Genomic DNA, 117,742 nt, shown 5'->3' with positions numbered 1-117,742 from the left:
CTGGGAGGCGGGTTCTTGTTTACAGAGTCCAAATGAGGGCACACACACACACACACACACACACACACACACACACACACACACACACACACACACACACACACACACACACACACACTCTCTCTCTCTCGTGTTTGTATAGCTATACTTGTGGAGACGTCAACCTTTTAGGACACCGATTTAATGGCTTCTTACAACAAATATTATGGCAATTTTTGACCGTAACCCTAAAGGTGAAAATAGCCTCAGTGTGTAAAACAACCATTTTCTTTTCTGAGGACCAGGACCAATTTTCCTCACAATGTCTTATTTCTCCAGTTCTACTACATATTTTAATTATTTAATATAGCAACATTAGGCTATTTCAAAATGCTTAATTATTTTATTCCCTCAGTGCCACTGAAACACCACCACAGAAATAAACAAACAAACAATTTGTCAATTCAAATGAGCTATGGCATGAGAAAAAATACGTTTACATTTTCCAAAGCAAGTGTCAAAACATAATACAAAAGTGTAAAGTAAAGTATATACAGTTTGGAGAGGATACAGTAACTGTAGGCAGCTGTAGGCAGTAGACCGCTGCTGCCCCTAGTGGCACAGAGTGGAAATAAGTGGAAATAACACATGTCCTGCGTGACACGCATGAGATGCAAGAAAAAAAACGACAAAGTCAATAGGCAATGACTGTATATGTCACAGTACGTTTGGAGAACCAGTACGATTGAAGACAGAGCGCTCGTTTTTAGGCACGGGGCTCCTTCGGGGCGAGGCGGGGCTTTTCGAGACAGGGTTTATTAGCGAGGCTCGCGAGGAGGAGAAGGAGGACGCTGCGAGGCGGGGGTTTATTACGCGAGGCTCGCGAGGAAGAGGAGCCTCCTCCTCCTCCTCCTCCTCCTCCTCGCGTAATAAACCGTCCCGTCCTCTCCTTCTCTCCTTCTCCTCCTCCTCCGAGGAGGAGAAGGAGAGCGCGGAGAGGCGGGGCTTTGATGCGCCGACGGAGACCTGTCTTTTGTTGTTCCCCCCCACATAGCAACCAGGAAGCTACGCTAGGGGAACCATAATATCTATGAGGGGAACGCTGAACACACGTTCACACGCACGGCGCGCCGACTTGGTGGAGCTTGAGGCCGAGGAAGCGCGCCCTCGCGCCTCCAGGCTCGAGTGCCCGCGCTGACCGGCCGATGCTCCACTAGTCGACTCAGCGCCGTTTGAGTTGTAAACCGATAGGGACAGAATAGTTCTTTTCATGGATCACTGTGTGTGTGTGTGTGTGTGTGTGTGTGTGTGTGTGTGTGTGTGTGTGTGTGTGTGTGTGTGTGTGTGTGTGTGTGTGTGTGTGTGTGTGTGTCAGGGAGAAAGTAAAACAAAAGCCAGAACACAATAAAAGTATCTAAACAGTCCTGCTTTCAATAAACCAAAAAAAGCATGAGCGTGCGCGTGCGCGTGCGCGTGTGTGTGTGTGTGACTGTGTGTGTGTGGCCATATATGTTTGTGCACAAGCCTGGCTTGTGGCTCCCTCTAGTGCTGGGTGGGTGGTAAAAACGAGCGCGCTTTCTTCAATCGTACTGGTTCTCCAATCATACTGTAACATATATACCAGGCCACTAATGAGATGTGAGTGAAGACAGGTGTGATTGGTGATGAGTGAGAGCAGGTGAGAGGGGTGGATCCAATCCATGGGAATAGGGGGAAGGTTGCTGACTAGATGACTCTTTTCTACACCCACCCTCACTAACCTTAACCTCAGTAAAACAACGCCTAAACCTAACCTCAAGAAACACTATTTGTAAAACTAAGAATTCCAAATGATTATCACCTCAACACATTGTTGGTGACAGGGATCGAACCAGCGACCTATGGACTACCTCTCTTCTCATTGGGCTAGAGATATGGCCTCCCTGATGGTGTCTGTTGATATCTATAAGTTTTTCCGCCCGTTATGAACCAAGCCTCTGTTTCTCTAACTACTCTAGATCACTGGTTCACAAAACATTTACCAATAAAGATTTTTTTTTGTCTCCTCGGAATGGATCTACAAGCTCACAACGCGTTGCTATCTGAAAAGTTGTGAGATTGTAGATCGGCTATTTTCACAAGAAAGTATGTCATACATAAATAACAACTAGAGTTATTAAGTCTTAATCTGACCAAGAACGACTTTGAATTTAACAATACGTTTTATTTACAGACAAAGGGCACTGCAATAGACCATATTCACACGGCGGCCATATTGGAATTTAACATTGAAAGTGCCGCCACCCGGGGTGGCTACTTTCATTGACTTCATAGAAACATGGCCGCCGTGTGAATATGGTCTATGGGGTTTGCTCCTTCATATGCCACAGACAAAGGGCACTGCAATGGGGTTTGCTCCTTCATATGCCAACATTTATATGGCGATGTGGGAGGAAACAGCATTAAAAAAAAATGTTTTAAAACCAACACATTATTTTAGATTCTTGGATGACATTTTTGGGATTTGGGAACACTCCAAAGAGGAATTTTAAGACTTCATAAAAGTCCTAAACACACATCACCGATCAATCACCATAAAATTTGTGACAAACCCAGAAAAAATAGATTTTCTGGATATGACCGTATTCAAAGGACCACTGTTTAACACCAGCGGTAAACTAGACCTCAAAGTCTACTTTAAAGAAACGGACACACACACGCTCTCTTACATAAAACCTCTTTCCATCCACCACACTGTTACACAGGGATTGTTAAATCCCAGCTATTACGATTCCATAGAATTTGCACACAAGAACAGGATTTTGAGACAGCCTGTAAGATCTTATTTTGCGCCCTACGAAAAAGAGGGTACACAAGGACATTCTTATGAAAGGCCCAAGACACCTTTCTGGAGGTAAAGGAAAAATACCAAGGCCCACAGCTGGCCATTGTTACCACATACTCTTCACAGAGCAAATTAGCTAACACCAGGATAAAAAGAAATTTCCAGAACAGAGGAAACACTCTTTTAAATGGGTGCAAAATCATTTCAGCCTACAGAAAAAACAAGAACCTCAAAGATTATCTAGTCCATAGCACTCTTAAAGGAACGGATAGACCAACTAACAGGACACCAGATTACTTTAAAACCATCCAGATGGTGACCAACAGACACACCAAAAGGGTGTTTGGCATTAAACAAAAAATACAAGCTAACACTAAAAACTGTATCCACTTAAAGGAGCTGTTGATTGGCTGAAGGGGAACGAACTGCTGATTGGCTGAAGGGGTTGTCAGTCAAAGGTACTAACTGTTTGACAATTTTTTTTTCTTTTTTTGATCTCTGAAGTTGCCCTTTAAAGAGGTGGTGCCATGGTTTTGCACTTTTTCTGTTTTTCATGTGTCTATGAGGTTGTCAGAACTTCCTTAAGCCCCCTGGTGGTGTTTTTATGTAAATGAAGATTGAGGTGCAGAGTATCGGCAAGAGTCAAGTTCAAAGATATAGTCCTCAAAGGTTATTTACTGATATAATCCACAGGTACCGGTACGTCTATGAGGAAAGCAAAAGTCCATCGACAAGTAAATCGTCAAGTAAAATGTCATCAGCGTGACAGTCCTAAAGAGGTTCCTACTTTGAGCAGTCTTCATCAGCCGTCTTCAGGGGAGAAGGACGAGGTCTTCGGCCGTTCGACCGTGCGGACCAAGTCTTCGGAGGAATCCCCCATGCAGACAAACCCATGGATAGAGAGAGATCTCCAGATGTCGTTCTCTAGGGCAGGGCATCCTCGGATGAGCCTTCCAGCGGCGACTCCTGCCATCTCCATCCTCCATACATCTGGTTAGCTTCACCAGTACTTTATTAGAGGTGGATGGTCTGGGAGGGTGTTACACTGTAGGTGAGAACCTCAGTCTTCTGGGCATAGTATGTGTGTGCGTGGGTGTATGGGTGTGTGTGTGTGTGTGTGTGTGTGTGTGTGTGTGTGTGTGTGTGTGTGTGTGTGTGTGTGTGTGTGTGTGTGTGTGTGTGTGTTTATAAAAAAATAAAAAAAGACTACATCAGGGAGCCATCTAGACCTCCTAGTTGTAGTAGTGAAGACCAGTTCTTGCTCCCCTCCACTGGTGTCTTAATGCATAGTCCAGGCTTATAATAAAGAGGGGGGTGTCCCCCTGCAACACCTCTGCCAGCCTTGAGTATCTGAAAGAAAGAAAAAAAGAAAGAAAGAAAGAAAGATTCATTCAAGTAACCGAGAGCCACATATGTATGCTGTATCCTGTCACAACATACAGCCTAGTAAACGTATATCCTGTCACAACATACAGCCTAGTAAACGTGTACTGTATCCTGTCACAACATACAGCCTAGTATGTATAGTATCCTGTCACAAAATACAGCCTAGTATGCGTATACTGTATCCTGTCACAACATACAGCCTAGTAAACGTATACTGTATCCTGTAACAACATACAGCCTAGTAAACATACTGTATCCTGTCACAACATACAGCCTAGTATACAGTATACTGTAATGGGATTGACACTAACGCCTGCCCGACTGCCCGGGGCAGGTAAATAAAACTTGCGGGCAGGTGGAGTTAGCTTTCAGCCTGCCCTACAGGGCAAGTGCGCGCTTGAGTGGCAGTGGGGACGCAACCATCTTTTGTTCACTATAAACACAACATGAGATATCTGTCTAAACACATGAACGTGGCCAGAGCACTCTGCCCCCTGCCCTCTTGTCTTCCCTCTCTGTCCTTCCCTCCCACGCACACACACTTTGTTAAACACACACACACTTTACGTGCAGTGGCTCTTATGAATAGAGCCAAACCGCAACATCGGCCATTATTTCACCGATGTGGCCCGATGTGTTTTTTTTTTTTTAATCATCATTCATTTCCCCTACACTTGTCTTTTAGAACGTTGGAACTGCCATTCTCTAGAACTAACCAGTAGAGGTATAACACAAGTGAACTGCTTAGCAGCCATCTCATGGATTGTCAATGCCAGCGCATCTGTGCATATCAAACGGTAGGCTAAACAACCCGACGTTTTAAATGTGACGAAATACAATCAAATCCCAAACTTATGAGAGATCCAGCCAGCAATAGAAATTAATTACTGGAAACAACTTCAAAGTTTATGCTATTATTCAAATAAGAAAGAAGCTGTGCCCTCACCGCTCTGACGGACAAGAAATAAATATAATCCTTTAAAAACAGCCATGTTCTGTTCCTTTTTTAAACGATAATCCAAAGAGGAAGGTTTCAACAGCTCGAATCATGACAGTTTGACATTGTTTGAGCAGTTTTTGGTGTGCAAAACTAGTCGCAAGCTCCCTCATTAAATTAATTGTGTGCAGCTGCTGTGCTTGGTGCGCAGATCCCCGCCAGGCCAGGTTGTCTACCCAGGCCTGTGAAATTCATAGGCAGCCAATTGGAATGAAATCTGCTAAAACTGACTGATATACTGATACAGAACCATATATAGGCTATATAACGTTGCTGTCAGGTGGAAACCTTGTATATCCTTAAAAAAAAAAGAACAAAAATTAAAATAGTGAAAATAGCTGATCTACAAGCTCACAATGCATTGTATCTCGACACGTTGGGAGCTTGTAGATCTGCTATTTTACTCTTATAGTGCGAAACTCTTGAATGATGAAGTAGGGCATTTATGAACAAACATATTTTTCCATATTACAAAACCATTGAAATATGGAAATACAAGGTTTCTGCCCGACAACGACAATATATGATTTCATCATTTGCATTTATCCATCAAAACATTTATTTATTTGTATGGACTTCAAAATGGTCTGTGGAATGTAAAATAAGAGCACTGTTGGCCTATAATGTGCTGTTTTCACTGTTGCTACACTTAAAAATATAAAATAACAAGTGTTAACCATAGTCATATTCATAGCTATTTAGATACTTGGCATAGATATTGAGGTATGACATTTTTTATCATGCAGCCCCATAATTCACAAGTAGAAAGTAAAAAATGTGTTAAATTGAACGGTAATTCTAATTTTACCATCATTTTATAAAGGACGATTTACTTTTTGGGCAAGTGGGCAAGACCTGTGGGCAAGTAGAACATGACCTGCACTTGCCCGACAAGTGCCTCTGAGACCTTAGTGTCAACCCCTATCCTGTCACAACATACAGCCTAGTACAGTATATGTATACTGTATCCTGTCACAACATACAGCCTAGTATACGTATATGTATACTGTATCCTGTCACAACATACAGCCTAGTATATGTATACTGTATCCTGTCACAACATACAGCCTAGTATACGTATCCTGTATCCTGTCACAACATACAGCCTAGTATATGTATACTGTATCCTGTCACAACATACAGCCTAGTATACGTATACTGTATCCTGTCACAACATACAGCCTAGTAAACTTATACTGTATCCTGTCACAACATACAGCCTAGTATATATGTATACTGTATCCTGTCACAGCATACACAGCCTAGTATATGTATACATGAGCTTGTAGATCAGCCAATATCACAATGTTTGCCTCTTTCTTAGATAATATTTGACCATTTGACCAATTTAGTATTTCATTAAATTGTAACTTTATAAATGTGCAAATACCCTGTATACACTTAAAGGGCATAGCAGTGGCGGCCATTTTGTGGTGTCAAACCCATTAATGTTTGATTTCCGAAATATTTTTTATAAATTATGTTAAGCCTGGAACCAAGCCATCCAGAATCCTGGTGAATGTGTAAAGTGATTTACTGGGCCCAGTGGTGTAAAAGGTACTCAATTATTTTTACTTGAGTAAAAGTACAACAGTTTAGAAATACTCTATTGTGAGTAAAAGTACAAAAGTATTGGCATCAAAATATACTTAAAGTGCCAAAAGTAAAAGTACTCATTATGCACAACGTGTTACGATGTGACGCGTTGTGAGCTTGTAGATCGGCTATTTTCAAATAGCCAAACTATATAGGCTATAGGGCTGAAGTGGTATGTTTTGTAATAATAATACAAATCTACAAACTAGTTTTCAAATAATTGTAGTGGAGTAGAAGTAAAATATTTGTCTCTGGAATGTAGTGGAGAAGTAAAAGTATTGAATATTAAAATACTCCAGTAAAGTAAAAGCTCCTCAAAATTGTATAGTACTTGAGTACATGTACTCAAGTACTTTAGTTTACACCACCGACTAGGCCTGCACAGTAGCCTGTCTTAGCATCACAATCAAACATGGCTCAACGATACGACACTTCACATCACATCACACAACACAACAATGCTGCATCCTGACTAGTTGTTGCTTTACCAAGTAAAATAAAAGTGAAATTACATGCAATTCCATCAATTCCTTTAATGCTAAGCAGCTAAGTAGCTAAGCTATTGTAAGTCACCTGCAGAAACTCACCTCAGTTTGGTCAGATGGAGAAAATGCACTTCTGTTTGTGTTTTAGCAGCTTTCACCACTCTGGTGTTCATCTGGAGTAACGTTATGAGTTGTTTATTTTGATCTTTTACTTCCAAAACATTGCAGAGACTGTGTGTGTGTGTGTGTGTGTGTGTGTGTGTGTATGTGTGTGTGTGTGAGAGAGGGGGGGGGGGGCAATGACTAACTACCTTCCAGGGCAGGGTTTCTCAAAGTGGGTGCCCCGTGGCAGACGGTGGCACCCTAGGGTGCCGTGACACAAGTCCAGGGTTGCCACAGCAGGATACTAATATTTGGAATTCATCAATATCACTTCAGTTTAACCACTTAGACCCTTTAGATTTAATTAGTAAAACGGACCTTGCGACATGTTGTGAGCTTGTAGATCGGTTATGTTTGGCTAATGTTCCCCCCAGAATAGGGATGCTGGGGTTCAAGTGGTTAAACGTCAAGTATAACGTCAATCTGTCCTAACTCCAAAAGGAATTATTCTCACTGTGACACGCTGTATTTTAGGGGGAAAGATTTACATATTTGCGTAGCGTAATTTGACATAAATGCAAGGTGCTATTTTGCCATAAAGTAACAATGTTATTCAGAGGTGCCGTGGATGAAAAGGTTATTTACAGGGATGACCTGAGAGATATATAAAGTGGTTAAAATGATGGTAACGCAGAACGCTATATCAACTATAATTGTATGTTTTGCCCCCTCGTCCCTTTGTCCGTGTATGTGTCATTCTGTCTGTGTATAGCTAATCTCTGGCACCGTTGGCTTGATCGCAGCAAAACTGTGCACACACACTACCTGGATGCCATAGCAGAACCTCTGCCCCACGTTTTTCACATGGGCCTTTTATAGCGCCACCAGGAGGCCGATTTGTGCAAAACACATTTTTTGACAGTACTCCTACAGATTTTGTCCAAACATCCCGCAAATTGGTACACAGTATCTCTATAGTCATCAAATTTCAGATTTTTCATACTTCATCCTGATTGGCTAAAATTGGCTTCCAAGGTTTGCAGGAGTGCTCCGTTTTGAACAGAATGCCTCAAATCATGAACACAGCTTGCAATTTCCGTGAGGTGTTCTTTGGTAAAAGAAATCCAGTACAACAAATGGGATAAGGACAATGAAAGGGGCATGAAAGCCTTTATAGACTTATTGTGTAGTTCATTGTGTTCTCTGTGTGTTAAGAAGCAGATTAAAAACATGGCAGGCTAATAAGCAAAGCAGCTGCAGCTGATAAAAATTAATAAGGGGTGTGCTAGATTTAGTTGTGCCCAGAGACATGGGTGTGCCAATGTGCAATAGACAGTAGTCAACAGTAATGTCAATGCACATTGGCACACCTAAATCTAACACACATTATTAATTTCGTTACATCATGGTGCACTATAAGGTCAATTCTTATGCAGACTGCCATGTTTTTACACTGCTGTAGTTTTTAACCTCAATTGGAAAACAAACTACAAATCAACGTAGGGTTTCATCCCCCCTTAATTGAGGGTGCTCACTACTCCCATCAGTGTACATATAGTGCACAGCTATGCACCTTACTGTACAGTTAGATGTCAGAGGTCTGAATTTGGCCTTGAAAATGTACTTTAAAAAGTTGTGTTTATTCGTTTTATGCTATTATACTTCCTTGTTCAGGAGCCTTGATCAGTATCTGTTGCTTATGAAAGGCCAGCTTGTGGTTCATACAGTATCCTTGTTCAACACCAAATGTAAATGAGTGTTGCCTGGGAAGTTCCATTTTCCATTAGAATCATTATATTAGACGGATGTACTGTCCTTTATAAACCACACCAAACCGTCCTCAATCCTCATACTGTATACATGCTGGTGCAACCAACGTCAACACTTTTTCTGCTAGAACAAAATGGAAGAGCTTTTCATCAACAACTCATGTCTCCTCACTTCACCAACCTCACCATCCAGCCAAGTGGAATCTACCCCAAGGCCATCATGTATGACCAAGGCAGTTCTTTTAAGCCTGTGTTGTGTCCTGGGTATTCCTGGGAATGTGGCTGTGCTGGTGCTTCTTTTACGCAAACTGGAAAAAAACAACTTTACTCGTCTCTTGATGCTGAACTTGGCTTGCTGTGACCTGCTGTGTCCGATCACCCTGCCTGTGTGGATTGTTGACGCACTAAGACCATGGGAGACGGGAGGCACGGTGGCGCAGTCGGTAGCGCTGTCGCCTCACAGCTAGAAGGTCCTGGGTTCGATTCCCGCCGGGGACGCTGTGGGCGCTGGGGGCGTGTCTTCTCCTCCGCGTCATCAGCGCCCATACCCTAGGTGGGGTTGGCGAAAGGGCCTACTCTGTGTGTAGTTTGCATGTTCTCCCCGTGTCTCCTAGGGTAGTTAATACCCTCACAAAAACATGTAGTAATCCTGGTCGCTATACCGCCTCCCCCATGACAGCCGGGGCGCCTGATGGAGGGGAAGGGAACTGGTTGGAATAACGTGTTCCTTCCACGCGCTACGTCCAACCAGGGAAACTCCCCCCTGTCAGGTGACAAGAAGGTCAGTTGGCTCTCATGCCTGAAGGAAGCATGAGCTCGGCCCTGGCCTCCCTACTGTGGGGGACTGGTGTAGTGCTGGTGTAGGGCTGGTGTAGCGCCCAGGATCACTTAGGAAATTGGCACCGGGTGAAAAATATGGGTTACAAAAAAATCGCGGGATAAAAAATTTAGTACAAAAAAAGACCATGGGAGATAAACTACAGTGTTTGCAAGTTCATCTCATTCCTGACCTTTTGCAGTCTCTCTGTCAACATTTTCACCATAACTCTGATGAGCATCCAGCGCTTTGTGAAGGTACTTCATCATCACAGGTGGGCACAAATCAGTAAAATGGGCGAGAGAGCTCTGCTAGTGGGACTGTGGGGGGTGTCTTGCTTCCTGACATGGCCATCAGTTGCCTCCTTTGGCATGATGAAGGAAAGACATTTTGTCTGCAACAGACCACCACAGATGGAAGGGCAAACTCTGGCTGCCACAGTGGTTGAGCTATTGTTGGGTTTTTCATTGTGCCTTTCTCTGTCATGACATCTTTCTACAGCTGCCTGTACCGGAAGGTGAAAGAGACAGCTCTGTCCAGCAACAAAAGAACAAGCCAGCTGATCTCAAGAATCATCATAACCTTCCTTGTTCTCTGGGTTCCAAGCCACATCGTTGGTATCATGGGGTTAGTGGGAGCTTCACTCCGTACATCACAACCTGATGTGGTGTATAAACTGGAACAATTCACAGATGAAGCGAATATGGTTTATGTTTTGCCCTTGTTCAGTTCAGTTATAGACCCATTTCTCTATGCCTTTTCTTTTCGGAAAATGTGGCCAAGAAACAGAGAGAATGAAGATGATGTTCTGTCGGCTAATAATGTGTGACCTTTTTACGGCATTGCTCTGTAGGAGGCCAATGGCCATCTATAAGAGGGTGTGTGTGTGTGTGTGTGTGTGTGTGTGTGTGTGTGTGTGTGTGTGTGTGTGTGCGTGTGCGTGTGCGTGTGCCTGTGCGTGTGCGCGTGCGTGTGTGCGTGTGACTTTTATGGTACATTATTCAAAAGTTGCTATATAATGTCTATTTACTATGTTGGATGTTGGCCACCTTGACCATCTTATTGTTTCTATACATTAAAACAAAATGTTCCAAATTAAATTTGTAGTGTTTCTTTTGTGAAATATGTCACCAGATCACCACAAACAGACACCGACTATCTGCATTTGTCCTATATATAGATCTGCCTGTGAGCTCTCATTTTGGCTATAACAGCCACCATAGGCCGCCTGGAAGTAAACCTATGGTAGTTTTTGTTTATAAGAAAAAAAGACAAAATAAGTCTTGAAAGAAAGAAACAAACATGCTTCTTCACATACTCATGCAAATGCATGTATTGTATGTATGTGCCCCTCATTATATTGGACACACACAGGTCTGGAGAATTTATATCATATGTCATCATCTGTCCGCCTGTGTATGAGTGAGTGACTGTCTGTCTGTCTGTCTGTCTGTCTGTCTGTCTGTCTGTCTGTCTGTCTGTCTGTCTGTCTGTCTGTCTGTCTGCCTGTCTGTCTGTTTGGCAGACCTAAAAATGACATGCCCAAAATAGGGACGCCAGGTTAGTCGGTCTGTGGGTTTTATAAATATTTAACCAATGAAAAGTATTACCAAGATCCGGAGCCCTTGGAATTTCCTGAAAAGTAACGGTTTTGGACATACAAGGCTTCCACTCAACAGTGACACTATAAAACATCCCTTGTATACACACGACACACACTCAGACAAGTCACTCACACAGACAGGGGAGATGAAACACAATGATGATATAACAGTTATTATTTTCCCACTGGCAGCAGAAGGTACACAAGTGCAATTTAGGTGGTTAGAATAACTCTAGTGCTAGTTACAGTAGTGTGGCTATCCTCCTAACCCGAATATAAAGAGACACTTTTTATTTAGAATAAGTGTGTTTTAAGTTTACATTTAAAGCTATACCAACAGCATTAGCTTCCCTGATTACAGGAAGATTATTCTAGACAAAAGGAGGGCAAAGGAGGTGAAAGCCTTAAAAATTACCATTTCACTTAAGATGGCCAGGAAAATAGTGAACACCAATTGTGTCAAATTCTACTGTATATTTATACTTATATGGTTCCCATAAATATAAGAAGACAAGCACGTACGTACGTACACACACACTCACACACACACACACACACACACACACACACACACACACACACACACACACACACACACACACACACACACACACACACACACACACACACACACACACACACACAATACATGGACAACATCCAACAGATTGATGTTTTATTTGTTGATTACACAGCTAGATCAACACAGACAATCCCCCATCTGTGCCATTCACAAGTTAACAGCATTGCAGGTCAGCGTGTGTGTGTGTGTGTGTGTGTGTGTGTGTGTGTGTGTGTGTGTGTGTGTGTGTGTGTGTGTGTGTGTGTGTGTGTGTGTGTGTGCTTGTATACTGTATGTCTGATGTGCTGTTGACTTTATTGTACATAGTAAAGCTAGATTTATACTTGGGTATTGTCGTGCACCAAAAATAGCCCATCTACAAGTTCACAATGTGTCGCATCGCAACGTGCTATTAGCTTGTAGATGCCCTACACAGTGCACAACCAAATATAAATTAGCCATAAGTGCGCATGCACAAAATCATCTCATTCTAAAAGTCTCGCCTGAAACCCAACAACATTTACATTTTGTGGAATGTACAGTACAGTATGATTGGTTGAAGAGTGAAACGTTGCAGTACTAGATAGTTGTGTGATCATGACAAACTACAGCCATTTTCATGTCTTTCCACTATATTTGAATTTGAATATCTGGCGATGACTAAACAGTAGAACAGAAAATGATGACATTTGAAAAAAGTTGTATTTTTTTCTGGCTAAAAACACACATCACACTGGGGATTCATCCAGCGACTTTCATCTCCTATGCAGAGAGGTCGGTCTGGAGCTCCTTGTTCCGACGCACCTCGGCGGCGTGCTTCTCCTGGGAAGGCGGAAAAAAACAACAACAAAAAAACATCAAGCACACAAATAAAACAGGCGAGAGAATTGAAAGTGAAAAGAACATACAGTACATACTTTTTCACGCAGCCTCTGCTTCAAGGAGTTCAGGTGAGACTGGCGGTTCTGGTCTATGACCTCCATTTTGTGGTTGAGCTTCTCCTCCGTAATCCTGCTGAAGTTGTTATTGTCTTCCATGGCCTTGAACAGCACCTCCTTTTCATGTTCCCTCTGCTCAGCCAGATACCGAAGCACATCCGCCTCCTGGGACTGGAGTCACAGAGGAACACAATTTACGATTTAGGTATTTAGCAGACGCTCTTAATCCAGAGTGATTTACAGTAAGCAGGTAAATACAAGGTAATACATCTAATGCATAGATATAGTAATCTAGGATCATAGGTAAACCAAGAACCTATCATCCGTCTAACAGTATCAAAAAACTAGTAATCTGTACATTGAAACTTATACAAACTATAGGATATCAGGTCTACAAATGAACATGGCTAGTCTACATAGCAAGCTATTTAAATTACATTTTAGCCTTAGCATAAGCCTGCAAGGTCGTCAAGGCTAGGGCAAGTGCTACGGGCTAAGGTGGGGTCTGAAGAGGTGAGTCTTCAGATTATGGTGGAAGATTGGGGGTGAATCTGAAGTTCTAACTGCAAAGGGGAGTTTGTTATACAGTTTGGGAGCCAGAGGGGAGAAGAGTCATGCACGCACGCACACACAAGGACGTTGAGAACCAGTCACTTAAGATGTGCAGTTAAGGAATTCTAGCTCTTAATATAAAGCACTCTGTTGAAATTTCCAACTGAAATTTCACAAAGGAAAGCTGAGCTGAGATTCCTTACGGCACTGGTTCTGTAATACTTTGGTTTCAGTACACTGTACAGTGGCTAATGCACTGATTGTACGCACTGATAACTGACTCTGATGCACATACCGTTAACGCTCAACCAGAGAAAAGATTTGAGCAGAAGTGTTGAAGGATATTCAACAAATTAGTTAAAAAGATTCATGCCTTTTCTTTCTAGGCACAACCAAAGTGAACATTTAAAAAGTGCCCCCAAGACACCATTGTTTATGCAAAGTGCATTCATTTCCCCAATTTAAATAGGTCTGCATTATTTCCCTGCATTATTTCCCAGAGGGAAAACAAATACAGATCTAATGAGGTAACATTTCCCGCATTAACAAACTTCCCTTTTTGTGCTGGAGACTCCAGTAATAATTCACACCTAATTCCTTTTCCTTTTTCCCCCAGATTTTCTTTAATATACTTAATTGCAGGTTTGTACATGTACCGTAATCCATTCCATCCATAATATCTTATACGTTTTCTTCACTTGTTTCATTCATCCTGCACCATTTTTATATATTTTCTTTTTTTCCCCAATGCTTCATCTACACCCATAACTTGCATCCTTAATATTTCACTTAACTTATCCACTCTTCTGAACATGGTCTTTATCCAACCCAATACCAGTTGAGACAATCGTCTCAGTTTTGGGAGCACTTTTGTTTTTGGTCACTCAACATCGAACATCCTGCCTATGTGTAATAAAAAACTAAAAAAAGTAAATCATTTGAAAACAGAATAGTTTGGATGCAATATAGGTTATCAACGGGTCCCAACTGCACATACTGTACACAGGAAGTTGACTGAACCAAAACAAGTGCTCCACAAAAGAACTGGCTTGAATGGCTCACACGCCTCCATCCATGGTTTCCGCCCTCTCTTTCTCCTCTTCTCCTCCTCCTCCTCCTCCTCCTCCTCCTCCTCCTACCTTCCTCCTCTCCTCGGCAGCCTCCAGCCTCTTCTGCAGCTCACCCAGGGAGAGCTCCTTCCTGGGAGGTGAGGCCAGGGGGCTGGGCCTATCTGTCGACGGCTCAGTGGGAAACTTCAGGATGACCTCGAACGACTGGCCTGAAAGACGCTTGTTGATCGGCTTCACCTCAATGTCTGGAGAGAAAGATGAGAACCAAAATGTCTGGCATGCATTACCTGAGTGGTGACTGGAGATGAGAATAATAATATTCCTTTTCTTCCTGCCTTACGTATTCTTAGTTGCGCTTGGGTGTAACACACCAGAAATAGCAGATCTACAAGCTTGCAGATCGGATATTATCAGTGTGTGACACCCGCATGCAGCTAAGTATGAGCTTAGGCTCAGGCTTAATACCATTAAGAATGGGTGAACCTTTTTGTTTTGTTTTATAATTTTTTGAACAGGGACGATGCACAGTTGAGATTGTGAGATTGTTCAAGTGCTGTTCCATAAGATGGCACGCCTGTCCATTGAGATTCATCGCGGTATGACTTACCTTCATGTTCCCTAATGTACACTGCAGCAGAAATAGCTATAAACTGCTATACATCTGCAGTCCCTGCACAGGAGTCTTCAGTAGCACATAAATCAGGGCATGAAATCAAAATCGATAGCAAATACTGTACTTTTAAACAGTGATTAGATCTACAATCTAATCACAATAACATTACGCACAATATTCTAATACATGTGATGATAATGAAAAAGTATGTCACAATATTATATCACCAATAATATATCATAATAAATATTGCATTCAAAGGTTTATTATCAAACTAATACATACGTGTGTGCCTAACAACAGCTCTCAGAGAACGGAGAATGACGCCATCTCAATTGTTTGATGTCTTCTACTCTACAGAGCATTGACCTGATGCACACACTTGAGTGTTCCAACTGTGAGACTGTCCAACATACAATAATGTCTCAGACTTCATTCATCATACTTCGCACGTGCTGATCGATGACAGTCAGCTTGTCTACAAGATATTCATTATCTTTCCTGTCATGGTCCTGTCAGTGCCCTTGTCTGTGTGTGAGTGCGTGCGTGCGTACGTGCGTGCATGTTTGGGTGTTTTGCTCCCGGCTTCCAGTTTTGGTGCACCTGTTTCCAATTCCCTCCTCAGTTAACACACCTGCCATCCTCTCATCAACCTCACAGTATTTAATCCATGGTCTTCGCTCCACTCGTCATCACTAGATTGTTGTTCAGCCTTCTGAGGTATAGTAACCTGCTTCTCGACAACTATTCTGTTACCGCCTATTGTACCTTTTTCTAGTGTCTGCTCCTGCAACTCAACCCTTTCCCTCTGCCCAGGCCCGGATTTATAGGAGTTGAGGCCCGTGGGCTAGAGTAATTTTCGAGCATGCGCGCCCCGTTCAAAAACATTTCGGGTTTTTCCGGGTTGTTTTTCTTTTTATTTCGGGTTTAATTTGGTTATTTCGGTCCAAAAAATTTTACTCCTTGAAGTGGAGTAGTATACATATCAATTTGATCATAAAAAAATAGGGAAAAAAATATATATATATTATTATTATTATTTTATTTACCAAAAATCGGAGGCCCCCCCAGTTGGGGGCCCGTGGGCTGCAGCCCACCCTAGCCCAACGGTAAGTCCGGCCCTGCCTCTGCCTCAGAATCATACTCACCTGCTTTGCAGCCTGCCTACCTGCTCACCTCATCCCTGCTGATCCTCACAAGCCAGCCACGTTTCCCCAATCCACCTCCGAGCCTACCCCACTGGCCCTTCACTTATGTTGAATATAAATACTTTTACTTGACTCTCTGTGTTGCATTTGGGTTCACCAGCCTGCTTTAATTTTTACTTTCCAAGGCTGCATTGAAGGATTTCCTCATAAATGAATCCAGAACAACATTTATCCCAGTGTGTTACTGACCTTCATGTTGGAAGTGGGTGGCAGTAGAGATGGCCTGGGGATACAGACACGAACACAGTACTGACATCATTGACATCTCCTTGATCTTCTCTGTGTAGGCTGCAGAGAGAAAGAAAGACATTAAGATATTGATTGGATTTATATTTTAATACTCAGCAGCTATTTATTTGTGACCAACAGGCCAGTGTTTTGAAGAATTATTATACAGGGCTAACACACCATCTCAGTTTTCCCACAGATAATACAACAAATAGCGAAAATAGCTGATCCAAACATGTTGTCAATATGACATGCCCAAAATAGGAACGCCAGGTTGAAAGTGGTTAAACGCGACCTTTTGACTCAAGGAAGAAGAGCTGAAGACGGTGATGCAGCTTTTTCCCCCCTCACTCTCTTTCTATTTTTTTGTAGCTCTACAGCAGAGAACAATTATGCAATATTTAATGTGAATCTCCCCTGCTGCTGCTGCTGACTGTGCATGCAACGTTTCTTTCAGGGTGTCTAGAGGGATTGTGGTCGGTGTGTGAGCGAGTTCACCAGCTCTCACCCCCAACAAGGCTTGTTGTTTATGTAAGAGTTGTCAGTAGGGCTGTCACGATCATGACATTTTTACTTGACGATTAATTGTCACACAACCCCCCCCCCCCCCCCCCTCCCACGTCATCCTGTTTAACCCATTCAATCCGGGGACGCATCTCTGTCATTTCTTTGGAAATTCAAAAATAGCAAAATATTTTGTTCCAGGGACCCCCAGAAGCAAAGATTTGAGTTACAAATGTTCACTTTAAAAAATATTCAAAGATTTGCACACATTTTCACGATATCTTTCAAAAATAGCAGATATACAAGCTCATAAAAGAAAATGGCCAAAGAAATCTAAAGTGACACAGATGCGTTCCCAGATTGAATGGGTTAAAGACCTGTCAGCCTTTCTCCGCTTAGAAAAAAATATATTTACAGTTAGAGGTGCCTTGAATATTTTTTTTATAGAACCTAGAACCCTTTTCTTTCATATATCAACTCTCTAACGGCAATTAATTGATTAATATTCCTTTACCTTTTTTACATACATTTAATCGTTTTTATAAAGCTATTCTTCTCCCCCCAAGGCCGGTGTGAGGGTGGGTGAGCACACTGGGTAGATGTTAGGGTTTGTTTTGTTGTATTGGGTATTTGTATTGTTTTTGCTAACATTTCATAAAACTTTTTAACCAAGTTATCTAGCTAACTTGGTGATCCTGCTTTGTGAAATGCGTTTGATTAAATCGTACAGTTGACAAGTGTTTCAATTCGGTCTGTCGTACATTAATCTCTCAAGACAGATTCAGAGCTATGCAGCTGAATCTGTTGGCAATTCCCGTTACAACGTGTAGAGTTTGTTGTTAGTAGGAATGAAAAGAAAGACGCACCAACGGAAGTGAAGGGCTGAAGGAGAGTGAACGGCCGACATCCGGTCTCGACACGCGAACGCGGGCGGTGCCCCCAGTGGCAAATTCTTTTTTTTGTCGATGGGTTTCCAGATTGGTCGTACATAAACTGCTAAACATTACAGCAATTAAATGTACTTTTATTTAAGTAGCAAGTGCAATAGATTGGAGGATTCTCCGCTTGCATTTGTTTGCTTAGCAATATTATAAAAAACTGAAAATGTGACTTAAATGTAATGTTTGCAGCAGTCGTATAATAAAAGATATTCAGGTAATAGAGTGCCCCAGTTGTAACCACATTTAATTTGCAGGGTGAAATACTCCCCCAAAATAGCCTACTTGAGCTCAACCCATAATGTATATCAACAATGTTTTTGCTTTGAAAACATTTTGGATCTATTCAGGGTTTTTGGGGGCCCTTTCTTTAAAAGCATGAAAGAAAACGCTGAAGAGAGGTGTGAGTTATGCTTTATTTATACTTTGTTGCGTGCCAGTGCTGTGCCACAAATAGAAGATCTACAAGCTCAGAGGAGAGGGGTTGTCGAGGATGATGATGATGATGATAGATGCAGGTTGTCTCTACATGCATACCAAATACATACTTATACTTGAATATGATGTAATTTAAGCACACACGCACACCTGTGCACATGCACATGCACACGCGTACGTACGCACGCACACACGCACACACACACACACACACACACACACACACACACACACACACACACACACACACACACACACACACACACACACACACACACACACAGACATAGCCTATACAGGAGAAGGAAGGCAGCACTTTTCCAGCCATGCAGCTGTAGCCACGAGGGCAATCTGAGTCCAGAGTTTTGCCTGGTCATGTAGTGAATTATTAAGAGGCAAACTGTCATCTTTAAATAACCATCGTCACTCTCACGCAGCCATTTAGCATGCGCAAAGATTCCAAACATCTCTCACACACGCATACACACACACGCGCACACACACACACACACACACACACACACACACACACACACACACACACACACACACACACACACACACACACACACACACACACACACACACACACTAGCTTACATAATCCTATATATCTGCTATAGGAATTGAAGGACCAGTCAGGCAGAAACCTGCTTGGGTTGCATTCACACACACAAACACACGTACAGTGTTCATCCCTGTTGTGCGCATACAGCCCTGCATGTCCGTTTCAACTTTGAATAATTGACAGTGAGTCCATGAGTGAAAGCTGCTATTATTACTGTATACTTGGTCGTACCATGGTGTCATGCAAAAATAGCGCATAGGGCATTGCATGAGCTTGGAGTATACCACTATATTTGCTATTTTTGGAATGATTTTGAAAAAAGTCCACCTACAGTATACAGGCCCAAAATACAGATGCCAGGTTGAAACTAAGTGGTTAAAAGTGTCTTAGCTACTGTTCCTTCAGAGAGTGATGGAGAGGTCACTTTGGGGAGCGACAGACATCTAATGAACCCCATGAACCTACGTCAGAACACAGCAGCTGGCACACAGCAGCTGGCACACTGCAGTGGCTGAACTCCGTGCTCTCTTGGTTATAGCGTCCATATTCTGTGGCGAACATTTGCCAAAAATAGTCGATTTACAAGCTCACCTTGTAGATCAGCTATTTCCGGTTAAGCTATAGTAGGAGGCCTAGTATACAGCCATTCAATGACGTACATTATACTCAATATATACTCTATGGTGTATGGTTTAAGTGGTTAAGAGACAATGAGACTGCAACGTATTCAATTCTTATTACATTTTATTTGTGTCAAATCACAACAAGTTGTCTCAAGACACTTTACATGTAGAGCAGAGACCCGACATTGTCTCACCCAAGTATCTATGACACAGCCTCAATAGACCAGGTAAAGGTAATCTGAACAGCAGACAATATTTGGAACTCTCTCAGATGGAAGAACAGACTCCTATCGTCCTCCTATTGGGATATACCTAATCTCTCAAGAACAGATTCAGAGCTGCGCTACTGAATCTGTCGGGATTCCCGTTCAGAACGTGTGAGCGGTGGCCTAAAAGTGGGCGTGCCTTCAGATCAGGAAGCAGGCCGCGCTTTACCCAATCAAATGTAGTGGGCGGGATTTACATCTGTGTGTTCGCTTCCCACTGGAAACAAACCCAAACTCATTTAACAATAGCGTCCTCGGAGCCGACAAAACCACGGAAAGTTAGTAACATTTTAACTTTCATCATAGTAACAGTGGGCTTATAACCAAAACGATCCATGTTCTTTGGGAGAAATGGTGTTAGTGTTCCGTGGAGAAATATTGTTAGTGAGAATGAAAACATAGGCGCACCACCGGAAGTGGAGGGCTGAGGGCAGAGACCAAACGCCGGTTTCCAGTCATCGTCGGTCTATTTAATCACTCCCCCAGAGTCAAATGCAAAAGTGAAAAACGCTGGGGGCACTGTTTTTCCTTTTTATTTGACGATGGGTTCCCAGATTGGGAGATACCAAATAGAAAGACAAGCAGACCTGTTGCTTGTTTAGGCAAAATAATTATTTTGTTGGCACAAGCCTCAGATCCTCTGGGAGTTTGTTCCAACTATGTGTGGTTGTGTGGCATAATAATTAACTACATGCTGACTCACCATGTTTTGTTTTAACTCTGGGGACAGTAGACCAGTGTAAAAGCAAGTCAGAGATGTAATTTGGCGCTAAACCTTCGAGGGACTTAAAGATAATCAGCAAAGCAATATTAAAAAACATGTGAGCTTCCCCTGAACAGATGATTACATTTTAGGTGGAAAAGGGCAAGATCAGTGATTTAACCAAGGTGTTACATGGCACTGATGGCAGAGATGTAGTAGCACACCAAGGTGCATAGCTTGAAATGAAATGAAATTTGGACCATGCTTCAAGTGAGCTTCAGTTAACATTTAAATGGGATATGCAGTACTATAGCTTCAACAGGCAATAGGCTACACACTGCAGTTATTATGAAAGGATTACATAATTTCTGTCATGATTTTACACAAAAAGTATACCGTCCGTCCGTCCGTCCGTCCGTCCGTCCGTCCGTCCATCCATTCTCTGTCTGTTAGCCTATATCAGTCAGATGCACTAAGGTGATATTCATGCCCACGGCTACTTTCTACAGTCAGCCATGCTTGGTGTATGATCTGATTAACTCAACTAAATTGAATCAGGATCAATAAAGACTCACTTGACCTAGTTTCTGATATACCTCCAAATCTCTTAGAGTCTCCCCATTACACGGTGTGCAAAGAAACAAATTACAGTCGGGAGGCTTAAATTTGCTTCTGCGCGTGGCCCTAGTCGACTCGATGGCCTGATTGTGACAATGAAATGGGGTAAGAGTGTTTCTAATCCTACCACAGCAGACTGTCCCTGGATGTCCCTTAACCAATACTCTGCCCATAGACACAACATCCATAACATCTACCTACATCTATCTGCTGTGTGTCTGTCTGACTGAGCAGGAGCCACATGGGAAATTAGACCCAGCTTCCCACATTTCTCATTATATTATTTCTTCTCTGGCTCTCCAATCTCTCTCTCTCTCTCTCTCTCTCTCTCTCTCTCTCTCTCTCTCTCTCTCTCTCTCTCTCTCTCTCTCCTGCCGTGCCCCTGCAATATTATTTATCACTTCATTCCTACATGTCTCTAGCCCAATCTCTTTTTTTCCCCATCTCCGTGCTCTACCTTCATCTATCTTTTATGACTCTGCGGTGTATTTCTCCCCGTCTTGTTAATTTGCTGTTCAGGCGCTTGCGAGCAGCTGCTGGGATTAGTGAAACTTTGGAGTGCGGACTTTGATCAAACTGAAATACCCGGATATATAGAATGCACACTCAAATCCTTGCAAAGCCAAAAAGCCAGCCAGTGAAATCTCAGACAAAACAGATTATACATCAATATATCAGTTTAACAAATGTGATAATGTGGGACGGTTCATCATTAAATTCATGTCTTCCCTTATAGTTGGCCAAAGTTGCAAGGAAGAACAAGCTTCCAGGATCTCAGACCTTCATCATGTGACCAGTCTATGACTTCAGCACTATGATGTCATCTCCAAATTTGGGAAAGGTTACTGCTCCAATACACCTGATAGAATACTGAAATACTGTATATACTGTAGAGTGATTATGACTATGTTGTGCCACTGTTCCAATAACATTTCCACTAATTTTGCAAACCACTGTACCGATCAGTGCCACATTTTTTGTGTACACTTCCAGAAGGCCGAAGAAGTAAGACAGAAAACACCTTTATTTATTGTCTCCGCCAGAGGTGGAGAGTATGTTTTCGTTCTTGTCCTTCCGTGTGTCCCCCCGTCTCAGCCAAGCTAACATTGGTCAAGCTTCACGTGACACGTGACAATATGTTGTCACCAATGCTTTTGATTGGCTAGCGAGACGCATGACGAAATAAAAACCTATAAATAGGTGTGTCACTTAAAAAAATCATCTATATTTTGTGTGAGCTTCCATCAGCCAAGCTAACATTGGTCAAGTGACACGTGACAATATGTAATATAAATAGGTAAGACAGGATTAATCAGGATCAGTACTGGCGGAGACCTGTGCTCCGAGGAGCACATTTTCTAGTTTTTTATTTTTTTGTTGGAAGTTAATGGAGATCTTCCTCGCCCCTCCCGTTTGTATGCGAGAGCTGGCGAAAACTTCTGGGAACTCAGATTAATGGAGATCAGATTAGGCTGAATCTTTACCCAAATATGGAGATGACTGACATCATACTGACATCATAGTAATGACATCATACTGTAGATGACTGATGTCATAGTACTGACATCATAGTATTGATGTCATAGATGACTGACATCATAGACTGGCCACACAACGTCAGAGATCCACATGACCCTGTCTTGTTTTTTTGGATTTTTGACTGCAACATTAAAGAGACATATTATTTCACTTCAGCCCTACTGATAATATCTAATCATATTTTTTTCCATGGACAAGGATAAAGCAGCTACATTGATTGGCTGTACATTTATTTTTAATGATGTATGATTGTGCACAATCACGCCGATCGGTCGAACGGTGCCGGAGATTAGCGCCACCATGTGACTGATTAATAAAATGTAGGGTGGCTTTTCTTCCTTGGCCTAGTGGGAACGTGTGTAAAGTTTCACAGCAATCTGCGTTCATGATTTGAGGCATATTGTTCAAAACGGGCCAGATCCGTCTTGCTCACATAACTATAGAGATAATGTGTACCGATTTACATGATGTTTGGACGGACGGACGGACGGACGGACGGACGGACGGACGGACACACGGACGGACACACGGACAGACAGGGGCAAAAACATAGTCTCGGCCACGCCTTCGGCCTGGCAGAGGCAATTAATTACATGTTTGACCAAAGGAACAACAAAGGCATTAAAAGGAATTTGAAAATCCTCTTTTTCTACCAGAAAATCGTTATCATCATCAATAATTGTGATAAATATTCGTGATTACAATATTCAGCTAAACAATCGAGAACATCGTTTAAGTCATTCAGCCCTACTGTAAACTATGACATGCTTAACATGCAACACGCAGACTGCTGCATGCTGTGTCCCTGCTCACACCCTCTGTTGTCACATGTAGCCTGTGCTCTCCAGGGTGTGGCTGCTGTGACAAAGCACTATTGATCCACAGTGTCACACGCAAGTATGTGTGTGTGTGTGTGTGTGTGTGTGTGTGTGTGTGTGTGCGTGTGAGTGTGCGTGTGCGTGTGCGTGTGCGTGTGTGTGTGTGTGTGTGTGTGTGTGTGTGTGCGCGTGCTTGCCTGCGTGCGTGCGTGCATGCGTGCGTGCGTGTGTGTGTTGCCACAGACAAATAAAACAATATCATCCTAGTAGCCACCCATCTCTCACCACCTGAGCCTGGTGTACACACACACACACACACACACACACACACACACACACACACACACACACACACACACACACACACACTTCCAAAATGACCCTTTTGTGTTCTCTGAGTGCCTCTGGGTAAATAACACATCCCTGATGCAGAGATACACTAATTACTCTGCAAAACATACTGGACTAAAGGCTGTATCTGCAAGTCCTGACTATAGTTACTAAAAAAAAGTTATTCCTGATAAGCTAAGCTACATTGTTTGCCAATTTTGGCTCTTGGGCAGGTGTCGTCCAATCGTTGTTTCTCTGAGAGTACAAATGGAACCAAATAGACCAGTAAGGGTCCATTTGCACACTCTCAGAGTTAAATGAACACTCATGATTTTTACAGTGTAAGCGTCATTATAGTTTATTGCTACTGTATGGGATTGGGAACTATAGCAGCATTAACCAAGATGGAATTTTAAATAAAAAAAGTGACTCAGTACCTCTACGGTAAACTGTCAACTTGTAAAAATCTTAAGACTTTTTTCTAGGGCTAGGCTATATTCATAAGCGAAAAGGCTATACCATTTCAATGTTTTCATCACTTCCTCATCCATAGAGGCAAGGATTTTTCAATTAAACAATCACAACATGTGAACACCAATTGCCTGGATATTATAATACAGCCTATATGCTACTGTAATTGATGAGAAGGGTCAGTATAATCACTACAGTAAAATCCTCAAAATTCATTCGACTCGGAGAGTGAAATGTCATTTAGTCATGTCAGTTATCATAGCCTATGACAGTGGTTCTCAACCTTTTCAGGCCGTGACCCCCCAAAATAATCATATTTGACCTGGGGACCCCTCAAAATAATCATATCATATTTGAACTGGGGACCGCCCCACCCTGATAAGCACTTGGAATGTAGGAGTTATAACATTTAGTTCGTTCCCACAGATAAATAGTGAAAATAGCAGATCTACAAGCTCACCTGCAAGACTTTGTGAGCTTGTGAGCATTTTCTTTTTGCCACTTTTTTATATTATTTAACAATTGTTGACCATGTTTTATAGTATAGTTTGTTGATTACTTCTGAGGTATTAAAAAGGTCTTAAAAGTCCTTAAATTGTCACTTCACTGTCATCTGGGACCCCAGGTTGAGAACCACTGATCTAGCCTATGACATTTGAAAAAAGGAGTGGTCCTCCTATCTCCATCTCTATTAGGCTACACAGCATCGTTCTTATTTCGTTTCCAATCGAATTAATTCCCATAAAGCACTCGATGGTTATCTGAGGAGATCTTAGAGATGCTGTCATTTACCTGACATGACGCTGGTTGTCATGGTGGCTGCTGTCTGGATGCTCAAGCGATGCTCGATAGAAGGAACGTTATTAACCCGTGAAGGAGAGAGTCTCCGTCGGCCTGATGCTCGATCGCCGTTCCTCGCCCCGGTAAAGAAGAACAATGAACCAACTTCACCGGTAGAGCTGCTGGGGTTGTGGTCTGTGTCAGGAACACGCGCACGCGCACAGCGAGAGAGAGAGAGAGAGAGAGAGAGAGGGGGGGGGGGGGGAGAGAGAGAAAGAGGGGGGGAGAGAGGGAGAGAGAGAGAGATTTTATGATCTCATTTAAAATGGTGTTATTTGGCGTTGTTACACCAAAACGATAAATTGTTCTTATTTTTTGGCATCCTGGAAAAGTTTAACCACTTAAACCCAATATGGTTGAGCAGAGTGCCGGAGTCCCTCAGGGCTCTATACTAGGGTACTTTCTGTTTTCTGTTATTGTGGGGAAAGCTTTTGCTGAAAATAGCAGATCAACAAAGCTCCCAACACCTTGCAACAAGCAAGTCGAGCTGCTATTTTCAGCGAAAGCTTTCCCCACAATAGGGATGCTGGGGTTTAAGTGTCTTCAGTGAGTGAAGACACAATGTCTTCACTCACTGTATTCTTTTTGTATGTCACTAGTTTATTAATCCACTTAAGATCCTGTAAAGGAAATGTAATGATTTGTTTCTAAACACATTGTACTGTGATGGGACAAACTGAGATTACATAATTATTAGACCTAAATATTACTGTTTTATAGCCACTTTAAGTGAATATGTGTATGTGACTGTGTTTAGGGCACTTTTTCCTCGCCCACAGCTGCAGCCAACTGCATCCTAGCAGTACAACTATACTACACAATAGGCTGTAGTTTAACCATGTTCAACCTGCTGGTGTCTCTGTTTTGGGTATGTGTCCTTTTGTTAACTTGTAAATCTGCTATTTTCTCTATTTTCGTGCAACAGTGCTGTCAAACAAGTCTTTAAAGCTGCCTATGAAATCTATGAAAAAATATATATTTTATACAATATATAATGGGGGTCCCTGTTCATCTCTCTCTCAGCTAAGGGGTCCTTGGGCCAAATAATGTTGAAGACCCCTGTCAAGAGTTCAGCACCACGGCCAGCGCCAGCCCCTTGGCCAGCTCATATACAGTAGAGGAGGCTGTTCTTAAATCAGCTTGATATGATATGACACCTGGCACTGCACTCTGACTAATAGGCTGGAGACAGCTGCACTGAGTTGGTTTTGATCAAACTAAAGTTTTCGATGAATTGTAGTGGAGTAAAAGAACAATATTTGCCTCTGAGATGTAGTGGAGTAGAAGTAAAAGTACTGAAAACTGGAAATGCTCCAGTAATGTAAAAAATACCATAAAATTGTACTCAAGTACAGTACTTGAGTAAATGTACTTAGATACTTTACACCACTGAGCTTTAGTGCTCACTCTTCCTCAGTAGTGGCTTCTCTACTTGGTGCAAGGACATCTGCTCGGGTGGCAACATAGGACTCGCTCTTAAGTCAATGGACCAACAATACAATAAGTGTTGTTGGAGTTTGTTTAATTAATTCCCCCCACCCTGCCATTATGTATAGGGGCCCCTGCTTCATCTCTCTCTCAGCTAAGGGGTCCTTGAAACGTTGCAGACCTCTAATCTACAATGTAGGCCTACTACATGGATGAAAACAATCTGCTGGCGGTAATAACGGCACGGCAGTGTGCAGACTCTTGTCTTTCATTTACGATTCCACACGGGACCATTTCAGTACAAAAAGCAAATTAAAGTAATTGTTTTGATTTATGGCTCAAGAAAGCAACACACCAATTTGCATACAGTAATGTACACATCTATAGAACAGAACATAATTGCCATCCCCATGCACTCGTCACCCATGAAGTGTAATCATCTCTGCACTTTTCAAACAGATAAAATTCTCCGCCTCTCTCTTGTCCCTCAGAGATGTGATAATACCAATTACAGGGGTACCCTGAGGGTGCCATTTTCCTTGACAATTGAGAAAATTGCTCACCATTTATGAGAACGAGTGCACGGATAGCATCAGTCAAGTCTTGGTATTCAACAACAGAAAAAGGGATTAGGCCTATATCTACTATCTTCTTTCTATACATTCTGCAAGATTCTGTTTGTATGTGACTGTGAGTGATTATGTGTGTGTGTCCTTTGCATATCTCAAGAACCGCTCATCCAATCAACTTACAAACTTGACATGGGTATTGCTGAGGAGGGCAGTGTTGAGTGTGAAGTTGGTCAAATCAGCACCAGAACCGGACAAGTGATGTCACCGAAGGATTTCAGCCGTCCCAAATATGGAGCTACAAACTCCATATGGCTCCAGAATAGCCCATGTACCTTATAACAGGTACTGCAATATAGATATGCCCAAATATGGAGATGACTGACATGAATGAATGAATTGATTTATTTGGTGATAAAATGAAAGAGCAAATCAGCACTTCCACAACATATAACAGACACAATATCACAGAGGATAAAAAAAACAATAAAGCCCTAAGCCCTTTAAAGCAAAAGATGACAAGTCTCCAACTCTGGCACTGCCAGCTTGGGCCCACAAGTTCATGGTTCGACCAATGGGCTCGACACACAGGCTCGCTCATGGAGGTAGTCTGTGAAGTAGGATGCATAAAGGACACTAATACAAATGCTTATGGCTCCACTATGGGCCCAAACCCGGTGGGGTTTGGGGGGCAGTAACTGAAGGAGTTACTGCGGGCAACTGCACAAGTATGATAAACACTATAGACACCAGACAGAGGCATGTGATCAATCCACCATCAAATGATTGATGTCCACATAAACATGTTTGTCATGCAACTTAGTAGGAATGCAATTACCATGTTAGCTTGGTTTGTTATTTGTGGGAAATTTACTGTAAAACACTAGGAAGTAGAGGCTGGGTTCCAATCCTGGTTTATGATGTAATCATGGCTATCAATGCAGATAAACAGCAATTAATGAACATTTATTGGCCTCTAAGCATTACATATCAAACACTTCAGGATGTATATGGCACAGCTGGAATGGGCTCTACATTTGTGATTGTGACCACAGAATAAAATCCTCAGTGTTAATTTATCAATTTGTAACTCAGTGCACAAATGTAACCAAATTGACCCAGATGGGTCCATTTGGTTACGTTTATACAATGTCTGAGTTAAATGAACACTGAGGATTTTTACTGTGCCTCTGTTTGTTTTTCACACTGCAACCTTTAGTCTTTCATCACATGTAGCCTGCAGGCATTCCCAACATGATGTATGGCATTCTGTCTGGCCCTAGGTGTGGCAGTCTGGACAAAATTAATATGGATGAAGTAGCTCATGGCTCCTTTCAAATCGAGCTACTGCATCACGGGACAACAATACAGATCAAAAACATACTGTGCATTGCTATTGATAGTTTTTGCTCATGCAGGCATCCATTTTAATATGTTTGCTTGATGACAAAACGTTAATTCAATATGCTCGGTCTGGAATAGAAATATAGCATGCAAAGAAAATCCTCAGGTTTGGTCAAAGAAATACATATCACACAGTGGGAGCTGGATTCTTCATGGATTATATCTTATCCAAGATCAAATAAGACTTTTTGATAGTGGACAATTTGTAGCTCTGTAGATGTGATTTGGACTTGTAAAGAATATGTAATGTGTTAAAAGTAATGAATCCAGAATATGTGCAATTTATTGTATCCTGGAGGAGGCTGGCAGACGGGGGGGAAGGGGGGAGTTAAAGCATCATCAATCACACACTCATGACATGAAGGAACCCTGAAGAGCTGTGTGCGTGCGTGCGTGCGTGCGTGCGTGCGTGCGTGCGTGCGTGCGTGCGTGCGTGAGAGAGAAAGGCGGGGGAGAGAGAGAGAGAGATATACATACCCTACATCGTCTTGTGGTATGGGAACCTCTCAGTTAGAGATAGGAACAAGCTCACCCAGGTAGACACAGGACATATACTGTACAACCGCTCCATAACCAAAAAGGCAATTCAGGTTTACAATGAATGACTCTACCCACCCTCTTCACCCTTCATTTCAGCTGTTACCATCAGGCAGGACTCAGGGGGCTTAGATGTATGCTACCTACATTAACTGAAAACAAGGGTTACAATAATTTGTTTGTGCATCTGCAGTGGATATTTTAAATAAGAACATTTTAAAATAACCCTATCACCCAACCCCTACAGCCGATCACTGTTGCTGTTATGGGATTGTATTTTATATTGTATTTTATTGCATTTGTGTATATTATGTATTAGTTGTGTTTTTATTGTTTGTATGCTGGATGCCAGTGTGCCAAAGGCAAATCCCCATTTTATGTTAAATTTAATGGACAATAAAGTTTTCTTTAGCTTTATCTTTATCTTATACATTGTTGATGGTGTCCACTATGTACCTTAGAAAGGTGACCCCCCCCCCCCCCCTTTTATACTCTGTGCATTATGTGTATAGTGTTTTATATGTGATGATATTGTATTTTGGTGTTATTGTTTATGCTATTGTTACATACATACGTAGCCTACTATGTATGTATGTGTATGCACATAGGCGATTTTTGCCTCTGCCACCAGGGGGGGAAATATATATATAACAAAAAAGAAGTTTTAAAAAAAATGTCCAGACCCTAAAAATTGCCTATGCGTGTGCATGGCTATGTGCGTGCGTGTGTGTGTGCGTGTTGCGTGTGCGTGTGTGTGTGAATACGGTAGGCTACAGTAAGCTTATAATCTGTCTGTCTGTCTGTCTGTCTGTCTGTCTGTCTGTCTGTCTGTCTGTCTGTCTGTCTGTCTGTCTGTCTGTCTGTCTGTCTGTCTGTCCGTCCGTCTGTCTGTCTATTATTTGAGACGGCCAGACGGGTATTGCTGCAGACAGCAGTCTCATACAGTCTTGTATTGTATCATTTAATTTGGGAGAATGATAGACAGACATTATGGTACTTTCGTGTTGTTTTATTTTTGTAAAGTACAGTTGGGACGAATAGGCCTTTTATTTTGAAAAGTACAATCGGATGGACGACGTCACGTCACTACCGTTTTGAGAAGTGCGCAGGCGCGTCGCGCCAAGCATAAAAAAATGATGAAGTTTACATGATGAAACATAACTAATCCTTAACATTACGTCTTATTAGAACATTTAAACATGTTTTAAACCTTAGAAATATTCAAAATGTTTTACGTTTAGGTGGAACGACCGGGACCGAGGAAGAACGTAGTTTATTATTATTATTTAACATGCTAAATGTCAGCTAACGTCAGTGAGTGAGTAGCATTAAGTAACGTGGTTGTTTGTAACGTTATAAGCAACATGACTACAACACTGAACATGGAAGGGGTGAATGTCAAGTTCCCCTTCACACCCTATGAATGTCAGAAGGATTATATGAGCAGAGTGATCCAGTGTCTGAATAAGGTAAACAAAACCAGTGGTGGAAAAAAAAGTACTCACATTTCTTACTTTAAGTGAAAGTATCAATACTACAATGTAGAAATTCTCTGTTACAAGTAAAAGTCCGGAATTCAAAATTTACTTGAGTAAAAGTACAAAAGTATTGGTATCAAATGTACTTAAAGTACCAAAAGTAGAAAGTACTTATTATGCAGAAAGTTTTCTAATGTATTAAATGTATACAAATATTTTTGAAAATAGCAGATCTAGAAGATCTTCAACTTTATATCACGTTATACCATATAAAGGGTAGATAGATTGATTGATAAGACGCCATAAGACAAAGCGGATATCCTTTCTGATTGTGATGAAGAGGAAGATCTCATTCTGTGTATTGTCAGTATACAGTCCGGAGACAAATCACCAATGAGGACTAAACCAAAGTCTCTATCTCTGTCCGTGTCTTTCAGGAGACAAATGGAATTCTTGAGAGTCCCACGGGCACGGGGAAAACCTTGTGCTTGCTGTGTGCCACCCTCGCCTGGAGGGACCATTTCAAAGACACCATCTCTGTCCAGAAGATCGCACAGAAGCCGGGTGGAGCGGAGATGTTGAAGTCCCTGGGGTCCTCGTCCTCGGGGGCCTCATCCTCATGGGGGGCGCCGGCCGCAACTGACGGTGGTGACACTCCAAGTACGAGCATTATTTAACACACACTTGTTGAACATAAATCAGTGTCAGTGTTTGAAAGTGCTTAAGGTAGTTACTACAATAACAGCAACGTGTTGGATGGTGTTTCCACTAGTACTGGTGATTTTCTTGAAGTGTTTCCCATACATAGACACAGTTGTAGCGCTGCACAAACAGCTTACATTTGGACCACCACCACACAACAAAATCCAAAATAATCTTTAGTTGGCTACTTACATCCAGACTTTTCTTTTACAGAGGGTGCAAAGTGTGATCTGTCAGTGTGAAACAAATGTGTAGTGTTAAAATTAGCCCCCTTGATTTTCAGATCATGAATATTGAGAGAGAGAGAGAGAGAGTCAGGGTGGAATCCGGAATGGCTAAATATTGTTTTAATCTGTCTATATTATGGGACTTAAACCCAATGAACGTTTGTCATCTAATATCTAAACTGAATCGGCTGTAAACACCAAGGTGCCCTCAGAACAAACGCAAAGAAAGTGAGGGAATAGTTGATTGGAATCCTGGTTTTGGAGAACGTTGGTCTGTTTCTTTACTGTAGTAAACTTTATCACAAGGGCAGAAATGCCTGTTATTTTGTTATTTTATGAACGATGGCTGACAAGTGTATGCACAATCTACTAATGTTTAATTTTGTTTCTCCACCAGCGAGTTACTCAGATCTTCCTAGGATCATATATGCATCCAGGACACACTCCCAGCTCTCCCAGGTCATAAATGAGTTAAAGAACACTGCATACAGGTACAAACACATTATGGTTCAGTGTCATTCTGTATTGTTCTGCGTGGGGGCTTTTTATTGTTGGTTAATATAGTGTTTACCATTTTCAATTTTTCAAAATAGCCGATCTACAAGCTCACAACGCGTCACATTGCGACCCGTTGTGAGCTTGTAGATCGCTATTTTCAAATATTAGTTCTACTTTTTTACAATTAAGTGCACAGTATATATAGAGCACAAATGTAAAACATTGGAACAAACTCAATAATGAGGTGACTGGCATGTCTTTTCTGTTTCTGTTTGGTGAGAAGTACTATATGTCTTTCTCCTTTGTCCCCCAGACCCAAGATGTGTGTGTTGGGGTCCCGAGACCAGATGTGTATCCACTCGGAAGTGATGCGTCAGGAGAGCTCCCATGTCAAGGTACAGACATGGAGAACATCTTCAGATGGGGATGTGCGTTCACCATCTTTGCATTGATCTTCGATCTCATACTGATTCCCCACACCACTGTCTTTCCAGATTCACATGTGCAGAGCGAAGATCGTCACCAGGACATGTCACTTCTACAACTCTGTTGAAGGTAATGTCTTTCAGTCAGGCGTTCCTGTTTTGGGCATGTCATTAACGGAGACAGTTGTCAAAAGTTGTCAACAAAATCGTCAACATTTTTCAAAAATCTTCTAACATAGCGAAAATAGCAGATCTCTAAGCTCACAAGGCATCGCATTGTGAGGCTTTGCAATCTTAGAGATCTTCTTTTTGCCTTCATACAACAAAGTATATAGAGCTTAAGGGGACAATGTGTAAAGCAAGCAGATGTTTGAACCAAGGTTTTATCTGGACAGTATCATTGGAATAATGACCATTGCTGGTCATTGCACCTAGATGTATTCAAAATCTCATAGAGGGGAACTTCAATACCATTTGTATTGTTTCTTATCTCAAGCCACTGCTGGCCACAACGTCATATTTATCTTCTATTTGGGCTTTATTTATTTTCCGTGGTGCTAATGTTTTTGTCAGGGTCTTAACCCATCACACCATTGGTAAGGAATTCAATAGGTAAAGCCGGGATATTACTTTTGAGGGGCAAGGTTTTATTAAGGGGCTTTCCCACATACTGTACATGCTATATCTAGCCACATTACATTTGTGATCCTGATACAATGTCATCTTCTCACTCTCCCCAGAGAAAAGTACCGACAAGGACTTGGTTAATTCCATAATGGATGTAGAGGACCTTGTCAAATATGGCATCAAGCAAAAGTGAGACAATTCCTCCCCATCTTCACACAAACAAATCTTTCTGTTGGTAGCGCTTATCCACCATTTTTCCTTTCTGAGAGAGGAATGGAATAGAATATGATTTTCTTATAGACAGCTAGCCTCCTGTTGTTCCCATTGTAACTCTTAGCTGCCTTGTTTTTATGCAGGTCCTGTCCTTACTACCTCGCCCGTTCCTTAAAACAGAATGCAGAGATCATATTCACGCCTTACAACTACCTCCTGGACCCAAAGGTGAGCAGACTTTCTGATGTGACATTCCAGTCAACATGGAGGCATCGTCTGAGCCCTCAGTTGCCTTATCAAAAACTGCTATGTCATGCATTTCAAAAGGGTTGAGAAGTGCTTTTCTGAGGGAAATGTTAGAGCATGCTTAGAACAATCTTTTTTGTGGTTAACTTAGTAAAGCACTGTTTTTCAACGTGCGGTTCCAGGGATGGGGGTCCCCTAGTGCATATCAAACAGGGACTCCTTGAAATTAAAATGTCTGAGAATCAATTTAGGAAGCACCATCACCATTGTTATGACAAGAATATCAGTTTTTTCATTAATCTTATTATGTTGCAAAATGTGTAATGGTTTAATTTTTGTAATAATTTGTGCTCCTTTTACCCCCTTTTTTTCTATTTATCCCATAGAGTCGCAGAGCACACAACATTGAGCTGAAAGGTTCCGTGGTTATTTTTGATGAGGCACACAACCTGGTAAGGGACCCGCACATCTTAATGACTTATTGACAAACCATTATTGACAGGCCATCTGTTCCATCTGATCCATCTGTTGAAATCCTCAACATGAGTCTAAAGACAATTTTCGTTTAGCCATATTGGCTTCATTTGAGAGGACAGTGAATCGAGACTGGAAAGTAGGATATGGACTGGAGAGGGGATAATGTGGAGTGCAGATCCTGGGGTGCAGATTGAACCCAGGGCACTGCAGTTCTGTGCTCAGTGTATTAACCACTTGAGCCGCCATGGCACCACCACATAGCACCCATTAAGATTTTAGAAATGCTATGTTGCTTTACACCAGCATATTCTTAATTGTACACCAGCTTCTCACTTCCCTAACCACAACCAGGCAATAGGTTGATGGTTGAATTTGACTGGATTTATTTGGGCAATGGGCAAACAGTGGCAAGAACGTGCATCATTTTGACAACCCAAAAGTGTGAAAAAAGAGAAAATATGAAATACCTAAAATAAAACATTCCTGCACAAAACATTATTGTACTGTATATTGTCTAGACCAGTGTTTCTCAAATGTAGTTCGCTAGTGTTTCTCAAATGGGGGTGTTGTACACAGAGGTACTAGAGAACCACTGGTCTAAGCCAGGGGTTATCAAATGTTTTTGGCTCAGTGCCTGATTTCTGAATACCATTTCATAATTACCTAACTACAACATTTGAATCCAAGTACCCCCTTTACCCGACTAGTACTACAACATTCTAAGTACCTTTTCCCGTCTACCACATTTTGAATTCTAGATTAATAAAGAAAAAACATAAAAAAAGACAAAAATAGAGGCACTATGTCTTTAAAACATTCTAAATGTGATCCACAGGAGAAGATGTGTGAGGAGTCCACATCATTTGACCTGACGCCCTACGATGTGGCTTCAGCCATCGATGCTGTAGATAAGCTGCTTGTAGAGCAGGCCAAAGACGAGACCTCTGGCGTGACTGAGGACTTCAATGTGGAGAACTTCAACTCTGGTGGTTAGGACACCATAGTGGAATAGTTCATTGCATCTTCTGACCATGATGTTGGACAAGCAGGGCTGTTTATTTAGTGATTTAAAAAAATGAAATGCCCAAAAAAGTGAATGAATGCTTCTTTCTTCTTTTGTTTCAGGTTTAAACCTGAGTATACAAGATATTGCAAAAATAAAACGTAAGCCTTTTATTTATTCTTTTCAATGGCAGTATTCCCTTATTCCCTTAATTATATTAATTATTGTCTGTGTAGTACTTTTTAACAAACAAACAGACAAACTACCACATCAACACATACCATACACATGACAAAGCAACTTTGAGATGTTTTTTAATGAAAAGTGCTTGATAAAAAACGTAAAGATGTGTTGGCATTATTAATATGAGAAGCAGGTGCCCATGTGTACACCTGATAATCTCATGTTGTTTTCCAGTGATACTATTCTGCATTTTATGAAGTAGATTGGATTTATGTAAAGACTGATGATCCCATGTTGTCACCAGTTGATAGCTATGTTTTACTTGAGTCACTTCCTGTGTGGTTTTGCAGAGATCCTCCTGGATCTGGAAGCTACCATTGATTCCTATGAGGTCCCTGACAAAGGGATCACTAAACCTGGAAGGTAACCAAACAAAGTTCCATTTGCCTAGAATACATTGTCACAATAAATATCTTTTGATCTACTCTCACACATATGTAATTGAAAAGAGACATTGTAGTAGAACTGGATTCAGTTAGGTTGCACTGATGACCTCCCCCCCACACCCCCACCTGTGATGTAATTGTACCTGAAATGTTCAGCCTGTAGGGGCCAGTACAACACTAGTTGTATGTGACTAACACTGAATGTCAGCAGTGGTAGTGATTTTACTCAACGCATGTTTCTGCTAAATGTCCGAAGCATCCACATCACCTTTGTGTCTACGCCTAGTCCAGCATGCCTTGAGGAAGGTGGCGGTCGCTCCTCGCCATAGACATTGCATGGAACCATGTTGCTTTCTCAGAACGTGGAAGCCGAATGGTGTGAATTCAGTGTTGAATTTACTCTGTAAAGTGCAATTTGACATTTTGAAACTGATGAGGTTTTTGTCTCTTTCATTCTGCCTTCCTGTCTACCCCCCCCCCCCCCCCCGCACACACACAGCTTCATTTATGAGCTGTTGGAGAGGGCTCACCTCAACTATAAAAGCAAGACGGAAATCTTTGAAAGTTTGGAAAAAATCACCGGGTACCTGGCAGGAAGTGAGCCATCTCCATTTTTCATTGCCTGTCCCTTCTGTGTTCACATATATCTTAATCAATTAAGCCCTATATACTTTGTTGTGCGAGAAATAGCAGAAATAGCCAATCTACAAGCTCATAGAGCTTGTAAATCTGCTATTTTTGAATAAATTAAAACAATCTGCCTAAAATAAGGGATAATGTAGTTCATGTTGAGTGCACAATAGCCAAATAACCTTATGTTCCACTATAATGAAACATATTTTATTATGTCATTCGTTTTATTATGAAATGTGAACAGGGTCAGGATTATTCTCAAACACCACTGGATTGCAGAAGTTGGCAGACATTATTCAGGTAGGCTATCATCAGGTAAAATCGTATTAAAGTTAGTGTTATAACAATGTCTGAATTACAATGAAAATGGCGGTTACTGTAGTGTCTGTCCAATCCGGTGCACCGTCTGCTTCAAATAACTTATTATCTACTATTTGTAACTAGTAGGTGTCAATGTGAGAGTTGGGAGACCACCCACCAATCACTGCAGATGTACTACTAGTTATAGCTATTCCTTTACTCATGTCTCAATTCATTGTAGCTGGTGTTCGCTGGTGATCCACAAGAGGGCGGAAAAAGGAAGGACATGCAGTCTAACAAGGACATGCAGTCTAACAAGGTCAGTGAACACACACACATGCTCTCGCTCTCACTCTCTCTCTTCAGAAGTGTGGTGATCCCAAGTAAAGCGGGAAACTGAACATTTTTGTAACAGTAATGGGGCGACTCCACTGGTTGCAAAAGGAAGTTTACTTCCTTGCTCTTACTTAACCCATTAAGACCTGAAGCCGATTCTACAAATGTCTCCTATAAATCCCAACAGTTTTCTGAAAAACGTATGTTTCTATATCAGTGGTGCTCAAACATTTTCATGTCAAGGACCCCCAAAATTATATATATTTTGCCACGGACCCCCGTCTCAAAATATTTTGTTCCAGGAATCCCCCAGAAGCAAGGATTTGAGTTAAAAATGTTCGCTTTAAAAGAATATAAATATATTAATTTGCACCAATTTTCTCAATTTTTCAAAAATAGCAGATCTACAAGCTCGTAGCGCGGCACTATGAGCTTGTAGATCTGCTATTTTTGAATAGCTAAACTGTAAAATAATGCTTTTTTAGCTCAAATCAAAAAGTGACACAGATGCGTCCCAGGTCTTACCCTTTTTACTTTTCCTAATGCGTTTATGTTTTTAATCAGTAGTTTCAAGTCTTCTTCAATGCAACACGATACTCATTTTGTAAATTATGGTCCCATTTAGAGTAAAATAGATGATAAAGCAGGGTATGCTTTAAGTGTGGCCACGCTGTGATTGACAAGTCACTACCACTGAGTACGACGGCGATCAGGATAGAGGCGTAGCAATGCATATCAACCTCTCTCAACCAAATATGGTCATTCTGGCTGCAGAAAGTCCATGATGGCGATATACATACTGTAGCAAATATGGCAAAGGTCAATTTGCTGAACTCAAGGTTTCATAATGGGAATTCACAATCCAATGGGTGACGTCATGGTGACTTTGTCCATATTTCTTTTAAAGGGTGATCCACAAGAGGAAGGAAAAGGGAAGAACATGCAATCTAACATTGCTATGTTCAAGGTCAGTGGATGCACACACACACACAGTCACACACACACACACACACACACACACACACACACACACACACACACACACACACACACACACACACACACACACACTCCCATCTGCATTGATCCCACAGGGAATGTTTGTGCATTTCGACAGAACCTAATCATTAATTCATGCAGTGACATGGCCTGTTGTCTGTTATCTGTCCCAGGTACATATCCACAAAGACAACAGCTTCCAAAAGAAAAAACAACAGACTGACATTTGGGCCTCATCCTCCTCAAAAAAACAAGGTAACAGACACAATGTTGCGAGTCAAAGGTCAGATAAATAAAGACTTGCGTCAGAGTGATATTTTCAGCTGTTTATCAAAGGGAGGAAAATAAAGTGTTGGGATGACATTGCAAGTCATGATTTTACTACTGAAAACAAACATACTGTAGCTGGAGCAACGAGAAATTGAATTATACGTGTGTGTGTGTGTGTGTGTGTGTGTGTGTGTGTGTGTGTGTGTGTGTGTGTGTGTGTGTGTGTGTGTGTGTGTGTGTGTGTGTGTGTGATGTTATTGTGATGGCTAATATTGGCACCTATTGGGAACACAACATTTGTGAAGAATGAAAGATTCAAACGTGAAAACGAACAAAATACTAAAGGAATGTAATCACTTGAAGCCCAGAACCCTTTTCTGAAGGGAACATTAAATCCAGAGGTTTTAAGTGGTTAAAATGTTGAAATTCTAAACAGGATTCCAACTAAAGTGTGATGAAATGTTTTCGATTTTTATCTTGGGCTGTCCAAGCTAGAACAAGGATGGAATTCCAGGTATTTATAGATTTCATGATGCTTAAACCGGCAAAGTTGACTTTAGAGCAGTGATTCATATTTCCTAACTACTAGCTAGAATAAACTGGTTAACTCCTCCTTGTACAGCCTCTGGTGCTTGACCCATTGGCCTTGAATTTGACAAGGAAATTATTTACGTCCCATGAAACAGGCCAATTATATTTTACATAGATAGGGCTGGGACTCGATTAAAAAAATGTATCTAATTCATTAGAGGCTTTGTAATTAATTAATCGCATTTTCGCATATCAATATTTGACCTGAGAACAGTGAAAAGCATTTTTTTTAAATGGATTTTGGCATACGTCTTTAAGTACATGTACTCAAGTACTACAATTTTGAGGTATTTGCACATGACTCTCGAGTATTTCCAATTTCTAATACTTTTACTTCTACTCCAGTAACTCCACTATATCTCAGAGGCAAATATTGTACTTTTTACTCCACTACAATTATTTGAAAACTTTAGTTACGATTTACTTTGTAGATTTCGATTATTATAAAACATACCATGTAACCATGTGAAAATAGCAGATCTACAAGCGCAAGGCATTGTGAGCTTGTAGATCTGCTATTTTCCACCACTGGAGGCTGGTAGAGTGTGTTGTTGTTACTGATGTTTTATAGTAGTTTAATTAATTATTAATAAAAATCGTGCGCATGTGACCCGCACCGCATCTCAGTAAAGAGTCATTTTGTCTGAAGGAAATCACACACATTACAACACGTTAAAGTAACTTCCAGTCAACAAGGTACAGGTGACACCAGGATGAGAAATTTTAAGGTTAATGCCCGAAGCTGACTTCGACTAAGGTGAGCACCTTCTGAGGAGAGACTGCCAGCTGCTTTGGCCCATAATTAAGGCACCGAAACAGCTGTTCCCCAGAACCCCACATTGCCTTTTTTGTATTTGTCTGGCAAAGTACCTCCCCTCTACCAAGTCACCCAAAGTTAGGCGCTGTCCTGGGTCCTGAAGTCTCTCATCATACGGTTCCTCCCCCTTGATTGCCTTGTAGGTGTTTTGAGCTGGATGTGAGCAGCAATCGGAAGCCAGTGAAGGGAGTGCAGAAAAAGTAGGGAGATTGAAGAACGGGTGTGCTGTTGAAATCTGGATCAGTTGAAGGGGTTTGAGAGCGAGCATGCCAGCAGTAGGGAATTGCAATAGTGAAGTTGAAACAGAAGAGAGATACATTGATCAACTTGACTTGAAAGTGTTTCCTGCTGATGTCATATTAATACTACATTATCCTATGATAAAACTTTACACAGCATTTTGAAGACTATATACGTATGTACTTACAACAGACAATTATTTTAGAACGTTTGCCCCCCCCCCCCCCCCCCCCCCGCGCGTCCCGTCGCAAACACACACTCTCTGTGTGTGCTTGTGGCAGACAGTGGGTCTATGGATCCCATCGCTCGCGGGGCCATCCCACTGCTAGGCAGCCGTAACCATGGCAACATTGTTTGACACAAAAACTCTAATAAACAGCTGAGATTTGGTGAAATCGAAAAACGGGCTTAGCAGTTGCGTTCAGATGGTAATGGTCAATGGCTGTGTGCAAATTCAGATCAATTGCTCCAGCCAGTGAGGAGAACCGGGCAGAATAGTTTTTGGCCTCACCACATTTTGGTTTCAGGAATTATAGGAGGATGAACTAAGCAGAATTAGAATCGACACAAAATGAACCTCGAGATCATGAAATGACAGAAGCTAGTTTCAGTTTTAATTTGAGTTTGTCCATTTCCATTTCCATTGAAAAGTGATATCCACTGACGTTAGTGTCCATTGTAATAATTTATGTTTTCCTTCACAATCTACCACATTGTTCTGCGTACCACAGCTGTCAAAAGTACTTTCTCCTGGGTTTTAACTTCCGGATTTGAATGGCCAAAAGGAGGACACAATTGTAACATCCAGATTTGATTGGCCAAGCTTTGTGTGGGATAGTGCACTGGTCAGCGCTACTAGATTAGATTCCCAATTCCCCTATGTAGTCCCTCTCACTGCTAATACTGGTTGTTTTTGGGGAAGGTGTATACAAAATACTAAAGGAATGTAATCACTTGAACCCCAGAACCCTTTTCTGAAGGGAACATTAAATCCAGAGGGTTTAAGTGGTTAAAATGTTGAAATTCTAAACAGGATTCCAACTAAAGTGTGATGAAATGTTTTCGATTTTTATCTTGGGCTGTCCAAGCTAGAACAAGGATGGAATTCCAGGTACTGTAGTTATAGATTTCATGATGCTTAAACAGGCAAAGTTGACTTTAGAGCAGTGATTCATATTTCCTAACTACTAGCTAGAATAAACTGGTTGTACAGCCTCTGGTGCTTGACCCATGGGCCTTGAATTTGACAAGGAAATTATTTATGTCCCATGAAACAGGCCAATTATATTTTACATAGATAGGGCTGGGACTCGATTAAAAGAAATTATCTAATTCATTAGAGGCTTTGTAATTAATTAATCGCAATTAATCGCATTTTCGCATATCAATATTTGACCTGAGAACAGTGAAAAGCATTTTTTTCAAATGGATTTTGGCATACATCTTTAAGTACATGTACTCAAGTACTACAATTTTGAGGTATTTGCACTTGACTCTCGAGTATTTCCAATTTCTAATACTTTTACTTCTACTCCAGTAACTCCACTATATCTCAGAGGCAAATATTGTACTTTTTACTCCACTACAATTATTTGAAAACTTTAGTTACGAGTTACTTTGTAGATTTCGATTATTATTATAAATCATTCCATGTAACCATGTGAAAATAGCAGATCTACAAGCGCAAGGCATTGTGAGCTTGTAGATCTGCTATTTTCCACCACTGGAGGCTGGTAGAGTGTGTTGTTGTTACTGATGTTTTTTAGTAGTTTAATTAATTATTAATAAAAATCGCGCGCATGTGACCCGCACCGCATCCCCCCCCTCCCCCTAAACGGGACAAGCGCGCGTGGGGGGGGGGGGGGGGGGCAGCCATTACAGATTCTGATTTGCCCAGCCAACATTATCAAGCAGGCATCATGTTTTCATGCACTGTGCTGGCTGCAGTTAACTTTGTTGTTGCGCACCAACGTCGGTTGGTGCGCTGGTATGATCGGTCCGTCTGAAACTCGTCCAGTGAGAAACGTTCCGTGGTTTTAACGCGATCATTTTTCTGTAATTAATTGATCGAAAGTAACGCGATAAAGTCCCGGACCTAATTTTACAGTTATGTTCATATGCCAAGAATGTTCCTGTCAGGGTCAATTGGCATGTTTAATCATCCGAAGGTAGTTTAAAAGTATTGTTTTCACCATAAACAATATCAACGCATTTTTCAATTCATTTTAATTTATTTAGATTTTAATTTTCATCTCTGCCAGGTGGGAACGGCTGGGGTCAGGGATAATGTTTTCGCTCTGTGAGTCTGTGAGTCTGTCTGTGAGTAGCCTTGCAAACCAATGCCTTTTTTTTTTGTTTCAAAAGAAAAAAAGCCTGGGAGAGCCTTGCAGGAACGGTGGTTTCTAAACCTTGTTATCTCCTAACCAATCAGAGTGCAGAGGGGCGTCGCTCTAAATTTGGTGACATCCGCGTGTTCCGTGCACAGGCCGGAGGGGGGAGGGGAGGGGAGGCGGGGACATAGATTGGTGAAGAAATAGGAAGCGGCGCTGGTACCGAGCGCAAGACTTTCCCCCGACACGGTCGAGGCAGAAGGCCGCCACCCTAGAGCCTAGGGTCTGCCTGACGTTTCTTCCAGTTAAGAGGGAGTTTTTCGTTGCCACTGTCGCAAAATTGCTTGCTCAGGGTGGGATGTCGGGTCTCTTCTCTACATGTAAAGTGTCTTGAGACAACTTGTTGTGATTTGACACTTTAATAAAATTGAATTGAATTGAAAAGACTTTGGATCCGCCCTTCAAGACCTTCGATAGGGCTATCTCCTCCAGTCTAGTCTGTGAGCAGCTAATTCCGGACACCGCGTGAAACTTTGCACACCCACCCTGAGTAGGCCAAGAAAGAACCTCCACCCCAAATGTTTCAAATTGGCCTCATGCTGCTGCAATAACATGCCGCTTCATGTTTTGGCTTATAACTCTCGAACCATAGGTAATAACATATATACAGTATACGCAACTCCTCATATAGGTCCGTCCATTTCCGCCTGATTGATCTGCGCATTGAGGAGTGAGCATAATACTCAGTCATAAGCTTTTCTTTTTTTTTTACAAAACAATCTTTCTATTTTATCGTGTCCTGTATAGACTTGCTTACCTAAGGCATTGGTGGGTGGGGTATGTGCATCCTCCTCAGCACAGCTACAGTCACTGTGGTTCTTGGCAGGTGCTGCCCTATGTTCCTGACAGAATCATAACTGTGGTTTCTCACATTTTACAAGTTTGAGAGGAGGAACGTGTGGGGCTGCAGTTGAATCCAGGTGTGTGTGTGTGTGTGTGTGTGTGTGTGTGTGTGTGTGTGTGGGCAGGGGGGGTGTATTGGGAAACAAGTACAAAGGGATCCATTCCCCACACAACACAGCAGTTCAAAAAGTTCACAGACCGTTTAAGGACCACATTTTATTTTGGGACATTACACACAGACAGGGCAGGGAATGGAGATTGACTACTACTGTTCTTCATGGACTTGGATGATCACAGTAATCTGATGATCACAGATCTAAGTACAGTAAAGAGTCATTTTGCCTGAAGGAAATCACACACATTGCAACACGTTAAAGTAACTTCCAGTCAACAAGGTACAGGTGACACCATAATGAGAAATTTTAAGGTTAATGCCCGAAGCGGACTTCGACTAAAATGAGCACCTTCTGAGGAGAGACTGCCAGCTGCTTTGGCCCATAATTAAGGCACCGAAACAGCTGTTCCCCAGAACCCCACATTGCCTTTTTTGTATTTGTCTGGGAAAGTACCTCCCCTCTACCAAGTCACCCAAAGTTAGGCGCTGTCCTGGGTCCTGAAGTCTCTCATCATACGGTTCCTCCCCCTTGATTGCCTTGTAGGTGTTTTGAGCTGGATGTGAGCAGCAATCGGAAGCCAGTGAAGGGAGTGCAGAAAAAGTAGCGAGATTGAAGAACGGGTGTGCTGTTGAAATCTGGATCAGTTGAAGGGGTTTGAGAGAGAGCATGCCAGCAGACCTGCAAGTAGGGAATTGCAATAGTGAAGTTGAAACAGAAGAGAGATACATTGATAGAGAGTTATTCCATCAACTTGACTTGAAAGTGTTTCCTGCTGCTGTCATATTAATACTACATCATCCTATGATAAAACTTTACACAGCATTTTGAAGACTATATACGTATGTACTTACAACAGACAATTATTTTAGAACGTTTGCCCCCCGCGCGTCCCGTCGCAAACACACACACTCTCTGTGTGTGCTTGTGGCAGACAGTGGGTCTATGGATCCCATCGCTTGCGGGGCCATCCCACTGCTAGGCAGTCGTAACCATGGCAACATTGTTTGACACAAAAACTCTAATATTAAACCGCTGAGATTTGGTGAAATCGAAAAACGGGCTTAGCAGTTGCGTTCAGATGGTAATGGTCAATGGCTGTGTGCAAATTCAGATCAATTGCTCGAGCCAGTGAGGAGAACCGGGCAGGAGAGTTTTTGGCCTCACCACATTTTGGTTTCAGGAATTATAGGAGGATGAACTAAGCAGAATTAGAATCGACACAAAATGAACCTCGAGATCATGAAATGACAGAAGCTAGTTTCAGTTTTAATTTGAGTTTGTCCATTTCCATTTCCATTGAAAAGTGATATCCACTGACGTTGGTGTCCATTGTAATAATTCATGTTTTCCTTCACAATCTACCACATTGTTCTGCGTACCACAGCTGTCAAAAGTACTTTCTCCTGGGTTTTAACTTCCGGATTTGAATGGCCAAAAGGAGGACACAATTGTAACATCCAGATTTGATTGGCCAAGCTTTGTGTGGGATAGTGCACTGGTCAGCGCTACTAGATTAGATTCCCAATTCCCCTATGTAGTCCCTCTCACTGCTAATACTGGTTGTTTTTGGGGAAGGTGTATACAACCACACATCTCTTCTGATACACGTGATGTTGCCAGCTGCCAGGAGACCCCTGTGTGTACGTCTGTAGCTAATCTCGAATACTCATTGTCATTTGTGTTTTTGTGCACACTGACAGCAGGCCAATGACGTAAATTATTGATTTTTCTAATCGGTCAACGACAACTATCATTTTTGTGAATTTAGCTATATGACTTATTATGAGCATTTTAAAATTGAAATCACACTTGAAATGACAGGTTAAAGGAGAATCAAAGATGTATTTTCCATATCTATAATCAGCCCATCCTTGTTGAAATATCAATTCTTGAAGTGAAATATGTCTAACCTTGCTGATGTAAACGTGTCTGAAAACACATCTGTGATGACAACATGAGCGTAATGAGTAACTCTAGTTACTCATGGTATTTGCTCATGATAAGTAAGATATTACATTTAAGTAATATCCCACAGTGTTACTAACCTTGTGGGTTTGGTTGTTAGGTTGGTCTAGGTTTAGAGAATGTTTAGTGTATTTGTGTGCAATCTTTGTGCCTGTCTCAACATCAGTGATGTGCCGACTGCACTGTTGCTATGCTGAAGTTGTGGTGTATGAATGACAACCAGAGATCCACAGTGCTATCCTTTTTCAAACTTAAAAGACAGTATGGGTGGGGTGCATGTTAAGCCCATTGACTACAGTGTGTGTCACGGTATATGTTACATTACTACTGTTAATTTTCCAAAGCCGACGTAGTTGCTGGATTACCTGTCTCAAGCAAGGTTCAAGTCTCTGCAAGTAGATTTTCATATACTGAAATGAAATCCAATACCATTGTTATGGTCACTTTTTAAAGCAGTTTTTCAGACAAGTAATAACAGGTGTCCAGGAGCCATGAAGCTTCTCCTACTGTGTGTGTGTGTGTGTGTGTGTGTGTGTGTGTGTGTGTGTGTGTGTGTGTGTGTGTGTGTGTGTGTGTGTGTGTGTGTGTGTGTGTGTGTGTGTGTGTGTGTGTGTGTGTGTGTGTGTGTGTGTGTGTGTGTGTGTGTGTGTGTGTGTGTGTGTGTGTGTGAGAGAATTGTTGCTTAAGTACCAACGTCTTAAGGATGCTATTATACAGCTTGGCTACAAATGTAAACTGCTTGTGTTCATATTTGGAAGCCTCGGTAATGTCCATAAATCAGTTGTGAGAGGCCTGCCGATTGCAGGAATGCCCAAGCTAAGGCATTGGCAAAATTATGTTCTGTGATAATTGGCAGTCGCCATACTGTATATGAAGGAGGCGATGCTTCCTGTACACATGATCTGTATCCTGAAATACTTGTCGTTGAGTTTTACCAAGTTTCAATCTACTATTGTTTGTGTTCAAGAATTTCTTGAACGCAAATGAAGATGTTAAATGTGTGTGTGTGTGTGTGTGTGTGTGTGTGTGCGCATTTAGGCAACGTTCTGAGTTACTGGTGCTTCTCCCCTGGGTTCAGCATGGCGGAACTAACGCGGCAGGGTGTGCGTAGCATCATCCTCACAAGTGGCACCCTGTCTCCTCTGACCTCCTTCGCCTCTGAGATGCAGATGTAAGTCCTGTCGTCCCCCATCACTTTTTAACTATGTAAAGCAAATATTGATACTATATGGCTGCAACTATCGATTGTCTCCCAAGTTCCCTAGCAATTATTATCAATTACTTTTTAGAATAATCGCTTGTAGATCTGCCCATTTTCCTTTTTTTTTAATCTATTTGATAGAAATCAATATTTTTTCAATATAGAAAGGTATTAGTTTAACTATTAACACCCTTACTGAACAATTTTTTGTCATTGAGATATGAGCTTGTGCAATAACACGTGTACAGTATGTGTTAAGTGCATTATCATACAATGCAATCTACTGTACTCTACATACAGTAGAAGCACAATTATATAACACATACTCAGCAAGGACACTAAAATGATTGAACTGTACAGTGTTTTATGGTCATGGCTCCAGATTTGGTACCAGTACACAATTTCTTTATACTCTGAATTTACCCTGAACTTAACTTAAGCATCCGTGGTAGTGCTGGTGTGAGCTTGTAGATCAGCAAAAAAAAAAATGTGTGAAAATGTGTCCAAATCTTTGAATATATGTTTCAAATATTTGCTTCTGGAGGTCCCCCTGGCACAAAGCTTTTTCCGATGGGCAACCGGCGGCCAAATACAGTACATATAATTTGGGGGTCCTTGACATGAAAAAGCTTGAGCACCGCTGACATAGCAACATACGTTTTTCAGAAAACTGTTGGGATGTAGAAGACATTTTTTAGAATCGGCCTCAGGTCTTAATGGGTTAACCACACCAAACCCATACCTACATTTTTCAATGTCTAACCTAATGTACTGTATAACACAACAATTTATAACCATATACCTAATGTAACCATTTATAACCTAATACCTGAACACAACCATTTTAGCCGTATACCTAAACCTGTGCTCTGAGGAGCACTTTTTCTAGTTAATAACTTCTTTGTGAATAAAATGTTATTTGAACAGGTCTGTGTAGTAGAGTAACACAGTATAACTAACACAACTGTGGTGGTCTCCCTGCTCTTCTATTGAGAAATGTAGATTTGGGTAGGATGTCTAATCTCTATTGATTGAAGAGAAATATCTTGCCTTCCCAAAGGAGCTCTCCACTATAGCTGAACAGTAAAGGGTTCAGTGCTCGCACAGGGGACCCGTGTTCGAATCCCAGGTCAGACATTAAAGTTACGGATTGCAACTTGAATATCATGTCTAAATAAATAACCTCACCTCTAGCCTAATGTTTAAAAATAAACAGCCATTTATATCCTTATACCTAAACTGGGGCGGCACTCGCAGCAGTGGATCAGGGGGTAGAGTGGCCGCTTGGGAATCGGAATGTTACCGGTTTGATCCCCAGCTCCCCCTGGGTTAGTGTCGAAGTGATTCTTGAGCAAGACACTTAACCCCTAATTGCTTCCACTGAGCAGGTTGGTACTTTGCATGGTTTCCTCTGCCGTGTGGGAATGAGTGAATGTAATGCACATTGTAAATAACTTTGGATAAAGGTGCTAGTTATTTTATTTTACTTAACCATCTCTAATTCATTAATCTAATGTTTAAACACAACCACGACCAATTGAACCTTATACTGTACCTAAACCTATCCATCTCTAATTGAATGCCTATACACACAAGCTTTTTAACCTTGTATGTCTAGTCTAGTTCAATCCAGTTTTATGATGTCATATCACCTTTGTAACATCCGACAAGTGACTCACAAATTTTGTCCACAACATGAAGCCCTAAACCATGCCCAGTATCTTACACCATTGTTAAGAAAGCCTATAATACTACATTCAAATGCCCATCTCAGTTTCACTTCCTCTGCTGTGCCCTCATGCCCCACAGCCCGTTTCCTGTTACTCTGGAGAACCCACACGTGATCCAAAAGGACCAGATCTTTGTGACCATTATCGACCGAGGCCCAGATGGCGAGAAATTAAGTTCAGCCTTTGATAGACGGTAAGTATCGCAGTGCATTCAGTAAACAGAACAAAGATCAGATTTAAGTTGATGGTTCAGTTCAACCATTAACATATTTGAAAGAACACAATATGCACCAAGGTTTAGATGGATTTGTTTGTAGCCTGATCAGCTAAATTCATGGCACAGATGATTCAATCCAGCCTGTTTTGGATTCACAGTCACTTCCAAACTGTTGGCTTTCACCATGTCTTCACATTATCATTCTTTTTAAGTAACTGAGATGGGTCTCATTCCAATGATGTCATGGCAGCAAAGCCTGCACTTCTTTGAAGATAACGCTATAAATGAAAGAGTTTTTTGTGGTTGCGTATTACACTGCCGTCATGGTGTTGAGGTGATGAATTGGTAAAAAGATAGTTTATTTTACTGTTGGCACTGAGGGGGGATGACTACATATGTTACAGTATAACGATGTAAATTGACAGAAAAATTAGGTCATCAATATTCTTTTTGCAATTTCAAAAGCGGTATCGAGAAAATGAAACGAAAAGAAAGAAACACATTTTCCACCTTGATATCTAACATTGCAACCCCAGTCACAGCAACATCGAGTCATTTTCATTCAAACTTTAGAACCTGTATGAAGAATATGTTTTAACGGTTTTCTGAAGAAGCTTTGTTAAAACAATAATTCTCCACATGAAGAAAAATGAAAACACCTTCCACCACATGTCAGTTTGACATGCGGTAGTTATATATAACATTATATAAGCCTTATCTAGTACAGTAATCATGTTCCTTGAAATGTGTATCAAACAAGTCCTGTGTCCACTAGCACTTTAGGACAAGCATACTTGAGTTCACTGAAAGAGATGCGTGTTACTACAACCAAGGTGACTAGGCTAGATGGAAACAATGATATGTTTGTCTTTCCCTTTTACTTTCTTTACTTCTTTTTTTCTTCCCCAGGTTTGTCCCTGAAAACATGTCTTCTTTAGGTTGCACTGTTGGTAAGATAAACCACTAATGTATGCTAGACATATTACACCCTGGTTCTGTCCACATGCCTTTCCACTTAACCCAAATCTCCACCATTGCCAGTTTGCCAACATACTTTTGTCACGTTAAAGGTCTTTGAACACCAGAGGCGTGATGAATAAACACGAAAATGCGGAAGCAAATATTCTGCATCAAACTATTTATACAGTTGATGCCTCATTTATTCAGGTTTATGCCTATATTCACAATGAAATCGATCTTGTTCGAATAAAATATTTGATGTGTCATCATCATATAGTAATATTCAAGTTCTGTGTGAATATATTTTCAGGTAAATTTATCACATGAAAAGAACGCCCTGGTTTGTGAAAAGTGATGTTATATATTCAGTGGAATAAAGACCTGTAGTAAAATATTTAAAGAACGGTACAGTATTTTTTGTGCTTGAGTATATTTACAGTCATTCCCATTTAAAGCCATAATGTTCTTTGTGACAAAGAGGCTTGTAGATGCTTTAAAGGTCATCATTATCCATCATATGAAATGAAGCCCAGTGTTTGTCTGTGTGTCACCTTAGCTAACCTGGGTCGGGTGGTTCCTCATGGTCTGCTGGTGTTCTTTCCCTCCTACATCATCATGGACAAGACTCTGGAGTTCTGGAGAGTGGGTAGTCCTCAAATCAATTAATAATAATAATTTAAATTCAGCTGTTTTTGCCAGTACTGATGTACTAGATATTTTAGATGACTGTAGCTAACTTGTCCTCTGCCCCAGGCAAATGGACATGCGGGGCGCATTGAAAATATGAAGCCAATGTTTGTTGAGCCCAGAGGAAAGGGCACCTTCACAGAGGTCAGTTTGGGTCGATTTGTTTTGTCCTGTCATCTGTCAGATCTTGTCGACTGAAATGTGTTGGAAATACCTTGGTCTATGTCTATGGAAAGTCTAGCTTACATGACTTTTCCTGAGTCAGGTCTAAAAATACTGACACGTGAATATTGACAGCAACAAGTGACCTCACTTCCATACCCATTTATAGGTGATCGATGGATATTATAACAAAGTCGATGATCCCACATCCAGAGGGGGAAGCTTTTTTGCCGTGTGTCGAGGAAAGGTGAGGTATACTTCTTCATATTATAATTTTTGAGTTACATCTCATAAATATGTCATTGTGTGTCTGTGTGTGCAATCTCAATATGTATTTCAGGTGCCTGTGTGGGGTGTAGGCTCACAGGAAACTGGTCTGTAGTGTCAATTGTTCGTTTTTATGTAATTCCCACAACATCTCTTACCTGCCATCATCAAATACTCAATAAGTTTCACTCACTGATTGTAAATCACTTCTGCAAAAAAGCGCAACTTGTAATCATAGAATGTATTGCTATCATATCCTCATATATCTTAAAAGCAGAACTCGAGCCTCTCTGTCAACAATGGCCACTGGGTGGGTGTGTGTGTGTGTGTGTGTGTGTGTGTGTGTGTGTGTGTGTGTGTGTGTGTGTGTGTGTGCGCAGACCAACTTTAACAGAGTAATATTGTGTTTTATTTACAGTAGATGTCATGACAACATGGACAATGCAAACGTCAAGTCCTATAGTGTCAAATTGGTTGAAAAGAACAGATCATGGTGTTGGGTGACATTATAATATACAATGAAAATCTATACACTACCTCATTCACTTCTTGTGTGTAGGCAAGCGAGGGACTGGATTTTGCTGACACTTATGGACGTGGCGTCATCATCACCGGCATGCCCTTCCCCCCAAGGATGGATCCCCGTGTGCTCCTGAAGATGCAGTTCTTGGACGAGATGTGCAGGAAGAAGGTTCCCGGGGTGAAGGTAAAGGCCTAATGCTGTTTCAAAAATCATCCCAAGTTTATTTGTATTGTTTTTTAATCACTGTTGGAAGTCTCAAAGGTCTTTGCATGCCCACATAGGCAACACATCATCTGCATCATCAGCATTAGTAATACGAACCAGAAGGGTGCGCTCAGTGGAGTGCAGTCTCATTGTTTGAATGGATGAAGCAACACACGTGACACGACACATTGGCTATAGTACCACGCCATAGCCCAGCAGGACACACTGTATATAAAAAAAATAACAGATATACAAGCTTGTGGATCTGCTATTTTTGAAAAATCCCTGGCACAAAATATTTTTGAGATGGGGGTTCGCAGCCAAATACATACAATTTTGGGGGACCTTGACATGAAAAAGTTTGAAAACCACTGGTATATACCATAGCCTGTAGGTCTGAGGTTATTTACACACAAAAATGACAGTTGTAGTTGAGCGATTTGAAAAATATTTCGGAAATTGAGTTCCTTGGCCTGCTGGCCGGGTGCACAAGAAATGTGAAGCTGATCAGCGTGGTACTTTATGAGATTAACTGTGGACAGACACACAGACTGAGACAGACTCACAGACAGACATGGTAAGTATAAGGCTTGAGAGCACTGAATGATTCTGACGTTTCCCCTTTTACCCTGTGTGATTATGCCATGTGTTCAACACCCAGTACCTGTCTGGGCAGGAGTGGTACAGACAGCAGGCCTCTCGGGCTGTGAACCAGGCCATTGGCAGAGTGATTCGTCACAAAGACGATTTTGGTGCCATCTTTCTGTGTGACCAGAGGTAAGGATGATATAACAAATAATGGCAAAATGAGCCGTAAAACACTATGGCTCTGCATTATTTACACAATACACATTCATCCATTTGGAATTCATAATTCCCCCTACAGGTTTAAAAATCATGATGCCAAAGCACAGCTTCCTTCATGGGTGAGACCGTATGTGCGCCAGTACGACAACTTTGGGCACGTGGTGCGCGATGTCGCTCAGTTCTTCAAGGTAGCACAGAAACTGGTATGTGTTTATGTCTGTTGTTTTTAAATGATAAAGAATGTGGCTAATTCTTGTCTGCTGCTCCAACATTTACAGTATTTAGGCAATGACAACGTTTCAATCGCCAGTGGTAATTTCATTAGATATCCTACCTTCGACAGGTAGAGGATGGTTCTGCTCCATTTGTGCAATGCATCGTGGGTATGATACGGCCAGTTCAGGAGAAACTACCTGTATAAATACATTATGTAGTATTATGCCATTTGATATGTTACATTTGAACACTTGGCTGAAAGCTGAAATAATAATGATACTCAAAGGGGGCGATCACACTGAGAAGCGTTGCTAGAGGTGTCTGCTTCAAACATACCTAGTAGGCAGACCACATCGGGCAACACAGCGCAGAGTGCCTGTGTCGGTGCTTATAGTAGTCAATTTGATGAACTTTTCATTTAACGTTCTTTATTAACGTAATTTAGTTTTCTGTGAAACTTTCATGTTCAGTGGGTCATGGGGGTGTGGCTTGGTACATTAAGGCCTGATTTACCGGTATACTTGCTTGAGTGCCATGGTGCGCACCGAACATACCCAAACTCACAAGTGGTGTGAGCTTGTAGATAGGCTATTTTCGCCAAGCGACACCCACACGCAATTAAATGTAGGGTAAGTGATTTACTTTGGTTAAAATAAGTGTTAAATAGCTCTATATTGTGATAGTACTCATTGCTATAGAGTGTTTGTTCAGTAAAAGGAGTCTCCCGAGTCCCATGTCTCTCCAGCTCTTTATTAAACAGAAAATGCATTTTCAGTGCTCTCTCCTGATTGGCTTAAATGTTGTCTCCTACCTGAAAATGTATTATATTCTAAAGAGCTGGTGAGACCCCTGTGACCGAACAAACGCTCTGTAGCAATGATTACTATCAGAATATATAGTACTTTAACCTTTAAAAAAATAAATGATAATAATTACCAAAAAATATCACTTACCCTACCTTTTAAAGGGACTACACCATGAATTTGAACTTTTCCTTCTTTTTTGTGTGTTTTTGGTCTCCCCTACCTCTCTTCTATCCCCAAAAATACCCCAGTTTGAGCACTCAGGCTTTCACAGCATATCTGGGGTTTTATGTAAATTGGTCTCAAAACAGGCCAAACTGATTTGGCCCCGAAAGTGACATCACTAGCGGTTTTTTTACTTTTTCCACTCAGAACCAGGAGATATCTTGCATACAAACTGGCTCTGCATAAGCCAGAGAGAAGTTAGTTGGAATGAGTATATCTGAGGCTTGATTTAGGCTCAAACCTTTTGAAAAACGTTTGAGTGACATAAACAAAATGATATTAAATATATATATATATTTTTTTAAATTCATGGTGTAGATCCTTTAAGTATAAATCAGGTATTACAGTTTGGAGGAAGTGAAATCAGTCTTGTTTACCATTGTGTGTGAATGTATTATGTGACAGAGGCCCTTTGTGGATAAGAAAGGTGAAGTTAAGAGCTGTGAACAAGTACAGTCTGCAGAAACCCAGCCTTCAACCTCCAGAAGTTGCTCATCCTCCCTGAGCTGTCAGACCCAGAAGGCCAAAATGCTCGATGCCCATGTTCCCAGTCTCAAGAGGAGAAAACTGAGTGAGTCAAATATGTGTGAAGATTGTGTGTGAAGCCTTCAATGCCTTGTATAAAGAATATCCTGAATGGACTGAAGTACTGTAGATGTGAACTGAATGTGTTAAGAGCTTAGATAACCCTCCTGTGAGCTGGAGGAGTCATGTATGTGTTCACCTTTTGGAGGCAGATGTTATACTTTGGTTGATCCTGTGTTCTAACCAACCTCCTCGGGAGGCCAATTTAAACAACCAATAAACACGTACTTCGGAGGTGTGTCCACCAAAGCGTTTCTGTGCAGCTGAAAACGCCAGGCGCTTGCCTAAAAAAACACTCTCTGCAAGCAGATAAAAACGCCCCTAAGGGTGCATGGGGCGTTATGTGTATTGGAGGTGCCTACACCAGTGGTTACCAAAGTGAGGTCCAGGGACCCCCAGGGTACCTTGAGGGAGTTCCAAATGGACCCTTACAGGTCTGTAACTCTGAGGGTGTACAAATGGAACCAAATGGACTAGTATGGGTACATTTGTACACTCTCAGAGTTATGATATGGGGATCCTTGAAATAAAAAATGTTGAGAACCACTGGCCTATGTTCGGAGACTGGGCTAAAGACAACAGACAAATTGTACAATGTAATACTTTGTAACCCTTCAGATCACGCGTCTCCGCGCGTCCGTTGTATTGGTGAAATTAAGAGCAGACAAGACTGTTAAAATTAAGTGTATTTAATAATAAAGCAGTAAGTTAAAGTAATTACAGATTGAATATAGAAATGTACTTAACAGAGATCTCTGGGCTCCCACTAACTGTCCACTAACTGCAACAAGTTGCTTCGAGTTCAGTTCAATGAGGTCTGAGCTCCCTACGATCTCCCTGGAGCCTTTATATATGTCCTATATAATAAAAAAAGTTGTCAATAGAAGTCATCAACAGGAGTCGCTGTTGGTCCACCATAGTTCTTCATCAGGGCGTGCAGATGGGCCTCATCCCTGTGCTGATTTGCGAGCTGAATCATGACCTTGGATCCCACGGGTCCAGCCACCTCCCACGAGTCCAGCCACCTGCGGAATGCACATCCTCCCTAAAAAGTGGATGCAGATACCATTGTAATCCTCCTCTCTCTCACATTGTCTGCCCGGAATGGGAGTGAATTTTGTCTACTGGGAGATAACACACAGAGTTCCGCTATGCAAATAGATAATATTTATCACAATAACTGTACTTCTAAGAATATAATACTAACAGGGCTATAATGATTTCATAGGGTAATAATGTATTTTCTTTGGGTGTATATATGAACAACAATGAAACAATAGTAGTGAAGACACACACATTATGCTCTTAATAACTAAAGCTTAAAAGGATATAAGTTGCCATCACCTACACCCTCCCTACTGAACCAACCTGTGGAGGTCAGCAGCGACAAAGGACTACAGTACAAGTGGAATTGGGAATTAACATAACTACTAAATAAATAGAGAAAAAATGGGGCAAAAAATTAAAACAATCAGAAAATAAAAACAATTCATCGTCCTTTGTCTTTTCTTTCTTTCTTGTGTGTGTCCTCAGATGAACAGGGCATGGCCAAGCTCTGTATAGAATATGAAACAGATGTGCAGAGCTTCCAGAGGAGACCAGTCAGCTTATTGCACGCCCTAGAGCACAGCGACCAGTCTAAAAGAGACCCAATGCACTCCTTTGTGGGAGAGGAGCAGGTAATATTTAGTTGTTGTTGTTGTTGTTTTTTTTTTTGGGGGGGGGGGGTGGTTTATCACTTTGAGCCCGGTGTCCCTATTTTGGGCATGTCATTATTGGCATAAACTTTATAACTAATTGCTAATTTCATGCAACACTATCATATGACAAAGGGGGGCTAAGTGGTTAAAGGACCATACATGCCAATACATGTACATCAAAATGCTTTTAGTACACTGCAATGGTGAAGATTGTGTATAAAACAAGGTTTTTGAGCGGTGCAACCGCTCCTATAAGAGGGTTTAGGACCCATCCGTGGTGAAAGTTTTTCTTTCCGTCGTGAAAATTTGTCTTTCGCTGTGACGCCATGCTGTGGAAAACACGCCCATAGGCTAAGCTTTGCATCACGTGCTGTGATTGGCTAGCGAGACACATGATGAAATTAACTTCAAACTTCGCAGACGCGCTGTGATTGCTCTAGCGAGACGCATGATGAAATTAATAATAATGTAAAAAATGTAAGCACGTCACTTCGCAGGACGTGCTGTGATTGGCTACCGAGATGCATGATGAAATTAATAACTCATAAATAGCACCGCTCACTTCACACTGGGTGTGATTTTTATTCTTTACCTTTAGTCCATGAGCCAGACAAGATTTCATTATCGAAAGAGTGGGCAAAACCATACCTATATTAAATTGTTCATAGGGTCAATACGAGTAAATAAATATATTATAACCTCTCCACAGGAGCAGCTTTTTCATGGTTATCACACATTTTGTTATTTTCCCCATACGTACAAGACAGGTGAAAAAATGACAAAATTTAAAAAGGAGTTATCATAATGAAACTTCCTGAGTTGATTACTTACATGAAGACAATGATTTATCGTATTACAAGTTTTTTGAAATTGTATATTTAAATATGCAAATTAGGCATTTAGTCCATGAGCCAGAGCCCCAAAATTGAGCCAGATATTGAATATTCCCTCGTTAAAAACCTTTGACTCCAACATCTTAACAAAATGAAATAAGTATGTTGACTCTGGCTTTGTCCAATGTTCCAATGTTGATTCTGGAAAGTTATGCAAATGTGGGCATTTTTCCTAATGCCTAATTTGCATATTTAAATATACAATTTCAGAAAACTTGTAATACGATAAATCATTGTCTTCATGTAAGTAATCAACTCAGGAAGTTTCATTATGATAACTCTTTTTTATTTTATTTTATTTTTGGACCTGTCTTGTACGTATGGGGAAAATAACAAAATGTGTGATAACCATGAAAAAGCTGCTCCTGTGGAAAGGTCATCATATATTTATTTACTCGTATTGACCCTATGAACAATTTAATATAGGTTTGGTTTTGCCCACTCTTTCGATAATCATTGCTCAATTTTGGGGCTCTGGCTCATGGACTACTTGGCTTTACCTTCTTTACCATCAGAAGCAACTGAAAATAACCTCAAATGTATTCTTCTGCACTTCCTGTGTCGATTTTACATGTCAGTGTCCAAATGTCACTTAAATTGATATCTCTCTTAGTGAATTGTAAGTTTTTTTAAATAAGACTACTGATCATACTGTATTAGTACAGTATTTGTGTTGTATTTTGTGAACATGAACATTAGCTGCATAAAGATAGAAACCTCTGAATCCTATTTGTGTCATGTTCACATCATCCCCTATTTGACCAAAACACAAAACTGAGGTATTTCAACATCAATTTGTACTAGATGAGCAAACATTCGCTGTCACAGTCTATCCTGACCTTATTGATTAAGCAACTTTTGTAACATAGGAACGTAGCAGTTTCCGGTAATTGGCATGCAAACAGACAATGTAAGCTGTACCCTCACAAGAGAGTGCTGAATCATATCATTATCTCGAGGTGAACATTCAAAATGGCAAACGTCAATGATATGGTCAATATATATTTTCCCCACTCGGCACACTTCCCAGTGTGTTTAATAGCTTGCTTCAAATTCAGCTCATTCAAATCCTCTTTCGCTGTGCTGTGTGTGCCGCATAGAAAAAAGGTCTATTCAACTCAACAGCACGAGACGAGCACGACCGTGTCAGTTTCATGGGACCTGCTCGATTGCTTCATATTGAGCATGAGATTTCTAGGCAACTTCAGAATAAGAGTGATTCTTCAAGCCATAGAAAAGTGAGCGTTTGGCTGCTGGCAGTCCTGTGCCTCACAAAGTAAAGTTAAATACATTTTATGTCGATCAATTATTCGATGAATTGTTTCACCCCATAACATATATTACAATTAGGGGTGCAGTTAAAAATACAGCAAAAAGCTCACGATGTGTCATGATTTGACCTTTTGTCAGCTTGTAGAATGGCTATTTTTGCTCGGCACTGTTGTATGTCAAAGTATAAAATAGGGCTTAAGTGGTTAATCAGACTAATCAATTTAGTCAATAAATGTTTTTAATCTATTTTATAATTGTTTTAAAATAATTATCAAAAGAAATCCTTCTCAATAAATACATTATAGAATAATTGCTCAAAAATATTAAGGAGATTATGCTGTATTATCAAGTATATTATCATTGTAAGAACATACAGTAATACAGACAGGTGACAAATTAAAGGAAAACCCTGAATAAATGAGTGGAGATAACAAATGCAGATGCTTCCATAAAGGTGTACTCACTGCATGATACAAAGTTAACATCCTATCGTGCTCTGTGGTGTGTGTGTGTATAAACATCCTAATTAGGCCCAGTTGACTTCGATTTTGGATCAAGATGAATATGAAAGAAGGTGCTTTATTGGGGAACGGAAGGCAGGAGCTTCAGTCAAAAATGTTTCAATAGGAACAGTGACTAAAGTGACCTCTGCATTTCGACCCATGGCAAAGACATCATCAGTAGGTTGGAAATTGTGGTCCAACTCCAAAGCACCCATTTAATGGCATTATTAGTCTTACAATATTCATTAGTGTGACATGTAAGGAAAAGCAGAAGAGCAACTCTTCCTCAGGTGAATGAGAATGTCAAATGGATAAAAGTTCAGTGGTGTAAAATTCAAAGACATTGGTCTACCGAGATTAGGGGAAAAAGTGATATGGTCAGATGAGTCATCCACTAGTGTGCGAGTGCATGTGTGGCGTACACAAAGAGAACAACTCAAGCCTGAATGCCAGACCCCGGCAGTTAGAACTCCGGTCATGAAATGATTGGTACTGTAGACTTCAGTTTTTATTTCTTGATTGCTCTTTGAGATGGCTCCGTTATACTTCGGTTCACTAATTTAGAGGGAAGGATCACTGCAAATTAATACAGTTATTCTCAGTGATAACCAGAATAACCGTCTCCTCCAGTGTGATAATGGCCCTTTCAGGCATGACGTGTCACTGAATGGTTTGATGAGTATGAAAGTCATGTGAATCACTGAATGGTTTGATGAGTATGAAAGTCATGTGAATCTGAGGCTATGACCTTCACAGTCACCGTATCTCAACCGAAATGAGCACTTGGGAGATTTTGAAATAGTCATGTGATCTGAACAGTGACTTGAACCAGCTGCTGAATGAATCCGAGTGAGATAACAACTATGTCAGCTCCTAGATTTGCTCCTGAATGGCCCAACACCTTACTAAGACACTTCATGCTGGGTTTTACCTTTAAGTTCTCGTTTGTATATGATGATGACTTGATGTCGATAGGTGTGGATCACATTAAAATGTCCTGTACACATATCTCTTGTGGGAACCCTAATTTATGTCCTGTTTATTGTCCACACTAGCAAACAAACTAATCGTAATAAATGCCATTACAGTGCCACAACTGTTGGCTACTTTAAGGGAAATGGCTGCACGTAATGTCATGACACTTTTCAGGAAAAGTGGGCAATGAACCAAATGTGAATGATCTTGAAAAGTCAAACTCATGGTGACCGGGTTTTTGAAATGTGACTTTGCTGTATTTGTTTCTTACATCTATCTGCCTCTGTGATGCATTGTACTGTAGGTCATGTTTTGGGTGAAATGATTGGTACTGGAGACCTCTGTTTTTATTTCTTGATGCATTTACCTCTGTTTTTATTTCTTGATGCATTTAATTATTTTACATACTTACTTATATTTACATACAATTATGCTTCCTCCTTTAGGCAAGCCGTTTATCCACGCTGTCTCTTCAGTATGACAAGCGTGTGGATGATGAACAACGAGGAGGAAAACGTAAAATCAAATTGGTCCAAGAAAGGGTGTGTATAATAATGATAATAATAATAAAAAATCAATGTTATTTTCTTTTACCTCTATGTTTTGGTATTATATACCTAGCTACTATAAACCCATACTATTGCCAATGTTGAAGTAATTGAAAATGTATTACTGTAAATGGACTGCATTAATATCGCTTCATCCGACCACTCAAATAATGCTTAACAATGTACTTCCTATTCACCCATTCATACACACTGCATCGGCGGAACACTGTTACACATTACATACTAATGTGGTATACATGCCTCAAGTATATACTGTATACCTGAGCCATTGCTAACTGTAAAAGCTATTTATAGCGCACTGACATAATGTGTCACTTCATTTTTTAACTCATTCTACCGTATTCGTCATTGGCTATATTTATAGCTTGACCACTTCTTGTTTCCCCAAACTGTAATCATATAAAGGTTTTCTTTCCTGATTTGGGTAACCCCTTAACCCTGACGATTGTTCTTGTCACTGACTGCAAAAATGAGGAACATTCACCAAATTCCATTAATATTCACCACAAAAATTATGAGTCAATATGACAGTAGACTGAAAGAGTGAGCCCTATCGGTGGTCTTGAAGGGCGGATCCAAACCCAGGCCGTTGGATTCCAGCGCCGCTTCCTATTGCTTCACCAATCTATGTCCCCCCCCCCCCCCGGCCTGTGCACGGAACACGCTGATGTCACAGCGACGCCCCTCTGCACTCTGATTGGTTAGGAGATAACAAGGTTCACTCCCACTCCGAAACCACCATTCCTGCATGGTTCCCCCAGACTTTTTTCTTTTGTAACAAAAAAAAAGGCATGGGTTTCCGAGGCTAATATGACAGAGAACAAAAAACACTGTATTTGGTCAATTCTGTTGCACGCTTCCATATTTGTCTACGTAATCTTAAAGAGAGTGGTTGGGTGAAGTAGTTTTAAGAGTGACTTTATATTAGTCATTATCCAATAATGTTATTCAGGTTATTTAAACACTCAAGTTGCATCCTTGGACCTTGTGAGTTTTTGTATATGTTCAGAGCCCTTCCTGACATGCATTCCACTATTGTTGCATCTTGAAGAGAACTGGGTTTTCAGAAGTGTCAGATGACGGTAAAGGTGACAAAGCAAAGAAGTTCCTGGCAGATATGAAAAGGTCCCTGAGCCAGGAGAACTTCCAGCGAATCATGCAAGCTCTTCAGAATTACAAGAGGGGAAACGATATTGATGAGCTGTTGGCTGAGACAGCTTCCCTCTTGACTGGAGATGTCAATACTCACAGCCTGTTCAGAGGTAAGTCATATGATAGTCATATGCTATGTGATGTGATCAAGTGCATGTCTCTGTTTTCAGAAGTGATTCCCTTAAGAGTACAAATATGTGAAACTCGGGGCAAACGGTAGTTGACAGGTGTTACATCAGTAGCGTTAGTCAGGGTGGCAGCCTTTTTGTGGATTCACTGCTAGAAAAAAGTTCTCAACACACCTTTTTGAGATTTTATAAACAGCATATCTCATAAACTACTGGCTTGATTGCCATGTAATTTCATGAGCACCTTCATTCTGACCCCTTGTCCTTTTGTCTAGTGACGTTGAAGTTAATTACATTCAAACGGTATACACTGTTTCACAATCATTCTGACATGACTCACGAGACCATTTGTGCGTAATTTGGTGGGGGAAAAACACAATTGTGCTGCCCCTTGTAGGTGGATGTGAAATCATTTTTGTCTCTGCGTTGTTTAGAGGCCCCTCAATGTGTGATTAAAATGTGGGCATTTCCTAGCTGTTCTAGCCTGGTGGTGGAGATTAAAAATCACCCAACAGCCATTCACAATGCAGTCCCTCTACACAGCATTGTTTTTTGTCTTCAAAAGTATCCAGAAATAATTGTAGCGGCTGCGGAATTGTCATTTTGGATTGGCACTTCAAAGTTTAGTGTTGGACTGACATAGTCCCCCCGCCCCCGCCCCCCAACATAAATAACTACTTACTTACTTGGGTGCATTGTGAAAATGTTATCTTTTATTTTTTCATGTGGGAACAATGCAAGTCTGTTAACAAAAGGTACATCAATAAAATCACAGAGTTTATCTACTGTACAACTCATGCACCCCCAATAATTTGGACTCCAAAGAGACTCTAGCAACACCTTAGGCAAAAATGGCCACTTTTCACACAGGATATCTCAAAATCTAATTGGTGGATTGGAATGGCACTTGCTGAGTGCATCCAAACTCTCCAGAGTATGATCCCCTGTGGCCCTTTTTCTTTTTAACAATATCTTAATCCTTAGGCAAATATACATACAATGTATATATATAAAATTCTGGCACTAGAAATCTTGTTATTTATGGAGGTTGTAATAAATGTGTTGATTTTTCTGACATCAGCTTCTGAATTAAGCAGGGACACTAATACTATGAACCTTTATTGAATTCATGAGGATGTAGCCATAAACCTGGCTCACTGCAAGTGACATTTAAAGGTCAGTTTCAACAATGAAAGGTAAATGGAACTAGGAAGTGGTGCTGTGAGGATGAGAGAATCACATGGTCGGTGTTTTAACATTTACAACTATGATGAATAGTGGTTACTTGAATTATCTCTGGAGTACAAAATAAACACATGAATGTTGTTGGTGTGTCTAAGGGTGATCATCAACCCATGCTTAAATGTATTTTCTAAGTGAATTATTTGTGTCTAAATGTATTAAATCGGTAATTAATAATGATATTGTTACAGAACACGAAGAACGATGTTAGACAGATGCCATGATTTGTGTATGTGAAACTTGTATGACGACTTCACCCATTTTCAACCTATTTTCATATAATTGCTCTTCACTAATGCTCATGATAAAATGGTAAAAAAAAAAATCCACTCAGTCTGTGTCTCATAGGACACCCGCCTTGTTGACAGATGGTACGCATCTTCTGCAAACCTAACTCATATGTTGGACTAAAGAATTACTGGACTGTCATTTTCAGATCTCTATCGGAAATGTTCAATATAAACTTGCAACCTTGTCCTGAAGTAGCAATTTTTGGGGTACCCCCTAAAGATCAAACTTGTGACAAAATAGTCCAGAATTGTATAGCCTTTTTCACTATTGGCATGGAGGAGAATCCTCCTAGTCTGGAAATCTCCACTCCCCCCAAACCAGACATTTGGCTGAAAGATGTGATGTTACATTTAAGCCTGACAAGACATCCTGATGCGTCATAGGACATTATCTTCCAACCTTTCCCTCCTGCACTGCACACACCCTTTTTTCTCATTTTTTTTTCTTTTCTTTTTTCACACCTCTTTTCTTTCCCTTTTTCCCTCATTTAAGTATACACATATATATACATATTTCCTTTTTGTAACACTTATTTTTCTCTTCCCTTTTTTCTTATTTTTCTTTTTCTTTTCTTCCTTTTTCTTCCTTTCTTACATATGTGTTTTTTCCATTGTCCATTTTTATTAAGGGGGAAGGGGGGAGAGAGAGAGAGGAAGGGGAAGATATGATCACCCTAGACACTTGTAGATTTGTAGAGTCAATTATTTTTATAAATATAAATATTCTATACGCCTATATGGTGAGGTGAGAGGGATCCAAAGCTCCAAGTGGGAGGGGAAAGGGTAGGGGAACGTTTCGTTGTGTTTTTAACGCCCTCATTTACTCAAATCTTGTATCCATGTTATGTTTACTGTGAAGTTCTGTACATGTTCGTATATTCGTCTGTATGTATGTAATAGAAAAAAAGAAGCATTTGTACTGTATATTTTGCCCTGTCTAACTAAGAACACCCTACCCTATATGCTGAATAGAAAACTTAGAATGGAGAAACCCGCCTACCAGTGACATTATCGGCAGGATAATCACATTAGGCAGGATTTATTTTATTTTATTTAGATTTGTCTTAAAACGAGAACAATTGCTTCCATTATAGCATGCTAACTTTCCAGGAATAGAAAGCCTGCAGTTTCAATTAGCTTGGATTCCCCATCGATTATGTCACTGGTAGATGGTTTCTGAACTGTCCACAGTCCTGAGACACAGAGTAGACAAAATGGGACCATATTATAATGAGTATTAGTGAGGACCAATTGTATGAAGATAGGTTGAAAATGGGTGAAGTCGTCCTTTAAGTCATTTCAGTTGTGGTCTGATTTGTACTTTGTCGTATGACGCAGTATACATTAACCATTTTTAACCTGCTGTCCCTCTGTTGGGCATTTCATTCTAGTATGATGAAGTAGATAGGGCTTAAGTTGTTAAATTGTATGTCACAGGTTTCTACCAGTTCATACGGCCACATCACAAAAAGAGGTTTGATGAGAAGTGCCAGGAATTGACTGGTTCTGGGTGTGGATACAAGCCTGATCATTCTCTGTCCAAGGAGGAGAAGGAGGAACTCGTGCAGCAGGGTGGTAAGCCACGCTCCAACTTTTACCTTTTATTATACCAATGGTTCCCAAGGCCCAAGCAGTGTGCAGGTGCGTGCTTGGAGTTTGTTACAACCACGTTATTATTAGAAAACTCAATGGCTTCTGACTCAGAGGATTGAAATGACTAATACATGTTATTATTCTTGTTTACTTTTTTTCTGAAAGAACATGGAAACATTATGTAATAGGCTTGTTTTCTTGAAGCTTCTGCAGGTGAATCGGGTGCAGCAGGGCTGTCTTCCAATGGCACTGAACTGAACACGGCTCTGCAGCTCAACAATGGAGGGAGTCACCTAGGCAATCATGCCTCGGGGAAGCCTGGTCCATCGCAAGCTCAGACAGGTTGGGGATTCTGTTTACTTCTCTTATTCTTCTCTTTATTTATGAAGGGGGGTCCTTTGCGCTCCACCCAGTTGTGTCATAGCATTAGTCAACATGAGCTGGACATAATTATGTGCTCTAGTCTACAGCACACAGTGAATTTCCAAATGGACTAAATGTCTGTCTGTCTGTCGAGTTGATCAATCGCCTGTGGAGTTAATTACAATTCTGTGTCTGTGAATGTGTTTTCCTCGCAACAGTTCAACCAGTTGCAAAGAAAGAATCTCAACTTCTTGTGGCCGAATTGAAAAAAGTTCTGGGAGCGGAGAAGTGCAACGAGCTCGTACGAGCCATAAAGAACTACAAAGATACAGAAAACTATGAAACCATGGTGTCCACAGTGGTGAGCTTGTTAACTGAGAGAAATGAAAACTTCGATCTTCTCATCAGTAAGTCCTTTTTTTGTTCTTCATTTGAATGAGCAGATATCTTTTCTGTAATATAACAAATTTAACCAGAAGTTTTTTGTTTTTGTTTTCAACTCTTTTTCAGAATTCGGTCAGTTCATTCGTCCTCACCATAAGAAACGGTACAATGAGATGGTGGATGCTCTGATTGGTGGACCTTGAAGTGCTCTTTCTTTGAACAGCCTAGAATGAGGTGAAGAGCAGGACTCTTGACGACATGCAGCAAGTGCAGTGACAAATGTTCAAGAAGTGATATTTGACAACAGTTATCCCCGGTTTGGTTTGATTCTGAAGTGACTCATCTAGGCTAGCTTGAGTTAAGACCCAAGCTGACATACTGTAGTGGGGCTGTTGACATTGGGTTGCAAAAGTGCAGAGTGAAAAGCAATAATAGTAGACCATTAAAAACAATAGCCATTTTTTATTATTGCTCCAATGCCTGAAGACGGTTTCCCAAACAACCCCACTGATGGCAAGTTCACACTTACGATGAATCTGAACTCAGGGTGAATACATGGCTTTGTATCACAGAATAACCATGTGGTTCTTTGACAGTATGTTTGTACACTGTATGAAGTAGTATTATGTTCAAATGCAGATTTAAAATCTTTGGCCGCACATAAATGTTAATATTTTAAGGTCTAATCAATAAATGTTTTGTTATTAAATCTAACACACGCCTTAATTTCCGATTATATTGTATCCCTATAGTGTACTGTATGCATGCATGTGTGTGTGTGTGTGTGTGTGTGTGGTGTACATAATATAGAAGAACAAGGTACCCTATTTATTATCAGCTTTCTCTTCATATCGCTGAAAATTCATGCAGGTAAGAAACCGTGCATTAAAACCCCTGCTACGTGGAGGCCAGTCTAGAGCAGGGGTTCTCAACCTGCTGTCACCTGGGAGATCCCCAGATGATAGTGAAGTGACAATTTAAGGACTTTTTAGACCTTTTTAATACCTCAAACAAAAGAAAGAAACAAAAGAAAAAGAACATTACTGCAGCAAAATTAATCAACAAACTATACTATAAAATAATTGTCAAACATTTGCCAAATTGTCAAATAAGAGGCAAACATTTTGAAAATAGCCGATCTACAAGCTCACAACGCCCCACGTTGTGAGCTTGTAGATCTGCAATATAGAGTACAGAAGTCCTGACGTCATTCGTCCGTCCCCTGGTTCGTAAAGTAATTTAGCTATGGAGAATAACATTGGGTCATCTTAGAATCGTCTCATATAAGAATTGTGGTCCAAAAATAAACAAACTGTCTCTGCGATATTGTCAGGGAGGTGGCTCTGTATCGTTTATGATAGTCAGTCACTCATATTTGAAACAGTCTGTTTCTGGCGAAAATGTAACTAATTCGTCGGAAGTAACATTAGCGTTTTCTCACCGTCAGTTGATGGTTCATATCCATAAGCGTAAAACCGCCGGGGTCATTTGTTTATTTTTGGAACATTTCTATATTCAATCTTATTTGACGTGATATTAAACACATCTACTATGGGAATTTAGAACGGGGGGCAAACCGCGACCCAGGTAGGATGTGTAAATTACGTCAGACTTCGGTGCTCTATTTATCTGTGGAACCGAGTCAAACTAAATAGAATGCCTCAATTCCTACATTCCAAGTGAACTTTCATACTTGGGCAAGACTGATGTCTTAACTATGACGAGACGTCATATTGATGACATCAGTCTTCCCATGTAACAGTAACTATAGTAGTTCCAAACAACTACATGTAGTTCCCTATACAGGTATTTTGGAACTATTGTTATGGGGAAGCATTACTTCCACATTCACTGTCAACAATGAAGTCTGTTGTCTGGAGCTGTGTTGAACTCCATATTTGGGCAAAGACTATGTGTGTGGAACTCCATATTTGGGCCCAATTTGGGGGGACAGAGACAGACACTTTTCTAGGATGGCAAACCCCTCCACTGCTATGCTGTAAAAACGATATGATAAATAATAAATTATAATTGTATATATATATATATATATATATATATATATATATATATATAGTTTATCCCTTATATTAAAAATACACTTTAAATAAAACTTCAGTGTAGTAGCCTAGTAGGAGTGAATGATAAGGCTCAATAATGAACATTCTACCATTCATGCCTTTGTAAGTTTTAAAAAGTGAAGTCAAATATGTATGCCTATTTTATCAATAGGGTATCAAAAGGTCAATTAGCCTAATGGAATTGAAATAAATAATGTTAATTGTCTATGTGAAATTGAAAGCTGCTGTCAGTGTCAACCCTCCCGTTTTCCGGGATTCCCCATTTCCCCCGTATGTTCTTAGATCTGTTTCCCGTAAATCCCTTATTTCCAGACAGTGAACAGGATTATCTAAGTTCACTATTGTTTGTTCTTCTTCACGTGCACACGGCAGAGGGTTGATATGTATAGCTAGAAATAACTGTTGACATCAGCTGGTGTCACGTGTCTTTTGAAATCGTCAGAACGATTTTGATCGATAGGCTACTATATTGGAATGACTAATGGCATTCCATATTGGTCTTTCACTATCGTCATGGGTGGCTAAAGGTGGTGTGGTGTGACAATGACTGAATTAATGACTCATCCTAGGATGTGTAACTAGTGTAGCCTATATAAACTCAGAGCAGCCCATAATGTGAAGCAGCTATAAGGCAAATAGCACTTCGAATAATAGAAAATGCATTTTCTATTGCATGAGGTGAGTAGACGATTTTAGACCTAAGATGCTATATATATATTTTTTTTTAAATATATATAGGCAAATAATATATAGCCTATATATTTTTTAGATATATATATTATAGATATGTACTGTACATATATATATATATATATATATATATATATATATATATATATATATATATATATATATACTTTTTTTTTTTTTACATATTTTTCAATATAGCTGCTATACCAGCCATTCGTGAAACGGTAGTTTATTAAATGTTTCATCCATGTATTTTCTCTAGTTCCTCTGTGTGTCGGTGCTCTTACCTGTCGTGCTGTGCAGCACCATCGCCAGAAACGGCACTCCACCACCGCCCACCTACACACGGAAGGACGAGGTGACCGGAGAGACCCTCCTGTGCGACATGTGTCCCCCGGGACAGTACCTGCTCGCGCACTGCTCCAGGACCAGCAAGACGGAGTGCGGCCCCTGTCCGGAGAACCACTTCACGGAGATCTGGAACTACATCGACCGCTGCCAGTACTGCAGCCGCTTCTGCAGTACCGTGTACGAGCAGGAGAGCGCGCCGTGCACCAGGACCCACAACAGAGACTGTCGCTGCAAGGCTGGCTATTACAGCAGACACGACACCTGCTTCAGACACCGCAAGTGTCCGGCTGGGGAAGGCGTCTCACATCTCGGTGAGTGTCAGTGGTGTAAAGTAATTAAGTAATCAAGTAGGCCTACTTTACTTAAGTACAATTTTGAGTAAAAAAATAAATAAAAATTACTTTGGATTGTTTCCATTTTTCAGTACTTTTAGTTCTACTCCACTACATCTCAGAGGCAAATTGTTGTACTTTTTACTCCACTACAATTATTTGAAAACTTTAGTTACTAGTTACTTTGTAGATTTGGATTATTATTATTACAAAACATACATTAACCACTTTAGCCCTATATACATTTCGACCATTTGAAAATAGCAGATCTATTGCATTGTGACCTTGCAGATCTGCTATTTTCAAAAGATTTTTATACATTTCATACATTTGAAAACTTGTGAAATAGGACATTCTGCATAATGAGTACTTTCTACTTTTGTTACTTTTAGTTCATTTTGATACTAATTCTTTTGTACTTTTACTCAAGTAAATGTTGAATTCCGGACTTTTACTAGTAACAGAGTATTACTACATTGCAGTATTGATACTTTTACTTAAGTAAAAGATTGTAGTACTTTTTCCACCACTGGTCTTGGTTACATTATAAGTCAAATGAATTGATTAGTTTGTGTGTGTATTTCAACACAGCCTAAATCTAAAGACATTTTGACTTTTGAGCTGATGATATCAAATCACACTAAGCACAGTGATTATTCATTTCAAGGACCTGTGCCACTGGCCCACATTTGATAAGACTTAATTCTCGGACCCGATCTGAGTAGCCTACATTTTTCATTGTTAGATATGATTTGGTCCAACTATCTTGGTCCAGAATTATTTAACTGTCTATAAGTTATTATAGTTTTTTGACATTCATTCATTTTTATTTGTATTTTCTCTTTAATTTGGTGTTTAATGTTTTACGAGTGTCTGTGTTCTGCAACAACCTGTGCTGTGTTTATATGGCTACTGTATATGCCAGCTCAAGGCAACATATTTCTTATTTTCTTTTGTTTCATACTATATGCACATGTAACAACAGTATTGTTTTTGTGTATTGATTACCACAGGTGCAACACACCATGACGTAATGTGTACCCCGTGCCAAGAGGGTTTCTTCTCCTCAGAGTCCTCTTCCACTAAACCCTGTCAGAAGATGAGAGAGTGCCAAGCAAACTGCACCACTAGACCTGGTAACGCCATGCATGATGTCTTCTGCTCTCACTGCAAGAATGGAACCAAAACAGCTCAAGGTCAGAATGGAACCCACCCTTGAAATATTTGATATTTTTTAGCTGCTGCGCAAACATCACATTTGCACAGATCTGGAGAATTTGAAATCTTACCATTACTTTGATTTAATGTTATTCTCTATTATTGTTATTCAATACCTCATGTAATGTTTCCACATCTTTCCATGTAGAACGAGACTTGTGTGACGGGGAGTTAATGAAGTTCGTGGCCATGCAGATCTTGCCACAAAGGAAGGAGAAAAGACTACACACGATCCTGAAGAGAAAGACGAGACTTCACAAGCAAAATGCATCTACTATGGACCTCTTGAGTAGTTTAAAAGAGTCACACAGATATGTGTCTTTTTCGGATGAAGTCCTCACCATCCTGGGTGATGTCATCCTTCCGGGTTTAGAGCGAAAAGTGAAACAGTGGTTTGTGTGACATCGCACTTACTCAATAGTAACTAACTCTATGTTGAACTCTGGAGGGAAGAAAAATATGAATCACTCCATTCTCCTCTCCTGAAGTAGATGAGAGGAAAGTTGAAACAACACAAACCAAATGGACTCTGTTTACTATGCATTATTTATATTTTTAGGAGAGAGAAATAAGACAGTGTCTTGCAGTGCTTGTAAATAATTTCAATGTGAAAGTATCATTTAACCTGTGGTTGCTGTTTTTAGCCAAGCTGGTCAAGTTTTATACTACCGTTTTTTTAAATCTAATTTATGCTTTATCCATCCTGAAGTTGTTCAAGAGTTGTTAAATAAAGACTTAAATGGTCGATGACTTTGTTATATTCATACAACATATCATATTCTTCATATTTATATCCAACTAACTTTTTTAAAGGTATATTTTTGGGGCTTTTCTGCCTTTATAAGATAGTATAGTGAAGAATGGCAGGAAACAGGAGAGAGAGACAAAGTGACACCAGGCAAAGGCTGTCAGGCTCGGGCATTAGAGCTGTGGTATGCGCCCTAACCACTAGGCCATCCGTGCCCCTTTTATATCCCTCTTTCCAAAAGATTTTGGGAAATAAGTACCGCATGCATATTAAAGAGGGGGGGGTCATGCTAATGTTCTGCTGCACATAGGCCATTGAATAGTATTACTTCATCACCAGATAACATTTTGGGTCAATCTAAAGTGACACACAATACCAGTGTCCCAAGTTGTGTTTTAAGTATCACCCGATATATCATCCATTGTCAACATCATAGGGTGAACACATTGGTTATATATTTGCATTTGATGAGTCTTATCACAGTTTAATGACTGAGCAATCGCTGACAGGTTGATTAACAGACCAACAATGTTAGAGCTTTAAAACTATCACCATAACAGTATGCACATGAAATAAGACCTCAAAATAAATGTTATCCCTCTGACATACAATAAAACTTTGAGGAATGAGGACAGACACTGTTGTTAGGGAAGCTTCCCTGGAAAGCCCTTGTTGAACTCAACGTGCTGCACCATGACATGTCTGGGCACATAAAACCTGGGTTGTCCCTCTAGGGATAGACCTAACAGTTCCCCATAGATATTTAACAAGCTGGCTCTGATGTCATGATCACATTTCAAACTCATGTTCTGTTACAGTACAGCCCACTTCAGTCAATGTACAGCTAAATAAAAAGCAAAAGTCAGGTGCTGCTTTTGCTTATGGGGAGACTGGGAATGAGGATATAATCCAATCAATCAATCAGAGCTGCAGATTTGAGACTTATAAATTGGAGAATCAGGACTTGACTTAAGACTCCTCTGAGACTTGACTACTCTAGGACACAACTTGACTTGAGACCTGTGAGCAAAAACCTTAGCAGATCTGACCAGGTAAAACCTGAAGCAATAGATTTAGTAAAAGAGCAATGCAACTTTGAATGTAGCACTATCACAGGCCTTCTGATGTCTAGCTTACTACTCAGTGCCCATTCTGCTTTCTGTAGCATTTGTTTGGAGTAACCTTGGTAATTCCCTGAGCATGACAAACCATGGCCACATCACTATGACAACATAACCATAAACAAACCACGGCAACGTCATGACTAGACATAACCATGAACAAACCACGGCCACATCACTGACAACATAACCATTAACAACACAAGGCGACGTCACTATGACTCATCCGGTTGTCCAGAGCCACAGATCCGACCGCTATGCCCATATTTGGTCATGTGCATATATGGGACCGACCGACTTCAAACTCGACACGCGCAGCGGCAAGGACTCGAGGGAGTACGGTGCCCGCCGTCGAGTAGTTCGGATATCCAGTTGTCCAGAACCGCAGATCCAACCAATATGCCCATATATGGGCATTCCAATATATGGGCATATACTGATGACATCAGGGATCTCCATATATGGCCATAAAAGGGACATGGACTGACAGAAACAGAGATCTCCATATATGGGCATAAAAGGGACACAGGACTAGACAGACAGAAACCGACATCGCCAAATATGGGCACATAAGGGACACAGACAGACGGGTACAACGGGTACTCTGACAAAGCCCCCGGCATAATGACTCAGACATATTGATCGGATCGGTGGTGTGTGACGTAGGTGTGAGGGCCACGTAGCGGCCCGAACCTCTAGTTAATTCATATAGTCTTTAATAATACCCACTCCACATAACTAAAATAGGCATTGTCAAGCTCTGCTAAGCCTGTCAGCTCCAATTACACAATCTGTTGTTATCGTTTCCAGGGAGATAGTCTGTCCATGTTGCATCTAACTGCAAGACAGAGAACAAAGAAAGGAAGATTTGATTATTATTATTTTATATAAAAGTAGGATGTCAGAATCTAGAATCTTATTTTATTGCAAGTAGGTCTAAGTGTTTGAAATATTTACGAGATACAAATAGTCTGGAGACTTCTTGCTCACTGCCACAGGGTGGGGTGGGGGTAGGGGAGCAGTGCAGGGATTAGGGAAGGAGTTTGGACATTCCTGGGCTTGTGCAAACCCATTGTGACATTGAGAGATAATGTGAATTATTTGACATCACACAGAAACCAACAAGTCAATTGAATTGCCGTTCACGCCCATCAGGTGGAGGTCTCGCACGACATCAGCCCACACCGCCTGTCAGAGATAAAAGCTGCATTCAATGGCCAAGATGTGTAGCTGTAGTGATGTCATTTCACATGGTCCACCTCTGACTTGCATTTTCATAGGCTCATGGAGTATTCCGTGACAACAAGGCCCACATTTAATCATCGTAAAAAATATGGAAGTTGGCACGTACAACTGCTCTTGTTTCAGATAAGGAGCTTCAATGTTTTGTATGTGTTTAAAAAGACCCCCATGCGGTGAGTCGGGACCAAAAGAGTGGGTCACACATTCTTTGGTTATATCTGAAGAAATCTGACCTTTTCAGGGATTTCAGTCGAAAGCTTCAGGTTGTTTTGGCTGCACCAGATAATTCCTGCACATAATAAGCACCTTGCGCTGCTGTTACACAGGAATAATGAGACCGCAACTTGGCATGAACCCTAACCCATGTCTTCATAATAATAGAACTTGAGATAGATAGTAATTTTACATGCATGGCAGGGCGTCACACAGAAACCAACCACAGCCATGAGCTCATGATATCCTGAAAGGCCCAATCTCAATTCCATTCATGCCCACTAAAGGGCAGTCTCATGATACCAGCCCAGTACCTGCCATAGACAAAAGCTGCTTTCCAAAATATTGTTAGTATGATAACCACTGCTGATAGTAGCTTTGTCACAGTTAGCCCTTGAAGTTATCCACCCTCTATATATTGAAATTTAGACTCCAGTGCCTATACAATTTTAGGCTTGTTTGCAGGGCCTTTATTAATATTATACAGGTGTTATTATTATTATTATTAATATAATAATTATCATTATAAAGTTAGTTTCGTAATTTCATTCAAGGCCCGTTTTGCATCTGATGGAGACATACAGTAGTCACTGGAGTTCTTCAAATTCATCTAAATTAAATGTGCCTAAACCATTGTGTTTATTTGAGCACTATGAGGGAACTTCAGTAGGCACATTGTTCATGAGGCGCTCAGTGGAGCATAAAGTTGTGCCAGGGGTCACGCCCCTCCCTCCATCCTTGAGCCATTGTTTTGGTGTCGTGCATGTGTATGAAAAGAAACAGGGTAATGGAGCCAGGGGCATACTTTCCCATTAGGCAAGGTAGGCAACTGCATGGGGCCACAACAGTCAGGGGGTCACCGTGAGAGTTCCCAAATAATTAAGCCACCTGTCAATTAACTTCCAGTGTAAAATCAAAGTTTAAAACTATAAACATTTATTAAGTTTGCCATGTGATCATAACATATAGGTTAATCGGACCTTAGGTGTGGGCGTGATTAAAAGAGACACAACTTCATCTTCATTATACTATAGATAAATAGACTATGCATCTCAGCCAATCACGATGCGAGGTCAGAACTAACTGTGACGTCACTGCCAATATAAAAACTGCTTATGTATTGAATTACATTCTCATAGTTATAGTTGCAGTTTGATTTAGTGATGAGAGAAATAGGAAGAGAAAGAGACACTAGCTGTTGCGAATCCAACACGACAAGGGGCTTCGAGAAAGATTTCAGGAGGACCAACCTGATCATCAATTACCTGCCTCAGAGCACAACGGATGAGGAGCTGAGGATTCTATTCAGTAGCATTGGAGTGGTGCAAACCGCCAAGGTCATTAGGGACAAAGACAAAGGTCACAGTTTGCAGTACGGGTTTGTAAACTACATTAACCCTTGTGATGCAGCCAGAGCTATCCAGACATTGAATAGACAAAAGTTGCACTTCAAAATCATCAAGGTGTCCTATGCGCGCCCCAGCTCAGAAGCAATTCAGGATGCCAACATATACATTAGTGGCCTGCCTAAGACCATGACCCTGAATGATGTAGAACAGATGTTCTCCCCTTACGGACGTATTATCAACTCCTATATGCTTGTCGATGAGGCAGGTAAGTCCCGTGGGGCGGCGTTTATCCGGTTTGACAAGCGGATTGAGGCAGAGGAGGCCACCAAACAGCTGAACGGCCAGAAGCCTCCTGGAGCATCTAAGAAGATCAGGATTTCAAAACCCATCTTGTGCATGGGCCCCGACGTGAAGGCTAATAAGGCTGCCGCCGCCGCCCAGCGGGAAGACAACCAGCGCCCCGATGTAAAGGCTGAGCTCACCTCACAGCCTAAGCATCACCAGGGTGGCACAGACAGGGTGCCACGCATCTTTATCTACAATCTGAGCCAGGATACCGATGAGGAACAACTCTGGCAGATGTTTGGAGCTTTTGGCACCGTCACTAACGTCAAGGTGATCAGAGATTTCCACACAAACAAATGCAGGGGATTGGCTTTTGTTACCATGGTGAACTATGAAGAGGCTATCGATGCCATTGCCAAGCTCAACGGGCGTAGTGTCGGAGACAAAATCCTTCAAGTTTCCTTCAAGGTCGAAGAGAGCGATAGAGAAAGAGATATGGGCAACCACACGCCAGACAACGATCTCAGAGAGAAGATCCAAGTGTCCTCCAAGACTGGAAAAATAGGGAGTGACACTGTGGATGACATGGAGAGAGATGGACACAATGACAACCGTCCACTAGACTGTCATTGCCGAGATAGGGGCGTATATGCACCTGATGATAAGCATCTGTGGAGGCGTTAATGCATCTGTGTGCATCAAAACAACCACAGCTGGAAAACAGCTGGTCCCCAGGCAGGAGATTTTAGCTCCATGTGATGCCCATATAGTCTGGACCCCTTTTATTGAGTTATTTTTACTTAATCAAAACAACTCAACTGCAGGAATGCACAACAGAAAACGTGATTTATGAACGTTAATTAATACGTAACTGTGATGGGCCTATCTGTTTTTGTTTAGTCTTTTGTTGCCTGATGTACTACTTGTATTCTGTTGAGTTATTTGTACTGCATCAAAACAACCCAATTGCTATGTATTAGTTGATTTATGAAAATTGCGAACAATGGAGGTATAGTTTTTGTTTTTGTTTTTATTGTTGTTTTTGTTTTCAACTTTATTGTTTCTTGTTTAAAGATCACACTCCCAAATAAAGGTTTTTGTTAGATTCTTTGTTAGTTTTGTTTGGGGAGGAGGGCACCACATATGCTTAGGGCACCCAAACTGCCAGAAGTGACCCTGGCCCAGAGCATCAGTGGATGTGAGCTTCCCTCCATCCAGGATATACTGTATACACCAGATGAAGTGTCAGTAAATCCTGTAGGATTAGCAAAGACCATGGACTGTTTCAGCTGCTCTGCACTGCAGCTGCTATTCAGTGTATTGTCTTTAGCTTATAATAGACTTCACTCCAAACATTATCTAGTTATTATTACTAATGTTTAAAGCTGACCTAAAATCATGGCTCCACTTAAATCCCAATTAGTCTTATCTTAATTTGCTCCCCGGCTGGCCTTCCAGGGTTACAGACAGCTCACTCCCTATGTGAGCTTTGTTAAGTATCTTGTGAGTGGTAACCTCCACGTGTCTGTATATCCCTGGCCCCCTCCCCTTTATGTTTGTTATGAATTGTTGTAACTATATTTATTGTATAGTATGTATTGTATTGTTGTTTATTGCGATGTTTTAAATGGACCACAATGGAGGCAAGCCTATATGGCTTTTTTGTGATTTTACCCATTTTAGTGTTTTAAAATTGTTGCACTGTATTAGTGCAACACCTTACACTGTGTAAATATTAAATTCAGTTCAATTCAAGTTGGAAAGAGAAACACTTATAAATTATCATTCATAAATGTTATATTTTTTGCTGTTCTTACATGAGCGTCGCACTTGGCACAGACCGACATGCGCAGAGCAAGTTCTGTCAAGGAACTCAGTGCAGTTGTTGGCGGCCGGCCATTGGGCCGCCTCAGCTCCACGTTGACCTCAACTCATCCAATCACACAATCATTTCATTCTCAGACCGCTCTATTTAACTGGAAGTTTGCACTACTCATACCCGCTTGCTTTTGCTGTTGCTCATGCTGATGCTGCTGCTCTCACCACTGCTTGCTAAAACATTGCTGCTCACCCTCCACCACCCCAGCTACCACCTGCCGTTTTGGATCAGAGTACCTAAAAGCAGATTGAATTCATTGCCAAACCATAATAAATATATTGCTCATTTTATATTCAATAAAAATATCTTATCCCTCACGAGTTGTCCTTTATCCATTCATGAGTTTTCCTGACAGAAATAGTGTAATTGTCTGTGTTCTTTGAGTCCAATAACATTTCATTGTAACATTAACGTTTGTGTGTGACAGAAATAGTGTAATTGTCTGTGTTCTTTGAGTCCAATAACATTTCATTGTAACATTAACGTTTGTGTGTTTTAAATTGGTGTATTCTGCTCAAGGGTAAGATACAAATGTGTTACTTTACTGCACCCTCTTCTGGAGAGCACACATTATTACATAGCTGCTCCAAAAGAACACTGGTATTAACTGTACCAAATACATTGTTCTCATTCTCTGATCTTTTCTTACTTCTTTTAATGCACCACAGCTCCTGCCCTGTAACTTTAAACGTATACACCAGTTTCCAGTTTTATTGTTCCGTTCTATTGAACATTTATTCAAGCTATTCACTAATGTAAAACCTTGATCCATATCGTCATTTTGCTGGGGGCTCCTTGGAACCCCTTCAAGGACCCGAGAACCGCTATGTTACAGGACCCAAAACATCACCATCCAACCCCTAATTTCCTCCCTTTAGTTTTGTACAAGCACTGCCTGACCCACAGCAGCCCGTTCTCAACTAAAATAAGTGAATATATATTAATTATTTCATGTGGCTCTCGAAGGTTAACCAAGATTTGTGACAAAGGTGGAGAGGAAATGGTTCTGATCATATGAGTTCTACGACAGTGTTGAACCACATGGGGTGCCAACCGAGAGCCTGAAAATGTAAATCCTGTTGAGGTACAAAGTCAATTTAGTTTTGCACCGTTAGCTGCAAATCAGTGTACCTGCCTGCTGAGGGGTGCCTTTTACCCATGCATCTGTGCCCATGGGCCCAATGTCTCATAATCCGCCTATGCCGTCAAGGGGCACTCAGGTGGCGCAGAGTCTAGGGGTTTCAATCCACCAGTGGCGCATCCGGCTTGGCCGAGCGTCTGTCAGTGGGTGTTGATTGATTGATTGATTTTATTTGGTGACATAAAAAATAGCACGAAAGCACTTTCACCAAGGATGAAAACAAAATAAAGCCAGAGGGCTTGATTTCCATTGTGGTCCTCTTCAACAAAAAACACTATACAACATTAGCCCCATTTGGAGCCTCTCCCTCCGCTCAGAGATGAGGTCCCACTGTAGCGGGTACCGGCAGAGGTACAGTCCGTCCAAACGTAGTGTGGATCACCTTTTTCGCCACAGCGTATCCAAAAGGTAAAGGTAGTCCCAGACACCTACAGATGTTTGAGGCTTTTCCGGAAAGTAACCCTTTTAGTACGGGGTTGAAAAAAAACGTTTAAATCACTTATTTAGTCAGCCTGTGCCATGTTTTCCCATTCAACCTGGAAGAACACCCTATACGGCAGGTGCCAGTACTACTCCTGACTCGGCTACAATGGGAAAACATGGCACAGGCTGACTAAATAAGCGATGCCTGGCTGGCTGCATTTTCTTCACCATCCACCACTACCTCCACATTAAGGGTCTATCTAAAAAATGTGGTGAGTGAATGGATTTGCACTGGAAATATATTTGTCAGTGCAAAAATACAGAAAGAAACAGAACAAAGTAATTCATAATGTGATCCTTCACCCAATAGGTGGTGGCAGACTTGCTTATGACTCGGACCATTGTAGTGGCAGAAGACCTTGGCGAGATCCTATGCAGAAGAGAAACCTATGCAGGGGTGAGACCCTATGTACAGTTAGAAGGCCTCTAGAGCAGGATATTGAGTAAAAGTACTCATGTACGAAGAGTAGTTGGGGAAGCAGCTACTCTTGAGTTTAGCAGACATTCAGTGCTACTAGGGCAAGGGTCTGAAGTCCATTTCTGGGAAGGGAGCCATAGAAGGTCCCATAAGAGGATTATAGCAAGTATACAAATTAAATTATGTCATGATCAAGAATGATATCAGACCAATGAACTCTTACACACAGAATTAATATCATGTCAGAGCAAACTCTTAAATTCTCGGAAAAGAGGTTATTTACATGGAAGATGTTGTTATGTGCCTGATAGATTGAGAAATAACCAGACATGGATCGGAAGGAGGGGGCCCGACCAAAGAGACTGAGTCAGATAAAGAGTGTATAAATACCGAGTAAAGATATAAGAATCGACAGATTCGAACGGAGATGAGCTCGTGAGCACTGCCTGCTTCTGCTATACTATTTGTAACCTACCGGCACAAAATAAAGCTTGATGATCGACTCGTGTCTTTCCATTGAAACACCTGGTAGAAAGAGTATCCACTTCATGATCCTTCACCCAATAGGTGGTGTTCGACTTGCTTATGACTCTGACCATCCCTGTGAGGGTGCTTGAGGATGCTGGTGTGGGATCCTGGCGCCTTCGTGCCTGTCGCTACGTTCTTTTCTGCCTGTCCGTTCTTTTCTACCTGTCCTTTCTTTTCTACCTGTCCATGAACATCGGCATGCTTTTCCTGGGCCTCATCGGCTTAGACCGCTCCCTGAAGATAGTCCGGCCATTTGGGAAATATGCTGTGCAGAAGGTCAGGGTTGGTCAGGTGCTGAGTGCAAATGTCTGGGCGGTGATGTTATCTCTAGCGCAGCCAATGTTATCTCTAGTGCAGCCAAACACCATCCTGGCTGACAAGCCACCAAAGCAATCTGGAGTCAAGTTCAAGTGCACCTCCCTGAAGAACAAGCTTGGTCTGATCTGGTATGAGGGAGCTAGCTACTTTGTTCAGGTAAGGTAACACAGTTGTCTAAATGCTGCTGTTGTCAGGCACATGCACACATACTGTAGGGGCCAACCTAGTACTAGTGACTGAGTACCGTCATAATGATAATTTCTCTCATGGCGAGAGAGTATGTTTTCGCCCCTGTCCGTCCGTCCGTGTGTCCGTCCATCCGTGTGTGTGTGTCCGTCCGTCATTCTGTCATTTTGTGTACAGCTAATCTCTGGCACCGTTGGCTTGATCGCAGAGAAACTGTGCACACACACTCCCTGGATGCCAGAGCAGAACCTCTGCCCCAATTTTTTTACATGGGCCTGTTATAGCGCCACCAGGAGGCCGCTTTTTGCAAAACACATTTTTGGACAGTACTCCTACAGATTTTGGCCAAAAATCCCCCAAATCGGTACACAGTATCTCTATAGTCATTAAAAGAAACGGCTAATTTCAGATTTTTCATATTCCATCCTGATTGGCAAAAATTGCCTTTCAAAGTTTGCAGGAGTACTCCGTTTCGAACAAAATGCCTCAAATCATGAACACAGCATGCAATTTCCGTGAAATTTTGCTCACACATTCCCATTAGGCCAGGAAGAAATGCCATTTGAAAATGTTCAAATCAGCCTCATGGTGGCGCTGTAACAGGCCGATTCATGTTTTTACCTATAACTACACCGATCAGTGTAAAACTTTGTATGCATACTCTCTAGAGGCCAAGGAAAAACCTTTGCCCTGCATTTTTCACATTTGCCTTTTATAGCGCCACCAGGAGGCAGACTTATGTAAAACATTTTTTTTGATATTAAGCCTTCAGATTTGATCCAAATTTCACGCAAATAGGTACACATGATCTCTATAGTCATGTGATCAAGACGGATCTGTTTGATTTTTCATATTCCGTCCTGATTGGCTAACATTGACATGTAATGTTTGCAGGAGTGGCCCGTTTTGAACAAAATGCCGCAAATCATGAACGCAGCGTCCGATTGTGGTGAAACTTTGAATGCACATTTGCACTACGTTGAGGAACCTTTTAACATTGGCATGTTATAGCGCCACCAGCAGGTCAAAATTAGCAAAACACATTTTTAGAACAAAATGCCTCAAATCATGCATGCAGTGTCCGATTGCCGTGCACAGCCTAGGAATAAATGGCACCCTTTTCACATTGGCCTATAATAGCGCCACCAGGAGGCCATAATAACCTACCTGACCTGGCGGAGACTTGTGCTCCGAGGAGCACTTTTTCTAGTTTATCCACAGTTGCTCTCCGCCCTGCTCTTATCAATACAAAGGCTATACAAATTAGTGTAATACTTTTAATCATGCACTGCGGCCGGCATATTCTCAGTGAGACGTTGGTGAGGGTGTGAGAGGTGTGAGGCCTGGTCTGAGGACATGTCTACCACATCGTTCTCATGCACGTCATGAGACATAGACAAGTGAACTTCCTTTTACACAGATGAATCAGTAAAAATTCTAAGGGCTTATCTGTTAATCATTATCATAATTATTAATATCTTTAATCTAATATATAAGAATATACTTTTTTGCTTGACTGGGTCTAGATTGATTGCTCATTAGGGCACCTTGCCCTCCCAAAAATGTGTGTATGGCCCTGACTGTTGTGATTAGATACTGTATTACTATGAAATGGAAGTAGTTAGTAGATTATTGATCCATGCTTGTCACCATGACCCAACCCAATGTAGTATGCATTAATAATTAATTGAGAATTAATTTTTGACTGCTGATAACAGCATGTTTTTAATAATGAAAAGCCAAGGAATGGTATAAAGCATTTGTGTAGGCTACTCAGGGGAAACCAAAGTGATAAAAGTCTATTTATGTATTTCACACGGGATTAGCCAGCCAAGCGGTGGGCACACAACGGAAAGTATGGTGATAGTTGCCATGGAAACAGCAACACTTCTTGTGGATGTTTCGTGGATGAAACATCCATGAATGAGTGCTGCATGCGTGAGACAAACTTCAAATGTCCATGGACAGACGGAACATACTCCCCCACAATTTGTGCAAGACTGCCCTTAACTAACCAAAGGGAATTGCAGTGAGTCCATGTGGAACTAAAGTTAAGTGAACACTTTGTTGTGCTTTCTGTTGATTTATTGTCCAGGTGGTGTTCTGGGGCACACTGGCTCTGATGGTGGTCTGCTACACCTTCATCAGCAGGACGGTATACAAGACATACAAAGCCTCCAGGAGAAGCTCTGAAGCGACAAGTCGCAGAACCAAAGCAAAGGTCTTTGTGGTTGTAGCAGTGTTTTTCATCTGCTTTGCTCCCTTCCACTTTGCCCTGGTTCCCTACTCACTGAGCCAAATAACCCCAAACACAGCAAACGACTGCAGCTCAGAGAATGCCATCTTCATCATTAAGGAGATCACCTTGTGGCTGTCAACCCCCTACGTGTGTTTGAATCCACTCATCTACATATTCCTGTGCAAGATGTTCCGGAGAAAACTGATGGCCATAATGAGCCACAAACCTCGCTCACAAGGCACCATGGACATGGCATCTTCAACGCAGCTAGAGATGTAATACTGAGCTCCATCACTAGTGTGATGTGATATATTTAACTGTACGACAACTCTGCTGATTGACTCTCTGCACTTCCTTCTCTCTAATCTTGTACAAACTGAATTTTCCCTTGGTATCATTTTGGCAGAATGGGAAACAACTTGACAGAGCTCATTTATCCACAGACGTTCAATGGCCACACCTTTCATGCAAACAAAATATTACTGTAAAATAAAACTAATATTTTCCATACTGTTGTGCAGGCATGCAAACAGCCCCGAGGTGAAAAAGGTGACAACATGTTGTTTTTTCTTTCGGGTCAGGTGTCACACAATTGCCCTATTTGGGTTCAAAAAGGTGACTGTAGCTGAAAAGTGACACTTTTGCATGTCTGGTTGTGAGTGACACAGGGTATACACTCTGAAACGTTTGTTAATTGTTCCTTTGGTTTAAATATTAAGAATGATGACACTTTGAATTCATTGGTCAACCTAAAATGATCCCCAAAATGTTATGGGTAATGTAAATGTGTTTATTTCTGAGGTGGCTGCTAAACGTTGATTACATTTTTAACTGATACAATATCAAATACTGTGACGTTGTCTGAAAGTAGAAATGCCATATTGTACTCATGTCATGGAATGAACTGATTAATTTGTTGATAAATGATTTATAAGCCCTCAACCCCATTCAATGTCTCAGAATCAATGCAATTCCTGTAGCTTTGCCTTAAACAAACCAAACCCATTCCTAAACTTAAACATTGTCTTATTCCCCCACATGTACTGTATGCCAAATTGACCCAAAATGATAGGCATACAGTAGTACACTGTCACCTGGTGTCCAAAATAATTTACTACAATAATGAACTATCAACTACAGCTTTGTTCACACATTTCCAACATTTGCAAACTGAAATTAATTTGTAATTTAATGAACAATTTTATAAACTTGCCATGTAGTGAAAATGTTTCTTATTATTACTTTTATTAACCGTTATTTAGTTTTTCTCAGCTTTGGTCCAACTATTTGTTCAACCTCCACGTCATCAAGTAACTTGTGAACACCATAAAAGACATTTCAATTGTAATGAAAACTCCAGCTATAAAGTGATAAAGCGATAACCGCACATCAGGTTGGTCTGCGAAACTGCAGATGGCTGCTTTTCCTCCAATGTGTGCTTGCTGATGAGTGTAGCTGTCTCCTTGTTCAGCCTCATATTTCTGTGATGCAAGACATTTCTCAACAGAAACATGTAGGATTCTGATGCTGTGTCATTCTGGCAATAATCAGCTTTTCTCATATGGTCGAAAAACTGTTCCACTACTTGTGTGTTGAGAAGTGTAGCCAGCTGTGGCACCAAACTCACACGTCGTAGAACATCCTTTGAGTCACTTGAAGTTCTTTCATGGACGTTACTCAGAACATAATGTTCTGAAGAGCCTGTGCATGGATGACAGTCTACGTCAGGGGGATTGTTTCTTTTTGACAGCCAAGGAAGATTGACATTGATTCTGCCATCTTTGGCATCTCGGATGATTTCTGGAGTCGGGTACAACAGCTGACCCTCATGTGGACTGAAGAGGATGCGCTCTGGTTCCCTAGAGTTGGTGTGCCTGGCCAAGCCTCTTGCAGAGTCATACACACAAACATTCGGAATGTGCTGCCATGACAGAAGTAGATCCGCAAAATCCTGTGGGCTTTCTCCCTTGAGCAGAACCTTCACGCTGTAGACAATGCCACATGGGCAAAGTACAGCTGCCCAGCCTCCTGGAAAACATTATTAAAATAAATAAATAGACACACACTTAAACCACATGAACCCTAGAATCCCAAATCTGGGCATGTCATAGGTGAACATTCTACAAAAATACCAGATCTACAAGCTCACAACGTATGCAACATCTATTTTCAGCAAAGAGATTTGGTGTAGAGGGCAAAAAGGGGGGTGCCAAGTAGAGGCCCCAGCGGGTCAACGAATAAAAAGTATATAGTGTTTAAAACACAGGTGCATACTGCATACAACATGTTCAGTGGAAAATAATACCTGATGCACCCCAGATCTTTTCGAAGACTTTGTTATAGGTCGCTCTTGAGCGCATCCCATCCTTCAGTCGTAGAACAAGGTCCAATATCGAGCCAGTGGTGTCCAAGCCGCACTCCTTACAGAGCATTCGAGCTACCTCAACCTGGTTAATAAGTGCATACCCGTTCAATGGCATTTCATCATCTTTACATTTTCATGATTGTAAATGGGGATAACCCTGAGCGTGCATAACGTTCCATACCTCCTGATTCACGAGCTCATCTACAAGGTGATTCTCTGTCACGTGCAGTTCTGCCTCTTCATCAGGAGCTGCATGAAGCTTTTGGAATTCAGTGTTCAACACAACCGAAGACTTCCTGGTCTTGGGACCAATCCATGGAGCCCAGGATTCAAAGGATGGCGGGACCTTGAAAGGATTCTCATCATTACCTTAATTACAACAAAAAGAACAAAAATGTTCAGTGAAGTCAACTGTCCTCTCTTTTGTCACAGCCTCTCAGATCTCAATTTAACACAGCAGTTCATACAATGATTGGACACTATCTTTTATCTCCTGCGATTGTGTAATTCATTTGATAACAGTTGTGGAGAGCAATTCACCACAGCTGCAAATCTGTTTTGTACAACTTACTAATAAGAAACCCTCTGGCAATCATATGTTTGGTAACAGAATCCCAAAAGTCCTCGATGTGCACTTCTCCCTTGTAGCTCTCAGGTGGTGCTTTCAGGTCAGTCTCTACAAATACCAGAATTATACCAGAATTAATTAACACGACCACCACACAGAAATGCAATGCCATTTTCCTCCATATGAAAACTCAATACATTGCACGTCTTTCTCAACAAGGGAAAGGTTGTGTGGTGAACTTACTTCTTTTTTTTTTTTGCTAATGCCTAATTAAAAGTTGAATAACTTAACCACATGAACCCTTGTGTCCTATTCTGGGCATGTCATAATAGGTGAAAATAGACAAACAGTTGGCCAAAATAGATAATCTACAAGCTCACAAAGTGCTGCGTTGTGACACATTGTGAGCTTGTAGATCAGCTATTTTTGCTATTGACTTACAACTAAGAATATGGACTTAAACAGTTAAGCCCCATTCATACTTAAATACACAAATACAAATAAAATAAAATAATGACAAAATAGCAAGGCCAGGTTCAAAGTGGTTTTATAAAAAAAAATTGTTAGAGTATAGAATTCACCTCTGTTTTGGGAAATGATTCCCAAAACATAGATGAAGTTCTAATACAGTAAACAATAAAATAATGAATTCGTTTTTGTATAGTTGTATATATTGCAATAATAATGTGCACGTTTCATAAAATCCAAGGCAATCATGGACTTGTGTTAAGGCACACCATTTGGAAACCACTGCTTCATGGGACAGCCAGTCAACAGATTTAATTACCTGACATGTTGAACACTCCTTTTTTGTGGAGATCCAATATGACAACTGGTGGATGGTCCCCACAACGCACACAGTTGTAACTGTAGACATGATTGGAAAGTGCCTCAAAATGCAGATACCCATGACGAATTGATTCGGCCGAGGGGAACTGCATTTCTGTAAGGTATTCCAGAGTCTGAATAAGACTTCCAATAGACTGATTGTTCTGAAATTTTGAAGAGAAATTTAGCACAGAGCATTAGAGCATGTAGATAATTCACTCTGCTCTCCCTAGAGATGGTCCCATAGGGTAAGGGATATTTGTTTGGTTAAAAAATGTTTTTTTTTTGTTAAAAGGTTAAAGCACTATATTCGGATAGTAATCATTGCTATAGAGTTTGTTCAGTAACCGAGCTCTCCCCGTCTCCCCAGCTCTTTAATAAACAGAAAACACATTTTCAGATGGGTGGCCAAATCTCAGCCAATCAGGAGAGAGTACCCATTTATCATGTATTCATTATTCGATTTTATAATGTTCCAGTTCCAATTTTGTCTGATCATTTCTTTGTGTCATAACTTCCAATTTCACCTTTATCTGGGTGAGTTCTCTTTCCTGATTGTATAAAATTGGTATCTTGACATAAACATTTTCTGTTTTCTAAGAAGCTGGAGACAGGGAGACGCCTGTTACTGAACAAACACTCTATACTATATGTCTATAGCAATGATTACTATCAGAATATATTTATTTATTATTTTAACAAATAAATATCACTTACCCTACTAACTTAAAAAGGTGCTGTAAGTGATATTTCTTGGTTGTTATAGAGTGCTTGTTCGGTAACAGGGGTCTCCCTGTCTCTCCACCACTTTAGTAAACAGACAATTAATTTTCAGGTGGGTTTCATATTTCATCCAATGAGGAGAGAACCACTTTAGTAAACAGACAATTAATTTTCAGGTGGGTTTCAAATTTCATCCAATGAGGAGAGAGAACCCCATAAAGTTTTTGTCTGCTCGTTTATTCATTTCATCACTTCCAACCCCACTTGTTTCTCTCTCCTGATTGGATGATGAAACTGGTATGTATATTTATATTTTCAGTTTGAGCTGAAGAGATTGGAAACCCATGTTATTGATCAAACACTCTGGGAATATAGGTAAATGCAGCAGAAGGTTAAGAAAATACAAACCTGAAGATTAGCCCTCAAAAATAGACAAAAGTGAAGACCAAGAAGTATGCTGTCATTGAAATTATGTAGTCCATCTTCAAACTGCTGATAGCGGTAGAACATACCGCATTTGCAACACATTTTGCAGTATGTAGATATGTCTGAAAGAAAAAGTCAATATTGTACTGATACTGCTGTGAAATGGTGCAAATCATTTTTATTTATATTTACACGTACCTTTAGGGTTGTATTTGTACAAGAAAAAAAAAAAAAAAAAAACATAATACATATACTTCTTTGCACAACAAATAACTAAAAATAGCTGATCTACAAGCTCACAACGCATTGCGATGTGACACGTTGTGAGCTTGTAGATGAGCTATTTCTTTCAAATTGTGATATTATCAAACATAAATGTCATACATACTGTACGAGACAGTCTACACACATTTGGGAAATGCATGTACAGTATTTAATTCAGTCCGTCCAGAAGCAGGGATAAAACATATCCCCACCGGCCATAAAAAATAATGACCAGGTGGAACCTGCTTACCTTCAATAATGCCATCAGCAGTGACAATTTTGGCTTTGGAAGTTATGAGAATGGGGTCAGTCAGGGGGCCTGCTCCAGGACAGACAGAGCACAGGTTCTCAGGTGGAATCAAGGACTTTGGATAATCTGTAATCCGCCGAAATTCCTCAGGTAATGTTGCCGGCAGCTTCTTGTGGTTGAATGTATATTCCACCATTCTTTTCATCAGATCACCTTTGGGAGGATAGATTACTGCTGCCAGAGCGGTGGTTACTACATCTTCTGTGTGCAACGCTGCCTCTGTCCATCTCACCCGCTTGAAGATGTCCGGATTCGTGCTGTCCAGGGGCTCGCTTCTTTTGTAGGATGTTGGTGTGATGTCCATAATATTGCTTCTTGAATGTTTCCTCTGCAAGTGCTTTTTCACATTTTTTGCATTCATCGAGAGACCACACTGGGGACAGCGGACTGACTTCACTTTAGATCCTCTTGCTTGTGACACCGTCTCTTTTGAGATTGGCTCTTCCAAGGACGGCTTGTCCACCGACTCATCCGAAACTAGCTCGTTCCAGACTGGCACGTCCATTGGCTCGTCATCTGGCTCGTCCAAATCTGTCTCACATAATCAAAATCAATCAATTTGATTTATTTAGCACAATACAACAACTGCAACTCAACGGGCAGTATTTGAGAGCCTTATGCCTTAAAGTATGTTAGATCTTTGAGGACATAAATCTCCTACATACGACTTAATAAGTCATAGGTAAAAGGCCATCAATATTTTACGGCATAAGGCTTTCTTAAATACCGCCCAATGTGCTTAAAACTAGTGTGATCATGAGAGTGAAAATCTCCACCAGCAGGCATGCCCGACTAATAATAGCAATGTATGCAATTACATTTCACCAATATTTTCATCATCTCACCTGTGGGAGGGTGTATTGTTTGATCTATTTTCCAGCTGTCCACATCTATGGTTACTACACCCTCTGTATGCAATACTGGCTCTGTCCATCTCACCCGCTTGAGGATATCTGGATTGGTGCCGTCCAGGGACTCACTTCTTTTGCAGGACGTTGTTGTTGATATGATGCCCCCGCTATTGTTTTTGGAATGTTTCCTCTTCAGATGATTTTTCAAGTTTTTAGCTTTCAACGTGAGATCACACTGGGGACAGCAGACTGAATTCACTTTAGAACCTCTTACTTGTGACAACTTCTCTTTTGAGGTTGGCTCTTTCGAAGACGGCTTATCCACCGACTCGTCTGAAGCTGGCTCATTCCAGACTGGTGCGTCCTCTGGGTCGTCCAAGGATTGATCACCTAATCAAATCAATCGATTTTATTTATATAGCACAATACAACAACTGCAACTCAATGGGCAGTATTTGAGAGCCTTATGCCTTAAATTATGTTAGACCTTAGAGCAGTGGTTCTCAAACCTTTTCATTTCAAGGACCCCCATAACTCTGAGTGTACAAATGGACCCAAGATTATAAACTTAAGTTTTGGCGAACATTGACACAAAAAAAGGCCTTCAATACTTTAAGGCATAAGGCTATCTTCAATACTGCCCAGTGTGCTTAACGTAAAACTAGATTGGTGTGATGATCATTAGAGTGCAAATCTCCACCAACAGGCATGCCCCACTAATAATAGCGATGTATGGAATTAAATGTCACCATTCTTTTCATTGTCTCACCTTTGGCAGGGTGGATTGTTTGATCTCTTTTCCAGCTGTCCAGATCTATGGTTACTACACCCTCTGTATGCAACACTGGCTCTGTCCATCTTGCCTGCTTGAGGATATCTGGATTTGTGCTGTCCATGGGCTCACTTCTTTTGCAGGATGTTGGTGTGATGCCCATAATCTTGTTTTCTGAATGTTTCCTTTGCAAATGGTTTTTCAATTTTTTTGCTTTCACCGTGAGACTACACTGGGGACAGCGGACCTTCTCTTTTGAGGTTGGCTCTTCTGAGGACGGCTTGTCCATTGGCTCATCCAAATCTGACTCATCAATTGGCTCATTCCAGACTGGCTCATTCAAGGATGACTTGTCCACTGGCTTGTCCATTGGCTCGTCCAATGCGGGCTCGTCCAAGGATCGCTCACCTAATCAGAATCAATCAATTTTATAAGCAGATACTGCTGTATACCACAATACAACAATTCCAACTCAGTGGCCGGTATTTAATAGAGCCTTTTACCTGAGTCAAGCCGGTCAAAACAAGTATGACTGGGAGGCAAATCAAAACAGCTTGTTGATTACATATTTTTTCTGAAATAGCCAGCCCTAAAATATATACATATTAAATTGAACTTTTTTTTGTTAGTAGGCTAGGCACACCAGGGACCTGAAATTATCAGTAAAAAGATGATATCGATGATATGCAACCTTTAAATACCACCCAATGTGCTTTGCATAAAACTAGAAAGTGCGGTCAGTAGAGCACAAATCTCCCCAATGTCCTACTAATGATAGCAATATATGTAGTTACATTTCTACCTACAGCCACGAAAGAGTAGTGCAGCACGTGATAACCAGTTGTACAAAACATTATATTCAATTCCTTGCTTGCTTGTTCGACAACTTTACATGTAGGTGATTTCAAGACAGCGCTGTATTTGGCCATCTTAGTTTTGGTGCAAGCTTTGTCGAGCATCAGCACTCTAAACTCTGTAAGGGGCCGTGTCGATGCTTTGATATAATGTAATATTTGCTATAGTCATCTTGGACTTGTATTATCTTAAACGTAGACCTATTCATAAATTGCATTAATAAGAGGCTATGGCCTTCTATGGCCGAATCTCGCAAGACTGACAAAACCTTACTTGGACATTTTGTCAAGTGGTAAATGATGCCATCTCTCCGGGAATATGTTAACGTGCAGTACACACAGTGAAAGTGTGCATTTGGTACACACGGCAGATTGCATTTGTAGATGTCATAGCCTGCAAAAAGGACAGAATAATACATATTGTATAGAATTTCAAAAAAGCAACTCAAAGTGCTTTACATAAAACATTAATCAATAATACACAGTATTAAGGGAGAGAAATAAAAAAAACATTATAGAATACATTATAAAAAGGGATTGCTGCGGATTGGTCTTGGATAGGAAATTGAAAAATCATGTCATTTAAACTTGTAATGCAACTTTATTTTTATTGTACCCATGCTTTTTTCATACATATAGACTACGCCAACAGATGAGAATTCATACAAACCTTTATGATGTACAGCTCTGCTTTTGTGTGACAACAGATGCTTTTTGCACCCGCTGTGCTTTGTGGGTTTAAACGTATCTGGTGTGCAGAATGGACAATGGTACTTATTGCAACACTGAACACACTTCTGGAGAGGTGGCAGTACACCATGTTGTTGCACTGTAATGTGAAGCTGAACAAAAGAGACACAGAAATCAATATTCTACATTAGGAGTATGTTAAAATCAACAGTAACAGTCACTGGTAGAACAATAGCTGCCAGACAGACACAGAACAAAGCCCTTGTTTTGACTATCTAAGACTGTTAACAGTTTATAATGGGGTGAGTGGGTGACATTAATTGGCATTAACTAATGTAGTTGTTAATATGAATTGATGATGTACAAATATTTTGCCAAAGCATTTCAAAACATTAACAAATGGGCACTGCCCTAAGAACTGAGCTACTGCTGTCCCAATTATTACGAGCGATTGTTTTATTTCAGTGTGGCTTACCTTTGTGCTGGAGGTGGCCTTGTTTATTCTTCCTCTTGGCTTATTTGTACTTCCTGTAATCCGATATAATGAGTTTGAGAAAACAAGCTATTTTAATACATAAAAATGGTGAAATAAACATTAGATTACACATTGTGTGTATTTTTTACATATTATGGTATTGAAATATTACAGACATTTTAATTCTGAGGAAAGAGAAGAATGTAAGATAATCACATTTTAGGGCTGCAACAATTATGATAACTGTGATTTTTGAGGGGGATGGACAGTACATTATTAAACATATGGAGTGTGGGTATTTACATATAATGTTCTAGTATATAATATACAGGGTCCCCACACATTTTTAGCAATGAATTTCCAAAACTTTTCCAAAACTTTTCCAGAATATTTAGCCCAATTTCCAGGCCTATATAACAATCATTCAGCGCAATAATGTGTCTCTTACTCCTATGTAGAATGCCCAAAGATAGGCAGTGTAGCAAAAATAAAGCATAGAATATAGAATAGTACAATTTCATTAAAAATTTCGTGCAAAATCAGGGCATAGCTCACTGGAAGACTCATTATGGCATCCGTATGACTTATTTTATTTAAATAATATATGCCATCACAGAGCCCGTTCGGCGAAAAACTACTTATGTTACATATTTCGTGTAATGTTATACATGTTTATGAAAATGTTTTGTATTAACAAAATCAATAGCCAAAAACAATGCATAGCCAAATATTTTTCCAGGACCCTTGATAAATTCCAGGACCTTTGATCAATTCCCAAACTTTTCCAGTACTGGATATTTTTTTTTTCAATTTCAAAATATTTCCAGGAATTTCATGACCGTGGGGACCCTGAATATATATCAATGTTCCTCATGCATCTGAGAAAGGGGCCTTGCAGTTCAACCAACCAGAGTAGAAGTCAAACTTCTGCTGCAGTTCCTCTGTTAGCAGATCTTTGTGTTTTAAATCCTGTAGCAGGCATTTCACTGTCCTCCTATGCCTTCTTTCCCGATCCATGGCATTTTTTAAGTCCCGCTGCAATTCCACAACCTTCTCCTGAGCCTCAGTTGCCACTTCTTTAACTGGGTCATGGGCATACTGATGATCCTGAGAAGAATCGTGCAGTAATTGATTAGTTTTTTGTTCAAATAAGTGTTAAATGGTTCTACCCAGCTCTTTAGTAAAGAGAAAACACATTTTCAGGTTGGGATACCACTTGTATCCACTCAGGAGAGGGAACTTAAAAGGAATACAGGATAAACAAGTACAATTCCAAGTGATTGAACAAAGACCTTTTTTTTTAAATGTCACTGTAATTTAAGCCAGCATCCAGCAGGTGTTTCAAAAACAATTGTTCACTCACTGGGGTGGGCTCCTCCAGCTCCTCTGATGGCTGATCCAGACTATCTGGATTTTCTGCAGCTGATTTCTGCGACATCCTGCTAAACCTGGACGTACTACTGGGCACCTAAAACAAAGTAAAATAATGGCTCACAATGTGTCAAAATCCCAATTTAACAGTGTATTTATACTAGAGGTGCGGGCCGCTGCGCGGCCCTTCCGTCTAGCCGCTGCACGGGGCTCCCGTCTGGTAGCCTGTAGACGTTCATTGGAACATTAAAAGTGGAAAATATATTCTCCTTGCCTGGGTTGAATTATTACAAGGAGCCCAGTATCACGTAATAATTGGCAGCAAAACAAACAACCTGTTTGAATACACATTTTAAGAAATAGCCAGACCAGATGTTATTGGGGGTAGAAGGCACACTACAGAACCCCAAAAATATGTAACTAAGGAAAAGTGATGGGACCTATAACAATCTCCAATGACACTAACTTTGCAAAGATGGTCAGGAAATATAAGAATTGACGGGACCACTCCTTCCTTTAAACGAGTTGTCTGTCCAGTCCTGTCAAAGTCTTCTGACTTGAAATGACAGCTGCAGACGACTGAACAGTTCTTTGGCTCGAAGTCTCTTCTCCTCAGTGCTCCGGTCCATGCCTTCCTTTTAACTTGGTCTTTTGGGAACCTAAACACAAAACAATTCCATCTGAACAATGCTGCGGTTCTGCATGCTCTTACAATTCAGGCACATGTGCTACTGTAGGTTAACTATTACTGTTTACTTTGTCACAATAAGTGCAGTGAAACATGATTTAGGACTACCAGGAGATAATTTAGGACGTAACACAATAACATATACTATACAGCTACATGGCTGATTGATATAATTTTCAGAATTTTACTGATATGCTACTTTAATTTTTACTTTACCTGACATAAACTAGTGTTTATCAGGACAGTCAATCGCTAACTTTATTGCCGTACCAGAGATCAGAACCGTGGTGAGACAAATGAGACCTATCAATCAAAAAAACAGGCTGTACATTTCTCAAAGGAAGTGTAGGGAGACCATCTCCAACCACTGCAGTTGTGCTACTATATATATTTTAAATATTAATAATAATATACTGCACTTTATATGAATTAATGCTGATGGTACCTTTATATTATATCATTGATCGACTGTACATATTATATGTTCACTCATTCAGAGAGCTAGTGCAGAGAGATAAGGTTAAGCTATAATAGTGCCAGAATCTAAGTTCAGCTCATTCTTTTATTATTATGTTTAAACCCTACCTTTTCTGTGTTTCATTGTGCTTTTCTCAATTTCCATCCTGGGAGGTTTGTTTTACCTTAATATCTTAAAAGAAGGATTACTTATTGTTTGTGATATGAAATTCAAACTAGTTCATAAACAGTAGAATGTTGTACACAGTAGAAAGTACATTTACTCAAGTACTGTACTTAAGTACAATGTTGAGAAAGGGGGACATTCTGCATAATGAGTACTTTTACTTTTGGTACTTCAAGTACATTTTGATACCAATACTTTTACTCAAGTAAAGTTTGAATTCTGGACTTTTACTTGTAACCGAGTAGTTCTAAATTGCAGTATTGATACTTTTACTTTAAAAGGTAGGGTAAGTGATTTACTTTTGTTAAAATAAGTGTGAAATAGCTCTATATTCTGATAGTACTCGCTATAGAGTGTTTGTTCAGTAAAAGGAGTCTCCCATGTCTCTCCAGCTCTTTATTAAACAGAAAATGCATTTTCAGTGCTCTCTCCTGATTGGCTTAAATGTTGTCATCAACCTGAGAATGTACTATATTCTGTTTACTAAAGAGCTGGAGAGACCCCTGTGACCGAACAAACGCTCTTGTAGCAATGATTACTATCAGAATATAGTGATATGAGATGAGTACTTTTTCCACCACTGACAAATACAACTCTTTGTCACCTGTGAAATGTGATTCCCTGTTGCCTGGTGTCTGCGTTCCTTTCGTTGGAACATCCAACGGCAGCACAGAAGTCTGGCATATGATGATGGTTCTGCTGTAGTCACAACAACCACACTCACAACCCCGGAGCAAGATGGCTGACTAATGCAAAATGATAAAACTTTACCAGTGTTGCCAGATTTTGAGAGAGAAACAAGCAACCAGGTCTATGAACAACAACAAAAGAAGCGAGCCCTTTTGCTCGTAGATCTGCTATTTTCAAACAAAAATCTTGGAATTAAATTTGAAATATTTTTTGAAACATTTTAACAACACAAATCTTGTATGGAGGTCCCTGGCATGATTAAATGTTTTCAGATGGGGGGTCCGCAGACAAATACATATTATTTTGGGGGTCCTTGAAATGAAAATGTTTGAGAACCACTGGTTTAAACAACATTAGGAAACAAGACCAAATAAGCAAGCACTTAGAAACAAGCCCCCAAAAAAATGCAACCCGCAACTACCAATATTTACAAGCAACTTTACAGAAAAACAAGCCAAAGGCGCTTATAACAAGCGGACATGGCAACGCTGAATGTTATGCACAGAGTTATAATATATCTAGAGGGCGGACTGCCCCGCTCCCACCTATTAACTTCAATGAAAGTTGCTCACAAGCGCATGAAACACCCGAAAGTACCGCTACTACATAGATTGGCTCCAATATCAGAGCCAATAGAGCAGGCGCACTAACGTTTCACACGATAGAAGCATGCGCAGTAGAATTATAAATGTTGAAGTCTTGCAATACCAGATTTGGCCACCAGGCTTCAGTAGCTTCAATAATCCTCCGTGGTTCTAGGCAGGGGCTTGACGTTATGCGAGCATGCGAGCATGTGCGCGGGGGTGTCACGTGCCATAGAAGCTTCTCCGAGACCCCGGATGCGGCATCACGACGGTGTATATTATTTCCACATCCTATCGCGAGAGATGACTAGAGGAGTGCATAGACGTCCATCATGGCAGGCAGTAAGTTGGTTCTGGAGGGCAGAATAAGTATAAAGAGCTTCTTGCTGGGACTCAGCGTGCTGCTCATCCCCATCACCAGACTGTGCTTCGGACACATCGACTGGGTGTTCGACTATCTGACCGAAACACCGGGTAAAATAGCCATCTGTGTCCACATAGCTGTCATCAACGGCCTCCTGCTGCTCCTTTACAGAGGACCTCTGTACCAGGTGAGACCTATTATTATAAGTGCTTCTACCGTCTGTGTCACACAAAGATGATTTATATTTATATGTATTTATCATTTCTGTTGCTGTCCTCTGTTAATCTAGTCATAATATGACATTTCATGTCGTCATTTTATCTGACAGTGACAGCTCTCATACAGCTCGGTTGCTAATGCAGCTCTAGCTAATCTATTGGGGCTGAGAAGCTGTGCATTGGATTCTAATCTGCAGTACTTTTCAGTGGTGTAAAGTAACTAAGTACATTTACTCAGGTACTGTACTTCAGTACAATTCTGAGGTATTTTAACTTTACTGGAGTATTTCCATTTTTCAGTACTTTTACTTCTACTCCACTACATTTCAAAGGCAAATATTGTACTTTTACTCCACTATAATTATTTGATAGGTTTAGTTGTTGTTTTGTAGATTTAGATTATTTTTTACAAAACATACATTAACCACTTCAGCCCTATACATTTGCCCTGAGAACTTGTGAAACGGCCAGGACATTCTGGATAATGAGTACTTTCAGTTTTACTTGTAACAGAGTATTTCTGCATTACAGTATTGATACTTTTACTTTCCCTTTTCCACCACTGGTACGTTTTTTTTTAACTTAAATTAAGAGTTGCAATACCACAGAGTAGAAATGATCTGTTACACTTAGAAGTTGTGCATTCAAAATGTTACTTGAGTAAAAAGTGCTAATGTATTGGCATAAAAAAAGTACTCATTCTGCAGACTGGCCCATTTAACAATCTTATTGGATTGTAATTAGTAATGCTTTAATGTGTTCATGTGCTATAATGTTGCAGCTAGTAAAGGTGGGAATGACTTATGCAAGTTTCCTAGGGCGTTGTGGGCATCACTTCCTGTCGATTTTATCAGGTATCGGTGATCAAATCGACAGGAAGTGATGCCCACAATGCCCTAGGAAACTTGTGGATATAATAATAAAATCATAATTTATCAGTTAATCAATGCATGCTTTGTATTACAAATCTAAATCAGCTAAATAACTAACTAATGCAGTCAAATAATTTTAGTGGAGTAAAAAGTACAATGCTTGACAACATGGAGAAAATCGATATCATGATTATATTAGTTAATATCTCCCAGACCTGCATTAGTTAAGCTCATTATGTGGCTTGAGTAGGACATAGACAGCTGTCAGACTCTGCTCAGGATAGACCACTAAGCCAGGGCAAGCTTCTCATGGCTGTATTGCTCACAAAGTGGACAGGCTTAATGCTACCTTACCTATTGAACCTTAAGCTTTACATTCCACTTAATTCAATGTGGCCTAGTAATCAAATGGCTTGAATGAGCAAATATTTTTTTATAGCTGTTTTGGTGCGATCTCTCCTTTTTAGGTTGCTGTACGGGCCTGCTTCCTGGGTGTTACCTTTGGGTGTGGCTTAATCATCAGCTGTTCACAAAACACGTGGACCCATTTTGGCTGGTATGTAATATTTCAATGAGATGGTCGATTGAGCTGTGTTCACAGACAGTGGTGAAAGTGGATAATTTTTCCCACCGCATTGTTTCACTGCCTCTCATCTCCATCCTCTTAAACATTTGATTGTTCTTAGCATTTTCCATCATGATACTTATTCCATACATCAGTCTGTTCTTGACACGTTTCCTTATGTGGAGGCATTTGTTTGACGTAACTGTATTTTGTCAGGTGCCAGGCTTAAGTGGTTAAGGGTTTAACAGAGTGATGCCATGGTGACAATGGTAATGGTTGCCTTTCATCACAAGTTGATGGGAATAGAACAGTATGTGATCTGCTTTGCCAAAAATCTATTATTTTCTAATAGAAAATTATGCGACTCCAGATAAGCAGTTGAAAATTATGCCATGATTAGAAAATAAAAATGTGGAAAGGCTCAATGGGCTTCATTTTTGTCTTTTGTGAAATGTTCCTTTTCGATATGTGATGCAACACTGGTTGCACTTATCACGTTGAAGCATGTCAGTTTGAACTAAGTGCGTTCCTAACCGTCACAGGTACATGTGTTCGTTGTCGTTCTTCCACTACTCGGAGTACCTGGTGACGGCCGTCATCAACCCTCACAGCCTGTCTCTGGACTCCTTCCTGCTCAACCACAGCATGGAGTACACCCTGGCCGCCGTGTCATCGTGGATGGAGTTTACTATCGAGAAGCTCACAGTGCCAGGTAAATGCTTTAGCAAAAGTAACACCGATGGTGGATGTACAGTATGGTCCTTGAGGAGGTGTTGTGTTCAGCAACTCCCCAAGCGTCTCAATGCAAAGTGTTGAACTTGTAAGCTTGTAGATCCGCCACACGACACCATCATATGATGATAATTGTATATTGGCTTCAGGCTTAACCCATTCAATCCGGGAACGCATCTGTCACTTTAGATTTCTTTGGCTATTCAAAAATAGTTGCGAACGCAGCGGAAGGAGGTGCGCCTTCGTAAGTGGAGCTTACTATGAAACCGTGCTCGGCTTGTGTGTGTGTCTGTCCGTCTGTCTGTGTGCAGTATTGTGTGCACTGCCTGCACTGCCTCTGTGCAGCCGCCAGAGTGCACTACAGTGTGGCTGAAATCCGCCTGCCCCTGCACTACAGTGTGGCTGAAATCCGCCTGCCCCTGGGTGACTAATTGCGAACGCAGCGGAAGGAGGTGCGCCGAAAGCGCGCCTCCGCGCAAGTGGAGCTTACTATGAAACCGTGCTCGGCTTGTGTGTGAATCTCTCTGTGTGCAGCCGCACTCTCATTGGCTCGTGCCCCCATGTGACTCACGTGGGTGCACTGCCTGTAAGCAGCCGCCAGAGTGCGCCAGAGTGCAGGAATTCAGACAATGCTCTGATTAAAATGCACAACAGCCTGCCACACACACACACACAATGTAAATGTTCTCTCCCCATCACGGTGAAATAACACGGATTACAAGTCCGTAAATACACAATATTTTCGAGCTGCGTTCGCTTCCAGCGATCGCGCGTCTTACTTGTTACACTCCTCTGAGAGAAATATAGCAGCTACAGTAAAAAAATAACACATCTAAAAGCATCTAGACGAGTTCAGCTATTGGGATATCTAAGAATTCCATGTCATTTGTGCATATTTCAGGCCGGATGGCAAGTTGAAAGTGTTCGCTTCCCGCGTTCGCGCGTCTTACTTATACAAGCTCATATAGCGCGGCATATATCTATCTATCTATCTATCGCCATGAGCTTGTATATCTGCTATTTTTGAATACCCAAAGAAACCTAAAATGACACTGATGCGTCCCCGGTCTTAAAGTGGTTAAATGAACACAGGATTTCACTGTGACTACTGTTGAGTCTAGTATGAAAGCTTGGAACCACACCACACATACCACACATGCTTTTTTGAGTGGATGAAATGGGTTCATCTGCCTCTCTCCCTCCACAGAGCTGAAGCACCTCAACTGGCTCAGTGTGGTGGGTCTGCTGATGGTCGTGTACGGGGACTTCCTGCGCAAGGCCGCCATGCTGACGGCCGGCTCCAACTTCAACCACATCGTCCAGAACGAGAAGGCCAACAGCCACGTCCTGGTCACCAGCGGCGTCTACGCCTACTTCAGACACCCGTCCTACGTGGGCTGGTTCCACTGGAGCGTAGGAACACAGGTCAGTCACACGGAACAGAGAGAAATGTTAAAAGGCTGAGCAATGGGCTGCTTCAGTGCAGTACTCTTTTGCAAAATGTGCAAGTACCATTTAAAGCTGCAATCCATAGCAAAGCCGTAACTTTTATGTCCTACCTGACTTTCTACCTTGGGTCTCCTGTGTGAGACATGAGAGACATTTCTACCACTCAGCCAAGAGGACGGTCCCTGCTTGGCCTGGGGAGCTATTGCCCTCATGAGCTTTAGACTGTACTACTTGTCAACCAGGAGTGGGTCCTACCTGACACCGGGGGCTACATTTCTCAATGGAAGAGTAGGGAGACCCACCTCCAACCACTACGTATGGTTGTTTATTATATTGTTCATGTATTGTATCCACATACTCTAACCATTGCAGATCAGTTAAAAGAATGTTTTGGGCGCAAGAAGGCGTTTTATGAGCGGAGGAGCGTTTGGATATCATGTCAGTGCTCGCATGGAGCGTTTATTGGCGCCCGCAACGTTTGACCTATCGACTGTTGCTGTGTTCAAGCATCATGTCATCTGTGCTATTAGCACAAATAGCTTAGCTGAAACAACAGTAACAGTCCGTTAATAACCGGGTTGTCAGACGTATCCAGGAGGATCAAAGTTAAATTAATGAGCAGTTGGAACTATTTTCAGCTTGAAGCGCTCAGAGTTGTCCACAAAAAACACTGGATGCCGAGAGCACTGAGGAGGCACGCACGGCGCTGGGAAGATGAGCGCTCCTGTGTGTCTTTACCATTATAAAAATGCATGGCAGAAATGCTCTGGCAGCTCATAAAACGCTTTCTGCGGACGCGGCCCATTATTCATTAAAATAAGCTATCGATTGCAGCTTTAACCTTATATGAGCACAAATATTAACAGAATGTATTGCTTTAACCTTATATGAGCACAAATATCAACAGAATGTATTATAATCGCACCTCACTGACCTGGTGCTTGTTCCAACGTTCCAGGTGATGTTGTGCAATCCCGTGTGCATAATTGGCTACACTCTAGCCAGCTGGCGCTTCTTCCGTGAGCGCATAGAGGAGGAGGAGCTCACTCTCATCCATTTCTTTGGAGAGGACTATGTGGAGTACAAGAAGAAGGTGTCCACAGGGCTGCCTTTCATTTCAGGCATCCGTGTCAACTAGGCACTCGGGAGACAGGCACTTGGGAGACATACACACTTGGCTAAATGGCACTAAGAAGGGGGGGGGCGGCCCTGCCCGGCGTGTGGGTATGGCCTTGGGAGCTGCACCCCCAAGGGGAGGACCCTGGAGCTTGCAAAGACCCAGAAAAGCTCTTTGCCGCCCCCTTCCCTGCCCAGACAACTCTGATGGTGGACAGTAGCTGGGTTCCGTATTCCTCTACCAACCTCTTAAGTCTAAAAAGACAAAAACAAGTCATTTAGAAAGACATGACAACCTCCAGTACAGTACCTGTGTATTCACTTCCACATATTCTGTCTGTTTTTTAGGTTGATTTGCTTTTTACCCCCCCCCCATCAGAACACTTGGACCTGGCTTGACGTGGCTCAGTATGCTACTCGGCGGACCTATCACCAGAATAGCTGGTATCTTCGCTTGTTAGCAGGATTTGGTTCAGTTTACTTGACACAGCTGGAATTTGAATGGCTACTGCCTCCTTACATGTTGTATTATTGTATTTTTAATTTCATATAAAATCCGCGCACTGAACTGAAAGTGACTTGACCTCCTACGTCTGCTTCTCACTTAGGACTTGTGTTACTATGGTAGACAAGTGGATTCAGGTAAATCTTTAAGTTGAAACGAATGAGTCAACCAGGCTTATTGTAGTGTTTCAACACACACAGCTTTCTCAACTTCCTCTTCGCAAACCCCACACTATCTATTCAACTAAAGCCAGATTTATACTTAGTTGTGCCATAGTGTGTAGTGCATTGAAAATGGCAAATCTACAAGCTCACCCGTGGTGCAGTGCGACACGTTGTTAGCTTGCAGATCGGCTATTTTCGGTACACAAAGCAATGTACAACTAAAGGCCAGTCCACAACAATGAAACTCCTTGCAACAAAACCCTTTTAAGGCCAGTCCACACCACTGCAACTCCTTGCTACTACTTGCCATCATTATCCCCAAATGGCACCAGGACTGACCAGTCTGCAACTGGTCAGTCCAGACCTCTGCAACGGTCTCTAACACAGTTTTGTTGCAAGGAATGCGTTGGTGTGGACTGGCCTTTACGTATAAATCGGGTACAACAGTTTCTATTAAAAGGTTTCGAGATTGTGTATTACGAAGGGGGAGATTGGGCAATCGGTTCATGGTTGTATGCGAGGGTGCTGCTGTGAGGGAGGCATAAGTTATGATGTATAGTTATGGATCACTCACAAGCTGTGATGATTGTGATTATGATAATCAGAAAATAAAAATATCCAAGGTAAGTTGAGTTCATATTGGCTGCCTTTACATGTACACAGTATGGATGGAACATTTAAACACGAATTTTTATATACACGAAAATAATCATAATACAATAAAAAACTCATAAATAATATAAATTATTAAAATATTGTATATAATTGTATCTCATACAATTCTCTAGCAGTGTTACACCTTTGTTCTGTTTTTCAAAGTGACTTTCAGCAGTCTCAGGCTGGATTTAACAATTGTTTTATTCTAATATGGGACGCAAACCGCTTTAAGGTGCAGACTTGCACCGCTAGTAGTGACCGCTGAACTGCCTTTACTATGTCCAGGGCTGCGATACTTTATCCTGTGGGATGTATCCAATGTATGTATCAAATATCCAACAATATTACTGGCTACCACAGAATCTATATGTCAAATCAAGCAGCGCGTTAAGGGGCAAACCGATCGTATTGTAATCCATGTAGAAACCCGGTAAGCTTCATTGCATTTAATGCCTTGTCTTTTAAAATAAACAAAAGGCTTTGGTCTGAGACGTCTAGGAAACCACACGGAGGGTGGAAAACCTTTAACCAAAGACAGATGACTGCTTAATTTTATTGCACGTTGTTCACCTCGTAGGCTCTGTCTGTAAGAGACCTTGAGACGGCTTCATTCACTGCATTCAGGTCTGGAGGTCAGTTGCACTACATTTATGACACAGATGCTGTGTCCAAGGCTTGTGATGTGCTCTGCAATGTCAACTTGTATAAATATGACGTCACACTATGTTTAACCGCATTTAACCACTCAACACCACGTTTACAAAAGAAAAGCCCATCTCTATTACACAGTATCTGCTATACTGACTCCTATCCTGGTTTTACATTTAAACGTGTTCGGGATGTGCTGTTCATGTACAGTACAATTTTAATAACTAGAATTACAACCCCTTGTGTCCACAAATAAACAGGTTTCTACCTATCTTTGCTCCCCTTCTAGCTAGTGATGTTACACATTAAATTCCTCAGTATTAACTTATCAATTTTTAACTCTTGAGAGTGTACAAATGTAACCATTACGGGGCCATTTGGTTACATGTGTAACCAACAGTCAGGATATTGCAGTGTAAGGTCCTTACAAAAACAAGGGTGTTGCAAGCCAAGGTGATTATTCTTGATCATTTTGTTCAGTTTTTTTTCCATGCGGAAAAATGGGATAGATGACTATAGTGAATATTAAGACCATAACGGTGCACATATAAATGTAGCCATTGATGACATCTCTTCCTGTATTGTATAATTTTTACTTAACGCTGTCATGGACCTTACCCCTGTTTCCATATTCCAGAATTTTACACCAGGGGTGGTGCACTGGGGTTTTATTGTGACAGTTTCAGGCTTGTGAAACGTTGCCGCTGTCACAGGCAAAGGTGTGGTTACATGTGACATGTAACCACACCTTTGCCTGTGACAGCGGCAACGTTTCTTAGTTTTTTAAATTTTGTCGCACCACTTTTTTGACGGTTCTGCCTCCTGCTGTAGTGGGGAAGGTGGTGGTCGCTCCTCACTATAGAGAGTAGACAATGCATTGAAACACTCCGCTTTCTCCGAATGCATGAATTTGGCGTAAGGGGTGAGGGGAAGCCATGCTGTTATAGGACCCTGTTTTCCTTGTGCAGCATTAGTAGACATGTCAATGTAAAGCTGGAGTGGCACTTTTCATTTCACTTTGTCAAGTTCGACGGTACTTCTGCATTTGGAGATGCTGTATATTATCAACTACCGGACAAGCTGGGCTTTGTCTTGCATGGTAATGTGAAACTGTCACAATGAGACTCTGTCCTCTCTTCCTATTGTAGTTTCTAAATCACGTCCAAAAAAGGGGCCCTGTCTAGAAACAGTTGCATTTCTCATGTTGTGATGTCCTCATTTTGTCTCAGTACTGATTTAAAATTTCTGCTTCTCGTTTACACTCACTATTCTTAAAAACTGACCAAAAGATGCAGTCGTAGGGATGGAGTGGTCCAGAGAGTAGAGCTGCACTTTCCCCGTCCCCCTGCTGCCCTCTACTCTGGCCCCTCACCACCTTATTTTGTGTGTGTGTGTGTGTTTAGGTAGCCAATAAAGATGGGAGCAATGATGGGCCTCTATAGGTACACATCTTATTGATCCAATCATCTTAATGCAGGAAGTTTGCGTGCACTGGGGCCGAACGGGGGGTTATTTATTATATTTCTTACACTGACACTGTATTTGTAGCACACATGTATTTGTGGAGAGCACTGTATAAAGCCTGATTTATAATTAAGGTCCTTGCATGTGCCGAAAATAACCGATCTACTGGCTTGTGAGCTTGTAGATTGACTATTTTGGCATGTGACGCTGTTGTATGACGGAGGATAAATGAAGCATTAGGCCAAGACACAGGACCAATTTGAGTTATGCGGGTACGTATACTTGTCAGATGGCTGAGACACATGTGGACTGCTGTTCCCAGCATTATACACACCCGAGTTGATCCACACAGATACGTTGCACTGTTTCATAAAACTTTATTGCATTTAAAAGTAGTATTTATCACAGAGACTGAAGAAGTGACAGTGACCCTGGGGCATTCATTCACAAGACAGACTTATCTTGTCTGAAACCACTGCGGGCCTGTGAAATAAAACTTTGACTTGAAATAAAATAAAACCTTTCTTGTAAACACCTTGTCCTGCTTTCTGACTTATGTTTTGAACATCATAATGTACCACACTGCAGTGATTCTCAACTTTTTTAATTTGAAGGACCCCCTCCAGTTTGATATGCATCGATTAGACCAAGACCAGAGATATTATTTTTGTCTCTAGGACCCTAATCCACTGTAAAATCCCATAACTATGTGAAATCCTCTATCTTAACTCTGAAGGTCCTTACACACCGGGGTGATTTTTTTCGTGCGAATAATACGCTTTTTTAAAAAACCTTATAAAGTCAATGCAAGCGTACATGGCGCGAAAAAGCGGAGAAGCGAAAAAGCGTCTTAATTATTCGGAACGAGTCCGAATTTTGCGTATATTCGCACATTCGCCGGTGTGTAACCGCCTTGAGAGTGGAACTAAATGGACATGTAGGAGTCCATCTAGTTTCATTTGTACACTGGGTTACAGATCCATAAGGGTCCATTTGTTTCCTGTCCGTTGGCCACAAGTCTTGCCAACAAGTCCTGTATTCCAGAGGGAAAATACACCCAAAACACCCAAACACATGCTATTACCAAATTAAACATTATTGTCATTGTACAACAAATCACAATGTTTTACTGTGGAAGCAAAAAAAAAAAAAGGATTTGTCATTCAAATCATGTTCTTGTTTTTGACCTAAAATGTATGTTTTAGGTCAAAAACTTTTGACCTTTATGTTTTAGTTTCAGAACATCAGACTGATTTTGAGAAAAGGTTACACTTAACAAACAATTACACAATCAGGGTTTGGGGGTAAGAAATTATAACCAATGAGATAAATACACTTGCTAGATTACTCACAATAAATTGTATGGTATTGATTTTGATAATAAATCTATACTTCCTTACATTTAAAGCCTCAGAAAATGTTTAAGCTGTGGCCAAGCCATTTGTGCTTTAAAGGATATTTCATCATATTTCATGAAATCGATTCTAAAACTAAGTAAAATTAGAGTTTTATTTAAATAATTTGTTTGCATGTGTTCATCACCATGTCTGTATGGTGGACTAAATATCAGTATACACTATTGAAAATACAAATGGTTTTGAAGACAAAAATGAGGCAAAACAGCCCTCTTTCAAATAATTTTTGGACAGGTTGGGACTATTTGAATGTCTTTTCTACAATGGGACATGATATGGTGAAAGGAAGGTGTGAAGGAATCTTAGCAACTCAAGCCATGGTGCTGTCTTCATAGATCTTCAGCATGGCCTCCGTGCGGTCATCTTTCAGTTCTTTTGGTGCCTTTAGCCTGCAAACAAGCAGGGGAATAGACACAAAATATTAAATGATTTTAAAAAGTGAATTTGATGTGAATCATTTGAAAATTCAAAGTTAATGTGTTTAAAAGCTGCAATCCTCTTGCATGTGCGGTAGAAGTTCTTTAATACAGTAGACCAGTGTTCAAAACCCAGGCAGGACATAATTATTAAAAAATTGAAGCTTTGTTTAAACATTAACGTACACAGCCCACAAGAGTTGCTTCATATGGATTCAAAATTGACTCAAGATCTGTCTTATGTCTTTCCCTGTCTCTATGTATATATTTTTTTCAGAAATGTCAATATCAGAAAATATAATCTAAAAGCATCACTTGGATCTCATAAAGATGTAATATAACCTGTACCCAGTTACTTTAATTCTAGCATTCAAAACATTGAAGACATCATTGTATCTACACCTATAAATAGCTGCAAAACATGTCAGAATGAGAATAATACAGTCACGAAAGCTATTGCATTATGTTTTGAAGTTGGGGAATATTTATGTCCCAATACCTTGGCTCAAGGCGTTCCTTCACCTTGGCAATGGATCGGATGTAGGGTCCAATCTGTTTGGCAATAGTGGTCAGGTATCTGTTCTCTTGCTTTAACTGCAACAGGTCATGTAGCTGGGCTGTTATGAGATGAGTATGTTGAACATAAATTATGTATATGCAATAACTTATATACACAATAATATCCTGTGTGCATTTGTAACTCACAGGTTCATTTGGTTACATTTGTACACTCAGAGTTAAAGGTCATATTGATAACATTTTATGTAACTTATAATAAAAGCAAACATCAACAGAGCTTTTAAAATAGTATGGTTTACTTTAAAATCAATAATATAATATATTTCCCAAAAATAATTGATTGTGATCTACTGTATTAAGTGAAAAAATGTGTGAGGTCCAAAATTATTGTAAGCTGAAGCCGTTTTTTGTTGTTTTTTAAATAAGGAATCTTACCTAGTGGCTGAATTTTGTCTATAGGACCTTTCCATTAACACTCAGGATTTTAATGTACATTCCTGTAAATAGCAGGAATGTTTGGCCTCAGACTAGCAGAATGCGAGCCAGTACCTTCGTAAATTTCCTGCTCATTGGCAACCCTCTGAAAGGTCTCCTCCCAAACCTGATTAAGGGATGACAGAGGAGATCAACAGGTGAAACAGTTGATCTCACCGTAAAATGAACTAATGCCAGAAGGGAAGCATCTTCTCCCCCACTCACCTCCTCAAACATGGCCCTCATCAGCTCCACGGAGGAGTACTGGGAGGAGATGTGTCTATCCATCTGCAGAGAGTGATCCATGATCTCTGCCATTACATCAGTCTTTATCAGGGAGTGGTGCTTGGTCAGATCACGGTGGATCTCCTGCACCTGTTCCTTTAGCTGCTGGAGGGACATCTGCAGCGCCTGGTCCGATGGACAGACAAGACGGTAACAGATATGTTTCTGGAGCGACACGGTAGTTTGACCAAGTATAAATGATGCTTTACAGTGGAGTGAGTGGACTATTCAACTACTGAGGAATATGAAACCCTTTAAGTTAGGCTATTTCAACAATTCAAGTTGTGTGAGAACAGATCTTACAAACAAAGGAAGGAGTGCACACCAATGTTGTGGTGGCACTGACCATGGTGAATAAGATTTAAGTTAAAAGAAGAAATCCCACAGCTCATAGCCAAATGCAAAACAATACATATTTAATAGGCAAACCAAAGTTCTGACTGACAAAGTCTTCTTTGGTACTCTTATGGCAGTTCTGGCAGCAGTTCTGGCAGCTGGATCCAAAAGGTGTCAGAAACAGAACTTGTTTCATAATGTTCAGATCTAAACCACAGAATGTTGCTAGACGGTATCAGACAGCATGCATGGATATTAGCACCTTGTAGCTGTTCTCATAGCTGCGGCAGTGATTGGCGAATGGGGTCTCTCCGCCTTCGGCCAGGAGGACCTTGGTACTGATGTACCGGTGGGAGGTGGGTTTCCTCACCCCAGACGATGCCAGGGACAGGTCACTGCCAACAGGGGAGTGGCAGGGTCCTGACAGCGATGGCTGGAGACTGAGAGAAACGGGAACAAAATAAACGTCACATGACATTCATTGCCCATCTTTAATTTAGCCAATTGATTTTGACGATATATGATGGTCTACCAAGGCACCACATCATCATATAGGCTACATACACAATCTGATTGTGTAATGTATGTATATGTGACTGTGTATGTATGTCTATTTGATATTGTGATTCGGGTGACGTATGCAGCCTTTGCGTAATGCTATAGCTTTTTATAGTATGTTTACATTTTTGGGGCTTTATTATTAATTGGCTCTATGCCGTATTGTACTTAACACCTTCGTTATCAGAACTCACAGCCCATTGACGTTGCCCATACTTAATCCAGAGCCACTGCCAGCTATGGACACGGAGCGTCTCTGACCAAGCAGCAACAAGGACTCCAGGCAACGAGCGAACTCTGCACGATACTCTGTGTTTACCTGAAAAGAGAGTTGTACAATAGACACTAAATCAACAACAGACATTGCGACTGCACCAAGTAACGCTAGACTAACAAAAGCTATACCTCAGGTCATGTTTTAATACATTTATTTTCCAATTTTGCTGATAGAAATAATTGTTCTAATTTTGGTAAGCCACAGTGTAGCCACGCCCCAGCGAGTGAGCTGCTCGCTCATTCAATACATTGTTTCTAATGAAAGTTTCTCCAGACCTGCATTTTATGAGCAAGATTGGAGGGCTGGCAACACGAGACTAGATCCGTAGGTGACCCATCTATAAGAGGTTCTGTCTATGTGTGTGTGTGTCTGTGTGACTTGAGATAATCTCGGAAATTATCAGTGTCAAATATCATATGCACACTGCCAGTAGGCCAACTTAAATCCTCCATTCAGTCATAGGTCATACATATTATAAAGATGACTGGCGTCACAGGCTGGCAACATGAAGTATGAGATACAAATTTGAGCCACGCCATTCCCATGTGGATCCCGAGATCCACATGATTTGATTCCTCATTATTCCCCCACCTAATAACCTCGATGATATTTCCTCATAATAGTCACAAGTTCAGATCCTGTCTTTTGGTAGATACCTTGCTACTCTGTGCCGGCCTCAGTCTGTGGGGCAGCTTGACTATCTTCTTCAGCCGCTCCATCAGTTGCTGTGTGATGAACACATCGGTTTACTCAATGCACGTCATCTTCACAGCTGTACAAGTACCAATTCAAATGCACCGTTGCTTATTAGACTTACGTAGCCCATATCCAGAAACTCAAACTTGTTTGCTGAATTCTGAAAAGCGGAACACGTGACCAGGTGAACCTGGAAAGACGAGAGGATTGTGTGTCTGTTGATGTTAACAACAAAGTTGATAGGTGCTGAGCTACAGTCAGTAGACTCAGTAGTATACGTACTGTATATAAAAACCAAAGGAAGTGGAAAATAGTGGCACTGCAAAAACAAAAAATGCTAAACTTGAGCTCAGGTGCACATTTACATTAGGATAACTTGTTAGCCTGTTGTAGTAGCCTAAAAATAAAACATGAGCATCTGAGCTAAAGTGTGCCGCTATTTCCATTTCCTTAGGTGTTTTTTTTTAATGGTTTGATTTATAATCTGGCATATAATGCACTTTACATTTGGGTAAATCTCAAACAAAGTGCTAAATGCTTGAATGATTAATAATTTTACTTAAGAACTGACTATAGTATAGTCACTATACAGTAAAATCAATAGTGTTCATTTAATTTGACAGTATGCAGGTTACATTTACATGTGAGGGTTAAATTAAAACTCAGTATTCCACTGTGTGGTGCATTGGGCCAGAGGGACATTACTGTATATGTGCAGGGTATTATTAACACTAGAGGAGGACTTTACCTGCAGGGTTGGCAGCAGAGCAGCCAGGTGAGACAGCTGCTCTTTAAAAGCTCTCTCTTTCTCTTCATGCTGGCTACAAAACAGTAGTATTAAGTTAGTGTGGGTGGGTGGTTTATGAGCATCAGAATGATTTTTACGTAAGTATGTTACTATGTACACTATCAAAATGACGCAAGTGTTAAATGCAACACCTGTTTTCCAGTATTTATACTGGCTACTAACCTCACGTGAAGGTGGCTTACCCGTTTCCTGTTCCGGTTTATTTTCCTATAATTGGCTTGGGTCCTTACTATGATTCCGGTTTAAATCTGCTGCCAAGCCAATCAAACAAAGCTATATGTAAAAATGAACCGCAACAGGAAATGGGTATGCCAACTTTGGGACACTGGGACTACAGATATGCACAGAGTAGTCTTGCGTAGCCAGACAACTATTCCACAATCTCTGATTGCAATATAGAGTCCTAAACGGAAGTATTTGAAAATTGTGTGAGTCAACAGTCTGGCTAGAGATGCTTGGAGCCTATTGACCTATGGTCCAGTCTAGAGCCCACATTTCGTATCTGGTCATTAGCGCACATGCACACACAAACACACACACGCATGCATACACGCATGCATACACGATTTCCGTATATCAGCAACCTGCAAAGCGACTTGATCTCAGTCTAGCTACAGCAAAACAGAGCCAAAACAATCTTTTTTCTATGTCAGTGGTTCTCAAAGTGGGGTCCGCCGGGGAACCCCAGGGGTCCTTGAGAGGGTTCCATGGGATCCCCAGCTAAAAGAAATTGTGAATAGAGCATCAAAATAATTGTAAACACTTTAACACTATACACTGGCTATCAGGGATTTCCCTCTAGCATGGTCGGTAAATGTTTGGTCTCTCATGCGGGGGAGACCCGGGTTTGAATTTCGGGTCTCCATCGGAGACATAACCTATCTATGGATTGCAGCTTTAACTGCAGCAACACTTTAACCCTGAGTTGTGATTCACTGAGCCAAAGATGAGTGTTGGAAATCAGTAGATCCATCTGACCTTCGAGCTGTTTTCAGCAGGATCTTCTTCCTCTCAGCCAGTTTCTCCTTAAAGGGCGAATAAGGAATTTATGTCAATATACTGTAGTTCTCACCCAAAAATCATGATGTCTTTGTCATTCATGTTGTGGCAAGCACATACACAATCCACAATTTGTTTCTTGAACTATGACATCTGCCCTCTAATACTATGTCTATGAGTGACCCCTTGTGGTGAGACACTCAACTGCCTTTCAGTTTAAACCTCACCCTAGGCCTGATTTTGTAGTTTGTTTTCCACTTCAGGTGAAAAACTACAGCAGATTGAAAACAGAGGTGGTCAGAAGATGTTCAGATGCTTCCTGTCATGCTGTAATTTCAGTGCTTTGACAGACTATCTTTCTGCATAACTCCAGCTGTTATGAACTTAGTTCAATCACATTATGTTTTAATAGTACTTGGGCTCACCTGGAGATTATTGAACAACGTGCTGATGGCGCTCTCCTCATCCTCAACGTTGGTTCTCACCTCGCCGATCATGGCCTTGAGCAGGACGATGGATTCCCGGGCTAATGTCTGGAGCTCCTTGACTGCCTGATCAGGTTATGTGTGATAGGCATGTGCTATTATTAAGTATGGTATGGTATTACATTTATTATTAAGTTTGGTATCAAATTAAATGCTGGTATAAACAAACACAGCCATCAGTAATATCATAGTTGAAGTATTTGCACATATTTGTTCTGGTTTGAATAATTCTGAAACTCCAATAGTCATAAAAGTGGCATTTTGTGTTGAATTTGGAGAAACAACTCATATTAGTTGTGTTGGGCTATTTATGTAGATCTTGTATGATTTGTTTATTTCGTACAGTTGACAGTTTGTGAATTTTGACAATAAACCAGATTTGCAGTGGGGTTTGAATAATTTTGAGCGCAACCCTACGTACATGTATACATAATAAAGAATAGTGACAGTAACATAATTGGGCTCTCCCAAGAGATGGAGCGCTCTAATAATCAGCTGTATAAATCAATCACAAATAAATCCTGTACTATAGCCAAGAAAATGAGCAGTCGCCTTACGATGACAGCTTGGTCCAGTTTCTCACAACCTTGCATATAGGCTGTTTCGATATCAATGCAGTATGCCCGGTCCTCCCTGAGGGAAACAAACACTTATTAAATAATACATACAGTATCAATATAAATTGATATTGAAGCGCACGCGCGCGCACACACACACACACACACACACACACACACACACACACACACACACACACACACACACACACACACACACACACACACACACACACACACACACACGTATATTATGCACACAGACTCACACTTGCATGTCTCTGAAACAGTTGATGCACAGCATTGACTTCTTCTCTGTGGAAAACATAATGTACAGCTCCTGGTGGAGGGCTGAGGAATCACAGAGAAAACACAACCTCAGACTCAGCTAAATGAATGGACATAAAGGGTGGATCTGCATCTGTCTGTCTGTCTGTGGTGATGAGAAGAATCTAAGTAGTAACAGAACTTGCAGGCAAAACGGAAGTGCTCAGGAGGTGGAGATCTGCTTTATTTTCTACTCATTTTCACAGCTTCTGACATATACAGACTGTGCATTTGTCTTCCGTGCCTCCGACCAAGTGGAGCTTACTATGTAACCCTGCTCAGGTTGTGACTCTGTCTGTGTGTCTGTGTTCATGCTCTCATTGGCTCATGCCCCCATGTGACTCACATGTGACTCACATGCGTGCACTGCCTGTAAGCAGCCACCCGAGTGCGCCAGAGTGCAGGAATTTAGACAATGCTCTGATTACAATGCACACACACACACACACACACACACACACACACACACACACACACACACACACACACACACACACACACACACACACACACACACACACACACACACACACACACACACACACACACACACACACACACACACACACACACACACACAATGTCAATGTTCTCTCCCCATCACAGTGAAATAACACGGAATACAAGTCCGTAAATACACAATATTTTCGAGCTGCGTTCGCTTCCAGCGTTCGCGCGTCTTACTTGTACTATAATGTGTTACCTCCAATCCTAAACAGTAAAATCATCAGTGTAAAATGAACTCTGAAATCTCTGAGTGAAATTCTCTGGATGTGTACAATGGTTGTGCACTGGAGGATGTGAACCCACCGCACTTCTTGTGGGTCTCCTTGGTGCGCTTGGCCAGTGAGACGATCTCGTGATGAGAGAACATCTTGGCACGGTGGGTGATCTCCCTGCAGGCGCCACACAGCGGCTGGCAACAAGTGTTGCAATAATACATTGTATCCACATCCTACACACACACACACACACACACACGCACACGCGCACACACGCGCACACACACACACACACACACACACACACACACACACACACACACACACACACACACACACACACACACACACACACACACACACACACACACACACACACACACACACCAGTGTCAACTTTGTGGGACTCATGAAAATACTTCAGTAGCCAACTAGCCATGAGGTCCGAGTACTCACTTTATACATGACCTTATTATGGGCATGTCATTATAAGCAAAAAAATAAGACGATAAAAATAGCTAACCTGACCTCAAGTGTTGTAAGCTTGTAAATCGACTATTTTCACATTATTTGTCACACTCGCACCTGCTTGTTGCACGGCACATCACATTGAACACACTTGTTCGTTGCACTGCACATCACACTGAACACACCTGCTTGTTGCACGGCAAATCACAGTTGGCACACTGAACGGCCTCCTCGCTGTCTGTGGTGCTGTCCACCAGGAACTTGAGAAAACGGTCTTCAGGGGGTAACGCACTGAAGCCTTTTACTGTAGATGGTTGTCTGTTAGAAGAAAAAATATGTACACATCAGCGCACGTACACACACACACACACACACACACACACACACACACACACACACACACACACACACACACACACACACACACACACACACACACACACACACACACACACACACACACAATAAAACCCTATCCTCTGTATTTGTCCAGATTCCTTTTTTATCCTGATAGTGATGTTAAGATAGGCTTGATGGAGTCAATAAGATGCTTTACCTGCCATCTCCCTCCCTAGAGGCTGAGGTCCAAGTGAAATAAATAATGTAGCATTTTTGCAATATCATGTTTTCTAGGTTTTTCTTTTACCTTCTATTTTTTAAGAGTCAGACCAATAGACTGCAAATCCATGCACTCAAAAATTCATGAACATGCTCAGAGGGTGATTCCATTACCTGCAATACCGATACAGAGTACCGATCCGATACAATGCGTATATATTTTTTAAAGAAACTAGGAAAATAACAATTCCATTAAGAGTTGTTAAAGTGCAGCCACAAGTTAGTAAAATAATAATGTAAATAGTACAGTAAGAGTATAAAACAGCAACATCAACTGAAGTATTCAAAGTAAAGAATAATTTTCTATAAATGCAATATCATAGCATACTCGCCGATACCGATACCAGCATTGTACGCAGTATCGGCAGCTCTAATCAGTACAGTATCATGAATAAGAACAACAAAACAAAAAAGTGCTTTTCATCCAAACAGAAACAGAAAATCTTTCTCCTGTGGGCCTCTCAGTCGGATGTATTCTCTTCATCGACTGCCAAGTTTTTGTTCTCTATATCTCTCCCCTTCCATTACCAAGTGTTTCCCAGGTCTCCATAGATAACATGTCCACAAATAGCTGCAAGCTCAATCCATGGATTGATGTCAGCTATAAATATAACAGCACATAATCTACTACATGGAGACATATAGAGGCCAAAATCTCCTTCAGTCAAATATTATGTGGACATTAATTTATATTTTAATGACTTGGTTTGACAATTCAGGTCTGCCAGTGCAGACTGACAATTTTCTGTTAAGAGTTTTAAAGCCATATTGTTGCTTGGTGGTGTAAAGTAATAACATACAGTATAGCTTCTGGGATTTTCTTTACTCAATTTCTCAACAAAAATCACATTATCTTCCATGTTGGGCAGAAAGCTTGCATCTCCATATTTCATCTCTTGTTTAGTTTTTTTGTTTTCAAAAATGAATCTCATATTTTATACTTCATCGTGTGACAGTGCAAAGTTTGCGCAAATAGCCTACAAGCTGATAACGCATCACAGCACAGCACATTGTGAGCTTGTAGATCTGTGATTTTTGGTGAAGAGATTATAGACCCCTGGGGGACACCAGTCAACAAATGATTTAGAGTTTAAATGGTTAATAATATAAGATGACGACAACAACAACAACAACAACTCATTATTGATTGTGCTATTGTTGTGTTTTATAGACTTGGGATTGCCGAAAACACAAACACTGAGTGTGAGGTTCCCAGTGACCTCATACAGCCCTCACTCTTACATAAGATAATGTAAAACTACTACACTACTATAGGCTGTAAACACTATGCTGAACTAGGGCCGGACTGGGACCAATATTCAGCCCTGGCATTTTGGTCTGAACCGGCCCACCACCACCCTGGCCGTTTTGTCAACGGGGGGGGCAGCCTGAAAAAAAGGTTTCACTGTTTTAGCCCAGTGGCCCTATGTAAAGCATAGGCCACCACCTAGGTTGCACATGAACTCTGCAGCATCCCAAAAGCATCCCAGCCCAAACATTAACGTAACTAATAATTGAGCCACGCGGCTCGGAAATGACCGTAATAATCCTAAAACGGGAGCCCAGCGGCCCACCGGGCATATGCCCGGTATGCCAAATGGCCAGTCCGCCCCTGTGCTGAACATGAGCCTCTGGTCACGGCAGAAAACTCGTTTTTGACCATACTAATGAACCCAGTATGATTGTTTTGTGTTTAACTTCATTTCTTCATGACCACAAAGGCCTCGCTCTAAATGTTAATGAATGAATGCTAATTAAATAGACAACATGCAAGTGTGTACAGTTTTTTCTTCATATAAAAACACATCTATGTGAAGACATCAGCTAGCCTTACTGTAGCTCCAATCCAACACAGTGGTGGATGTACTCAGAATCTTTATTAGATAAAAAAGTAGCAATATGCAATAATACCGTTAATAGTAAATGTCCTTGAGTAAAACTACAAAGGTATCGACATCAAAACATACTATACTATATACAGTATCAAATGTAAAAGCACTCATTATATAGAAGGTGGATGTCACAAACGTAAGAACAAAGCGAGGCTCGCAACTCACTTGTTGAATGCTCCAAAGGTTTTTTATTTGTGTCAAACAGCAGATGACGTCACAAACGTAACATCCGGACTTGCAAGGAGCACCGTTGCTCTGATCCGCACTCCACTTGGCACAAACACTGTTCAAGGGTCTGCCTCACTCTGCCATGACAATATAGTCACACCAACGGCCATGTGTGGCCTCCAGGGGACCCTGGGGGCCTCAGGTGCACCAATGCTCCACGCCGCACCAAACTTGACAGAAACACTGTTCTGGGGTCTGGCATAAGTCACACCAGAAAACCCCAAATTGCAGTACAGCAGTGTTACAGCAGTGTTTAACACTTCAAATGGCCATAACTCTGTGACCATTGCTCTGATCGGCGCAATATAGGACAAGATTTGAAGGCGGCCTGAAAATCTAGTAATCTAACTCTTCAAAGAAAGTAGTAAACAAAGCTGTCAAATAATTGCAGTGGAGTAAAACCTATTTGTCTCTGAGATGTAGTTGAGTAGAAGTATTAAGTATTAAAAAAATGGGAATACTCAAGTAAAGGTAGCCTACCTCACAATTGTACTCAAGTAAAGTACTTGAGTAAACGTACTTACTTAGTTACTTTCCACTATTGTCCACAACTTCCATACTTCAGAATCAACAACATTTTTTTTCCCCCAATGTTCTCAAGCTCACAACGCATCACCATGTGATGTGCTGTGAGCTTGTAGATCTACTATTTAATAGATCTACTATATAGTTTTAGTCAGATCTTACCCACACAGTGGACAGGTGAGGCGACCATCCACAGCCCTGCCACGGAGACAGCTGGCACAGAAGGTGTGGTAGCAGTCCAGAAGACAAGGCTGCTCGTACTGTTCATGACACAACAGGCACACCAAAGGGTGACAACTGGCACCGTCTGAATCATACAGGTTTTCCAAAGGACAGAAGATTCCACCAGACATCTGGAAATACTGTCAGTCAGATGAGGAAAGAATTCACAATCAATAATTAGATGCATGAAACATACAGCCAGTTGGCAAAATGGCTGTATGTACAAAAAAACTAAAACTAAAACTAAAAAAAATATCTTAGTAATAGTAAAACATGATATCTCAGAATCAATTAATTCAATCAATTATCCATTAATCAACTCACAGGACTGAGCTGCAGGCATTGTTCTCACTCAGCTGTCACACTAAACTAAATAGCCAAAGAGAATACAATACCTTAGACTCTGCCAAGTCCAAGACATCATGTGAATCATGAATAACGTTGATATATTTACCTCAGCTCTCCAGTTGCCACTGTATGCCAGAGGGTCCCTGAGTTGACTGAGCCACGACGAGGATGCAGCTCTGGCCCCGAAGTCAAAGCCAGCCAACTCTTGGTTCTGGGTGTGTGTTCGTGCACGTGTGCTTGCATGTTATGTGGCCATGGAACAATAAGCAGTGTAACCTGATGACAGGCAATCAGATGCCTCATAACTGACACTATAGTGACCGAAATAGGCATTGCCTTTCTCTGACCACCTCCAACGTCTCTCTCTAGTGGTAATCTACATGTACTACACTCTCATAACAAGGTCTAAGTAGAAAGGTGCGATCAGTAGTGCGCAGCTCTCCACCAGGAGCCCTAGCTTCCTCCGTCTTACTTGTCTGAGTGGTGCATGTGATGACAATGTTTTGGGGTTGTTGCACGGGCACGTTGTCAATGAAGATTATAGCATAATGATTTATATATATTCTTAATGAATTGAATACACAGGACCACAATGGAAACAAGCCCCCAGGGTTTTTTGTGTTATCCTTCTAACAATCATTGTAAACCGTACCTCTGTTCAAATTGCAAACTGTTAATAAAGTATTCAATCAATCAAATTAATTTATGCTCACACAATGTTATAAGCAACACTATCGTATGAAGTTGAAGTATAAACAAGACCAGGAGACCTGGTTCTGCCAGACCCAGAATGAAGCTGGAGCTTAAAGGGCAAGACCACTTTGGTAGAGGTTTGGGTTGTGTAGTTACCTTGCCATGATGTAACTCCAAAGGTGGGCAAGAAATCAAAA

General features: G+C 41.0%; 9 protein-coding genes across 12 annotated transcripts; 5 read left to right on the top strand and 4 right to left on the bottom strand.

Annotated features, from left to right (window-relative positions):
- Positions 1 to 12,421: 12,421 nt before the first annotated feature.
- Positions 12,422 to 25,450, bottom strand: LOC308096935 (stathmin-2-like). The gene is made up of 5 exons (XM_080444460.1): positions 25,338 to 25,450; positions 16,691 to 16,789; positions 14,750 to 14,925; positions 13,038 to 13,229; positions 12,422 to 12,942 (listed from the first exon to the last, which is right to left on the bottom strand). Exons 1-5 carry the CDS (start codon positions 25,357 to 25,359, stop codon positions 12,883 to 12,885), a joined length of 549 nt encoding a protein of 182 aa, XP_080300586.1. The 5' UTR covers positions 25,360 to 25,450; the 3' UTR covers positions 12,422 to 12,882.
- Positions 25,451 to 30,437: 4,987 nt separating this feature from the next.
- On the top strand, positions 30,438 to 65,770 carry rtel1 (regulator of telomere elongation helicase 1). Of its 4 annotated transcripts, none has more exons than XM_080445666.1 (33): positions 30,438 to 30,792; positions 31,239 to 31,461; positions 32,128 to 32,221; positions 32,542 to 32,623; positions 32,723 to 32,783; positions 33,394 to 33,469; positions 33,637 to 33,721; positions 34,126 to 34,191; positions 35,052 to 35,202; positions 35,342 to 35,380; positions 35,753 to 35,825; positions 36,348 to 36,445; positions 36,726 to 36,781; positions 37,023 to 37,100; positions 38,025 to 38,084; positions 38,290 to 38,371; positions 46,387 to 46,519; positions 48,359 to 48,472; positions 49,406 to 49,446; positions 50,013 to 50,098; positions 50,210 to 50,287; positions 50,475 to 50,552; positions 51,132 to 51,278; positions 51,961 to 52,076; positions 52,186 to 52,309; positions 53,756 to 53,921; positions 55,469 to 55,614; positions 59,725 to 59,820; positions 60,899 to 61,109; positions 64,097 to 64,234; positions 64,457 to 64,594; positions 64,834 to 65,022; positions 65,126 to 65,770. In XM_080445666.1, the coding sequence occupies exons 1-33, from the start codon at positions 30,688 to 30,690 to the stop codon at positions 65,200 to 65,202; spliced, it is 3,507 nt and encodes a 1,168-aa protein (XP_080301792.1). In that variant the 5' UTR covers positions 30,438 to 30,687; the 3' UTR covers positions 65,203 to 65,770. The 4 variants fall into 4 exon arrangements, with proteins under 4 accessions (XP_080301792.1, XP_080301794.1, XP_080301793.1 ...); XM_080445668.1 differs by having other exon boundaries at positions 35,052 to 35,205; positions 37,023 to 37,083; positions 38,026 to 38,084; XM_080445667.1 differs by having other exon boundaries at positions 35,052 to 35,205; positions 64,466 to 64,594.
- Positions 65,771 to 67,669: 1,899 nt separating this feature from the next.
- Positions 67,670 to 70,416, top strand: LOC308097701 (tumor necrosis factor receptor superfamily member 6B-like). Its single transcript, XM_080445671.1, has 4 exons — positions 67,670 to 67,758; positions 68,033 to 68,432; positions 69,467 to 69,649; positions 69,820 to 70,416. Exons 1-4 carry the CDS (start codon positions 67,738 to 67,740, stop codon positions 70,071 to 70,073), a joined length of 858 nt encoding a protein of 285 aa, XP_080301797.1. The 5' UTR covers positions 67,670 to 67,737; the 3' UTR covers positions 70,074 to 70,416.
- A 3,742-nt stretch (positions 70,417 to 74,158) lies between these two features.
- LOC308096534 (ELAV-like protein 1) lies at positions 74,159 to 75,313 on the top strand (the record flags this gene model as incomplete). The annotated part of the gene is made up of 1 exon (XM_080443953.1): positions 74,159 to 75,313. One exon carries the CDS (start codon positions 74,159 to 74,161, stop codon positions 75,311 to 75,313), a length of 1,155 nt encoding a protein of 384 aa, XP_080300079.1.
- A 3,668-nt stretch (positions 75,314 to 78,981) lies between these two features.
- Positions 78,982 to 82,374, top strand: LOC308097063 (P2Y purinoceptor 12-like). The gene is made up of 2 exons (XM_080444647.1): positions 78,982 to 79,552; positions 81,678 to 82,374. The coding sequence occupies exons 1-2, from the start codon at positions 79,136 to 79,138 to the stop codon at positions 82,098 to 82,100; spliced, it is 840 nt and encodes a 279-aa protein (XP_080300773.1). The 5' UTR covers positions 78,982 to 79,135; the 3' UTR covers positions 82,101 to 82,374.
- On the bottom strand, positions 82,370 to 85,605 carry LOC308097062 (HMG domain-containing protein 3-like). The gene is made up of 5 exons (XM_080444646.1): positions 85,542 to 85,605; positions 84,758 to 84,862; positions 84,368 to 84,555; positions 84,127 to 84,268; positions 82,370 to 83,849 (listed from the first exon to the last, which is right to left on the bottom strand). Exons 1-5 carry the CDS (start codon positions 85,546 to 85,548, stop codon positions 83,182 to 83,184), a joined length of 1,110 nt encoding a protein of 369 aa, XP_080300772.1. The 5' UTR covers positions 85,549 to 85,605; the 3' UTR covers positions 82,370 to 83,181.
- Positions 85,606 to 85,653: 48 nt separating this feature from the next.
- On the bottom strand, positions 85,654 to 94,352 carry LOC308096533 (uncharacterized protein; the record flags this gene model as incomplete). The annotated part of the gene is made up of 12 exons (XM_080443952.1): positions 94,254 to 94,352; positions 92,785 to 92,977; positions 92,311 to 92,415; positions 91,856 to 92,054; positions 90,948 to 91,000; positions 90,453 to 90,624; positions 90,057 to 90,176; positions 88,926 to 89,336; positions 88,151 to 88,546; positions 87,246 to 87,836; positions 86,714 to 86,853; positions 85,654 to 85,746 (listed from the first exon to the last, which is right to left on the bottom strand). Coding segments are annotated over exons 1-12 (2,553 nt in total), but the record flags the coding sequence as incomplete, so codon positions are not given.
- An 884-nt stretch (positions 94,353 to 95,236) lies between these two features.
- icmt (isoprenylcysteine carboxyl methyltransferase) lies at positions 95,237 to 102,102 on the top strand. The gene is made up of 5 exons (XM_080443766.1): positions 95,237 to 95,474; positions 96,845 to 96,933; positions 97,485 to 97,654; positions 98,882 to 99,099; positions 100,082 to 102,102. The coding sequence occupies exons 1-5, from the start codon at positions 95,256 to 95,258 to the stop codon at positions 100,259 to 100,261; spliced, it is 876 nt and encodes a 291-aa protein (XP_080299892.1). The 5' UTR covers positions 95,237 to 95,255; the 3' UTR covers positions 100,262 to 102,102.
- Positions 102,103 to 104,930: 2,828 nt separating this feature from the next.
- Positions 104,931 to 116,994, bottom strand: rnf207b (ring finger protein 207b). Its single transcript, XM_080444106.1, has 17 exons — positions 116,959 to 116,994; positions 116,445 to 116,644; positions 113,205 to 113,337; positions 112,640 to 112,784; positions 111,772 to 111,853; positions 111,503 to 111,578; positions 110,886 to 111,011; positions 110,440 to 110,486; positions 109,402 to 109,474; positions 108,775 to 108,843; positions 108,614 to 108,682; positions 107,875 to 107,999; positions 107,385 to 107,562; positions 106,727 to 106,912; positions 106,577 to 106,628; positions 106,008 to 106,125; positions 104,931 to 105,481 (listed from the first exon to the last, which is right to left on the bottom strand). Exons 2-17 carry the CDS (start codon positions 116,633 to 116,635, stop codon positions 105,403 to 105,405), a joined length of 1,749 nt encoding a protein of 582 aa, XP_080300232.1. The 5' UTR covers positions 116,636 to 116,644; positions 116,959 to 116,994; the 3' UTR covers positions 104,931 to 105,402.
- Positions 116,995 to 117,742: the final 748 nt, after the last annotated feature.

This window comes from Gymnoscopelus braueri (genome assembly GCF_963280865.1).
Source record: "Gymnoscopelus braueri genome assembly, chromosome: 12".
NCBI classification, from domain to species: Eukaryota; Metazoa; Chordata; class Actinopteri; order Myctophiformes; family Myctophidae; genus Gymnoscopelus; species Gymnoscopelus braueri.
This window is presented reverse-complemented; position numbering and strand designations above follow the sequence as displayed.

Excerpts from the sequence above, each read along its gene's own strand:
- LOC308096935 (XM_080444460.1), bottom strand. The coding sequence starts at position 25,359 with ATGACAACCAGCGTCATGTCAG. Across the intron at positions 13,230-14,749 it reads CTGCCGAGGAGAGGAGGAAG|TCCCAGGAGGCGGATGTGCT; the intron begins GTAGGAGGAGGA and ends CTGTGACTCCAG. Across the intron at positions 12,943-13,037 it reads AGCAGAGGCTGCGTGAAAAA|GAGAAGCACGCCGCCGAGGT; the intron begins GTATGTACTGTA and ends CCGCCTTCCCAG.
- rtel1 (XM_080445665.1), top strand. The coding sequence starts at position 30,688 with ATGACTACAACACTGAACATGGAAGGGGTGAATGTCAAGTTCCCCTTC. Across the intron at positions 32,222-32,541 it reads TTAAAGAACACTGCATACAG|ACCCAAGATGTGTGTGTTGG; the intron begins GTACAAACACAT and ends TTTGTCCCCCAG. Across the intron at positions 53,922-55,468 it reads TCTCAAGAGGAGAAAACTGA|ATGAACAGGGCATGGCCAAG; the intron begins GTGAGTCAAATA and ends GTGTGTCCTCAG.
- LOC308097701 (XM_080445671.1), top strand. The coding sequence starts at position 67,738 with ATGCATTTTCTATTGCATGAG. Across the intron at positions 67,759-68,032 it reads TGCATTTTCTATTGCATGAG|TTCCTCTGTGTGTCGGTGCT; the intron begins GTGAGTAGACGA and ends TATTTTCTCTAG. Across the intron at positions 68,433-69,466 it reads GGAAGGCGTCTCACATCTCG|GTGCAACACACCATGACGTA; the intron begins GTGAGTGTCAGT and ends TGATTACCACAG.
- LOC308097063 (XM_080444647.1), top strand. The coding sequence starts at position 79,136 with ATGACTCTGACCATCCCTGTGAGGGTGCTTGAGGATGCTGGTGTGGGA. Across the intron at positions 79,553-81,677 it reads GAGCTAGCTACTTTGTTCAG|GTGGTGTTCTGGGGCACACT; the intron begins GTAAGGTAACAC and ends TTTATTGTCCAG.
- LOC308097062 (XM_080444646.1), bottom strand. Across the intron at positions 84,269-84,367 it reads ATGAGCTCGTGAATCAGGAG|GTTGAGGTAGCTCGAATGCT; the intron begins GTATGGAACGTT and ends CTTATTAACCAG. Across the intron at positions 83,850-84,126 it reads AAAGATCTGGGGTGCATCAG|GAGGCTGGGCAGCTGTACTT; the intron begins GTATTATTTTCC and ends AATGTTTTCCAG.
- icmt (XM_080443766.1), top strand. The coding sequence starts at position 95,256 with ATGGCAGGCAGTAAGTTGGTTCTGGAGGGCAGAATAAGTATAAAGAGC. Across the intron at positions 96,934-97,484 it reads ACGTGGACCCATTTTGGCTG|GTACATGTGTTCGTTGTCGT; the intron begins GTATGTAATATT and ends TAACCGTCACAG. Across the intron at positions 97,655-98,881 it reads CGAGAAGCTCACAGTGCCAG|AGCTGAAGCACCTCAACTGG; the intron begins GTAAATGCTTTA and ends CTCCCTCCACAG.
- rnf207b (XM_080444106.1), bottom strand. The coding sequence starts at position 116,635 with ATGTCTGGTGGAATCTTCTGTCCTTTGGAAAACCTGTATGATTCAGAC. Across the intron at positions 111,854-112,639 it reads GGAGACCCACAAGAAGTGCG|CCCTCCACCAGGAGCTGTAC; the intron begins GTGGGTTCACAT and ends GTGATTCCTCAG. Across the intron at positions 111,579-111,771 it reads TGTTTCAGAGACATGCAAGT|GGAGGACCGGGCATACTGCA; the intron begins GTGAGTCTGTGT and ends TGTTTCCCTCAG.